The sequence below is a fragment of the Podarcis pityusensis genome, assembly GCF_964106645.2.
Source record: "Podarcis pityusensis genome assembly, chromosome: 16".
NCBI lineage: Eukaryota > Metazoa > Chordata > Lepidosauria > Squamata > Lacertidae > Podarcis > Podarcis pityusensis.
The window spans coordinates 10,054,522-10,195,120 of NC_138041.1; the positions used below are offsets into that span (position 1 = coordinate 10,054,522).

The 140,599-nt window shown below is 48.5% G+C and overlaps 5 protein-coding genes across 23 annotated transcripts; 1 reads left to right on the forward strand and 4 right to left on the reverse strand.

Moving 5' to 3' along the window:
• Nucleotides 1-1,781: 1,781 nt before the first annotated feature.
• ENTREP3 (endosomal transmembrane epsin interactor 3) lies at nucleotides 1,782-37,071 on the reverse strand. Of its 4 annotated transcripts, none has more exons than XM_080984616.1 (13): nucleotides 36,903-37,071; nucleotides 34,808-36,540; nucleotides 31,263-31,319; nucleotides 26,886-26,999; nucleotides 25,667-25,768; nucleotides 23,328-23,435; nucleotides 21,236-21,396; nucleotides 19,615-19,714; nucleotides 18,352-18,439; nucleotides 14,484-15,023; nucleotides 11,370-11,441; nucleotides 9,306-9,571; nucleotides 1,782-4,692 (listed from the first exon to the last, which is right to left on the reverse strand). In XM_080984616.1, the coding sequence occupies exons 2-13, from the start codon at nucleotides 35,030-35,032 to the stop codon at nucleotides 4,528-4,530; spliced, it is 1,998 nt and encodes a 665-aa protein (XP_080840742.1). In that variant the 5' UTR covers nucleotides 35,033-36,540; nucleotides 36,903-37,071; the 3' UTR covers nucleotides 1,782-4,527. The 4 variants fall into 4 exon arrangements, with proteins under 4 accessions (XP_080840742.1, XP_080840741.1, XP_080840740.1 ...); XM_080984615.1 differs by having other exon boundaries at nucleotides 25,667-25,771; XM_080984614.1 differs by having other exon boundaries at nucleotides 26,823-26,999.
• Nucleotides 37,072-42,266: 5,195 nt separating this feature from the next.
• On the reverse strand, nucleotides 42,267-64,655 carry SCAMP3 (secretory carrier membrane protein 3). Of its 4 annotated transcripts, none has more exons than XR_013980216.1 (10): nucleotides 64,506-64,655; nucleotides 58,116-58,193; nucleotides 57,372-57,506; nucleotides 54,068-54,188; nucleotides 52,035-52,163; nucleotides 50,467-50,626; nucleotides 49,335-49,436; nucleotides 45,856-45,973; nucleotides 44,024-44,631; nucleotides 42,267-42,576 (listed from the first exon to the last, which is right to left on the reverse strand). XR_013980216.1 is itself a non-coding variant. In XM_080984789.1 (10 exons), exons 1-9 carry the CDS (start codon nucleotides 64,560-64,562, stop codon nucleotides 44,485-44,487), a joined length of 1,047 nt encoding a protein of 348 aa, XP_080840915.1. In that variant the 5' UTR covers nucleotides 64,563-64,655; the 3' UTR covers nucleotides 42,267-42,576; nucleotides 44,481-44,484. The 4 variants fall into 4 exon arrangements, 3 of the variants coding, with proteins under 3 accessions (XP_080840915.1, XP_080840916.1, XP_080840914.1); XM_080984789.1 differs by having other exon boundaries at nucleotides 44,481-44,631; XM_080984790.1 differs by having other exon boundaries at nucleotides 42,267-44,631; nucleotides 57,372-57,503.
• A 1,541-nt stretch (nucleotides 64,656-66,196) lies between these two features.
• LOC308465080 (complexin-3-like) lies at nucleotides 66,197-75,923 on the reverse strand. Of its 9 annotated transcripts, XM_080984909.1 has the most exons (5): nucleotides 75,784-75,923; nucleotides 72,403-72,699; nucleotides 69,139-69,313; nucleotides 67,925-68,012; nucleotides 66,197-67,126 (listed from the first exon to the last, which is right to left on the reverse strand). In XM_080984909.1, the coding sequence occupies exons 3-5, from the start codon at nucleotides 69,300-69,302 to the stop codon at nucleotides 66,920-66,922; spliced, it is 459 nt and encodes a 152-aa protein (XP_080841035.1). In that variant the 5' UTR covers nucleotides 69,303-69,313; nucleotides 72,403-72,699; nucleotides 75,784-75,923; the 3' UTR covers nucleotides 66,197-66,919. The 9 variants fall into 9 exon arrangements, with proteins under 9 accessions (XP_080841035.1, XP_080841033.1, XP_080841036.1 ...); XM_080984907.1 differs by lacking the exons at nucleotides 72,403-72,699; nucleotides 75,784-75,923 and adding an exon at nucleotides 75,432-75,456; XM_080984910.1 differs by lacking the exon at nucleotides 75,784-75,923 and having other exon boundaries at nucleotides 69,139-69,310; nucleotides 72,403-72,719.
• A 1,862-nt stretch (nucleotides 75,924-77,785) lies between these two features.
• On the reverse strand, nucleotides 77,786-98,532 carry CLK2 (CDC like kinase 2). 5 transcript variants are annotated; one of them, XM_080984700.1, is made up of 13 exons: nucleotides 98,427-98,532; nucleotides 93,491-93,654; nucleotides 91,520-91,748; nucleotides 88,441-88,534; nucleotides 87,964-88,030; nucleotides 85,772-85,888; nucleotides 84,614-84,780; nucleotides 83,354-83,448; nucleotides 82,087-82,216; nucleotides 81,851-81,933; nucleotides 80,513-80,592; nucleotides 80,265-80,355; nucleotides 77,786-78,541 (listed from the first exon to the last, which is right to left on the reverse strand). In XM_080984700.1, exons 2-13 carry the CDS (start codon nucleotides 93,652-93,654, stop codon nucleotides 78,359-78,361), a joined length of 1,500 nt encoding a protein of 499 aa, XP_080840826.1. In that variant the 5' UTR covers nucleotides 98,427-98,532; the 3' UTR covers nucleotides 77,786-78,358. The 5 variants fall into 5 exon arrangements, with proteins under 5 accessions (XP_080840826.1, XP_080840828.1, XP_080840827.1 ...); XM_080984702.1 differs by lacking the exon at nucleotides 98,427-98,532 and adding an exon at nucleotides 98,089-98,244; XM_080984701.1 differs by lacking the exon at nucleotides 98,427-98,532 and adding an exon at nucleotides 98,089-98,219 and having other exon boundaries at nucleotides 82,087-82,213.
• Nucleotides 98,533-107,441: 8,909 nt separating this feature from the next.
• On the forward strand, nucleotides 107,442-139,410 carry HCN3 (hyperpolarization activated cyclic nucleotide gated potassium channel 3). The gene is made up of 8 exons (XM_080984559.1): nucleotides 107,442-108,025; nucleotides 120,391-120,820; nucleotides 122,747-122,908; nucleotides 124,883-125,101; nucleotides 127,279-127,425; nucleotides 128,694-128,934; nucleotides 129,757-129,921; nucleotides 131,277-139,410. Exons 1-8 carry the CDS (start codon nucleotides 107,562-107,564, stop codon nucleotides 132,368-132,370), a joined length of 2,922 nt encoding a protein of 973 aa, XP_080840685.1. The 5' UTR covers nucleotides 107,442-107,561; the 3' UTR covers nucleotides 132,371-139,410.
• Nucleotides 139,411-140,599: the final 1,189 nt, after the last annotated feature.

Sequence of the window (140,599 nt, forward strand, 5' to 3'; positions counted from 1 at the left end):
AGTTTCTGAGTTGATCCCTGAATGTCCTGTTTTTCCTTATTTTCATCTGAGAAAAATTGGAGGGTATAGAGTTATGCCACTCATGAGCGAAGGAGATAAGTAACGCTACAACCTTTAGAAGACATCTGAAGGCAGCCCTGTATTATTATTTTTTAATGTTTTGATATTATTTTTATATGTTGGAAGCCGTCCAGAGTGGCTGGGGCAACCCAGTCAGGTTGGCGTGGTATAAATAATAAAACTATTATGTATTATTATGGAACAGGACGTCCCTATTTTCATTGGAGAAATGTTGGAGGGAATGGAATGGCAAGCTCTCTCTCAGCTTCCGCTGAGTTGATAAATTAACTAATGGTTGTTTCCTGCCAGCAAACAGGTGAGTATTGTAACCTTAGATCAGGTGACGAAGGTGTGGGATTCCAAAACGGCCATCTTGAAAGGTTGGTTGGTGGCTTCAGTGTTTCTCTGAACCCGACAGAGAACAAAAGGATGCAAATGGATCTCCAAAAGCTGCATAGCCTTAGGCCGATGAGGGCTGGAATGCAGGCTTTGGGGGAAGAGACACAGTTTGGACTTTTTTTAAATTATCTTTTGTTTCTAAGAAGATGCTGAGCCTGTGCTGGACATTGCCCAAGATCTAATGGATATTTTGGGTGTATCATTTCCTGGGTTTTTTTTGTTCCATTTTTGATGAGTTCTGCAAGTAAACTCTGAATAATATTTTTATGGGTCTGGACAATGCTTTCTTTCCAAAACGAGCCAGTTCTTATGCATCCAAACACTTCATGCTGCACAATATTAATATCAGCAATAGCGAGTGTGTACAGAAACTAGCCTCCTATACTGAGGTAAAATTCACACTCCTTGTTCCCCTCCAGCCCCACCTACCCCTGGCAGGTGGCCCCTGAAAGGTAGCTCAGAAGAGAATGTGGCCCTCAGTCTGAAAACAGCTCCCCATCACTGCCAAATATTGACAGACCTGTATATTTCTAAATAATCACCATTTTTAAAAAAGAACCCCCCCCCCAATAATCGTCCGGTGACATTTTTTTCAAAGGAAAGCAACCCCAGCTAAGTAGGACACACCTAAAAATTCTAACTTCTTGGGGTGAACACAGCACCCAAGCCCACCGAAAGGTCGTCCTACAGTTAATGAGAGTTTGCACTGAAGAGCCCTCCATGGTTTTGAACAGCGTCTGCAAATAATTCACATTTTGCCAGATTCAAATGAGTAGAATCGGTTCCCTACCCCACCCCATCAGCCCTCCATCCCCTCCTGACTTCTTTATGCTTTCAGTTTCATCTCCAGTCTTCATTGGACATCCGACAATTTGATTTTCAGGACTCCGTGACAACCTGGGTAGCCACCGTTTTCCATCCGACTTGGCTCCTGCGCTTTTAAATTAGCAGACAGGCAAAAGGAGCTTTTCCCCCAATACAAGGCATGCAGCAACAGGAGAAAAGGCTTCACTTGGTGAATTGCAGGTGTCAAGCAATTGCTAATTACACCAGAGTCCAGTCTGGGAGGTGAGAAGTTATAAGACCTCATGCAGATTCAACCTAGAAAGTGATAAGGAACGGCTGTGAAATGTGTGGGTTCAATGTACTGTATAATGGGAAGACATGTCAACAACAATCGCATAATGTTCTACTAAAGACAAAGCATTGCCTAATTCCTACATCAGCGTAGCGCAACCAAATCAAATGTTGTCTGAGAGAGATCTTAGCTGTGTGTAGGTGTTTTTTAAGGAAGTCCTCTTACAAAAACCAGCAGCTACAGATTAGATAGATATGGCTTTATTTGGTTTATCTCAGATAAGTATTTGTGCAACTCAAACTGACAGTGGTGAGCGTCTCCCAGGGCGCTAGCTTTCCCAACTCCACTTGGCTCCTTTGCTTCTTAGCAGCCACGGTTGGAAATTTGGCAACACCTGCATCGCCACATTTCGCAGGCCAAATTCCGCCTGTTTGACACATGCGACTGCTAAAGGGAACATAGGCATCATTGCAAGGAGGGGAGAGTCAGCAGCACTCCTTGCCAACCGAGCTCTCCACCCCACCCTCGCCCCCTGCCATGTACTCCCCTCAGCTCTGCAAAAAGGAGAGAAAAGGGAGCCCTGTCATCTTACAGATGTGCGCACCTGTGTTGCAAAAGAGCGAGGTAAGAGTGGGAGGACACACGATAGAGGAAGGCGTGGAACCAAACCGGTTGGGGGCTGTGTGTGGCATTGGTGTACATGCAGACTTCCTCCTTCAACAGGAAATAGGGTTGCTGGGTCTTGCAGAGTTTGACCTGAGGTTGCCAGGGGCTAAAAAGCCTCCCTTCTCAGAGTCTTCAAGTGAAGAAGGCCAGAGCAGGTGCCAGGGGGGGGGCAGGACAATCTAAAGGTAAAGGGACCCCTGACCATTAGGTCCAGTCGTGGCCAACTCTGGGGTTGCGGCGCTCATCTCGCTTTATTGCCCGAGGGAGCCGGCGTACAGCTTCCGGGTCATGTGGCCAGCATGACTAAGCTGCTTCTGGCGAACCAGAGCAGCGCACGGAAACGCTGTTTACCTTCCCGCTGGAGAGGTACCTAGTTATCTACTTGCACTTTGATGTGTTTTCAAACTGCTAGGTCGGCAGGAGCAGGGACCGAGCAACGGGAGCTCACCCCGTGGCGGGGATTCGAACCGCCAACCTTCTGATCGGCAAGCCCTAGGCTCTGTGATTTAACCCACAGCGCCACCCGTGTCCCTTGTTAACAATGTAGATAGCATTTATTTGTCTGCTCAACTCTTCCTATTGATTGTGACAGTAGACGATTAATCCGAATTATTAACGGGAGGTGAGGAGTAAAATAGATCAGTATGAGAAGGGGTCAGGGTCAAGTGAGGGAAGTGGGGAAAGTTGCTGCTTGACTTGAGAACATTTTGTTCTTCGCTCTGACTCCTCTTGCGCAGAGGCAGCAGGTGTAACTTGACTCCCACACCTCTGCCGCCTGAGATGTGCCATTTTTTGCCCAGGGCTGGCGCCAGCACTCAGCACCTGAGGGCAGCCGCTGAGGCCCCCGCATGTCCACAGGGTTGACCGCAGTTGCCAGAAACCCTGTGGTGGTTTGATAGCTGCCTGCCGCCCGCTGAAACAAAATTCCCACAGTGCCCCACGACAGGGTCATTGGAGGGGCATTCTGGGAAAAATACACTCATGACACGAGACTGGGGTAGGCTGGGGCTCGCCTCAGATCTGGAGCCAGACCTGCTCTGCTCCACCCCACACTGTGCGGTGCTAAGCCCCATCTTGCCCCACCAGTGGCCAGGCCTCACCCTTTAAGCTCCTAGGCTCGGCACCTTCTGCCTCATTGGATGGCTTTAAAAGGTTAGGGAAGGAGGAGGTGGCTATCAACAGAACCTCCAGGCTTAGAGGCAGTCTATTTTTGCAGGGCAGAAGTGAGGCAGCAGAGGGACGGCTCTTGCCCTCATGCCCTGCTTTCTGGGAGTCCCAAAGGCATCTCTGTTTGGGGCCACTGTGAGAAAGAGGCAGCTTTGGGGCAGATGAGCCAGCTTTGGTCTTTACGAGTCTTGGGAGACCCGGCAACCCTAGTGGGAAGCTCTCTTTCTCTCCAAAGTGATTCCAGAGAATTCATCTGGCCCTGTCCCAGCACCTGGGTAGAGAGAGGAAGCAACCAACCAAACAGTCAATCAAAGGCACAGCTAAAAGTGAGGTATCAGTAGTAGGCAAAGGGTTTGATGTTACACATACGCTAGGGCAGCTGAGCTCCTGGGCATGGTGTGTGTGCACAGGGGGCTGTGGGAGGGGGAGCAGCAGCTGGAGGTGAGAAGTCCAGGTAGGGTACCTCTCAGGTGGCCATGCAGGGAAATCCCTGGTGATGTCAATTAAATGTGCATAGAAGAGCTGGGATCATTCCCACCCCACCCCTCTTCTCGTGCCAAGGAAACCTTTGCCAGGTCAAGCGGGATTCCTGGGCACGCATCTCTTCAGACAGGACAGTGGCTGCCCCGCACATCCCCCCGGCACACAACGCCGTGAAGCATCAGGATGTGGGGAAGCGAGCCATTGCCCTGTGCAAGGCATCCGCCTCTGCCGCTGCATGCCGCAGCTGGCTGGCAGGCAGTCAACATTTCCTTGGATACATACAAGCCAGTTTGCGGGAGCCAAGAGTGCTGCCGGCCGCAGCGTTTGCCAGCGTTCCCCATCGTACAAGCCCTCAGGAGTCACTGGAGAGTGAGTGCTCCTTCCCACGCCTCACAACCTGGAGGAGGTTGCAGAGCGAATGAGAACGAAGTTTCTCATGAGCCCATCAATCAACCCCCGGTCATTGCACCATCTCCGCAGGGCGGAACTCCTGCATTCCTTCCTTCTGTCTTCCTGACTGAGGTGGGAGGGTGGGTGGTTTTTTGCTTGTTTCTTGCTACAGGAGCCCCAATCCATTTCCTCCAGAAATCTAGCCCCGGGCTTCCTGATCTGAGGCCCGAGTCATGAAGCAGCCACAATCGTTGGCATCGGGAAGACGCACGTTGAACGCCCTCTTACAGGTTACTCTCTCGGACGAGTCCACTAAGGCTGTGGGGGCGCCTTCGCTCCAGCCGGCGGCCAGAGAGCAAGCGCCGCAATGACGAGGTAGAGCTCAGGTCCCCGCAGCTCTGAAGGTGAATCCCTTCCGGAGAGCTCCGCTCCAGCCTCTGCCTGGGCACCTGAGAGAAAAACAAAATGACAGCCTGTAAAGGAAGATGAAGCCAGAGCTGCAATTTTCTTCCCTGCCCTCGAACCCTGTTAGGTTTGGCCGTGCAGCTTGAGAAATCGTACTAAAAAAAAAAAAAAAAAAACTGTATAAAATGTATATTTGTATTTTTTCTAATTTGTACTCTATAACATTAATATATATATATTTTTTAAAGAGAAATCATACTAAAAGGAGAGCAGCTCTGAGCAGCAGAGAGATTGGCAAGCGGCGCTTTCAAAACAGGAATCATGGCTTCTAGCAGCTACATGTATTGCAATATTTTAATATTTTTTGGGAAGCCACCCAGAGTGGCTGGGGAAGCCCGGCCAGATGGGCGGGGTATAAATAATAAATTATTATTATTATTATTATTATTATTATTATTATTATTATTATTAAAGAGCCAGACTTGTTTCAGAGAGGTTCGCCACAGAAGTTCAGCTCTTTTTTTAGGCGGGCGAGGCAGAAAAGTAAAAAATTGTCTTAGGGGCCCATGGAGAGAGCTGCTCACATCCCCACAGGCTGTTTGACATATTTCTCCAGAGATGCTTCTTTTTTTCCATCCTCCTGCTCCAAAAATGCAGACCTAGCAGCTGTTGCACAAGAGGTTATACTGGTGTTTGCTCGCCTCCCCACCCTCCACAAGCCTGAAGCTAAGCCGGCTGCATTGCATTTTCAGATACTGCGTTGTTAACAGGAGGGAGGGATTCAGTTCAGTCTGCATTCAAAGGCGAACCTAGCAAATACCTTCTGAAGCAATACATGAAGCCGTCCCTCCAAATTCACAGTTCTCCGAATTTTGCAACGCAGTTCTCCAGCTAATTAATGGGTACAGAGATACCTACGTCACAGTCGTTTTCTTGTTCGTTGCTATGCTATGTGTCTTTGTACTGTAAACCACCCTTGGATGAAGGGCAGTATAGAAATTTAATAAAATAAATACAGATATTAGTGAAAATAACGTAGAAAATAGACACGCACACACCCACACACATATATAGCTTTTTTCTACATTTTCACTAATAATGCTTTTGCAAAGCAATTTTAATATATGTGTGTGTTGTTTGCTGTGCCCACCCCACTCTGCAAAATAATAATAATAATAATAATAATAATAATAATTAATAATAATAATAATAATAATAATAATAATTTATTATTTATTATTTATACCCTGTCCATCTGGCTTGGTTTCCCCAGCCACTCGGGGCGGCTCCCAACAGAATATTAAAACACGATAAAACATCAAACATTAAAAACTTCCCTAAACAGGGCTCCCTTCAGGCATCTTCTAAAAGTCTGGTAGTTGTTTATTTCCTTAACATCTGATGGGAGGGCGTTCCACGGGGCGGGTGCCACTACCGAGAAGGCCCTCTGCCTAGTTCCCTGTAACCTCACTTCTCGCAGTGAGGGAACCGCCAGAAGGCCCTCGGCGCTGGACCTCAGTGTCCAGGCTGGACGATGGGGGTGGAGACGCTCCTTCAGGTATACCTCACCAAGGTGCCACTTGCTGGCTCAACATCTCAGCTCACACTAAGCCATGAGTAGGCAAACTAAGGCCTGAGGGCTGGATCAGGCCCAATCGCCTTCTACGGTAAATCCGGCCCGCAGACGGTCCGGGAATCAGCATGTTTTTACATGAGTAGAATGTGCTTTTATTTAAAATGCATCTCTGGGTTATTTGTGGGACATAGGAATTCGTTCATTCCCCTCCAAAAAATATAGTCCAGCCCCCACAAGGTCTGAGGGTCAGTGGACCGGCCCCCTGCTGAAAAAGTTTGCTGACCCCTGGCTTAAACCATGCAATGCAATTGCTGTGCCTTTAACCCTTGCCTTGCCTATGTTTTGCTCAGGTCTATGAGTTGGGCCGAAACAACAAGTTCTTCATCTGGTAGCAAGGGTCAAGAAAGGAGCCATCTTAGCCAAGATGGCACGACTCTGGGAAGCCTGTTGCATCTGTGGCCAATGCTTTTTCAGCTTTGTCTATTCCTGCTTTGCTGTTGTTAAGGGATAAAAAGAGCAATGCGTGTTTTAGGCCACCTCCACAACATGGCTGTGCACACGTTATTTATTTCCCTCCAAAGAATCCTGGGAACTGTAGTTTGCTCAGGGTACTGGGCATTGCACGCCAGTGTGGAGCGAACTACGGTTCCCATGATGCTTTGTGGGTGGGGAAATGTGCTTTAAATGTACAGCATGTGGCCAGCCTCTCGGGATTTTGTGGAAGGGGTTAAAGCACTTACCAGATATTTAGGTTTGCGCAACTAAAGAGGATGGGCTTATTCTGTCACCGACCGCAAAAAATCCATTTGCAAAAACAACACCAGACATTTACGGCAACATTCCGATTAAGGATGGCGAAACGAGCTGAAGCGTGTTTAACAGGAAGACATGAAAGATTAACAAGGAGGCATGTGAACACGGTGCAATGTTTGTTCTTGTATAACTCCCCTGCAATCCAGTCTGAAGGAACGCTCAGCAAAGACAGGGCATTGTCTCCACAATTTGCGCCAAGAGATCAGGGAGTATTGATGAGGGTAGTATACTTGGGCTTACTCTCAGGGAAAAGTCAGAAGGGGTGTTCAGTTTCTGAAGCAGGCTCCCACATACCCGGGATTTAATCAAGGAAGAATTCATTGTGAAACCTAAACAGGAGCCGGTTCAGTTCCTTTGTCGCCTTCTTTCAAGAGCTATTCCCTAAGGCTCGGGCAATTAGGATGTTTAACCCTAATTAGTCAGCACCATTAATTTGCCTCCTTAAATACCTGAAATGGCCCACATCATATGGGGGTTTCCCAGCCTTTCAAAACTTGGGGGGGGGGGTTATATTTTTGCCTTTGACATCCTAATCATAGAGTCCTTCCTGCTGGGTTCTTTCCTGTTTCCATCCACTGTGGGTGGATTTTAATTTATTACATTTGTTATTTGAGGGGGGGAAGATTTTTTTTGGGGGGGGATAGCACACAGGCAGCTTACAAGTAGCTCCAGAGGCTAAGTTTGGTCAGAATCAAGTATACTTTTCCAGAGTTAATGCTAAATACATTACTTCTGGTAAATTAGCCGCTAGAGGGCCATGGCAATTTGTGCCCCGGGCTTATTTAGACTAGTCTACCAATGTAGTATCGGGACGCAGGTGGCGCTGTGGGTTAAACCACAGAGACTAGGACTTGCTGATTAGAAGGTCGGCGGTTTGAATCCCCGCGACGGGGTGAGCTCCCATTGCTCAGTCCCTGCTCCTGCCAACCTAGCAGTTCGAAAGCACATCAAAGTGCAAGTAGATAAATAGGTACCGCTCCGGCGGGAAGGTAAACGCTGTTTCCGTGCGCTGCTCTGGTTCGCCAGAAGCGGTTTAGTCATGCTGGTCACATGTCCCGGAAGCTGTACGCTGGCTCCCTCGGCCAATAAAGCGAGATGAGCCCCGCAACCCCAGAGTCGGCCATGACTGGACCTAATGGTCTGGGGTCCCTTTACCTTTTACCCATGTAGTATCTGAAACCAAAGCGGCACATGGGTTGCTAGATGTTAATTCCCCCCCCCCCCGCCCAGCTCTCCTACCCCACTATTAGAGGGAAAGGGCTTTCTTAAAACAAAACAAAAGAATTCTTGTTCAAATGAAGAGAATAAAAAGGAACAGAAAATTGTAGAACTGGGAGGGACCACAAGGGTCATCTAGTCCAACCCCTTGCAACACAGGAATCTTTTTGCCCAGCATGGGACTCAAACCCACAACCCTGAGATTAAAGTCTCGTGCTCTCCGAACTCGGGGAGTTTTTAATGTCTGATGTCTTGCTGTGTTTCTTATACACTGAGACACTGAGATCCAGCGCCGAGGGCCTTCTGGCGGTTCCCTCATTGCGACAAGTGAAGTTACAGGGAACCAGACAGAGGGCCTTCTCGGTAGTGGCACCCGCCCTGGGGAACACCTTACCTTCAGATGTGAAGGAAATAAGCAGCTATCCTATCTTTAAAAGACATCTGAAGGCAGTCCTGTTCAGGGAAGTTTTTAATATTTAACTCTGTACTGTTTTTAACACTTGATTGGGAGCTGCCCAGAGTGGCTGGGGAAACTCAGCCAGATGGGCGGGGTATAAATAATAAATTATTATTATTATTATACAGTGGTACCTTGGTTTAAGGACAGCTTAGTTTATGAACAACTTGGATTAAGAACGCTGCAAACCCGGAAGTCGGTGTTGTAGTTTGTGAACTTTGCCTTGGAAGCAGAACATGTTCTGCTTCCTGTTGAGTGTGTTCCATTTGTAAATTGAGTGCCCCGCTGCTATGGGAAAGCACACCTTGGTTTAAGAACACTTTGGTTTAAGAACGGACTTCCAGAACGGATTAAGTTCATAAACCAAGGTACCACTGTATTCTATTGGGAGCTGACCAGATTGGTTGGTGCAACTCAGTCAGAAGGGTGGGATATAAGTAATAAATTAATTATCATCATCTTCACTTACTTGCCTTCCGTCCCACCAGCCACCGTGACTGCTGAGCTGATAAGAACTCCATTTCAAGCGAAACAAAAAATAAACAGCATAGGAAATTCCACTACCTGGTGAAAACTTGTTTTGCCCTCCGTACCTGCTTGCGCCCCGGAGTGCTGCTTCGCCCTGCCATTTCTGCTCCCGCCAGAGCCAGGTTGCGCTTGGACCTGTGCAGGAAACGGGCCACGAGCCCACGCGTCCCACGACACACCTTCAGGTCCCCCAGGGAGCGCGTGCCAGTCTTGGACAGGTGCTGCAGCGGCGCTTTCCGTGGCACCTCCAGCTTGGCCTTCCCTGCCAAGCGAGCCCGCAGGGGCAGCTCGCAGAGTGACGGGTGTAAAAGGCAAGCTTCCGAGCAGGGCCCTGGGAAGGGAGGGAGGAAGGAGGGAGGCAAGGTATTAATGGCAGGTAATAAGAGCCTCCGGGACGCGGGTGGCGCTGTGGGTTAAACCACAGAGCCTAGGACTTGCCGATCAGAAGGTCGGCGGTTCGAATCCCCGCGACGGGGTGAGCTCTGTTGCTCGGTCCCTGCTCCTGCCAACCTCGCAGTTCAAAAGCACGTCAAAGTGCAAGTAGATAAATAGGTACCGCTCCGGCAGGAAGGTAAACGGAGTTTCCGTGCGCTGCTCTGGTTTGCCAGAAGCGGCTTAGTCCTGCTGGCCACATGACCTGGAAGCTGTATGCCGGCTCCCTCGGCCAATAAAGCGAGATGAGCGCCGCAACCCCAGAGTTGGTCACGACTGGACCTAATGGTCAGGGGTCCCTTTACCCTTTACCTTTAATAAGAGCCTCCATCTTCAGAGGCACTGTACCTCTGAACATCACAATTGATGGTGGGGTACAGGGCATAGGGGTATCAGAGGATGTGTGATTTCTGCAGGATGCTATGGGACACAGTGGCGGAGCTTTATGCTCCGGCACCGGGGGGGGCGGAGAGCAGGTGGGGGCAGGGCTGGCACATGTCCTGGGGGCGGGGTGTGCCGCCCATAGGGTCATGGCACGCATCCTGGTGGCGTGGCACCCAGCACGGGCAGGGGGGCAGCCACGATGGCACCCCACTGGGATTGTGCTGGCACCCCACTGGGATTGTAATGGGACACGAAACAACTGGAAAATAAGCAATACGTCCGCCCTGAAACTTCTTCATGCAAAAACAATATTGGAAGTGGGATTGTGTACAGGCACCTCCCCATTTACGAGGGGTTTATATTCAGGGTCCCTGCACGCATAAGTGGAACGCATGAAAGCGGGGAACACCGTGGCTCGTGAGAAGATCCTCCCCAGAGCCCGAGTCTTTGGGGAGGGTCTCCTTACGAGCCACAAGGGCCCTCCAGAGTGCTCCCCACTTCCGGGTTCCACTTCTAGGTTCCTGGCTCCGTTACACACAAGTAGATCACTCACACATGAGGAGTCGTCTGTATAACCTTCCTGACACCATAATGAGCACAAATAGCTATGGAGAGACAATAAGGAGGAGGTCTGGAAGGACCCTGAGTCACAGGAGCAGGAAATACTTCTTAAACGTACAGTGTTTATAATAGCCACCTCGATTTCAAGGCGCTAGATACCTGTCTCATTTCAGCTGTTAATTGATTACAGAGGGCTGAAGCTGCAACACTAAAAGTCCAGTTTCTAGTGCAGGCTAAAGACACTGCTGGGGCAGGTGGTTACTCTCAGCGGTGCCCCTTCTGAAGATCACAGTTGCCATGTAAGGATGAGCATGTTCACAATGTTTTAGGCTGCACTGTAGTAAGAATGAGTACAGCGTTCAGACTTACTACACTTTCGTAAGAAGAATGATGCCAAAAACTGTTAGTAATAATACTCAAGGCAATTTGTCATTAATCATCTGCTTTGTGTCTTAAAATAAAACGATGTAACTAGAGACAAGACATCCTGTGAGGGCAATTAACCTCTTGAACTCCTGACATGTTTTATCTGTGCGGAGGAACAGGTGGGTGGGAACTGTCTGGATTCCAAGGTGGCAGTCCTCATGATTCAAGCAGTCGCTGACCTCAACCTGTATCCGCTGGCTCATTATTTGCCAGGTTCAAAGATGGCAACCTCACTCAGCTTCAGCAGCCAGCACCTTCAGCTGGATCTGCCTGATCACAAACAGCCAGGTCCAAAGATGGCTACCAAAGCAAGCTACTTCCCTCACCTGTATCTGCTGAGGAGTTGGGCCCATCCTCCTCCGACGCCTTGGCGCAGAATACCTCCTGGAAGTCCGCTTCTGGTGGGGAGTGAGGAAATGAAAGGCGGGAAAGAAATGGTTTTAAATGGGGGCATTTCGGTAGCTCAGAAGCAGAGAACACCTTTTGCATTCAGGAGATCCCAGATGAAATCCCCAGCATCTTGAGGTACATACCATGCAAGTGTCCCGTGGGGGGGAAAACCGGGAAATCCCATTTTTCTGAGTGCGAACATGGTGGCCACTTTGACTGCTGTGATCTTGCGTGATTTCGCACTGAGATCTCACCCCCAAAATGCTGGGGGGGGGCGCAATAATACATAGCACATGTTCTTGTGAGAAAGCACGGCCTTGAAAACAGCACGTATGGGATATTTAAGATGCAGACAAACCAACAATTTGTGTTTTGCTAGATAGGTACATAAAGGGAGCTGAACTCACAGAGTTTTCCTGTAAGCCTGCTAGAGCGAATTTGGTGAGATACAATCCTACTGTGCCCTGACATTGGCGGGGGGGGGGGCATAGCTGTATATTCTCCTACCTGCCTGGGCACGTCCTCTCCCTCTTTACATCTCTTTCCGCTGTGCCAGCAACATGACGACATCTGCCATATTTGAGCTCCAAGCTCAGACTACGTTTTAAGCCAGACTTAAGTACAGTGGTACCTCGGGTTAAGTACTTAATTCGTTCTGGAGGTCCATTCTTAACCTGAAACTGTTCTTAACCTGAAGCACCACTTTAGCTAATGGGGCCTCCTGCTCCTGCCACACTGCTGGAGCACGATTTCTGTTCTCATCCTGAAGCAAAGTTCTTAACCTGAGGTAATATTTCTGGTTAGCGGAGTCTGTAACCTGAAGCGTAAGTAACCCAAGGTACCACTGTATGCCTTGGTAGCTGAATTACCAATTGAAGCCTGCCTGAGCAAAGCTGCTGTACCGGTTACTCTTCAACAAGTATTCCGAGAAAGTAAATGTTAATTTTACCTTTTACGAGACTGTGTGCTTGTCATTTTAAGGGGGGGAAATGCCAGGAAAATCCAGTCTGCCTTAAAGCATCCTGGATTACTCAAACCAAAAGGCTAAAACTAGGCCAAGTTTCCTTTGAAGCTGCAAAAGGATGGAATTCTGCTGAACTCAAACGTGAGGAAGGAAGGATAATATCCAGAGGTTGGTTTTTTTTCCCAGGTGGGCGCCGTTCAGCAGCATAGCTAGCTGCTGGGGTGCCCGGTGCGGCACGCTTGTCCTGCATGGGCGGGGAGAGCTGTGTGGAGACTCTCTGCCACCTCCCCCTCAGCTGTAGGGCGGCTGAGGGAGAGGTGGTGGGCAGACGCAAGCCCCATGCTGCCATTTCAGGCAGTGTGGAACCTGCAGGCGCCCAAGCCACCACGTCACTCCCAGGAGAGACATGTGGCTCGGGCATGCTGCAGGCCCTGCGGGAAGTGTTAGAATTCCTGCTCCGTGATTGCAGTCATGGGATTGTTGTCTTTCACATGACGGTGTGTGTTTTGACTCCACAGAGTGGGAAGTGACGGAGACAGGATGTTTGTGTTACTGTGTGCCGTGAAGTGGGACTATTGCCCTTTGTTCTTTTTCTCTTTGCTGTCTGATGCTAGAGAGAGAGGGGGAGCCATGTTGCAGTGCTCGGTGTGTGTTTATATGTAAATAAAGTAGATTAGCCAAAATGCTGAGTTGCTGAGGACTGTTACGCAAAGCTGCAAAGACTCTATGGATCCCTACATGTGCCTATGTCTGTTGGCATCGGTCACTGTGATGTTCGGGCAGAAGAAAGGTTCTGAAGCGAACGAACGAACGACCCCTTCTGAGGACTGAGGAGTCCTCAGAAGGGAGCTGTTCCTGGAGGAAGAACTGAGGGGAGAGACTCCATCAGGCAAGGCCTCCTTCCACTTGCCCCACTCTCCGCTTCTCAATATGTATTGTATTGTTTTATGTACTGTGGCTTGCCATTGTTTTATTGCTTATAGTTAGATATTATTGTAACTGTTGAGTGAATTTCTGTTTAACTTTTATATGTTGATATTATTATTTTATACTATTCTAATGATTGTTGAATGTTACTTTTTTGATGGAGGTTGCCTATTTTAAAGTTATGTTTTATTATCACATTTTTGTATTGCATTAGATTGTTATAAGATGTACATTTTTTGTTTCTTCAGCTTGTAAACTGCCTTGAGTATTGTAAGATAGAAATACGGTATACAAATTAAAAATGATGATGATGATGATGACCAGGAGGGAGAGAACATGCCAGTCGGCCAGTGACAACCGCATTTCATTACATTTGTTGACTGAACTAAAAAGTTTCATGAGCCCAATTTTTTAAAAACTCATATTTTTGTCATTTTGTCACCCCCCACATCAGTGATGACACCCAGAGTGGCCCGAACCCCCTTCCTCCGCCGCTGGCACCATTGCCATTATAAGAGAACAAGGGTGGCGCTCATGGTGAGTTCCAGCACCTCTTCTTCTACAAAAAACAGCACTGATAATATCTAATAAATACAGTGGTACCTCGGGTTACATACGCTTCAGACAGATTCCAGCAACAGACATTCTGCAGCAATTTGCGAATTTTATATTTTAGAAAATCCTCTTGGAAATCTACCAGCATTTCGGAGCTTGTTGGATTGTCCCTATGGCCCATCATGGTCCAACACGTATTTAGGCATTCTCAATGTTAAACCTTCATTCCACTACACAGACATTCCATTTCAGTGTCAATTAAACCAATTACAGTGGTACCTCGGGTTACATACGCTTCAGGTTACATACGCTTCAGGTTACAGACTCTGCTAACCCAGAAATAGTACCTTGGGTTAAGAACTTTGCTTCAGGATGAGAACAGAAATTGTGCTCCGGCGGCATGGCAGCAGCAGGAGGCCCCATTAGCTAAAGTGGGGCTTCAGGTTAAGAACAGTTTCAGGTTAAGAACGGACCTCTGGAACGAATTAAGTACTTAACCCGAGGTACCACTGTATATCCTTTCCCAGCATCTGTCCACATCGCAACAAAACACACCCACGCCACGTTCTCCACCATGCAGCTTCCTCCAGCTCGGTCTACTCACCATTCTCGCAGGCTGTGAGGATCCCAGGATCACTGTGAGACCTCAGCAGAGGACCCCGGACAGAAGGCAGTTGGTACGAGGCCTCGCTGCTCCGGCGCTGCCGCCCGGCGCCTTTGCGTCCCGGCAGCGAGGCCTTGGGCTTGACCCGCACCTCGGGGAAGCAAGGCCCGGCACTTTGGCCTAAGCTCTCCAGGCGCTGGCAGCTATGCGTATGGGCACTGCCCGCCTCCCGCAAGCCCTCGTAGCCCGTGGAGCCGGGCGTGGAGCAGGAGTACGAGCGCTCCCCGCGCAAGCGTGCCTGGGGTGTCTCCTCAAAAGGGCCCTGCAGGGTGGGGCTCTGAGGGTGAAGCCCGCATTGCCCGCAGTCCACGCTCAAGCAGTAGTCAGCCCGGCTGCGCTGGATGGAGCGGAACAAGACGTAATCCACCGAGCAGACAGAACCGCTGGCGTCCAGCAGGCAGGAGTCCTCGGATGGGCTGCTGTCACCAGGAATGTCCACGATCTCCGACATAATCAGGGAGCCGCTGTCCATGGAAACCGCTGCAGGGAAAAAGAAGAAGAGAAGAAGAGTTTGGATTTGATATCCCGCCTTTCACTCCCTTTAAGGAGTCTCAAAGCGGCTACCATTCTCCTTTCCCTTCCTCCTCCACAACAAACACTCTGTGAGGTGAGTGGGGCTGAGAGACTTCAAAGAAGTGTGACTGGCCCAAGGTCACCCAGCAGCTGCATGTGGAGGAGCGGAGACTCAAACCCGGTTCCCCAGATTACGAGACTACCGCTCTTAACCACTACACCACACTGGCTCTCAAGAGAGCGAGAGAGCGCCATTTTAGTAAAAATGGCACGCTTCCAGGGTCAGGGGAAACGGTTGGAGGCGGTTGGAGGATGGATGGCAGCTAACAGATTGAGGTTGAATCCTGACAAGACAGAAGTTCTGTTTTTGGGGGACAGGAGGCGGGCTGATGTGGAGGACTCCCTGGTCCTGAATGGGGTAACTGTGCCCCTGAAGGACCAGGTGTGCAGCCTGGGAGTCATTCTGGACTCACAGCTGCCCATGGAGGCACAGGTCAATTCTGTGTTCAGGGCAGCTGTCTACCAGCTCCATCTGGTACGCAGGCTGAGACCCTACCTGCCCGCAGACTGTCTCGCCAGAGTGGTGCATGCTCTGGTTATCTCTCGCTTGGACTACTGCAATGCGCTCTATGTGGGGCTACCTTTGAAGCTGACCCGGAAACTACAACTAATCCAGAATGTGGCAGCTAGACTGGTGACTGGGAGCAGCCGCCGAGACCATATAACACCGGTCTTGAAAGACCTACACTGACTCCCAGTATGTTTCCGAGCACAATTCAAAGTGTTGGTGCTGACCTTTAAAGCCGAAAACGGCCTCGGTCCAGTATACCTGAAGGAGCGTTTCCACCCTCATCGTCCAGCCCAGACGCTGAGGTCCATCGCCAAGGGCCTTCTGCCAGTTCCCTCACTGTGAGAAGTGAGGTTACAGGGAACCGGGCAGAGGGCCTTCTCGGTAGTGGCACCCGCCCTGTGGAATGCCCTCCCACCAGATGTCAATGAGAAAAATAACTACCAAACTTTTAGAAGACATCTAAAGGCAGCCCTGTTTAGGGAAGCTTTTAATGTTTAATAGGTTATTGTATTTTGGTGTTTTGTTGGAAGCCGCCCAGAGTGGCTGGGAGGACCAGCCAGATGGGCGGGGTATAAATAATAAATTATTTATAATATTAATATTAAATCTGTCCATTTGCAGCCCTCTCCGTTTTGCATATTCCCCATCTCAGGTCCCGTTCTTCCATGCTAGTTTGGGATTTTTATCGTTCCCGTCTTTGAAGTCCTCATGGAGGAAAATAAAGTTCTTTCCAGAGAAGAATGGCAAATGAAGCTGTTGGACTATGCCAAAATGCCAAAACTGACCGGAAAGCTCCGGAACCAGAAAGACCAAAAATTTAATAAGGAGTGGGGGAAATTTACAATTTACCTTAAAGGTCACTGTAAGCAGCTGAAAACTTTAGCAGGATTGCAATAACACTTGTAATGTAACAAGAACTATGGATATAATGGAGTTACTTAAAATAACCAACAACTTGGTTTGTTTTAAAAAGATGCAGTAGGAAAGGTTTAATAACAGAACCCATTGAGGGGAAGGTGGGAGGTCCAGAGATTTGGGAGAATCTTGTAACTTCGGATGTGTGGTGGTATGAAAATAAGCAAAACCAAATAAAAATTATTACCAAAAAGAAAAAGAAAGTGAAGTCCTCATTAAACTCATCCGCATTCTAGCACAAATTCCCTGTGTGCACATTTTTATATGCAATTCCCCCTATCATGTGCATTTTGGGAAAGCAATTTCCCCATATATAATGCATTTTTGGGTGTGTTCTTTTCACGAGTGTATGCCTTTTATGGACATTTTGCCTTAGTGCATGCGTGTTTTATTTTGTTTAAAATACTCTTTTCTCATTTTGCACATAGTTTAGAAAGCAACAAAACAAACGCAAAAGGGTGAATCACATTTCGATGGGCAGGAGATAGAAATATGAATCTACTGTCTATCAAAATAGTCATCTGGTGTTCCTATTCTTCCACACATTACTTCAGTGGAGAACTGCACTGCAAAACCTGGAAAAGTGTGGATTCTGAAGTGTGGATTCACGTATAGTTCCGCAAAGTACCAATTAGGCCTTTGAATGCGAAGTGAAATCAAATTTCTCCCCCGCCTAGAGTAGGGCAACCAGGTACAGGCGTCCGCAGGAATCTTTTGGGTGGGGGAGGGGGCAGCAAAGTAAATATTCCAGATCACTTCATCAAAATACATACTACAATCTTGTCCCTGACATCCTTGGACAGCTCTTTGGTCTTGGTCACGGTGGCTACTTTGGAATCTGCTGGATTGATGGCTTCTGTCGACAGGTGTCTTTTGTACAGGTACTGTAACGAGCTGGGATTACAGGTAAGACCTCTCCCTTACAGCAGGTGCTTCTAATCTTAGCTCGTTACATACAGTGAAGATACCAGGTAGCCTGACATCTGTCTGGTTGATAGGGGATCAAATACTTATTTCACTCATTGTTGTTGTTGTCGTTTAGTCATGTCCGACTCTTCGTGACCCCATGGACCAGAGCACGCCAGGCACTCCTGTCTTCCACCGCCTCCCGCAGTTTGGTCAAACTCATGTTTGTAGCTTCGAGAACACCGTCCAACCAATCTCGTCCTCTGTCGTCCCCTTCTCCTTCTGCCCTCCATCTTTCCCAACATCAGGGTCTTTTCCAGGGAGTCTTCTCTTCTCATGAGGTGGCCAAAGTATTGGAGCCTCAGCTTCACGATCTGTCCTTCCAGTGAGCACTCGGGGCTGATTTCCTGAAGAATGGACAGGCTTGATCTTCTTGCAGTCCATGGGACTCTCAAGAGTCTCCTCCAGCACCAGAATTCAAAAGCATCAATTCTTCGGCGATCAGCCTTCTTTATGGTCCAGCTCTCACTTCCATACATCACTACTGGGAAAACCATAGCTTGAACTATACGGACCTTTGTTGGCAAGGTGATGTCTCTGCTTTTTAAGATACTGTCTAAGTTTGCCATCGCCTTTCTCCCATCGCCCATCACTCATTATAATGCACATCAATCTCTGACTTTTGTCTTCTGGGTTTCTGGGGGTTTTCCTGTTGTTATTCTGTCTCTCACAGCTACAATAAACCTACCATTAAAATTATGGACTGGTCATTCCTTCGTCAGAGGTCAAACAGGCAAATTTAGCAGGGGATCAAATACTTTCCCCCCTCACTGTACCTGTCAGAGATCTGGTCCACCCAGGTCCATCGTTAGGGATGCAATGCATGCCTACAAAAGTCCTTACCTTCGCCACTGAGGACAACAGATGGGACCCGGTTGCAGGAACAAGGACCATGTGAGGTATCTGTAAACTGCGAGTCAAACAGAGTCACCTGCAGAGCAAAGGCAGAAAATGTTGGTGCGCAGCAAACTCGGGAACACCTCGCCCCTGGGGGCTGAATGCGGCCCCTCCAAGCCTCTCTTTCTGGCCCTCATGACTGTTCCCCAAGCCACACCCCCAACTGGGCCCTGCTTCAAGCCTTCCTCACGGGTTCTTGCCTGGCTGAAATGCGTCCCATCACATTGCAGCCATGTCTCTCACTTGCCTGGCTAGCTGATAGAAACTAGCTTACGACCGGTCCTAAGACCTGCATTGGCTCCCAGTACATTTCCGAGCACAGTTCAAAGTGTTGGTGCTGACCTTTAAAGCCCTAAATGGCCTCGGTCCAGTATACTTGAAGGAGTTTCTCCACTCCCATTGCTCAGCCTGGACACCGAGGTCCAGCGCCGGGGGCCTTCTGGCAGTTCCCTCCCTGCGAGAAGCGAAGTTACAGGGAACCAGGCAGAGGGCCTTCTCGGTAGTGGCACCCACCCTGTGGAACGCCCTCCCATCAGATGTCAAGGAGATAAACAACTGCAGTGGTACCTCAGTTTTCGAACGTATTCCGTTCTGGAAGACCGTTTGAGTTCCGAAACGTTTGAAAACCGAAAACTCAAAACGGAAGCCTCAAAATGGAAATCTCAATACGAAAAACTCAATACGGAAGCCGTGTTTACAGTTCGACTTCTGAAGCGCATTCGAAAACCGAAGCATTTACTTCCGGGTTTACGGTGTTCGAGTTTGAAAACCGAGGTAAAACGGTCTCTGACTTTTAGAAGACATCTAAAGGCAGCCCTGTATCGGGAAATTTTTAATGTTTGTTGTTGTGTTGTGCTTTTACTATTTTCTGTTGGGAGCTGCCTAGAGTGTCTGGAGCAAGCCAGTCAGATGGGTGGCATATATTATTATTATTATCTCAAGTCTCCTTCACTTCCCCTAGGAAGACATTGGTTTCCCTCCAGGGAAAGAACCTGGAATATATTGATATATATATAGCCCAGATATTGTAAAGGTGTGGTAATCTGTCATGGGACAACCCCCTTGTAACCAGGTAGCAGGGGCTACCCAGACCTCATTGCTGGTTGCAAAGGGGTCCCCATGACACTTCAAGCTTCAGGGCTACAAACACGTAAGTCCACCACTACCCAAAGGGAGACCTTCCTGCCTTGAATTGTACCAATGTAATACCTGGCTGTCTCCGTGGAGTCCCATGACGGCCTCGTAACTGGGAGGGAAGTCAGTGGGGTAGAGAGGAACGGGGCTGTCCATTGAGCCATTGTAGGTTATGCTGTCAGGAGGAGAAATAATAACCTCATTGTCCATGACACACTTTTCTTCTTGGTTATGCATTTATATCTCACTCTTTCCCTTAAGGAGGTCAGAATGGTATGCAGTGAAAACAGCGGGGTGGGGGGAAAGCATTAGTTTTTAAAAAGTAAGAGATTAGATGCTCTGAAGCCCATCTCCACCTGTGAGAGACACACAATCCGTACAGTTTCAAGCCTGCATTTTGCATCAATAAGGACTAGGAACCTGCATACAGTGGTACCTTGGTTCTCGAACCTAATCCATTCCGGGTGTCCATTCGACTCCCGAAACCATTCGAAAACCAAGGTGCGGCTTCTGATTGACGCGGAAGCAGCGTCGAATGTTTGGGTTCCGAAAAACATTCACAGACCGGATGTGACGGCCTGAGATTCGGACTCGGAGGCTGAACCTGAGGAATCCCAGCCTGCACAGGATTCCCCGGCTCCAGAACCAGCTGAGCCAGGGCTGGGGCTTGAGCCTGAAGGGTCCTCACCTGTGCTGGAGCCTCAGGTGCAGGCACCAGCTGAGTCCGCTCTGGCTCCTGAGGTGATGGAGGACCCATTGCCTGCAGGTGCTCCACTCTCAGCCCCGTCAGGGGAAGCTGAGGTTGCCTCTGGGTCCGGTAACCATCCAGCCTCTCCTGAGCTGCAGAGGCTCAGGGCAGAGAGGCGGAGGGAACTAAGTTCCCACAGGAGGAGTGCTTGCCTCCAGGCCAGGAGAGGCGAGTCACCTGTGGACCGGGGCCGCCCTATGCCTCGGGGCAGATAAAAGCCAGCCAGCCCCAGTCCCAAGTTGCGGGAGCAACGTTGTTGGTAGCTTGTTCCTGCCTGCACCCTGTCCTGCTCTTCTGCCAGAGTTCCTGACCTCACCCGACTCCCTGCCTTGGACCCTGCCTCGCCTTTGACGGACAGCCTCCATACCGCACCCTCGACCTCGGACTGGACTCGGACCTCGCCGCACGGTTAACCCTCGGGACCAGCACACCGGAACTCTTACTTCTGGGTTTGCGGCATTTGGGAGCCGATTTGTTCGACAACTACCGTATTTTCCGCTCTATAAGACGCACCTAGTTTTAGAGGAGAACAAGAAAAAAAATGTTCTCTCCCTCTCTGCTCAGCGCCTCTCCAGTAAAGCGGGAGGAGAAATGGAAGGGGCTCCTTCGCTAAAGGGGTGCTGCGCAGAGAGGGAAAGCTGCGCAGTGGCTCTCCAGTGAAGTGAAGCCAGGAGAGCAAGAGGGATCGATCCCTCTTGCTCTCCTGGCTTCAGCGAAAGCTGCGCAGCCTGCATTCGCTCCGTAAGACGCACACACATTTCCCCTTACTTTTTAGGAGGGGAAAAGTGCGTCTTATAGAGCGAAAAATGTGGTAAGCTGTTTGAGAACCTAGGTACCTCTGTATTTAAAAACAAGGAAGACTTCTTTCCATCCTCAGCCTCTTTGTCCCCCAAACTGCTCCCAGGCTCCCCCTCTTATCTCCCCCACCTCTCCAAACCCCCCCCCCACCTTTGGGCATCCGTCTCTGAACTGCAGGTGTACTCTGGAGGGTAATAGGGCGGAGGTGGCACTGGGGGAACAAACTCTTCCAGATCCAACATATGCTGCAAGAACGTGTCCGGGGGTGACGTGCAATCCAGTGTCACGGAGCTGGAACGTGGAGGGGACAGCTGTGGAAGGAGACAGAAAACAGGGTAAGTGAGGGGGCTGGGCAAGATCTGAAAGGCTCCTGATGTTCTGAGGAGTCCTTTCTCTTGTTGACAAAGGCTGGATACACACCATGTGTCTAAAGCACACGGTGTCCCTCAAAGGATCCTGGGAACTTTTAGTCTATCCCTCACCACACTACGGTTCCCAGCACCCTTAACAAACTACGGTTTCCAGGTTTTTTTAAGCAGGTGTGTGCTTTAAATGTATGGTGGGTATGCAGCCCTGGGGTTAAGTCTGTTTCCTGGGCATAATTTGCAACCCATCAGTCCCAAAGAAGCCCAGAAATTGGATTTATCAGAACCTGGGAAACATGTCTAAGAGTCACATCCAAATGAAGAATCCTGAAAACTGTAGTTTGCTGAGGGTGCTGGGAATTGTTGCTTCGCAAGGGGTCAACTACAGTTCCCAGGATTCTTTGGAAGAAGCCATGGGGCTTTCCATGTGACCAGAATCACGACACATCAACAAGGAATTGTGCCTCCAGTGTTGTGGGTGCAACTCTGTGGAACTCCCTCCCACAAGAAGTCACAGAAGCTGCTGTCCCTGATGAGTTTCAGGCACCTAATTAAAACCATTTTATTTCAGGAGAACCTTTGCACCACGAATGCTTCTCTGAGGCTTTACATTTTCTGGTGATGTTTGCTGAAATTGCTTTTCTGAGGTTTAAATTATGCTTCGATTTCTATTCTGATGAGACGCTTTGAGACCTAGATGGTAAAAAGCAGGATATGAACTTTTTAAAAAGAAAGAAAATGAAGAAATGTATAACGTAGATGCTCCCACTGAAGGAGGAGATCGAAGGGGAGGGCGAAACTTCAACACTCTCCTTGCAATCCCACTGCTCGAAAGGGAGGAGGTGAGTAAGGGGTGGGGGTTTTTTTAGGAGCGTGGGGGTTTAAAGATTGGCCGGGAGGGCTCTGTCTTACAAGAATGGCAGGGATAGCAAACATTCTGATCTGCCATCAGCTGTGAAGTTGTTTCTCTCCCTCCCAACACACATCTGGTACATTTTACAGGCCCACCTCCCTCCATTCCAGCTGTTCACAACTTCATTAGTGTCAGATTTGTTTCTATAATAAAAAAAATCCTTCCAGTAGCACCTTTAAGACCAACTAAGTTAGTTCTTGGTATGAGCTTTCGTGTGCAAGCACACTTCTTCGGATACACTGAAACAGAAGTTGCCAGATCCTTCTATATAGTGAGAAGGTGGGGAGGGGTATTACTCAGAAGGGTGGTGGGAATGGGAGATTGGCAGATAGCTGGGATGAGCCTGCTGACGACTCTTAACGATTGTAATGGGTCTTACAGGAAAAGGCAAGGGGTGAGAAGGTGAGAAATGGCTTAGTCATGTATGATGGGATAAGGTAAACAGATAATGTTTCTGTTTGGCTACACAGCAGAACCGGCATCATTACCCTACATAAAGGCATTCACACCTTGGCTAGAGATGACTTAGGAGAAACTTAAATACTCCTAATTTGAATGAAGCTGTTTTGTTATGAAATACTAATCCGATAACTTTTCTCAAAATACAGGATGCATGTGCGGTTTGCATGAAGATTTTACCTTGTAAGCTGCCTGGAGTCCCTGTCAGGGGAAAAGGTGGGGTAAATTGATAATTTTAATTTTTAATTTAAATTATTTTTTAAAATTTGAATTAAAAAAAAACAATTCAAATTTAATTTTTTTTAAATTTTAATTTAATTTTTTAAAAAGAAATTAAATTTAAATTATTATTTTTAAACTGGCAGTGAGTATGCAGTAAATGGGGGTGTGAAAGACAACCCTGAGGAGATTTTGAGAGGACAAGGAGAGGTTTCAAAAGCGCTCAGATCGTTCCCAAGTGAATCTGAGGCAAGCTGGGAGCAGGCCGCCCGTCTCTGGAACTCACCGCATAGAGGATGTCGAAAGAGAAGATTTGGATGCAACACATAATGGCAGAGAGGGTGCACACTACGATGGCGAAAACAGTCAGCCCACACACACTGAAGAGGAGGTCCTGAAGGGGCAGGGAAGGGGGGAGGTGGGGGGTGTCAAAACAGATCATTGTCACTGCGGTTGCAAAGGAACGCTTGATGATAAGTCTGGCTGCCTAGACACTAACCCATTTGCGGCACACAAAGGTAACTTTCCTCGACCCGGAAGAGCTCGTTGCGGACCCTAAACACACTGCTTTTCATCTAGATTTGATTCTAGGTCCTGGCATCAAGTTGATACACATTTGGAAAACCTTCCCTTGACCAGATTGGCTATCCATGCCTTTTTCTCCCTGCCCAGGCCCCAAGTGACTGAAAAATAAGGTTGCCAGACGTCCCCGTTTCCCGGGGACAGTACCCGGATTTACAAATCAGTCCCCATACAAAATCCATTGAAGCTGAAAAGTGTCCCTGGATTTGTTAAGTTGTGGGTGAACATATCAGACCACACAGCAATTCTTCAGACAGCTCTTGTTTATTCACAGGCCAGAACAGAACTGAACTGAAGGGTTCAGCCAACCTGCTTATATAGAGCTCAACTACAAAGCAACAGTAACAACTTTCTGTAACTATCCAATCACTGAACGTCACTTTCAATTCCTTATTTGCATATGCAGACCTGAGTGAAAACTATCTACAGTATCCCCCTGCTGGCCCAGGGTGAGAACTTCAGTACATAACAGGACTCATTGAAAAAAATCTGGTAACCTTAATGAAGAAGGAATTGGCGATTGCAAGCTTGATGTACTGCCCACCCACAACTGCACTGGGCTGGTGTGGGGCACACACACAAACACACACACACACACACACACACACACACCCCAAGTCTGGGCCGCTTTAAGCTAGATTGTGTGTGGACCATGCAGAATAAAGGACTGAGGCTATGTTCACGCTATGGATTTGAAGCATTATGTGACTGTAAGCCACTCTGGGAATTGTAGTTTTGTGAGGGGAATAGGGGCTGCCTAATAATAATAATAATAATAATAATTTATTTATACCTGCCCATCTGGCTGGGCTTCCCCAGCCACCCTGGCAGCTCCCAACAGAATATTAAAAATGCAATAAAACATCAAGAACTCTCGGTGCCCTAAACAAACTACAGGTCCCAGGATTCTGTTTAGAGTGGTGTTGTGGTACTTTAAATGCATGGTGTAAAAGCGGCCTCAGAAGAGGCAGATTTCGGGGAGTGTGGCTGGTTTGCCCACACTGAGTGCCAAGCCCAGAGGGTGCCACCACAATGATGTAATGCGGCAAGAGGCAGAGGGGCGCCGAATTTTGGCATCCAACAGGGCACGGCTGAAATTTGAAAGCCACTGGCCTCAGGCTCCATTTATTCTACAACACAACGTCGCGGGGGAAAGACCCACTTAAATCTCAGAAGCCTAATCTCCTTCTTTCTCTTGAAATAAAAAAATTAAGGTCTTATATATATATATATATATATAATAAATGTTCATAACTGCATATATAAACCACATGTCTGAAACCCCACAGAAAAATTCCTGAAACCATTTTGTCCCTCCCAAATTGACCTCAAATATTTCTCTGCTAGGTCGAAGGAAAATGGAAAAGCCTCCCCATTGTCCTTTTGTTCACAAATCCCATCTTAAGGGTATGTCTGTGTATGAATAGGGTGAGCTGTGACCTGGCTCAGGAAACTAAGTATTTATCATTACAAAAGACTGGCCAGGCTCCCCAGGTAATCCAATCAAGTGACCATTAACAGGTAACCTGCCAGACAGGAGATAAACAATGCACTCAGATTTCTGTTGTAGACCGCCCTTTTTGTGATGTAGGTATGATGTATCTGGGGGGTGGTCTTGAGCTACACCCCTTCTGTGATGTATGTATGAAGTTTCTGGGGGTGGTCTTGGACTCCAGGGTGGGCAATTTAAAATGTCTATATAAGGGCAGGCACACCTTTGTTCTGGGTCCTCCTCCTTTCCTGTATGTGAGGGGAGCACCCTGTTGCAACAGTCAATAAAGATCAGGCTTACTAGCTGCTTTGCTTCTCAATATTCTCTGGTTGGCCTCTGTTATTTTCTCCACCAATGGAGAACCTACAAAGGACTCTGTGAGGGCTCTTGTATACCCCATAAGGGAATAAGGGCAGATTTTTGTTTCTTACACTCTCATTCACACACACACACACACACACACACCTCCCATAAAACGTCGTATGCAGAATGTAACCATCAAAAACCGCCAATAGATCCGTCCGCAAACAGGAGCATCCTTGTTTACTCACCTTGAGGACCAGGCGGACCTTGGAGCAATTTGGATCCAGTTCTGCGTTACTTCCGCAGCTTCCGAGGTGGCAGCAAGGGCACAGCTGAGATGGAGAGGTGCCCTGCTGGGGAGGCAGGAAAACTTTGTCAGTGTGCTGCTGGCAAATGTTGTACTTTAACACGAGGCAAGGTTTCTGGGCCTGCCTGCCGTTGCACAGCACCATGGGCCTCGTAGTCTCCTCCCTTCCTCCCCTGTTGCTCCTTTATCCTTGGAATTGCCCCCACCCCAAAACAACTTTTGAAGCCTCCCCTCTTACTTCTTTCGACACCCACCTTTTCCACGAAGCGTTTGGCGCCCAACCATGCAAGTCCCCACAGCCCTGTCGCGACTAAACCGAACTATGCGGTAATTAAAACAATTCATATTCCCATTGCTATAAATACGCAAAGAAATACTCTAATGTAAAATGGTACATGCATGCTTGGAAGAGGGAAGAGGGATGCAGCGGGGCGTTTGGGGGGGGCGCAGCTGGCAGAGAAAGAGTTAAGTGGGCCCTCCTCCCCAGTCCCTCTGCTCCAAAGCACCCCCTTCGAAAGCTGCTTTTCCCCCTTTGAAGCCACCTTCCCCAACCAGGTGCCCTCCAGATGTCGCTGGAGTCATTCTCCCTGATCACTGGCCACACCACTTGAGAATGATGAGAACTGGAGCCCAAGAACATTGCTGAACTACAACTCCCATCATCGAAGACCGTCATTGAACTACAGCTCCCATCGTCCGTAACCATTGGCTGCGTTAGCTGAGGCTGACGGGAGCTGGAAACCCAATAACATTGTTGAACTACAACTCCCATCATCGAAGACCGTTGTTGAACTACAACTCCCATCGTCCATAACCATTGGCTGTGTTAGCTGAGGCTGACGGGAGCTGGAAACCCAATAACGTTGTTGAACCACAACCCCCATCATCCATGACCATTGGCCAGGCTGGCCGAGGTCGATGGGAGCGGGAGTCCAAGAACACAGCTGAACTACAACTCCCATCATCCCTCAGCATTAGCCGTGCCAGCTGCCAGGGGGCTGCCAGGAGCTTGGCGATGCCTGGAGAGCACTCGGTTGTGGAAGGCTGCGCTGGAGGAAGAACGTAACGTATTAGCTCTGCTCTACGTCAAACCCCACCTGGAAGTCCAGGCTCCGTATCCCCTGCTCCTTCCAGACCGCATAACGGTCCCGTTGTCTTACCGGCTCGCAAGCCTCCAGGGACTTCACCTGCTGCTGGGCATTTTGGCAGGAGAGGATGGAGCCAGCCAGGGTAAGCATGACTCCGAGGACTGAGAGGAGCGTGAAGAAGGTAATCTGGGGGGTGGCGGGGAGAAAGAAGGCCGTTAAATCCCTAAGGAAGACGAGGGGGGAAGAGACAAACACACAGGAAATGGAGGAAGAAGCTGCCTTGCACAGAGCCAGAACGCTGTCCCATCTAGCTCAGTAATAATAATAATAATAATAATAAATTTTACTTATACCCTGCCCTCCCCAGCCAGAGCCGGGCTCAGGGCAGCTAACACCAATAAAATCACAGTAAAAACATAATAGGGGGGAAAGGGGAGGGGGGAAGGAAAAGGGGGAAACAAACAATTTAAAATACAGGTTAAAATGCAATTTAAAATGCAGCCTCGTTTTAAAGTAGCTGATAAATCAAGACCATAAGGGGAGGGAAACATAAGGGTCAGACTGAGTCCAAACCAAAGGCCAGGCAGAACAGCTCTGTCTTGCAGGCCCTGCGGAAAGATGTCAAGTCCCGCAGGGCCCTAGTCTCTTGGGACAGAGTGTTCCACCATGTCGGGGCCAGTGCTGAAAAGGCCCTGGCCCTAGTTGAGACCAACCTAACCTCCTTGAGACCTGGGACCTCCAGAGTGTTGTTATTTGTGGACCTTAAGGTCCTCCGTGGGGCATACCAGGAGAGGCGGTCCCGTAGGTACGTGGGTCCTAGGCTGCACAGGTTGTAGTCCACACAGGTTGGCAGAAGCTCTACGGGGTTCCAGGCAGGGGTCTCTCTCCCTCCCAGCCCTACCTGGAGATGCTGAGGACCGAACCCAGGACCTTCTGCATGGAAAGCAGATACTGTGCCCCCTGAGCTACGGCCCATCCCAAAACAGTCACAGTGAGGAATATTTTCAGACGGCAGATTTCCTTCCACCCCAGGCTGATTAAATGTGCACAAAACCACTTCTGAACTTGAGAGGAGGTGGAGTTGCGGGCTTCACACCCTTTCCACGTGCGCGGGGACTGGCTCTCAGCCTCTGCGCGATTGAGGGGATCCCTGGCCGCGTCATCCCCTGGCCAGCCAATCAGCTGGCCGGGGGGGGCGTGGCTTGCGCGATATCACGCTGGCGCGGCCAGGGATCTTCCTCTTTTGCCACCTGGGGCCTGGTAGGAATTTTTTCCACTTGGCAAATTGGCAACAGCCACTTGGTTTTTCGCCTGTCTCGTAGCAAATCGTCACAACTTCCTCGGCATTGGCGGTTAGGCATTGGTAGGGGTATTGTCATGTAGATGAAGGGGGGAGGAAGCGCCGTCACCTCCCCTGAATATCGAAGGGTAGTCTGGTAAAGGATTCCGGGGGGCATGGGCCTGTCCGAAGCCTATGGAGGTGAGGACCTAAGGCAGGCCCCCTATCGGTGACCCCAGGAGAGTTCCTAGTTGATGTGCATCAGCAGGACTCCCCCTTGTTGTTGTTTAGTCGTGTCCGCCTCTTCGTGACCCCATGGACCAGAGCACACCAGGCACTTCTGTCTTCCCCTGCCTCCCGCAGTTTGGTCAAACTCATGCTGGTAGCTTCGAGAACACTGTCCAACCATCTCGTCCTCTGTCGTCCCCTTCTCCTTGTGCCCTCCATCTTTCCCAACATCAGGGTCTTTTCCAGGGAGTCTTCTCTTCTCATGAGGTGGCCAAAGTCTTGGAGCCTCAGCTTCAGGATCTGTCCTTCCAGTGAGCACTCAGGCCTGATTTCCTGAAGAATGGATACGTTTGATCTTCTTGTAGTCCATGGGACTCTCAAGAGTCTCCTCCAGCACCATAATTCAAAAGCATCAATTCTTCGGGGATCAGCCTTCTTTATGGTCCAGCCTTCACTTCCATACATCACTACTGGGACTCCCCCTACTGGTGGTTAACCCTTCCCGGTCTTCAAGCAATCGGGCTGAAGCCGGATAGTCGGTTAGGACCAATGCCTAAGCCAATACCACTCATTCCTGTAACCAATAAAGTTGTGGCCATTTTTTGCCCATTAACCTAAATATTTGCGTCATGTGTCTTTATTTCCACATGGGGGAGGTGGGAACTCGCCACGCAATGGAAGGTGCTACCAGTAGGGTTAGACCCTACAGAGTAGAGCTGGGAAAGGAGGACTTCCACAACAGCACAAAGCAGAGGGAGAACAAATTTCATCCTGGCTAGTAGCATTTTGACAACCTTATCCTCCACAAAATTCTCTTTTACAGCTGTCCAGGTTAGTGGCTGTCGCAAATTCTTGCAGGAGTGAGTTCCACAGTAGGTGCCATGCGGAAAAAACGACTCTTTTGTCTGACACCCGAATCTTCCCCTCAATTGACTTCATCCGATGTCCTCAAATTCCAGCGTTATAGGAAAGAGAGAGAGAAACTTTCCTCTTGTCCACTTGCAGCATTTTAAGCACATCTATCATGTCTAGACACGGGTGGCGCTGTGGGTTAAACCACAGAGCCTAGGACTTGCCGATCAGAAGGTCGGCGGTTTGAATCCCCGCGACGGGGTGAGCTTCCGTTGCTCGGTCCCTGCTCCTGCCAACCTAGCAGTCTGAAAGCACGTCAAAGTGCAAGTAGATAAATAGGTACTGCTCTGGCAGGAAGGTAAACGGTGTTTCTGTGCGCTGCTCTGGTTCGCCAGAAGCGGCTTAGTCATGCTGGCCACATGACCCAGAAGCTGTACGCCGGCTCCCTCGGCCAATAAAGCGAGATGAGCGCTGCAACCCCAGAGTCGGCCACGACTGGACCTAATGGTCAGGGGTCCCTTTGCCTTTATCATGTCTAGGGCTGGGTGATATCTGATTTTCAACATCGTGATATCTGGTTCACCAACATCGCGATATACTGATATATCACAATGTCTGAAATAAGTATGGAGCTAGGCTGGCTTCATGGTTTTTCACGCGTTGTGATTTTTGCATAGCACACAAACGCACACACGTATTATGGTTTGTGAGATATTGCTAGGTCAAAAATTATGAAACCGATATCATGATAGGGACTTCAAACCAGTTTTGGACAATATATGAATATATTGCCCAGCCCTAACCATGTCCCTCTCACCTGTCTGCTGGTTTCCTTCTAAGACAACTCCTCTCTCTCTCTCTTTTTCTCTCGATCTCATGATGCCCCACTTTTGGAACGATAATGCCTCTCTCCACCCGCCTTCCATTCAGAGGCCTCCTCAGAACCCACCTTTTCCATAAAGCCTTTGGCACAACCTCAGCTTGAAGGTATCCTAACTATAAATGCGTTTCTTGACAATTTGTTCCCATTTATGCCTGCTGAGCCTTCCTTCGGCACATCAACCCTTTCCCCCTTTGTGTTTCCTAAGAACATTTGCTTTTCAGAGCTTGGGAAGTTCGTTCTGAAACGGAACTCGTTTTGGTTCAAGTTCAAGACGTCCAAAGAGGAACAGATTCCGGCGAACGACCGTCCCTTTACAAAGCAAACTCGTTCAGTCCAGAGTTCGATTCAAGTTCGTCCGAATGATCCTCAACATTCAGACAGTTGCAGGCTGCTGAAGTATAGAATACAGTGGTACCTTGGGTTATAAACACTTCGGGTTACAAACTCCACTAACCTGGAAATAGTACCTCAGGTTGAGAACTTTGCCCCAAGATGAGAACAGAAATCGCGCGGCAGCGGCGAGGCGGCAGCAGGAGGCCCCATTAGCTAAAGCACGCCTCAGGTTAAGAATGGTTTCAGGTTAAAAACAGACCTTCCAAATGAATTAAGTTCATAACCTGAGGTACCACTATATACTGAAAGAAGATGAAGCAAACATCAAAACATACGGTGGTGTGTGAATGGTTTTTCCCCATGTATTTCCCCCATCAATTATGTACTTTAATGGCCCGAAAAGTCCAAAGCTTATTTTTTTTAAAAAAGCAAATGAAGAGAATGAACTTGAAAATGAACTAGAAACCTTCCAAAGTTCCACCGCCAAAAGAACTTTCTTTGTGTTCATTTAACTTGGCAGTTACTGGAACGACTTTCAGGCGCAGCCCAGAGATTTCTGAACTAATTCAGTTAACTGTGTTAAGAAGAAGAAGAAGAAGAGTTTGGATCTGATATCCCGCCTTTCACTCCCTTTTAAGGAGTCTCAAAGCGGCTAACATTCTCCTTTCCCTTCCTCCCCCACAACAAACACTCTGTGAGGTGAGTGGGGCTGAGAGACTTCAGAGAAGTGTGACTGGCCCAAGGTCACCCAGCAGCTGCATGTGGAGGAGCGGGAAATCGAACCCGGTTCCCCAGATTACGAGTCTACCGCGATTAACCACTACACCACGCTAGACTAGTTTATTCCAAACACGAATGAAGCGTCAGTACTTACCACCGGGGTGAATGGGCGCCTCCAGGAGACGATGCCAACCACTCCGGAGAATGCCAACTAGAGATCAAGACACACAGAGAAGAGAGGTTGCCTTGGTTGACAAAGATCTACCAGTGGCTTCGAGTGACCACTGCTGGTCTTCTCTAGGTGAGGAGGAAGCTGCTGAGAGCTTGGCCAGGGGTGGGATGGCCCATTTTGTTTTCAAAAGAAGAAACATGTCTCCTCAAACTGGAAGCTTTCGCTCCATTAATTGAAGCTTTTCTCATTTTTCCAAAGGGCTGCCTCTGAAGATGGTCTGGAAACTTCAGCTAGTACAGAATTCAGCGGACAGGTTGCTCACCAGGGCACGGCGATGTGAGCATCTTACACGGATCCTGGTCCGACTGCGCTGGCTGCCAATTAGTTTCCAGGCCCAATTCAAAGTGCTGTTTTTGATCTATAAAGCCTTAAACAGCTCAGGACCGCAATACCTCAAGCACCACCTCTTTCCATATGAACCTACCCAGACCCTGAGATCATCTTATGAGGCCCTTCACTGAGTGCCTCCTCCACGAAAGGTGTGGATGGCGACAACATGAGAACAGGCCTTTTCTGTGGTGGCTCCCAATTGTGGAATGCCCTCCCCAGGGAGGCTCGCCTGGTGCCCTCATTATAAACTTTTAGGCACCAGGATAAAGCGTTCCTATTTAACCAGGCCCTGAGCTGACATCCGATGCCCTTTTAAATATATGGTAGGGGGGGCATTATTGGTTTGTTGTTGTTCTTTATATTGTATTTGGTGCTTTTTATATTGCAGTTTTATGTTGTCAACGGCTCTGAGATCGATAGCTAAAAGTTGGCATACAAATTTAATAAATAATAATAATAATTTTAAAATCTTAAGCTCAGTTCTCCCCTATTTTCACATTACTGTATGGTTTGTTTTAAAAAACAACCATTTCTTCACAATAAATTGCCAGCATTTTAGTGCGAACCTAACGGGCATGCTTTTCTATGCAGCATTGCCTAAAATACACATTTTTGCAAAGTGTATTCCCCTCACATTTACATTTCCCCACATGCAATACATTTTGGCCTGCTCTTTTCTTTAGCATACACATTTTTAGGCACGCTTTACCTCAGCGCATGCATTTTCATGCACGTTGCTCAGCTGCAGAACTGCGCTACAAACAAAAAAACTGGAGAAGTGCCGGTTTCGAAGCTGTTTCAGCTCAAATACAGTCGCAGAAAGCGTGACCGAATCACAGAGATTTTTTTTTTAGCAGTTGCTAGGAAGGACCTCCTGGACTAAGTTGGCACATCTCTGTCCCGGATTAAACAGGGGAGAGAGGCTGCAAAGCTCAGCGTTCTTTCCCATGGCTGCTGGCAGCCGAGTTGACTCTGATAGCAGAGGAGGGACGCAACATTTCTCAGTAGGCTGTGGATTTTATTATTATTATTTTATAATGGAGTTCATTCGCTCTAAATTATTCATGATTACATTTTTTTTTTATAAGCGATGTGATTGAAAACAGAGCCGGCAGAAACTGCCTCGAGCTGAGGAAACGGAGGATTGGTGCCTAAAGCTAAGTCCTGCTCCGAGGAGACCCACTGATATTAATGCTCAAGGGTTAACTGAGGCCAACTGGCTGCAATGGGTCTATTCTGAGCAGGATTTTGTTAGATCTCAGTGTAAACAATGCTCAGAAGGGGGCGGGGGCCAAGTATCTTTGTGTCGTTTGAGGTTCCAGGCCCTCCTCTCAGAGATATTTAGAGATTGGGTGCTAGAGGACTGCCGTGCGCTGTACGTGGGGCTGCCCTAGAAGACGACTCAGTTTGGTGCAAAATGGCAGCAGCCAGATTACTGGTTGGGGTTGCCTTTATAATAATAATAATAATAATTTTTTATTTATACCCCACCCTCCCTGGCCAAGACTGGGCTCAGGGCGGCTAACACTGAATATAAATACAGTAAAAACATTAAAACAAAAAACAGTTGATTAAAATATAAGTTTAGAATCATAGCTGTCAACTTTTCCCTTTTTTAAAGGGAAATTCCCTTATTCCGAATAGGATTCCTTGCAAGAAAAGGGGAAAGTTGACGGCTATGGTTAGAATACATTTTAAAATACAGCTTAAAATGCAGCCTCGTTTTAGTGGTAGCCCATAGATCAAAGCCATAAGGGGAGAAAACGTCAAATATTCACCAGGGCCAACTATCCATGCTGGTCCTACATGGGCCAGCAAAAAGAGCCAAGGGAAAATTCATATACAAATCCCATATAAGGGGTTTCATCTAATAATAATAATAATAATAATAATAAATAATTAAAAAATGAGAAGGGGGATAGACTGAGTCCATCTGAAAGGCCAGGCGGAACTCATAAAACCGTGTTCTAAAGCAGATGAATTGCCGGTTGCTTTTTGGGCATAATTTAAAGTGTTCACACTAGTTTGAAGCTCTAAAGGACTGGAAGGCTGGCTCCTTCCCTTGAGACGCCCTTGGGTGCTGAGATCAGCAGAGGAGGCCCTCTGCCACCCTCAGAGGTCCAACACAGTCTTTTGGCTGTGGGTCCACCCCACCACTGCCTGTGGCCCCCAATTGACTTCCCATTCATGGGGGAGTGAATATTCCAGTTCACCAGTTTGTCACACAACATCGCCTTGATATTTTACAATATGGCAGTATTTAGAAATGTATCTGTAAATAATTACGTTGTTGTTGTTGTTTGAATTTATATACCACCCTATACCCACAAGTTTAACCCTATAAAAGTAAAAACCAACGCTAACCAACGTTAAAATGCCTAAATCAAATAGACATGATGAGAGACCAAATAAAAGTTTGCCAAACCAGGGAGAACTTGAAATTCAGAACCCCCCTGGTGAAACACCCACTGTGTCTGCAGAGTAGTTTATTCTCTTTTATTGAGTAATTAATGAGTAATTAATGAACTGGAATGACTACTTGCTCTCAGTGCTGTCATGTGAACCTATTGCCTATTAATGGCAATCTGCATCAGAGGCCCAACTTCCAGGCGCCTCTGCCAGAGGTGAGGTGGGTGGTGAAATCAGACAGGCCCTTTATAGTGGTGGCTCCCTAACTGTATAATTCTTAACCTTGGGACAGTTAGCTGGTATCTATTTTGTTTGTCTCTCCAGATCCAGCTTATATGTTTTTGATTTCCCTGGGCTTTCAGTGGATTTTCTGCTGTATATTTTAATTATGATTGCTACTTATCAACTTGCTTTCAGTTTTGCTGCTGATTTCAGTGTTAATTAGTGGGTAGTTTGTTTGTTTTTTAAAAAGATCTTTCTTGGAAGTGTTGGCTGATGGATGGCATCCCAGAAATCTGTTAAATAAGTAAATAACATCAGGCTTTTTTTTGCCTTTCCCCCTTCTTCTTCTTTTAAAACATCATCTGCAAATGGCTAGAAACATTTAAATCAATGTGTGCTGGATGGGGAAGGTGGGGGAAGCCCAATATCTATCAATAATGGATCCAAAAATGGATCTGGGGAAAGCCTGAGGTTTCACCCAGCTGTGCTATGCAAGATGCACTCACCGGAAAACCAGCCCAGATAGGACATGCGTTCCGGATGTGGCTCTGCGAGGGCATGTTGGTGGTTACCAGCAGGCTCAACGTCACGATCAGGACGCCCAGGATCATCTGAACGAAGCCGAGGAGGAGGATGATCTGGAGCCAGGCCCGCCGGACGCGGAGGTGCGTGAAGCTGCGGGACGTTGTGCGGGCCGTCAGCGAGTAGCTGGAATCGCTCCTGGAGGGCATGACTCTGGCCCAAAGGAGGGCGGCTTCCGGAGGGACCCCAGAAGCAGCCGTAAACAGAAGCGACCCTGGTCCTCAAAGGCTAGGCCTTGAACCCGCCTGCGTAACGCATAGGACCTGCTTTTCAAAAGAGGCAAGTTTTTTTATGGCTTTACAAAAAGCAGCTTCTCGTTGGCTAACCCCAAATCCACTTGACTCTCTAGGCTCTGTATATTTGAGAAGAAACCGACGAAAAGGAGGGCGGATGTTGGTGTATAATTCCAAGGCAGCAACACGGCTTCACCAGGGCACCGCCCTAGAAGATATCTCAACGGTGAAAGGGTGCCTCTGAACATGCATGGAGGGCCCCTGCCCTGAGCAAACACACACATAAATGCATCCGACGGGAGAGGGATTCCAGGACAGAAGATGAGGGGTGTTGAGGAGGGTTTGGCCCTGGCACACTTTCGCTTTTAGCTGTACGCCGCCTCCGGGAAGAAGGAGATGCCAACTTCCAGATCGCCCCCCACCCAAGAAAGCCACTGCCCAGGAGAAGGAACATCAGAGCTTGGCTTCAGGATAGGGATCATCCCAACCTCAAAAGCCCAGAGGTTGGAGAGACAGAGCCACCAACCCAACCCTCCTGTCCTCCACGTGAATCGGTCCAGCAGAATGTGAATCCTCCAGGTCCCACGTGAACAGCATCTAACCACATCACTTGGGAGTCGAATGGGGAAAGTTAGCCCTTTTTCTCAGCCTGGCTGTGGTTAAAACGCACCGTGCGGTTTTGAATCTGCAGGCCTTTGCGCTCTCCCTTTGGAAGAAGGCCTCCAGGCCGCCAGGAGATGAAGGACTGGATGCAGAGAGATTGTTACGCAAAGAAGGGGCTTTCTGACTTTTTCCACAGCCGGGGTCCTCAAGAGAGCCATCTTTCCCGAATCAGGGATCATCATGGCCCAAAGGGGACCCTTGCCTGGCAGCCATGGAGTGGTTGTTTATCCGGACAGGAGTTTGCTCCCAAGGAGGAGAGAGAATCGTAACAGCAGCAGCAAGCGATTGATGCTGTTTCCGACGGATGAGAAACACCAAGCGGTTCCCGGACGAGCGATGGATTCTCAGCCGACCGCTGCTCCTCTGACGGGCGGCCTGGCACCACCGCTGCCATCCACGCGGCTTGCCTCCTCCCTCCTCCCCTCAACCCAGTGTTGGCAGATGGATCAGGAAAAGATGTCCGGAGTCAGCTCCAAAACCCCAGAGGATTCTCACTGAACCGCTGGCAAACCGACCTGACGCTGCGGTAACCACCCCGAGCAGGAGATGGTGGCAGCTCGGCTTGGTACGGCAGAAGGCACCAGTCTCATCCGGCACAGAGGTTGGCAATTGCCAGAGTTCAAGCATTACCCAGGAAAAGTTTTTTTGGGGGTGGGGGTGGGTGGGGAGAGGGTCCCAGCCGTGGGTGGAGAGGCTTGTTCTTCTGCACCGTGCAGACAGAAGGCGTCAGCTCTTAAAGAGGCCACAAAACTCCGAGCCGTCTGAAAAACAGAATTGCCACAGGATAAAATAAACCGTCTTGGTTAAAAGCTGGGCACCTCAGCTTCCCTATCACTGTGTGGGCAGGAGGCTCACCTCCCTCAGCTTCTCTCTATAAACTTTGGTCTGCCCCACCCCACCCCAGAGGTCTACTGGGAAGCCCCCAACTTTGCAAAACACCCAAATCCCTCCATCTAAACTGCTTCTAAAAGGAAGAGACCAGCCATCAGCCTGGCTGGCTTGCTACAGATTCTTCTACACCCTCCACCTCACCCCACCCAGCTCCCCTCTGCTCCCCATCTCATCTTTCTTCCTCACCCCCCCCCCAAAAAAAAACAGGAGCTAAACACAGCTGCAGACTTACCAGGCATGGGAGGAGTCTGCCTGCCCAGCTGCAGGGCAGCTCTTGGCCAGGGATGTTCCAGGAGCCACCTCCCCCTGCCAGGCGCCTGCATCCCTCTCTCTGGAGGATGCTCGGCTGGTCCTGATGCTGCAAGGAGGAAGGGCACGCCCTGCCGTGATGCATCTTGGGAGCTGTAGTTAATCAGCCAAGGACTGGTATTCCATGCTTTTGCCCTGCCAGGGGAAGGGTACAGGGAGCCCAGCCTGGGCAGGGTGGGTGTGGAGAATTGTGTTCCAGAGTTTCCCTGTTTGGATGGCAAGGGGCATGGGGACATAAGAAGAACAGGGAAATCTCAGATCTTTCAGGAATGAGCTAGGTATTGCTGGTAGTAGCCTGCTCACTTTAACAGGACCAGTGCTGGTTTTTTTTAGTTTTGTATTGTTTTGATTGAGAACTCGACTCATGTGCTAATCCTGGCATAACTGCATACACATTTTTAATAATAATAATAATAATAATAATGCGTAGCTCGTGTATTTAAGGAGAAATCTGTTCAGTCATCCTCTGCTTCCAAAACAGGGTAATAAACTCAAGGTCTGCATTAGGCTTCAGCTGTCCCATAAAATTGTATCATCTGGCCTGTCCAAATTTACAAGCAGTAATTTGGGCTTTCAGATTTCAGCAGCACCCTGCGCAACACCAAAATTCACTCCCCTTCCTCCGTCATTCAGCTTCCGTTCTAAGTCATTGTGGTAGCACCCCCAGCAGCGCCCTCTCAGCTCAGTGGGAGTGAACTGGTTGCGCTCCCTTAAATCTGCCTCTGTTCAGAACCCTTATGCTGAGAAAGAGGAGCTGGAATTTTAACCTGACACCAAAGGTGCTTCGTCATTGGTGCGGGTGTGTCTGCATCTGAGCATGCGCAGAGTGCCTCTTCTTTTGAATAAATACAGCCAGTCACCTCACTTCAGAGAATGGGGGAAATCAATGTTGTTCCAATGACCATTTGGAAAGGGTCTTGATCAGGGGTCAGCAAACTTTTCCAGTCCACTATCCCTCAGACCTTGTGGGGGGCCGGACTATATTTTTTTTGGGGGGGGGATATGAATTCCTATGCCCCACAAATAACCCAGAGATGCATTTTAAATAAAAGGACACATTCATAAAAACACGCTGATTCGCGGACCATCGACGGGCCGGATTTAGAAGGTGATTGGGCCGGATCCGGCCCCCGGGCCTTAGGTTGCCTACCCATGGTCTTGATGATATGTTTTTATTTGAGGATTATTCAAGGTGCAGGTTCCAACCCACACGAATGGCCATCCCTATCTGCAGTAGGTTTTGGGGGGTTTTCTTGCCATCACATAAGCAACTAATCACTCTTGGTTTAATGCATTTACACTTCCATACATGCACAGAAATACAAATTTGTTCACTTTTAAGGTGTCGCAAAGTTGGATTTTTTCTGTTTTTGTTTTTGCTGCAGCAGACTCAAGTGACTATCCCTCTGAAAGAGGATTGGACAAATAACGCCAAGGCTGCAGGTTTGATCCCCGTATGGGACAGCTGCTTATACCTGCATTGCAGGGGGGTTGGACTAGATGATCCCTCAGGGTCCCTTTCAACTCTACACTTCTATGAAATTCATGGATAAGGCTGTCGGTGCATTTTAACCTGTATTTTAATTTGTTTTTGTTTTTGTTTTTTTCTTACTATGTTTTTACTGAAATTTTATTGGTGTTAGCTGCCCTGAGCCCAGCTCTGGCCGGGGAGGGCAGGGTATAAATAAAAATTATTATTATTATTATTAGCAGCAGCAGCCACGTGCTGCTTCCACTGTCATAGGCAGAATGTCTTTGAAAGCCAATTGCTGGGAATCACAGCTGGGGAGAATTGCTGTTGCAATCAGTTACTGCTTGCGAGTTTCCCAAGAGGCACTGAGTTGGCTTACACGAGAACAGGATGCTGGGGCTAAATGGGGCATTTGGCCTGATCCGCCAGGGCCCCTTTTATGCTCTGGAAATGGCCGTTCGGCATCCATTTGTCCATTTCACAGATTATTTTTTTTCTTTGAGAGAGGACCTCTTTGTAAAATGCTTGTTCTCATACGAGCATCTTACAGTTCAACTCCCTCCCTCTTCTCATCAGGGCCTGAAATTGCACATTGCTGAGTCTCCCTTTATTTGTTTACTCTCTCTGCGCTAGCTTCTCCGCCAATTTAAAAGCCATGTAGGTGTTTGTTCTTCCAGCTGAAGGGAGCATTTGCAAAGTGCTTGGTGCCGTGTTATGTACGGTCCAAAGATATCACATCCTCCAATATTTCTCCGATGAAAATAAGGGTGTCCTATTTAATAATAATAATATTTTTGTTTTTTTAATACCCTGCCCATCTGACTGGGTTGTTGTTGTTCATTAAATTTGTATATTGCCGTATACCTGTAAAGATCTCAAGGCGGTTCACAACAGAAAATTACAATTTAAAAAACACAAAACACATAACTAAAATAAGAACAAAGAGAACCCAGTAACTCCCCCCACTTCCACAACGTATTTAAAACCAGGCAGAGGGCCTTATCGGTAGTTGTGCCTGTCTTGCGGAATGCCCTCCCATCAGATGTGAAGGAAATAAACAGCTATCTGACTTTTAGAAGACATCTGAAGGCAGACCTGTTTAGGGAAGTTCTTAATGTTTGATGTTTTATCGTGTTTTTAATATTTTGTTGCGAGGCGCCCAGAGTAGCTGGGGAAACCCAGCCAGATGGGAGGGGTATAAATAATAAATTATTATTATTATTATTATTATTATTATTATTATTATGGCCTGGTTGAAGGGGAACATCTTTTCCTGGCACCTAAAGGTACAATGAAGATGCCAGGCCAGCCTCCCTGGGGAGAGGATCCCACAAACTGGGAGCAACTTGCGTAAGGCTTGTGTAAGCAAAAATGTTTTCAGCAGGCATTGCAAAGAGCAGAGAGAAGGCACCCGCCTGATGTCAATAGGCAGGGAGTTCGGAAGGTTGGGTGCTGCCACACTAGAGGATAAATTTCTTACAAATGCAGGATAAGCTGCGGCTGTCACAATACCAGTTCCCACCACCTGACTCAGTATTGCTGGCTCAGACTGGCAGCAACACCCCGAAGTCTCAAGCATGGAAGCCTCTCTTTCCCATCACTAGGTATCTGCCCCCATTTAACTAGAGACTAAAACTTCTGTTGGCAAACATGCCGAGTTACTTGCGCTGTGCACACTACGCAAAAAATACACATTTAAAGCATATTATTTCCAATTCTGTTGCAGCATTCGAGGAACTTCAGTAATAGTTGCAAGGTAGATATAAGAAATTAGGTTTATTAAGAATAAGTTCAATTATGATAAAAGTGTGTATTGGCAATAAGTAATATGAAATTGAAATATGGAATAGATGGGAGGTTGGGTCTTTAGTGTTAAGACCAATATATGTTTTATTGTTTGCTAAGAAAATTATGTGTCTATCGTTATTCCTGTGTGTAATTTGGTATTTGTTTTTTTTCTTTTTTCTTGCCGTATCAATAAAAACTAAGAAATAAATAATTTTTAAAAAGCATATTATTTCCCCCAAAGAATCCTGGGAGTTTTCCCCACACAGAACTGCAATTCTCAGCACCCTTACCAAGCTAAAGTTCCCGTGATTCTTTGTGGGGGGGAGGAAGGAATAACATGATTATTTAAATTTATGGGGTGCCCAGGTCAGAACCAACTCCAGCTACCTTGGGCAAACAAGGGGGGCTATTGGCTTCGGTAGCCAAGGAGAACCTCCAGCTCCAGAACAAGTATACCCCCAAATTCTGGAGAGGCAACCAAACAGAGGAATGGCCGCCGTCTACACATGCCCTGCTTGCGAGGTTCCAGAGGATGCTACTTGGGGAAATATAATATGCGACGTGGCCTGGTCCACAAATGCTGCAGCCGTTCTGAGAGGTTTGTTCTGCGGGAAGGAAGAGGCAGCGAAAGCCCAGCAGCTCCAGCTTTTAGCTCTCCTCTCCTGCCATCAAGACAGCTCCCCAGAGGCCCTCTGTTGCTGCTTAATGGATGCTCCTCCACCACCAGCCGCAGCCCAGCTCCTTCCCCGCCCGACGCTAAGTGCAGCTCACTGGAGCTGGCGGAAACCCTAAATGGGCCAGGCCCGGTGGCTCCCTGCTCATCCGCCACCCCCCAACTGCCTCCCCCATTCCCTGGCACCAGTGGGAAACGGCCAGGCAGGTGGTGGCAATAGGTGCCAAGAAGTCTTTTCATGAAACACCGGCCGGGGCTCCCAGGCTTACAAGCAAAGCGAGAGTCATTAGCCTCTCCCCCGCCCCCAAAGTGTCTTATATATTGAAATTGATGCCAGCAGGGCTCAGATCCGCCTGACAACAACAACAACAACACCCTGTGTGACCAGGAAGGTCTTCTCTGGGGTTTTCGGATGTGTGGGGATTCTCTGAAGCAGCCGTGGGCTAGCTAGCAAAGGCAGAAGGGCAGGGCCCCTCCTTCGTGGTTAAGTCACAGCCTCTTCTTAATATTCTGCAACCTTCCAAGATTACACATTAAATCTTAGAATTATGCAATAATACTCGCCAGGGATGTACGGGTTACAGATGCTTCAGGTTACAGACTCCACCATCCCAGAAATAGTACCTCGGGTTAAGAATTTTGCTTCAGGATGAGAACAGAACATAGCTGTCAACTTTCAGATTTGAAAATAAGGGATCAGCAGCCTAAAAAATAAGGGATCAGCAGCCTCACCTGTCCCGGGGACCGTCTACGGGATATCTAACAATCCAGGATAGCAGCAGGAAGCAGCGGGAAACAGCACTGGAATAAGGGAGTTTCCCGCAAAAAAAGGGAAGGGTGACAGCTATGGAATAGAAATCTTGCAGCCGCAGCGCAGCAGTAGTGGGAGGCCCCCATTAGCTAAAGTGGTGCTTCAGGTTAAGAACAGTTTCAGGTTAAGAACGGACCTCCAGAACGAATTAAGTTCTTAACCTGAGGTACCACTGTACTGCAACGATCAATGCAGATCTCTAGGTGGGCTCGCATACTCAGAAGATTGTTCGTCAGATGAACTGAAGTTGTTGAAACTGAAAACTTGCTGAACGTGCATTTGGCGACTTAGCAAACAAGCAAAGGATGCTTAAGAGAACAGATAAAAATGGCTTCTTGAGTTTCTGCAGAGAAACAACTTGCTGTACGGTAAGCCACCCAGCTGGGAAAACCCAGGCAGATGGGTCGGGTATAAATAATAAAATTGTTGTTGTTGCTGTTGTTAGGGTCGCGGGACAGAAGCGCTGGCGTTACAATCAGGAAAGCTAACGCAATATGGTCCCCCGCCCCCTGAAGCCCCTTATAAATCAGTCCAGGAGGCCAGCGAGTTAAAATGTAGTTTATTCCTTAAATAAAGTTCCGTTAAGTCATCTTGCATTTGGCACAGCAAAATAAATAATAAAAAAAGTCAGGGTGGAGGAAGAACCACGCACGCACGGACAAGAAAGTCCAACATGGGGGGAGAGGAAGGGCATCGAGTGAGTCAGGGAAAGATTGGCTACGCGGCACAGACCCGGTAATTTCGGACGCAGGGAAAAGGAGAAGGGCGGTCTGCCTTCAGGGGTCAAACAAACGGAATGAGCCACAGAAGAGAGAATCTAAAGCCTCTGGGCTGAAACCTGGAACTGGCAGGAGCTGAGAGAAAGAGAGACAGAAAGAAAGAGCACAGGTGTGAAACGGAGACCAGGGGGAGAAGAATCGGCAGGTGCCCCTTGCTATTCAGAGCATCCCAGGCCAGAAAAGCAGGCCTTCGAGGCAGAGGGAGAGGAAGGGGACCTGGCTGGGCCTCAGACCCCCAACCCTCACCTGTTTCCTTTCCTTAAGCCATGCTTCAGGAGAATAAGGCGAGCGCAGATGGGGACAAAAAGAAGGAATAGACCATTTTAAGCGGATTTCAGATAGTGGGGTGCAGGCTCCCCTCAGATCTGGAGGCAGAGAAGGAACGGGGAGTGCTGGGGAACCTCTAAAAGGGTGCCTAACCCAAAACAGATACCTATTTATATCAGCCCCCCACACCCACTTTAAAAAATGAAGACACACAACATGAAAGATAAGGCAGGGCTGTAATGGATGAAAAGGGAGAGTTGGGGTACAAAGATTTGGGGCACAGAGCTCCCCACCTACAGGCCATGTGGGGAAAACAGAAGTCATGGAGATGAAATTATGTGGCATCACCCGCAAGAGTTCAGCTCAACAACGACAAGGGTGGGGGGGAAATAACCCAGTACTGTTCTATTTGCTAAAATAAAACAGATGACTGCGTAGGCCAACACCACCCTCCAGTGGCCAGCACCGGCAAGAAAAAGCCTTATAAACTTGGTGGAGGAGAGAGCCTAGAAAGGGAGCGCAGCAGCAGCAGCAATGGCCGCTCGGAGCGCAGCAGTTAGCTAATAAAGAGGGCACCGCAGAAAGAGCCAAGCGCCTCTTCTCCCACAGACGGACCCACACTCACAGGCCCCCAATCTGCACTATATACATTTTACATTTGTGCCATACCGCTTTAAGCAGCTAGTTTGGCTTCCCCCAAGGAATCCTGGGAGCCGTAGTTTGTTAAGCGTACCAGGAGCTGCTATGACACATGAGAGGACTACAATTCCCAGAGTTCCCTGGGAAGAGGGACCGATCGCTAAACCCCTCTAATAACTGTGTGAGGGGAAAGAAGGCCTGCTAACAGGGCTTGGTGCCGTTGACAGACTAGTTTCCCAGGATCCTTTGGGAGGGAAGCCATGACTGTTTATAAAGCGGTGTGATCCTGCTTTAAATGCATAGTGTAGAGGGGGCCACACACACACACACACACACACACACACACAAACAAGCAAGGGTTCAGGAAACACCCCTCTGCACCAAACAGGAGGAGGAGGACACCTTATACTGCCAGTGTAGTTCTCCCTGCTCTGTTTTCCACCAGCAGGGAAGACATTCGAGGCATCAGAGCCCTTTGCCATTTAAGGGGGGCAACCAATCAGGAAGCAAGGGAGGCAGAGAGAATTGTGGGAGATGCGAGAATCCGGCAGCCCATGGTTGCAGCTCAAAGGAAGCAATTTGGGGAACTTGGGGAAGTGCCCTCGCCTCACCCCACCTGGGCTAAGCTGAAGGAGGGGTGGGGGCACGTGAAGAGGCTTCAGCAGTTGAAGAGTCGCTCCTAGCAAGGCCTTCATCCTCCACGCGGCCTTGGGAGAAAAGGCAGAGAGGTCCCCTGCTGCAATCTCCGGCGCCGAGGCGAAGAGGTTCAAAACTTCTCGCAGAACGGTTGCGGTTGCAGGAGATGAGGCGCAGTTGCCGATTCCATGCTGGGTGGTGGTGGTGGTGCGACGGGGGGGGGGGGAGGAGTGAAAGGACGGGGGCGGGCGGGCAGGGAGAGCACAGCCTTCTAAAATCAGCACACACAGGAAGGACTTCCGACGAGGGAGAGAAGGAGAGAGAAAGTGCAACTCGGCTTGTCGGTCGAAGCTGCCCCCACCCCGGTTGGGAAGGGGGCCGGAAGAGGAAGAGCAGCGGCAGATTTCTAACACATGCGCGCGCACACACACACGCACGCCTTTACGAAGGCCGGAAAGCGTTGCTCGCCGCCCCGGTCGCTGCGTTGGCGGCCGCCGTGCGCACTGCTTGGTTGGAGAAGACGCCGGCGGCAAACTCCTCCTGGGCTTTCTGGAAGCTGGCGCCCGTGCGGCGGTAGAGAGAGTGGATCTGTGGGGAGAGATAGACCAGAGATCGTGCTGCTTGTTCAAAGTGCTGGCTGTGCCCTATAAAAGCCCTAGGTCAGGCATAGGCAAAACTCTGGCCCTCCAGATGTTTGGGACTACAATTCCCATCATCTCTACCAGTGGTCAGGGATGATGGGAATTGTAGTCCCAAACATCTGGAGGGCTGGAGTTTGCCTGTGCCTGCCCTAGATGGTGTCGGCCAGGTGATGGACATTAACTCCCTCCACGCAACAAGAAAGTTGGTGGTTCGAGCCCACCCACAGATGGCTGCGGACAGGATTCCCACATTGCAGGGGGTTGGACTAGATGTCCCTCAGGGTCCCTTTCCAACTCTACCATTCTACCTGCACAGGTGCTAAGATCCTCAGGTGTGCACTATTTATTGAATTTATATACAGCCCTATACCCGGGGGTCTCAGGGCGGTTCACAGAAAAAATCAACATATAAAACCACAAAATACATAATAAAAAAACAACAACCCAATAGGCCCCTCCCCACAAAGAAACCCATTTTAAAAGGGCATAGGATGTAAATCAGATCAACCAAAGGCCTGGTTAAAAAGGAACGTTTTTGCCTGGTGCCTAAAAAGTGTGTAATGAAGGCGAACTTCTCTGGGGAGAGCATTCCACAGGCGGGGAGCCACTGCAGAGAAGGCCCCGTTCTTGTGTTGCCACCCTCAGAACATCTCATAGAGGAGGCACACAAAGAAGGGACTCAGAAGATAATCTCAGGGTCCAGGTAGGTTCATAGGGAAAGAAGCGGTCCTTGAGGTATTGGTGTCCTGTAATGTGGTGCAAATGTGGCCACAAAACCACAAGAAATCTATGGCCAGTTGCCACGGAAGGAAGGAAGGAAGGAAGGAAGGAAGGAAGGAAGGAAGGAAGGAAGGGAACAAGCTGTGCTACCATAATGATTAAGGTTTTAAATGATAATTTTAGGTTATATGTTAATGATTAAGTTTTAATTTATATATTTTTTAACTGTTGCTATGTCTGTATTGTCCGTGTTATACCTAATTGCGAATTCAAATGTACCCCATCATGTTTTATGACTTCCTTGATATTGTATGTGGGCTGGAACTGGTCTGTGACTGAAATAATAAATTCATTCAAGGAAGGAAGGAAGGAAGGAAGGAAGGAAGGAAGGAAGGAAGGAAGGAAGGAGAAACAGACTGGGAGCTCAGCACCCTGAAGCTGCCATACTCACCCGCTTCAGCATGATGATGCCGAGTCCGGCGACGACCGTGAAGAGCGTGGCCACCAGCATCATAAGAACGGCCACCCCAGTGTTCAGCTTCAGCGCTGTGAGGCTGACGATCCAACCACTGCAGTTGAGAGGGGGGAAAGAAGGATCAGTGCCCATGAGCAAGGGGGCGGCAATTGATAACTGTGTGCAACCCGGCAATTTTAGGCATAAAGAAAATCTCCCCTAAAAACAGCCACAAAACGTAATTATTATTTATATTCCATCCCCCACCCCCCGGACAAAGCAACTTGCAAACCATTTTAAAAACAAAGAATAAGAGTTTAAAGAAGGGGGCCAGTCACCATCTCTTAGCCTAACCTTACCTCACAGGGTCATTGTAAGGATGAAACAGGGAAGAGGAGGAGGACCACATATACTACATTGAGATCCTTGGAAGATAGAGGTGGTTTAAAAATGCAATCAATCAATCTTTTTTTGCTTTTTTTAAAAAAATAATCCAGCAGGCATTTTAATGGAATTCCAGTTTTACAGTTTGGACCAATTTTTGCTTTTGTTGTATTGCGTTCCTTGTACATTGATTAAGAGAACTCTGCAATTAAGCAGTACAGTGGTACCTCGGGTTAGAGACGCTCCAGGTTACAGACACTTCCGCTAACCCAGAAATATTACCTCGGGTTAAGAACTTGGCTTAAGGATGAGAACAGAAATCGTGCTCTGGCGGCACGGCAGCAGCAGGAGGCCCCATTAGCTAAAGTGGTGCTTCAGGTTAAGAACAGTTTCAGGTTAAGAATGGACCTCCAGAACGAATTAAGTTCTTAACCCGAGGTACCACTGTATATGAAATGTCCAAATAAATAAAAACCGCCCCAGGAAAGCATGGACTGCTTCCGTTCCACGAATTCTGCTTGCTCGGCACATTTTTAACACTTTCTCCTCAAAGCCCCGGACGGCAGATTTGCTAAACTTCCCTTCAAAGATCAGTGCTGCCTTTGCATATACTTAAGAGCTTGAAACAGTCCCTCACGTGTTTTCCCTATTGTACACATTATGAAAGGGTTAGAGAACGCTAAATTTATTCCCTTAGGAGCCAGTTTCCTGGTCCATCCCTAAAGACACTATTGAACTCCTTCCTTGTGAGGCTCTAATCTATTATCTATTATGAAACAAGCGGCAATAGATCAGAGGGGTGTAACTTATTTTACACCCACTGAGACAGTTAGCTCCTAATTTGTCACCTTCGCTCTTTGAAGGCTGTGGTATATTTTTTCCTCCGTTTTTTAAACGTCTGCAAATCTTCCATGGTCAGTTGACTGTAATTATACATTTGATTGATTGAGCAACCCCATTTCCTGCCTCACCCAATTTTGTGTTCGCTCCCCAGTCAGAATTGTGGTGCCTAGAGTTTCCTCAGCCCTTGCTGCTGGGCTGTTGTCCCCCAAATTCATTAGCCCCCCCCCAACCCACATTTCATTCTGATGCAAAGCTTGGGCTTCCCAAATACCCGAAAGCAGTGCTATTTTTCTAGAAAAAGAGGTGCCGGAACTGACCGTGAACACCTTCCCTCGTCCCCTTAGAATGGCAATGGAGCCCAATGGCTGGAACAGAGTTCCGGCAAGTTCCGGCTTAAAAAAACCGCCCTGCCTGAAAAGCCGCCTCCTTCCCTACAGACCCCCTTGGGTGTTAAGATCAGCAAAAGGGATCCTCTTGGTTCTTCCGCTGCCCTCAGAAGCTTGGGTGGTGGAGGCGGCTCAGAAGAGGGCCTTTTCTGTGGTGGAAGGGACGAACCATGGTAATATGGCCGCCCTGCGTGAGGCCAACATATGACGCCCTCCCCACAGCCCTCGTGGCACCGGCTTAAAGCGGGGCTTTGGGAAGGAGTCGCGCAGCTCTAGCAGAGTCCTAGAGCCCCTGTAATTCAGGGGTCAGCCAACTTTTTCAGCAGGGGGCCGGTCCACTGTCCCTCAGACCTTGTGGGGGGCCGGACTATATTTTGGAAAGGGGAAAAAATGAACAAATTCCTATGCCCCACAAATATCCCAGAGATGCATTTTAAATAGAAGCACACATTCTACCCATGTAAAAACACGCTGATTCCCGGACCGTCCACGGGCTGGATTTAGAAGGCGATTGGGCCGGATCCCGCCCCCGGGGCCTTAGTTTGCCTACCCATGCTTTAGATCAGGGGTCAGCAAACTTTTTCAGCAGGGAGCCGGTCCACTGTCCTTCAGACCTTGTGGGGGGCCGGACTATATTTTTTGGGGGAAATGTACGAATTCCTGTGCCCCACAAATAACCCAGAGATACATTTTAAATAGAAGCACACATTCTACCCATGTAAAAATACGCTGATTCCTGGACCGTCCGCGGGCCAGACTGAGAAGGCGACTGGGCAGGATCCGGCCCCCGGAACTTAGTTTGCCTACCCATGCCATAACTCCTTCCCAAAGCCTGGAAAATGTTTGTCCGGTTTTGGGAAGGAGACAGGACCCTGTCAGGGCCCTCGTGCCTCCTTCCCAAAGCCGGCTCAACCAGGCTTTGAGAAGGCGCCCTTCTGAGCTGACAGAAAGACAGGGAAGGGGCCTGTATGAAAGGCTGGTCAGAGAGGGTTTTCTCAGGGTGGGAGGCTGAGGAAAGGGAAGCTCTCCCAGATGGGAGAATTCAGCTCTCTGTATGTGTGAAGATTAAGATAAAATGGTAACTGAGGGCCACACAGATATATTTATAATTTTGTGTTATACAGCTGTACTTTGGTTGTCAAACGCCTTGGTACTGGGACGTTTTGGCTCCCAAATGCCGCAAACCCGCCCAGAAGCGAGCGTTCCAGTTTGCGAATGTTTTTCGGAAGCTGAATGTCCGGCGCGGCTTCCGACTGAGTGCAGCAAGCTCCTGTAGCCACTTGGAAGCCGCGCCTTGGTTTTTGAAACATTTCAGGAGTCAAACGGACTGCTGGAACGGATTAAGTTCGACAACCAAGTTACGACTGCCTGAGGATCATATGAGGATTATCATTAATGTACATTTCTTTTCCTCTTTGGTGTTTTTTTTCCTGTTTGATATATTGTTTTCTCTTATTCTTTTTCGCTTAGTTTGGATTTCATGGTATATTCAGTTGAAAACCTTTAATAAAATAGATTTTTTTTAAAAGAGAAGGCACCCTCCTCGGCTGTGGGGGAACCTGTGGCCCTGCCCTTAAGCTGTGAAATTCCTTCCCCACAGAGACGCAACCCAGTACCTTCATTATACAGCTTTCCATGAGTGCTGAAGGTGTGCCTCCTTTATATCCCTGGACTTTTGAAACCAGAGACATATATTTCCAGGACCCGCCTTATTTCTGTGATCGCCAGTTGATTTAAACTGTTTTCAACATAAGTGTTTAATTTGTTTATAGCTTGCCCTGGGACCTTATGGCGATGTGCAGGTAATAAATTAAAGTCACAAGACTGCAGGCCACTGAGACAGCAAGAACAGGGCACCCTTACCTGAACCCCCAGCCTGGGATGCCAATGGCCTGGAGAACGTACACCACATCTTGTGCGAAGAAAATGAAGAAGAAGACAAAGAAGTTGAAAGAGCTGTCACTCCTGAAAGAGGAGAGAAAGGAAGAGTTAGGACCCTATTGCTGTAACAGGGTTATGTCTGTTTATAAGAATATTTAGATACTGCTGTTCCATTTAAATAGATAAATGTCAGAGTGGTTCACAATAGTCATACATAAAACCAGACAGTAAAAAATATCCATATAAAACTCTGTCCACAAGAATGGAAAATCAGTGACCCTTCAAATGTTGCTGATCAGGGTTACCACGTGTCCCCTTTTTCCAGGACACATCCTCTTTTACAGGGGTAAAACTTCTGTCTGGGCGGATTTTTTTAATATTTGCCAAATTGTCTCTGGCTATGACTTCTGGATGAGACATAGACATAACTGGTGGTTGAAGACTTGCTTTCTTCTTTTCTCCTGCCTCCCCTCAGCAACAGATCACAGCTTCTATAGCCTACATATAGTAAAGGTAAAGGGACCCCTGACTATTAGGTCCAGTCGTGGCTGACTCTGGGGTTCCGGCGCTCATCTCGCTCTATAGGCCGAGGGAGCCGGAGTACAGCTTCCGGGTCATGCGGCCAGAATGACTAAGCCGCTTCTGGCGAACCAGAGCAGCGCACGGAAACGCCATTTACCTTCCCGCCGGAGCGGTACCTATTTATCTACTTGCACTTCGTGCTTTTGAACTGCTAGGTTGGCAGGAGCAGGAACCGAGCAACAGGAGCTCACCCCGTTGTGGGGATTCGAACCACCGACCGTCTGATCAGCAAGCCCTAGGCTCTGTGGTTTAACCCACAGCGCCACCCACATCCCTTCTACATATAGTATTTAAAAATGAGAGTCGTTGTAGCATCCTCGTTTTTGCTCTTCAAAATGTGGCGTTCCCCTGACTAGGCTGCATGGAACTGAAGGGAGTTGTGAGCCCAGTTAACATTCGGGTGGAGCCAAAGGTTCCCTCATTCCTTAGGCGGCAGAAACAAACTCCCAAAATATCCCTGCCCAATTTGCCTGGCGTCAAGTTACCCCGCTCCATGGCAGCATCGGGCCTCGCAGCCGCACGCCCACCGTACCTGAAAGCCTTGTACATGGGCCGATACCAGCAGAGGAAGGAGCAGGGCGTGAAAATCAAGGCCCAGAGGATTGAGAGGCCAAACCCTGAGCCGCCCCCAGAATCCACGCAGAAAAAGGCCAGGGAAGCCAGGAAGTTGAAGAAGAGGGTCACAATGCCGGCTGTGGGGACGAGAAAGGCGACATGGGTTAGCTGATCTCAAGGAAGCAGAGAGAGAGGGGCAAAGGCGGCCCCCACAAACTGCAGTCACAGGGTGGGGGGCGAAAGCTAAAGCCCTCCGTCGGGATGCAGCTGTGACCCCTCTCTCTGCCCTGTACAGAGTTAAGACTAACCATTCTTTTTAATTCAGCTGTGCAATCAAAGGCTGATCGTTTATTTATTTGTGGCTTGGGTTCGTTTACTACCCTGCCTTTCTCCCACAGTGCAGAACCCAAGGCAGCACAGAGGAGAAATTTGAAAAGATACAACTAAAAAAACCAAAACACCCCACAATCAATATAAATATTTTAAAAAACAAATCAGTACCCCCTATTCAGTGAAAACACCAAAAAGCGTTTAAAAGCACACACACACAAAATGATATGGCTTGTGTTTCCTAGTTAATTTGTACTTATGCTGTGAGTGTAAGCTTGCAGGGCACACAGAACGCTTCTTCAGGTGGCTGTTTGTTTCCTGTTTTGAACCTGCAAATTAACTAAAGCATGTGAGGAGGATCCCCATCGACACAGTGGCCTTAGGCTAGTTTATCTACGTTCTCCCTGCGCTGTGAGAGGCAGCATGCCTCTGAATGACCAGTTGCCGTGAACCTCAAGTGGGGAGAGTTGTTTGTTTGTTTTTAATATTATTTTTATTAACTTCTTTTTTAACACAATATTTCAGCATACCAATAACAAAACAAATAAATTCTTTGCTCTACTGAGCTCGTGACTTCCCTCCATCCCTTCAACCGGTTTTTAATTTTCAAATTTTTGTGTTGCACTTTATATCCTCTATTTCAGACCTTTATCCTGCCCGGGCGCTGAGGTCCAGCGCCGAGGGCCTTTTGGCTGTTCCCTCGCTGCGAGAAGCGAAGTTACAGGGAACCAGGTGGAGGGCCTTCTCGGTAGTGGCGCCCACCCTGTGGAACACCCTCCCACCAGATGTCAAAGAGATAAACAACTACCTGACATTTAGAAGAAGTTTCAGGGAAGTTTTTAATGTGTGACATTTTGATGTATTCTTGATCTTTGTTGGAAGCCGCCCAGAGTGGCTGGGGAAGCCCAGCCAGATGAGCGGGGTACAAATAATAAATTATTTTTTATTATTATTATTATTATTATTATTATTATTATTATTATTTCCTTATGATCAACTCTGTCTCAGTGGTATATAAAGTTTTGAGATTTACAGTTGTTGTTGCCCTCAAGTCCCCTTGTGAGAAAGAAGACGCTGAACAATGATGGGCCTTTGACTTGATTCAGCAGGATAAAGACCGTCTGCTCTAAATTCCCCCTGTGGCTGCTGGGGACTCAACCTTCTGCCTGCAAGACATGCACTCCTCTGCCACTGTGCTGTGCTTCAAGGACTTACCCATCCAGAGGTAGTACATGGTCGTGACCGTTTTCTGTGATTCCACGGGAATCTCCACAGGGATATCCTGATAGAAACACGGCTTCACCGGACAGAAGGAAGGCAACGGAGGCCAGTTGTTCTGATGGGCTGCGAGTCCAAAAGCAGAAAAACAAGAGTGAGGCAAGTGGCAAATTCAGGGTCCTTTCACGATACTCACAGCCAAGCCCCCTCTAAGATCATGGAATAATACTCTAATAATACATCACAACAATCCATGCAGATCTCCACCATGCAGATCAACTAGATCTACTATTTTCTGTGCACCTACATGGGGGCAAATGATTTGGAGTGCTCCAATATATTTTTTTCAGAGCAACATACCATATTTTCCATTTATAAGACATGGGGTTTTTTCTTCAAAAACTAAGCTTAAAAATTGGGGCCGTCTTAAACATGGATAGTGATGTGGTTGGAGAGGCGATTGGTGGCTGCCGCGAGCCGGAGATTGTCAGTGATGTTTTGGCGGGTGATTTGTTGTTGCGGCAAGTTCCACAGGTTATTGGCTGCTGTGGCAATTGGGCGGGCAATTGCCATTTGTTGTTGGCGAGCGTTCAGACGATTGGTCGCTCCGTCAATGTGCGCGCGATCGGCTGTCTTGGTCCCACGAAAAAGTACGACTTTTCCATCATACAGTCATTCCTCATGTTACGTCCGCTTCATGTTACGTTCTTTCAGGTTACGTCCCGCGGCAACCCGGAAGTACCGGAGAGGGTTACTTCCGGGTTTCGTCGCTTGCGGATGCAAGCAAAATGATGTCACGCACATGCGCAGAAGCGGCGAATCGCAACCTGTGCATGCGCAGACGCGCCGCTGCAGGTTGCGTTCTTTTCATGTTGCGAACGGGCCTCCGGAATGGATCCCGTTCGCAACCAGAGGTACCACTGTACGTAACAGAACTCACATGTCATTCTCTTGAAACTGAAGCACCTTATATAATAATAATAATAATTTATTATTTATACCCCGCCCATCTGGCTGAGTTTCCCCAGCCACTCTGGGCGGCTCCCAATCAAGTGTTAAAAACAGTACAGCGTTAAATATTAAAAACTTCCCTGAACAGGGCTGCCTTCAGATGTCTTTTAAAGATAGGATAGCTGCTTATTTCCTTCACATCTGAAGGGAGGGTGTTCCATAGGGTGGGCGCCACTACCGAGAAGGCCCTCTGTCTGGTTCCCTGTAACCTCACTTCTCGCAATGAGGGAACCGCCAGAAGGCCCTCGGCACTGGATCTCAGTGTCCGGGTAGAACGATGGGGGTGGAGACGCTCCTTCGGGTATACAGGACCGAAGCCGTTTAGGGCTTTAAAGGTCAGCGCCAACACTTTGAATTGTGCTCGGAAACGTACTGGGAGCCAATGCAGATCTCTCAGAATCGGTGTTATGTGGTGCCGGCAGCCACTCCCAGGCACCAGTCTAGCTGCTGCATTCTGGATTAAGTGCAGTTTCTGGGTCACCTTCAAAGGTAGCCCCACATAGAGCGCGTTGCAGTAGTCCAAGCGGGAGATAACTAGAGCATGCACCACTCTGGCGAGACAGTCCGCGGGCAGGGAGGGTCTCAGCCTGCGTACCAGGTGGAGCTGGTGGACAGCTGCCCTGGACACAGAATTAACCTGTGCCTCCATGGACAGCTGTGAGTCCAAAATGACTCCCAGGCTGCGCACCTGGTCCTTCAGGGGCCTTGTGGTTTCGGTGTTCCTAAACACTTCGCTTTGCAGCCTACAAAACAACCTCCTCTTTTTTCTCCAGACTGACCCCTGGAGCCCATCCTCAGAGGCTGACTCCCCTTCTTTCATTCTGACTGGCTCTAACCGGCACGTGAAGACTTCCTTCGCAGTGGATAAAAGGCTCCCCTTTCTTGCTGATTGGGCAACTCTGCGACAGACCCTGCTGCAGGAAACAGTCGTGGTCTTTGGCACCGCCTCTCCGCGGCCCCAGATCACTACACCCCCAGAGTGAGGTCAGGGTTTTTATTGCTGCCAGGGTGGGCTATACCTGCTCCGCCACTCAGAGCAGCGTTCTGCAGTTCTCGCTCCCGGCGGTCCAGCTCCTCAGCTTTGCGGTTCAGCTCCTCTTGCCGTTTCAACAGCTCCGCCGTGGCTGCCGCAGTCGACTCCTAGGGGGAAAGCAAGAGAAAAATCAGCAGGAGAGAAAGAGGAGGAACAGTCCTTCCCCATGCATATTTTTCATCCAATTGATTTTTTCATTATTATTTAAATTTCTATGCCACTTTTCCATATGAATATGCTCAAAGCAGCTCACAAGGGAACCGTAAAATGCGTATCAATACAGTGGTGCCTTGGTTCTCAAACGCCTTGGTACTCAAACAACTTGGAACCCAAACACTGCAAAACTGGAAGTAGGTGTTCCGGTTTGCAAACTGTTTTTCGGAAGCCGAACATGCTCCGTTTTGAGTTCCCCTGTGTTTCCTGTTGCACTGCTAATTTGAGTCCCCCCATTGTAATTCAAGTCTTCCATTTCAGATTGCAGTGTTTTAAGGTGAGATTTGGAGCTTATATTTGGTGCTTTTGTTTTTGCTATTTGTTTTGCTTTTTTTGTTTTGAGGCTTTTTCAGTTAATTTGTTTTTGTGACTGTGTGGATCCCAGTTCAGCTACTGATTGATTGATTGATTGATTGACTGACTGCGGAAATGGATAAAAGTCCCCCGTCCAAACAATGACTAACATCAGTGCATGTAAGGGAAAAAAATTAATTTTAATTTTTATCATCTACAATACTGTTTTATTTATTTTATAGTACAGTACATTGATTATTGCTTTCATTTTGTGGATCAGTTGGTCTTGTTAGGTAGTAAAATTCATGTTAAATTGCTGTTTTAGGAGTTGTTTTTAAAAGTCTGGAACGGACTAATCCGTTTTGCATTACTTTCTATGGGAAAGCGTGCCTTGGTTTTGGAACGGACTTCCGGAACGGATTAAGTTTGAGAACCAAGGTCCCCCTCTAACTGCAGAGCATCCACACACAGAAAGGCAGTCTTATTTAACAGCGCTGGAAAAAGAGCCTTAAAACTATTGCTCCAAAGGGAAAATGAGAAAATTATTCCTGCCTACATACGTGAAGATTATTATGATGGCATAGTTTTCTTTGTAGGTGTGGTTTTTTCATTTTTGGTTTCTGTTTGTTTTGCTTTGTTTTTGTTTGTTTTTGGATTTTATGTTTGTAATTTTTGTTGTGATTTTGCATTGAAAACAAACAAACAAATAAATAAACAAACAAATGATTTCTGCCTGTGGTACATCAGAAGGTCTCTAATCGGCCGAAGCAGGTGCACTGTGACCCATCTATGGAAACGGTGTGCTGTTTCTTTAAGGGAAGTGGTTTGGGAGTGTTACAGGGAGAGAGGTCTGATATCTCTCAGAGGTTAACTCCCATTCGATGAGTCTTCTGAGAAGTGAAAGCAACTGGGTTTCTTTTTCTCCGCTCGTTCATTTCCTTTTTTCTTTAAAGAAAAAAGCAGCCTTCTGTTTGATGTAAATGAAGTTTGCCAGTGAATCAAAATAGATCTTTGTTAAAAAAAAAAGAAGCCAAGCTTCAGAGAACCATCATTCCGGTTAAGAAAGCCTTGTCCGGCGCAACAACAGAAAGTGGCAATGGCCTCAGAAAGGAGCATTATAAGAATACCAGTTGTTGTTTTTTTTAAAAAAAAAAACCCCACACAATGACAAGTTGCTAGTCCTGAAGACTGGCTTGAAGGAAGACAAGCAAAAAAACCCAAAGAAACTCAGAAGCTGAAAAGAGCAGATGAGTAGCATTCTTGGGGAATCGAAGAGTGCAGGTTTCACCACCGTTTCTTCATTTATTTTTATTATTATTATTATTATTATTATTATTATTATTATTATTTTCTATACCACCCTTCGTCCAAAGATCACAGGGCAATTTCCCCCCTTTTCGGATTTCGGAAAATCCGAAACCAGCGTGACGAACTGTTTGAAAAGGACAGGAGTAAATTTATACAATATATGAAAGAACACTGTAAACATTTGAGAACGTTTGCAGGTTTGATTTTAAATATTTTATAATGATAATTTTTGAAACTGATTTACAAATACTAAAGTAAATTTTTTTTAAGTATAGTAAGAAGGTAAATAAGGTGATATAGAAATGCTAAGGTGATTGTGATTGCTTAAGAAAGCCAGGGAGTGGGGGAAGTCGATGATCAGTATGAGCAAAGCTGTATTTGATGATATGATTTGATATGAATGCGACGATGGAAAAATATGAAAATTTAATTATATATATATATATATATACACACACACACATATAAACAAAGATCACAGGGCAGTTTACTATATAAAAACGCAAAAATACATAACATAGTAACAAAACAAAACAAAAATACCCCCCCCCCCCGTTTAAAAGGCCATAGATTGTTTAAAGGCCTGAGAGAAGAGGAATGCTTTTGCCTGACACTTAAAAATATATAATGAAGGCACCAGGCAAACCTCCCTGGGGAGAGCATTCCACAAACATGGAGCCACCACCGAAAAGGCCCTTTTGTGTGTCCCCCCCCCTCCAGACCTCTTATGGAGGAAGAACACAAATAAGGGCCTCAGATGACTAATGCAGACTCCATGTCGGTTCATATGGGGAGAGGGGGTCCTTAATATCCATTCCTACCAACTTTAGAATCAATTCTAACATAATATTTAACTCTGGGGCTGTGTACATACATTTAAAGCTCATTCCTCACCCGCCAAAGGATCCTGGGAACTGTAGTCTCCCCCTCGTGGAGTGACAATCCTTGACACCCTTAAAAAACTACATTTCCCAGCATTCTTTGGGAGCAGTGCTTTAACTATATAGTGCACACACAGCTTCTGATTCCCTTTTGGCGCAGAATCTAGATTACCTTGCAGAACAGCGATTTTTCTCCTTTTCAAAAGTAGAAATTGTAGATGTTAGAAGCACAGAACTCCAAGCGATAACAGGTTCTGACTGGTGCTGAAATTTGCACTGCCCAGGAATGCAACAGCAACTATGTCCTGTTTCTGTTCTCATCCTAAAGCAAAGTTCTTAACCTGAAGCACTATTTCTGGGTTAGCGGAGTCTGTAACCTGAAGCGTACGTAACCCAAGGTGCCACTGTATTTAAATTCCTCTTTTGTTACTTCTGTCACAAAAGCCATGCAGCGAGGAAACAAACTCGTGCAGAAAACAGAAGCCATTTTGGAGGATTTAAGAAACGTAAATAAGAACGTACAATAAAAAGCGACCACCCTGGATTTATAGTCTCGAACCCAGGAGCGCTTAAACGCAGGCGCTTCCCCCTTACCTGAGTGCCGTAGGAGCCATAATTCTTGGGCTCGGTGGGGCTTGGCTTCTTGGCGGGCTGCGAGGCAGGAGCTGGCGGTGCTGCAAGGGGGGCCGGTGAAACCGAGGGAGGGGCAGCGTACGGAGGGGGCAGCTGCTGCGGAGGGGAGAACGTAAGAACATAAGATGCGCCTGATTGCTGGATCAGGCCAATGACCCACTTAGTCCAGCATCCTGTTCTTCCCGCGGCCAACCAGATGCCCCAATGGAAAACTCTCCTGCGGACATTAATCGAAACAAGTCCAGGTATGTATTTTAGGGCACTGTTTTGTGAAGGATTCTCTGCATTTCCCCCATGCTTTTTGAAACTCTTGTCTAGTGTGATCTCTAATTGCCTCTAATAGCCAGTTCAATATACTCTAACTGTTTGTCTTGCCGTTCCATGGCCCAGTTTCTTTTTTCCAGTTTTTAGCAATTAGCTAAAAACTGCCTCATCCTCTTTCAAAGCCATCCGAGACGGCAGCCATCACAGTTTCCTGTGGCGGGGAGTTCCTTTTGGGCTCCCTACATGCTGTCCTGCTGGCCTGCGCCCGAGAGACACCGCAATTTCTCTCACAGGCACACCAGTTCTGGAGAGCTTCCCCTCAGCACCCCATACGCCGAGTGCAATCTCAGCCCAGCTGCAAACTGGGCCTCGGAGACCTTCCCTCACCCTGTAAAAAGAAGCAACAGCGAAACTGGTGTAATAAAAGAATAGCCCTCCTACCGCTGTGTTGTCAAAAGGGTTGTAGACATCCAAGGTGGCGTAATCCGACGTCGGCCTGTGCTGTACGATGGCGGGGTCCTGAGAAGACAAAAGAAGTTGCGTTTAGATTTGAGAACTGGTGTAGGTGTTGCGATGGCTGCCACCTCTGGAGGCAGTTCTGATGTGGCAGGCTAGCCTTCCCTGACTTTGGATCCCCAGATATAGGTGGACTACAATTCCCATAATCCCTGGTCACTGTGCCACGATGGGAATTGTAGTCCAACAACACCCGAAGACCCAAAGTTGGGAAATGGCTCTCAGTAGCTCATAGTATTATTATTAATAATAATAATACAGTGGTACCTTGGGTTACGGTACCTTCGGGTAACGTAATTTCGAGTTACGAACGCGGAAAATACTTCCGGGTTTCGCCGCGCACACACATGCACAGAAACACTCTATTGCGCCACGAGCATGCGCAGAAGCAGCACCTCCAGATACAGACTTTTCAGGATAAGTACGGCCCCCCGGGATGAATTAAGTTTGTATCCAGAGGGTCCACTGTAATAACTTATTTATATCCCGCCCATCTGGCTGGGTTTCCCCAGGCAATCTGGGCGGCTTCCAGCAAAATATTAAAATACAATAATTCATCAAATATTAAAAGCTTCCCTAAACAGGGCTGCCTTCAGATGTTGCCTTGACATCTGATGGGAGGGCGTTCCACATGGCGGGTGCCACTACCGAGAAGGCCCTCTGCCTGGTTCCCTGTAACTTCGCTTCTCGCAGGAAGGGAACCGCCAGAAGGCCCTTGGCGCTGGACCTCAGTGTCCAGGCTGGACGATGCGGGTGGAGACGCTCCTTCAGGTATACTGGGCCGAGGCCGTTTAGGGCTTTAAAAGTCAGCACCAACACTCTGAATTGTGCTCCGAAACGTACTGGGATCCAATGTAGGTCTTTAAGGACCAATGTAATATGGTCTCGGCGGCCACTCCCAGTCACCAGTCTGGCTGCTGCATCTGAGACAACAGGCCTCTGAACGGCAGTTACTGGGGAACCCAAACTGGGAATGTTATGCACCTCCAGATGGTGGGGATGTCAGGCGTCATCCTGGCACCCAGGCCTCCTCACTCGGTTGCAGGTGGCCAATAGCCAGGTGCAAAATGCAGGGCTCGCAGTTTAGTGTTCCCCTCCCAGCTGAGCAGCGCAAACAAGCTGTGTTGTCCCTGCTCGCGAGGCAGTGGGGTGAAAGTGTCTCAGCTCCCACGGGGCCAATGCAGCTTCTTGTTTCAACATCATGGTGTATCCCCAAATAGCAATGTTTGGTTGGTGATACATCGTGATGTTTACAGTGGTACCTTGGGTTAAGTGCCGTATTTTTCGCTCTATAAGACGCACCAGACCACAAGACGCACCTAGTTTTTGGAGGAGGAAAACAAGAAAAAAAAATTCTGAATCTCAGAAGCCAGAACAGCAAGAGGGATCGCTGCGCAGTGAAAGCAGCAATCCCTCTTGCTCTTCTGGCTTCCGGGATAGCTGCGCAGCCTGCATTCGCTCCATAAGACGCACACACATTTCCCCTTACTTTTTAGGAGGGAAAAAGTGAGTCTTATAGAGCAAAAAATACGGTACTTAATTCGTTCCGGAGGTCCGTTCTTAACCTGAAACGGTTCTTAACCTGAAGCACCACTTTAGCTAATGGGGCCTCCTGCTGCCGCCGTGCCGCCGGAGCCTGATTTCTGTTCTTATCCTGAAGCAAAGTTCTTAACCCGAGGTACTATTTCTAGGTTAGCGGAGTCTGTAACCTAAAGCATCTGTAACCTGAAGCATCTGTAACCCGAGGTACCACTGTATTATTATTATTATTATGCCGCCGGATTGCTAGTTAGCACTGCTTATGGTTAGAACTACGACGGTATCTGACATCGCCCAACCCTAGGGACCAGTAGCCACTGGAAAAGTTATCCTCTGCAAATTTGTCTAATCGTCTCATGCTTTGTGACACAACTCCGCTGGATGCAAAGGTGGTCAAAGGGAGGCATATTGTGCCCTGCCAATTCCACATAAAGGAAGGGGGTGGGGAATGCTTTGAATGTGTGGCATGGCTATCACCCCCTGATCGCCCGAGATCATCCCAAGAAACCACCTGACCTCTGCACAGTTAAGTCATATTCATCTAGTAGTGCCTACATGAATCAAAGCTTTTCTTGCCAGTTCTCTGGAAGGCTTTTTCCTGTTGAAAGCAGAGAGGCACCTGCAATTCTGCAGAAAACATTTCGGCTTCACCCAGCAAGAATTAATATGATTCATTCATTCTGAATTTCATAATCTTAAATGTTTGTGATGCTTTAAGGATTCCCTTGTACGCTGCCTTCGTATGTTTCTTTTGTGGTTTGCAAAAACTTTTAGGAACAAAATACGCCAGCACTTTCAGTCCGAATATCTTTTTGCTGTTCGCTGTGATAGCAGCTGAATGGAGCCCGCATCTGCTGGGGAAGTCTACCTCCGAATACTCTGTGTGCTGGGAGGGCAGGGAAGGGAGGGTGTGCTCTCCCCCCCCCCCACCCACTCTGCTTGTCGGCTTTCTGGAAGCTTCCGGCCAGCTGTTGTTGGAAACAGGATGTTGAAGCAGATGGGCTTTGGGGTCTGATTTCGCAAAGCAGGCCCTGTGTTTTAATCGCTTATATGCTGGCCAGTCGCTGTTATTGTAACTCTGCACACAAAAAAACCTTGTGGGAAAGGAGTGTTGAAATGGAGAGCTCTAAAGCTACATGTTTTGATTTGAAGCTTGCCTTCGGAGCCTGTCTGAAGCGGGTGGCTCAGCTCTCGCATGGCTTCCTGAGATGGGCAGGATGTGGAGGAGAATGCTTGAACTCTCTGCCTCTGTCAACAGCGTCGCCAGATTGAGCCTAATGGTTCGTCTAAGTCCAACATCCTATTCTCACAGAGGCCAACCAGTGGAACACACACCCCTTCATTGGAGGTTTGTAAACAGAGCTCGGCTGGCCATCTTGCAGCGATCCTTTAGCTGTGATTCCTTGCATTGCAGGACTAGAGTGTGATGGCCTGGGACTTGGGCTCGGACTCAGAACCAGAGGAGACTCAAGTCTGCACCAGATCCTTTGCCTCAGGCATCATCTGAACCAAGTCTGGGGCCTGATCCTGAAGAGTTTCAGTCTGGACTGGTTCTCTTGCAACAAACACCAGCTGGGCCGAGTCAGGGGCCTGCAGGGATTACCGTACCTCACTGCCTTCAGCTGGGCCATCATTTACAGCTGCTCCACTACCAGTTGGGTCAGGGGAGGCTGAGGCAGCCCCTGGGTCTAGTAACCCACTGACGTCTCCTGAGCTGCAGAAACTGAGGTCTGAGAGAAGGAGAGACCTGAGTACTTGCAGGAGGAGTGCTCGCCTTCGGGCGAGACAGGGCGGTGAGTCGCTGGGGGATCAGGACCAGCCAATACCCCGACAAAGATAAAAGGCTATCGGACCCCGCCCCAAGTTGCAGGAGCAACATTGCTGTGTGCTAGATCCTGCCTGAGATCCTGTACCTATCCTTGCCTGGTTTCCTGCCTCATGTCCCACCTTGGCCCTATTGGACTGACTCCCAGCGGAACCTTCGGATTCTGGACTGGTCCTGGACCGCGTTTCACGGGTTACCCTCAGGCCCAGCATACAGAGGTCCCTTGAGGCCTCTTCCCAATTCTATGATTCTACAACCAGTTGCCTTCTGGGACATATACTAGCAGGCCCTTAGTGCGGTAGACCTCTGCTAGTGCACAGTGTTCAAAATGAGCTAGGCGCATTTTGCACCAAGCTATTGGCCACTTGCGACCAAGTGAGGCTGTCTGGGGGCCAGGAGGGGGCCAGACATCTCTACCATCTGGGAATCATTGGACCTGCACTGTTTCCACACACTAATAACCCATCCTGTAAAATTCTGTCAGTTATATTTTTTCCTGCACAACCAGAAAGCATTTATGGAACCACAATGCCTTTTCTCTGTGCCAGCCTGGGCAGGAACAGCAAATGACGTTCTAGTGAATTGTTGTCGCTTGTCTTCACTTAGCCCACCCGGCTGCCCTGATCATGGTTGTGAAGAATATCCCAGCGTTATGAGTGGCCTGTGTCACCATTAAGAAAAAGAGGTCGAAATAAGCCAATATACATGTGGACTGTCCCTGGGCCAAGTGACTTTTCTTCTTTCAGTTCTCTAAGCTCTTAACCGATCTCAAGGTTGCCATCTGAACTAGCCAGATATTTAACTGAGAATCAATCACAGTCAGTCCATTATTTGAAAAATAAGGCTTGAGAGCAGTCTTGCCCCAAATTGGCAACTAGACCTTCTGTTTTGCTGACTGTACCTGTGGTTTAAGGAGTTATTTGGCGCTTAGCTTACAGTGGTACCTAGGGTTAAGTACTTAATTCGTTCCGGAGGTCCGTTCTTAACCTGAAACTGTTCATAACCTGAGGTACCACTTTAGCTAATGGGGCCTCCTGCTGCCGCCAGAGCACGATTTCTGTTCTCATCCTGAAGCAAAGTACTTAACCCGAGGTACTATCTCTGGGTTATTGGAGTCTGTAACCTGAAGCGTATGTAACCTGAAGCATATGTAACCCAAGGTACCACTGTATATATCTGAATTTCTAACACTGGACAAGAGTACCTCTGAGCACCCATAGATAGCACCCACACAGAGGCTTAATGATGATGATGATGATTAATAATAATAATAATAATAACTGATACCCCGCCCATCTGGCTGGGTTTCCCCAGCCACTTTGGGCAGCTTCCAACAAAATAAAAAAAATACAATAAAACTTCAGACATTAAAAACTTCCCTAAAGAAAAAGGCTTGTGGAAAGCAAGACCTCCAAGCACTGTTCACACCTCTCTCTTTTGACCAAAGGATAAATATTGACCCAGGCAGTTACTCATTGCCTATGGAGGTTAGGCAACCCATTTTGCTTAGAAAAGTTGGGTTGGGCCCAAAGAACAGTAGAAGGGACAGGAAGACAACGTGCAAGATGACCAACGTAACAAAAATATTTCTCAGTCTGGAGAAGACACTATTTGACAATAAAACACGACCACACTTGAAAAGATAGTCAACAACAGGCCTACAACTTTGAAGGAACCACGTGCTTGGGGTCTCATACGATAAAACCCCAAGGTTAATAAGCTTATCGAGTTGACAATAGTTTACCCCACCTCAGATCCTAGTTATCTCTAGCAGATATAAGTGACGCAGTGGACCAGGCCAAACCTTAAGAGTTTCACAGCCTTGGAGTTGAAAGGCGGAAGAGGCAATTAGAATGAAGCCAAGCGGCCAATTATCCAAAGAGATCTGGGCTGGGCGAGCAACTAGGTTTATTTAATCCAGAGATAGGACAGAATGCAGCAATTCTCAGGAGGTGGAGATAAACGAAGGCACCATGGGAAATGCCATTTGAAGAGGTAACTGTATGTGTAAAGACCCTCAGTTATTCTGGGGCTCGGTTAGCTCCGTAACAGGCAGCCTCCAGTTATTCCTGAGGATTTTAAATTTATTTTTAAGGCAGGGCAGACACAAACACTGCAGCGTTCTAGAATAGTATGGTTGACTAAACAGAGATGGGGACAGCAAATCCAGCCAGATGAAGTCTTTCTTACCCCAACTGATGAGACGGGAGAGGAGAGAGAGGCCTTCATTCCACCAATAAAGGGTAATTTAAAAAAATTAAGCCTGCCCTACGGGCTCGGCTACAAAGGATCCATTGACCACCAGATTCAAAGCAGCAGCAAACGACAACAACAATTGACTGACATCTGCCAACAGTCGCCAGAAGGAAGAGTGGTTTGGGATGGGAGACAGACCAGCACCCCGCAATCGCAGTACAGTGGTACCTCTGTTTACGTACTTAATTCGTTCTGGTGGTCCGTTCTTAAGCTGAAACTGTTCTTAACCTGAAGCACCACTTTAGCTAATGGGGCCTCCTGCTGCCACAGCGCAATTTCTGTTCTCATCCTGAGGCAAAGTTCTTAACCCGAGGTACTATTTCTGTGTTAGCAGAGTCTGTAACCTGAAGCGTCTGTAACCCGAGGTACCACTGTACCAGGGGCAAAAGCAAACCCCAAACGGAAAGCCAAGAAGGCGCCGACTTACTGCCAACTTCGGACTTACCACGGGAGGGGAGTGGGAGGTTAAAACCCCTCTGCTCACCCCCCAGAGGGACTGGGGGCAGGTAAGCTACGAGGACCCCCCCCCACCTCAAGACAACGGGCAGGGGGTCAACGAGTTCAACGCCCCAGGGGAAATCCTGCTCCCCGAGTCCCCGGTCCGTATTCGGGTAAAGAGCCCCTTTTACCCCGGAATGGGCATCACCACCCCGGGGGAGGGGAGGAGAAGCCGCGCCCCCCCCCGCCAGACGCACCTGGAAGGGATTCCCCGTCTCCCCCTCGAAGGGGTTTCCCCCGCCGTTCAGGGCCATGCCTGCCCGTCCTGCCCTCCCTCCGCCGAGCGTTCGACTGCGTCGCCTCGCCTGCGATGCTCAACGCCCATTGGCTGCCGAGGTTCTGCGCGTCACCCGCAGAGAGGGAGGGGATTCCTACGCACGTGACTGAGAGGAAACGGGGGAAGTGGAGCCGTGACGCCCAAAGGGAGATGCCCCGCGCGGGGGATGATGGGAGATGTAGTTCTCTACAGAGCTTTAGTTTAGAGCGACTGGGCGCAAGGCATGCTGGGGGCTGTAGTCCCATATATGCTAAAGTGCAAAGAGAAGGGTATCAGCCATGCTCCGCACCAGGGGTTATGCAACATGGAGCTGATGGACTCCAACTCCCATCAGAACCCAGCCAGAATGGCCGGCGGCTAGGCTTGATGGGAGTTGTAGTTGCTGGATTACAACTCCCATCGTCCGTAGCCATTGGCCGTGCTGGTTGGGGCTGGTGGGAGTTGGAGTCCAGCAACAGATTCCGTGCCCTACACACGTTGCTAAGCACATGGCACCTCCACAACATCCTGGGAATTGTAATTTGTTAAGGATGCTGGCAATTGCAGCTCTGGGAACTACAGTTCCCAGGTTTTTCCAGGAGAAGCTGTGTGCTTTAAATGTATGACATAGGCGCAGCCTAAGTTTCCAGAAATGGCTACTTAGATCAGTGATGGCCTCCAGGTGACCAATTTGTTGAGCGTTCGTTCTGTTTTCTTGCACAATTTTTTGTAGGGCAACCGTACAATGCCAGCTGCTTAAAAGGTAAAGGGACCCCTGACCATTAGCCCAAAGGGCCCTTTAGCCTCCTTAAAGTAAAGGTAAAGGACCCCTGAAAGTTAGGTCCAGTCGTGACCGACTGGGGTTGCGGCGCTCATCTCACTTTACTGCCGAGGGAGCCGGCGTACAGCTTCCGGGTCATGTGGCAAGCATGACTAAGCCGCTGCTGGCGAACCAGAGCAGCGCACGGAAATGCCGTTTACCTTCCCGCCGGAGTGGTACCTATTTATCTACTTGCACTGGCGTGCTTTCAAACTGCTAGGTTGGCAGGAGCAGGGACCAAACAATGGGAGCTCACACGTCGCGGGGATTCAAACCGCCAACCTTCTGATCAGCAAGCCCTAGGCTCTGTGGTTTAACCCACAGCGCCACCCGTGTCCAGATGCTTATTAAGTATTAATTTTATTGCACAAAGTCTGGTGCACGTATATATGTGTGTGTTGTCCTGTAAGAGCACCAGATCTACTTTAAGTGAGCAACCTGAATTTGCAGGCATTCAACGGAATCAATCCCTACCCCAGCAAAATAGCAGGAGTTTGGAAGCATTCCTGGTCTTGCTTTTGAGCTGCAAGCTGGTGCTGTCAGATTACTGGGTAGGGCTCTGGGACTGTGCTGCCTTTTCAAACAATTCACCTCTGACTCTCTCTTTCTCTCTCCTTCCTGCCCTGTTTCCTCCCAGCTGCCTCTCTCCTACAGTTCCACCCTCCACGTTTCTGATTATCCCCACAAGCTTTATGAAGCTCCAAGAATGAACAACAGCCTGGGTCAAATCTCCTTGTAATGGAGAATTAGCAAGAGCCCCTCTTCAGATCATAATTCTTATTGTTACCAATAGCAAGAATGACGACAAGAGCAAAAGATCAACTGTTTTATTGAGACAAGGGACTCTGAACCCACAACATCACCCCAAAGACAGCAGGAACGTGGACTGTCAGGAGATGGACCATCTTGCCCAGGATACCCAACCTGGCTGGCGGCCCCTCCCCAAAGCCCCAAGCACAGATCCTTCTCCTCCCACACTGCCCAAAATCCCAGCACCCAAAGACACGGGGACTGAACCATGGGCCTTGGGCACAGCGTTGATATCCTCTGTCACTGGCCAGCTGAGTTCTACTTGTGGCCGCTTTAGAGCAGCCGCGTTCATGGTGGTACCATGGATTTTCTTCTTCAACAGACTTTTGATGCAAAGATCTTGAAGGACCTAACACTGGCAAGGGCAACCAGGCTGTGTGGAAGGAGCCATCTCATGGAACCTCCTAGAAAAACGTAAACAGTGGCCATGCAGCCGGTTCCAGGTGGCATCATCCTTGATGGCGCCCAACCACTTGTCCCATCAGAAAGCCAGAAATTCTCCTACAGCAGCGGCAGGAAAGCTCTGTCTTAAGGACTTCACGAGACCCACCAGGACACCCCTATCCAACCCACAAGTCCTGGGCTACAGCCTTAAGTTTGGTGGACGCTGGGCCCACGTCAAGACCATGGAGGGGCTTTGAGGTCCAGCGATCCGCAGTCGCGCATCCCGGTGAATAACAACTCCTGTGTCCGCTGGAGTGAGGGTCCTTGGAAGGGGGGCTCACTCACATGACGGGGCACTGCACCGGGCGCTGCAGCGATTGCACGGCGCTCGCTGCCGTCACCCGCAAGGCGCTGAAATCCAGACCACCGAAGCTGGAGAAGATGGAGCTGGGATCTGTGGTAGCTTTGGGCTTCACAATAGCCAGGAGGTCCTGGGGGAGTTTCGTCTTGTTCCCAACCGCTTCCAGCTGCTTCTTATCTGTCCGGTTCTGGGAGAGGAAGAAAGGGATGCAGGGTGAAATTAATGCTGGACTATGGCTGTCACCCTTTGGGACTGGTAGGACGGAAGGCAAGGAGCCCAACAGCAGATGGCGCCAGTGGCAGGCAGAGCTGGCTAATGATGGCTTTCTCGCCACCCTCCTCTCTCTGTTGACTTCTACAAGGGCAACGCTGACTAAGGAGGAGGGAGCCTTTCCACTTAAGATGCTTTGTGTAACGCGTGTAACGCTAAACCATAACTAATGCTAACCACAGTTAAAGCAGAAGCATCTGACAGACAATCGCTTAAACCTTGGTTTCTTGTGTCACAGGCTAGTTAAATGCACCAGCGGGAGCAGCTGAGCCTTCAGAGTGGTTCTGATATTTTTGCAGATCTGTAGCTTCTGGGCAGCGGTGACTCCTTAACGGTTGTTAATGAGGGCATCCAGGTTTGTGCATAATACTATGGTTAACATTAACTGAGGTGTAGGAAGGAACCAACTGCAAACCTTGGTCTACAAGAGACTGTTAGCCATAGTCAGTAAACAGTAGTTAGCTGGGGAGCTGGGCTCATATATAACACTAAACTGTGGTTTAGCAAACCATGGTTCAGCAAACTGTGGTTTAGCAAGCCATGGTTTAGGTCACTAACTATGGGGAAATGGAGTTTGGAATGCCACAGTTGGGACACCACCACCAAGAAGCCCCTTCCCCTGCAGTCAGTTGTTTAATCTCCGGATATGGGGACAAAGGAAGGCCCCGTTGGAGACAGACAGGGCAAGATGTGTCAGGGAGAAGGCAAGCCTTACCTTGGGCAGCTGGTATTTCTGCCGGAGGTGGGCCCTCATGGTGGCTCGCTCAGCCTTCTGTTGAGCAAAGGCTGCGTCCCGTTTGCTCCTGGAGGAAAAAGAGAATCAAGATGAGCCACTCAAGCACGGGAATGAGATGCTTCTGGAAGAGGTGGGCTCACCTCCTTTGTGGAATTTGTTAAAAGTTTGGACGAGCAACTGCAGGTGCTTTTGTGTGGGTGCTAGACTTCAGCCGTGTGTTTTCCACCATTGCGGTCAAGCGCAGAATTAGCACACGCAGAATTGGGTAGCTGGGAAACCTTGAGAATTCCGGAGAAATCTTAGCATCATCTTCATTTTTAAAAACGGGTTACTAGCCCTTATGGACGAAAGGGTAGGCAAACTCCTAGGGGCTGAGGTCCCTTGCCCCCCCCAATAAAATATTTGAGGGGGCCAGCCCCCCCGCCCAAGTTGATGGGCATTGCCATTCCAATGGTGGGTGAGTACCAGGGCGGGGCTTACCTGCCCCCAAATATTTTATTCAGCAAAGATTTAAGAAAAATAGACTGTTAATTGGTGAAAAGAGGGAAATTAAACTTATATTAAGATCAAGATAAATTTTCAGGATAAAAATTTTGAAGAGAGGGAAAGGATTTGCTGAAATGGATAATTGACTTAGAATACAAAAAAGGGAGGTGTGAGGAGGTCAGGGAAACAAGCAAATGAAAGATAAGTTATGGGAAGGTTTGATTTGTTTTTTTCCTTTTTTCTTTTTTCTTCTGTTTTTAATTGTTATTATCTTTCTGTTTTTTATCGTGATGTGTTGGTTTTGTTATTGTTTAATTTGGTGTTTTTTCTTTTGCCTTTTTGTAAACTTAAAACTTTAATAAATACTATTTAAAAAAAACCAACAACAAATATTTTATTCAGATTAGCACCTCTGGGCCATGCCCATCAGCAGTCTTACTTTTCACCCTCCTAGGGTGCTGGAATATGTCCCTGACCTCTGACCATGTCTGGTTGGAGGACAGAGAGGGCCATTTCTGAGCATGTGTGGAAACTAGCAAAAAGTGAAATTTACATCTGTTGCCCCGCCTACTTTGGCCTCTGGCCCCGCCCACCACCTGCATGCGGCCCCCGAGAGGTTGCCCAGAAGGGAATGTGGCCCTCGAGTTGAACCTCCTGGCTTAGGGTTTTGAGATCCTCGGTCAGGAAAGGAGTAGAGGGACTCTTACTTGTGCTTTTCGTTGATTGGCGTCTTCCGAGCCGGAGGCTGCGCTCGATTCTTGCTGTGGCACCTTTGGGTGCTGATGCCCTTCTCCCTGGGGAAGTCGGCCGAGACACAACACAGCAGCTGTCTGGCCGGCACTCCAAACGCCGATTTCACTGCGGACTCCATAGGGAGGACTGCTGGAATGCAGGGCAGAGAAAAGGGAGGGAGCAAGGATGAACATGGCGGCTCACAATGCGAAATCCACAATCTTTTTTTTTTAAAATGAGCATTTTGTGGGGAACCTGTCAGAATTCCTTTGCCAGATGACTAAAACAATACAGTGGTACCTCGGGTTACAGACGCTTCAGGTTACAGATGCTTCAGGTTACAGACTCCGCTAACCCAGAAATAGTACCTCGGGTTAAGAACTTTGCTTCAGGATGAGAACAGAAATCGTGCCGCCGCGGCGGGAGGCCCCATTAGCTAAAGTGGTACCTCAGGTTAAGAACAGTTTCAGGTTAAGATTGGACCTCCAGAACGAATTAAGTTCTTAACCTGAGTACCACTGTCTTTAAAAGGATTAAATGTGTTTTAATGACGATTCGAGTTTATTTCAGATTAAGCACCCTGGATAAAGGGCCATTCAGTCCTTGATTCCATTCCGCTCTCTGTCACGAATGCAGATTAGGATCAAGGTTTCCTGGGTGCTAAGGCTGGGCGATCTATCATCCAAAACTGGTTTGAAGTCCATATCGTGATAACGGTTTCATAATTTCTGACATGGCAATATATTGTGAATCGTGGGGTCAGTGTGTGTGTGTAGTTGTGTGCTATGCAAAAATTATGATGCAGGAAAACCCATGAAGTCGGCCAATGCCTCTACTTACACGTAACTCCATCCTTATTTCAGACATCATGATATATCGGTATATGGCAATGTTTAGCTGGTCATATATCACGATGTTGAAAACCAGATATCGCCCAGTCCTAGGGGGCGCAATTTGTTGTCTGCAGGACAAGAGCAGCTATTTTATCTGTATAAGCTTTCCATCGTAGTACAAGGAGAGAGAACCAGTGCCCCACTCACACAGAGTTTCAGAAATATTATTTGAAGCTATATAAGGAGGATAAGGGGGGGACGCGGGTGGCGCTATGGTCTAAACCCCTGAGCCTAGGACTTGCCGATCAGAAGGTCAGTGGTTCAAATCCCCAAGATGGGGTGAGCTCCGGTTGCTCGGTCCCTGCTCCTGCCAACCTAGCAGTTCGAAAACACATCAAAGTTCAAGTAGATAAATAGGTACCGCTGCAGCGGGAAGGTAAATGATGTTTCCATGCGCTGCTCTGGTTTCGCCAGAAGCGGCTTAGTCCTGCTGGCCACATGACCCAGAAAAACTGTCTGCGGACAAACGTCGGCTCCCTCAGCCAGTAAAGCGAGATGAGCGCCGCAACCCCAGAGTCGTTCGCGACTGGACCTAACGGTCAGGGGTCCTTTACCTTAAGGAGGATAAAGGGCCCTTTGGGCTGAGAATCTGCGGGGTGGGTGGGTGAGAATCTATCCCAGTTAGTTTCCTCTCAACGATATTTGCAGCAAAAAGGGAACTCTTGCAAAACCGTTACAGGTGGAAGAAATTAAGAATGTTATTTGTAATACGAAATGTGGGGGCCAGGCAGTTTCCCCATGGAATAGTCTCTGACATATTCCGTAGCCCAAATCATATGACTCAGCAAAGACTGCTCTGTTTGAAGAACTGTCTGATCCAAATCTTGTTTGAAGATCAAGACCCCCCCCTCACAGAAGGCAGAGCAGGAGGAACCATGAAGCTGCCAGTTCTCTACAGGGAGCAGGCATTTGCAGGTCCCTATAAGAACATAAGAAGCGCCTGGTTGCTGGATCAGGCCAGTTGCCCATCAAGCCCAGAATCCTGTTCTCACAGTGGCCAACCAGATGCCTGAGGTAAACCCTCAATCAGGATTCGAACACAGGAACAACTCTCCTCACCTTACTGTATCCAGCTGTGAGATCCATACTTAGAGGAGACCCATTGAAATCAGTTGAAATCCACTGATTTCTAGGAGCCTGCTTGGCGTATGACTTCGCCAGATCTCACCCAGTAGACACTGGGCTTCGCAATCCACCAAGGATCTTCTGACATGCTCTCACCCAAGCCCTAGGTGGGCTACTTTTTCCCCATCGAGGGCCGCGTTCCCTCAGGAATAATCTTTTAAGGGCCTCATGCTGGGAGCGAGTCAGACCCAATGATGGTTGGAGCCAGAGATGCAAAAATATTCCAGGACAACTAATCTGGGATAAAGATCACCCTGCTTCAAATTTCACCACATATTAAGAATTCTCAGTCTTTCATATCCTCCAACATTTCTCCGATGAAAATAGGGACGTCCTATTCCCTAATAATAATTTTATTATTTATACCTGACTGAGTTGTTCCAGCTACTCTGAGTGGCTCCCAATGTATATAACAACATAATAAAACATGAAACATTTAAAACAGGGGTCAGCAAACTTTTTCAGCAGGGGGCCGGTCCACTGTCCCTCAGATCTTGTAGGGGGGCTGGACTATATTTTGAAAAATAATAATGAGTGAATTCCTATGCCCCACAAATAACCCAGAGGTGCATTTTAAATAAAAGCACACATTCTACTCATGTATAAACACGCTGATTCCCAGTCCGCCTGCGGGCTGGATTTAGAAGGTGATGGGGCTGGATCCGGCCCCCGGGCCTTAGTTTGCCTACCCATGAATTTAAAAATACAGGGCTACCTTCAGCTGTCTTGTAAATGTTGTATAGTTACTTACAGTGCTTTTTTCTGGGGGTACGCATACCCCTAAACATTTTTTGAATCTGTGTACTTTTGTCCATTTACTGTATTTATTTCCCCTGATTTGAACTATAAAATGTTTATTTCCCTAGGTCAAAATGACTCAAGAACATAAAAAAAAAAAAGCACTGATTACTTATCTCCTTAGCACATTATTCCAGACCCTCCAACATTTCTCCAATGAAAACAGGGGTGTCCTGACCTAAGGTAAAGCGGGACATTACGGGATCAAATCAGAAACCGGGACGGCTTCTGTAAATTAGCGACCGTCGCTGGAAAATAGGGCCACTTGGAGGGTCTGGTTTTTATGCAGGCTTGACTCTCAGAAAAGTACGGACAAAACCCAAGGAATCAGCCTCCTGCCTCTGGAAGCCAGAAATGTACAGGCACACCCCAGCTCCTGCTGGCATCTTCTCACCTGAATATTGCCCTGTTCCGTAAACTCACCTGGGAACCTGGGAGTCTTTTGTGCTTCTGTCAGGCATAGGTAGCTTGCTGGTCTTCTCTCTCCAAGTGCCCCAGAAAGAAGATTAGAACTCTTGAGCAGCTCAAGCTATTTAAACAGGGATCAGAAGCGACGCAAAGACTCCGGCTGACGCCAAGCTGTCTCTGATCCACCTGGGTGACAGTCAGGCCATCCAGATGGCACCTTGAGCAAAACATCCGCTGGCTTGCCGTGTGGGACACCCGGCACGTGCTGGCAGCCTGTGACACACTGCTCCATTTCCAAGGTATCTCAAACAGCTTGCTGGGGGATAGCGGAATTAGCTTCATTTTTGTTTTGTTTTTCCAAATTGCAAGTTCCTAGTTCTCATGCCTTGCTCCAAAATAGGAAAACAAAGCAATTGCCAAGAACTGCTATCAGTACAAACCCGGCACATTTGTATTTCTAGTTCAGCGTTTCCCAAACTTGGGTCTCCAGCTGTTTTTGGACTATAACTCCCATCATCCATAGCTAGCAAGGTCAGGGATGATGGGAATTGTAATCCGAAAACAGCTGGAGACCCAAGTTTGGGAGAAACTGTTCTAGTTTATATATGATCAAAACACCTCTGGCCACATCACTCTTCCGAATTTTAACTTACCTTTTTAAAATTCGTTTGCTTGAATGTCACTTCAGTAATTGAATTGTATTATTCAAGAATTCACAGAATCACAGACTTGTAGATTTGGGAGAGACCACGAAGGTAATCTATTCCAACCCCCTGCAATGCAGGGGTCTTTTGCCCAATGTGGGGCTGAAACCCACGACCCTCAGTTTGTCTCATGCTCTACCAAATGAGCTATCCCTCAACTCCCATATTAAGAAGACATCTTACTGTCTTTCACCTGTTGAGGACTGGTGGGTCGAGGAATACCTGCAGGAAGTATCTTCGCCTGATTAAAAAAGTACCACCTTTTTATACCTTTTTTAATATAAAAAATGTATATTTCAAAGTGTTAAATGAAGAAATAGTGCTAGTATTAAGACTTTATTGGGTGAAATGTATTTTTAAAAGCAGGGCTTTTAGAAACACAACTTTTAACTGGCTTTCAAGGTGCTCCCTGGTTCATAAAGTACCAGGTTTTTAAATTTCACCCACAAAAATTCTAAGATCGAGGATTGTGGACTGAAAACTTGTCTTGTACAATGTCACAAAACGAATTATCTATGGCTTTTAAACTATCCCGTTTAAACTGGAGAATATCAGTTATTGGGCAATATACAAAAATTGTCAACAAGCCAAGAATAAAATCAGTTTCCAAGGAAAAAATTCTTCTATCCATGATCAAACCTATCCATGCGGATTGCATTATTCATTCCTAATATATTAGCCTCGAATGTCTCATGGACAAAAAACAAGGGACACGGCTTGCAAATGCCTTGACGCCAATGCGCAGGATCATTGCCTCTGAGTCGCATCTCAACCTTACGCTCTTTGCCAACCCGGTGCCCTCCAGAGACTTGGGACTGCAAATCCCATGCGACCACAAGAAGACATCACAAGCTTTTCTTTTGCAAGAGACCAAGGAACTTTTTAATTTTAAGAGAGCTGCAATTTGTAGAGCTCTCAATTCTGCACCAATGGACAGTTTGGGCTCCCATCACCCACTTCCAGGCAGAAATACCTCCGTGTTTCTGGATTAGGCCAAGTGAATCGCATGACACCCCCCTCCCGCCCAGGTTACTCAGACATCTCCCCTTCCCTCCTTTTGCTCTAAGCTGCTTAAGTATAACCCAGGTCTGGGTCCTACCACCTGCCACGGCTTGTCCTTGGCCGGAGAGTCCCCCAGCTCATTGTGCTGCAATCTGTTTAGCGCGGCCTAAAACCCAACTGGTGCGTCAATCTGCTCTGAAGCTCCGCTCTTGATGGATTGCTTTAGACAGGAAAGCCTACAGCAAATGCGCCAACTTGGGAGCCAGGCTGCGCCAGGCTGCGGGCAGAGAATACATGGGGCACACGACCCACATCAGCAGAAGGAGGCCATTTTCTATGTCCCGGAGATGTACCCTCCAACTTTTCAACTTCCTTTTCCAGTGCATCAGTTCTGCTAAAGATTCCCTCTGCTGTTCGTTTAGAGGGGAGACATTGATCACGCAAAATTTCCCACGCCAAGGGAGCTGCAGTCTCTTGTTGTGGCAGAGTCTATTATGCCAAGACTCTCATGCCTAGTCGAGGTTTCGTTATATGGAGGAAGATAAGGGAGCCTGGGAGCCTATGTACAGTATATGCCGGCTTCTAACAAGCCCGGATCAATAGACCTATACTTCCATCAGAGGAATACGTGGCAATACCTATTACTTGGAATAAAGTATCTCCGGCCGCAGTACTTGAACACTCGACTTGTAAAGGGCAAAGGCTGCAAGACATATTAATTACATACTGCTTTGCAGTTAGCTTTCCCTTGGCTGAGTCACAATAGTCCAGTATAGATTTCTGGGCTAAATTTAGCAATGGAGTTCTGGGCGCTTTAACTGAAGCCACGTTAAAACGGCAGAGAATCCATCGGTCAAGATGGTCTTCTAAGCCTTTCGTATCAGTTAAGAATGCCAAGCCAAAACAGGTGCTCTCCCAGCTCCTGTCCTCCAATTAAAATACATGGCTTTTGAGCCAACACAGAAGTAAAACGGGTATGTCCCTTGCCTGTATGTAGCAGTTAGCATGAATGGCTGAACCAACTGACTGTAAAACTATTCAGGATAAAAGCTAATCCCACTAAACCCCGTTCTATAGATAAACATGTGAAGAGGCTTTGTCAAGAACTGAATTGACTCACCCCATCCATATAAATATAGATAAAAATATAAATATAAATTAAAAAAAGAGATCCTCAGTTGCTTTCAGGCTTTCATTGTATTTTCATTTCATCTTTGTATGCATTTGATCAGTCACACTTACTGCTTTTACCGTATTTTTTGTATGTGTTTATATCAATAAATACCTATAAATACAAGACTAGAACAGACCACAGAGCTCAAGGGCAAGCAGCCTGACTCGTCGCCATCTTCACCTGGAAGTCCTATTTATAAATATATATAACCCAAGCATGGATTGAAGAGGCTCAACAGCCATGAGGAAAGGCCTATCCATTTGTTTCTACGGCAACCACTTTGGACTAGCTCAGGGGTCAGCAACCTTTTTCAGCCCTGGGCCGGTCCACCGTCCCTCAGACCATGTGGGGGGGCGGACTACATTTTGGGGGGGGGTGTGTGAACGAATTCCTATGCCCCACAAATAATCCAGAGATGCATTTTAAATAAAAGCACACCTTCTACACATGTGAAAACACCAGGCAGGCCCCACAAATAACCCAGAGATGCATTTTAAATAAAAGGACAAATTCTACTCATGTAAAAACACGCTGATTCCCAGACTGTCTGCAGGCTGGATTGAGAAGGTCATTGGGCCGCATCCGGACCCCGGGCCTTAGGCTGCCTACCCCTGGACTAGGCAAACAAAGGCATTATGGGTAACATAGAAACTGGTTTGGCAAGATTCCCCTTATACATTCTAACCTCACAGATGCAAGATGACAGGTTCTGGAAGGGGACCTAGGCTGACCCCGCAAACTCATCTGGACCTCCATCCAGCCTGAACTCCTCTCAAAAAAACTCGTAACTACACACGCATTTTACACAAGTCAATGAGAAGTACTGGGACCCCATCCCATGAAAACCCTGATTCAGGGAAGCAGAACTAAACCACCATCTTCCAACACACACATGGCTTGCTGTGGGGCATTTTAATACCCACCCCCAGAAAGTCATATGTCTATTTTTGCAGTTTACATCAAAGGAGGTTTAAGGGTTGTTTGTACTTTGATTAAGACTTTGCACTTGTTTTAACAGATTAACACACTAGCCCTCTAGAACAGATCCGCGAGAGGGATCAAGAGCAAGAACAGCCAATGGGGATCTGCCATGGGTCAGCCCTCGTGACTTGGTCATTTAAGCCTGCAGGGATGGCCCAGCCCAGCTGACTTGCAAAGCTGGAAGGATTCCAGCTCTCTGGACACATGCTTTTAAAAAAAGAACTCAAAACACACCGTGACGCCAACACCACGATCCGCCTCTGACCTAATTCGTGTCACCTGATAATCGTGCACAGATCAGAAGATTGGGGTTTTTTTCCAGCATTAGTAGACCCACTGAAAGTAATAAACAAAACCATTTCAACGAGTCTACTTTGAGTAGGACTAACACTGGATAAACCCCGTAATTACCCATCGGTGCTTGCTTGTCTCCAGATTACACAATGTATTTCTCAGCACAACATACCCAGGTGAGTAAAAAGACGCCCATTTTAGGGTAAAAAGTGCTGCTTTTGTTTCTCCGCAGCAGCCCCCAAACTGCGACACTCGCTTCCGTATAATGAAGATGCGACACTTCAGCCTGGCATTTGACAACTAAAGGCATTTTGTTTTAATGAATTTATACTGCTCTGTTCCACTTCAACTGGGTTTACTCATTTTATAGTTGCTAAAACATTTTCCTCGCCATTTTCTGTAACGGTATATTATTGTAATTTTGAGGACCTTATAGGAAAAGTTGATGGTGGTAGGAAATCTTACGGGAACCTATTTAAATACAAATCTCTGTATCATCATTAAATTTATTGCCCAATCCGCAGGTCCCAAGGCAGGGTCCAACAACTATTTAAAATTTTAAAAAGTTAAAACAGATTAGTCACAGGAACAAGGGTGCGAGCCCTGAAAACAGACATCTCAGGTGTCAAAGCCCAGGGCAAAGAGGTGCATCTTCAGTTGTCTACTGAAGGTATTAGGTGGGCCTCTGTGGGAGGGAAGTCCACAACTGAGGGGCTGCCACCGAGAAGGCCCTGTCCTGGGCTGCCACCACCCAAGCTTGAGGGGTAGTGGAACTACTCAAATTAGACCCAGTGACCTGAATGGACCATGCCTAGTGCTGGCCGGTTAATTTCCAATGGGTCTACTATATGACTGACTTGGACACAACCCTGCCCTCCACAAATTGGTGGTGTTGTGTGTCTTTTGAAGCAGTGCCTGGCCCGAGGCTACGCAGCGAGAGCTTCACAGAATTGTAGAGTTGGAAGGGACCTCGAGAGTCATCTAGTCCAACCCCCTGGAATGCAGGAATCTCAACACGGATGAGTGAGGATTTGAAACCTGGTCTCCCAGGTGCTAGCCCACTGTTCCAACCACTATACCACCCATTTTAACTTCACCAAACTTTAAATGATAGTTGGGGCAGAGGACCATTAAGACATTCCACTTCCCATTGGAATCCTATTAACCATTGTCAGGATTGAGGTGGGCAAAAGAAATAGAGAAGGAAGGAGACAGGTACAGCCAGCATTGCAAACAGCAGCCCTTATAGCATTAATTCATGTCATATTTTATTTCATTTTCCCACAAAGACTGTACAAAATCCATATAAAATCCTGGCATTGGAATGGGCTATGGTTTAGTATCCAAAAATAATTCCCCAAAGGGGATCCCACCAGCCTTATAACTTACATGGGGACGCCGAGAACACGCTGTGGAAGGGAGAGAGGGGGCTGGAATTATGTACAGCAGGAGCAGGAAAGGAGAAGAGGGCACCGATTCAGAGGGAGGGTCACATTATTTACAGGAATGGGGGCAGGTGGGAAATGCCACAAGATTTCCTGCATGTTTATATATATATATATATATTTATAGATATTTATATTTATATATATATACACACACTATCTCACATATTAACAAGCTTTACATGATAACAAAAAAGGGAGCCTGTGGTGAATCAGGACGCAGTCTGTATTATCGTCGTCCCTGTTATTATTATTTTTAAAGCACCAAAATGCATGAGCGTAACCTGCACGAGCCTCCACAGGGGCCGAATGTGCGGGAAGGTATCGGGGGGGCGGGGGGGGGATGAGTCAGGGAGGAGGAGCTACGCTGGTCACCGGCTGATGTCACGGCTGGAGTCCCAGGCTTTGGGGCCAGGCTGCAGCTTCAGGGAGTCGAAGAAGGGATGCTTCAGGGCCTCGGCCAGCGTCAGCCGCTTGGCTGGCTCGTATTCCAGCATGCCCTCGATGAGGTCGAAGAGCTGGTGGTGTTCTTCGGCCTCGGAGGCCAGGTACCTCTGTGGGGAGAAGGCGGCTGTCAGAACGCAAGGAAAGACCGGCTGCTGGAGGCAAACCTAGGGGGATGCTGTGTGCCGTTCTGGTAACCTCACCACAAAAGGGATACAGTGGTACCTCGGGTTACATATGCTTCAGGTTACATACGCTTCAGGTTACAGACTCCACTAACCCAGAAATAGTGCTTCAGGTTAAGAACTTTGCTTCAGGATGAGAACAGAAATCGTGCTCCGGCGGCGCGGCAACAGCAGGAGGCCCCATTAGCTAAAGTGGTGCTTCAGGTTAAGAACAGTTTCAGGTTAAGTACGGACCTCCGGAATGTATTAAGTACTTAACCCGAGGTACCACTGTATTGTTGAGCTGGGACGCAGGTGGCGCTGCGGGTTAAACCACAGAGCTTAGGGCTTGCCGATCAGAAGGTTGGTGGTTCGAATCCCCGCGACGGGGTGAGCTCCCGTTGTTCGGTCCCTGCTCCTGTCAACCTAGCAGTTCAAAAGCACGTCAAAGTGCAAGTAGATAAATAGGTACCACTCCAGCGGGAAGGTAAACGGCGTTTCCATGTGCTGCTCTGGTTCGCCAGAAGCGGCTTAGCCATGCTGGCCACATGACCTGGAAACTGTACGCCAGCTCCCTAGGCCAATAAAGTGAGATGAGCGCCGCAACCCCAGAGTCGGTCACGACTGGACCTAATGGTCAGGGATCCCTTTACCTTTACGTAGAGCTGGGAAACGTTCCCCAAAGGGCAAGCGAAATGATCAAGGGGATGCAGCAACCCCCTCATGAGGAAAGGTGATTCTTAGGTTTAGAGCAGCGTTCGAAATTTGCCATGAGTATTTTGCACCTGGCTGTCGACCACATGCGACCAAGTGAAGATGCCTGGGCACATGGATGGCGCCTGACGTCTCCACCATCTGGAGATGAATGCCGGGAGATCCTTGGATCGTTTTCACACACTAATACCCCACCCTGTAGAATTCTATTCATTATATTTTATCTGCACAATCAGAACAAATTTCAGGAACCAAGAAGTTGTACTGAAAAACGTGACCTTTGAGCCGCCTGGCCCCCAAATGGCAACTGAGGCATTCCGTTTTGGAGACTTGTAACCCTGGGTTTAAGAAGCCATTTGGCACCTAGCTTATGTATCTTTTAACACTGGTTTATAGAGAAAAAGTGAGTAACAGGTGGCATGAGAGAGATGTATGGCCTGGAGAAAGTGGAGAGGGAAAAGAATCCCCCCGTCACTCAGAAACACTATAACTTGGGGGCATCTAAGGAATACGAACTTGGAAGATTCAGGACAGATAAAACACGGGACTTCTTCACGCAGCGCACAGCTGAACTATGCAACTTGCTCCTGCAGGGGGCAGTGACGGCCAACAGCTTGGATGGCTTTAAGAGAGTTGGGAAAATTTGGGGAGGGTGAGGCTACCAATTGGCTATTCCATGGCTAGAGGGGAGTTGCTCTTGTGTTCAGGACCTGCTTGAGGGTTCCGCATTGGGGCACCCGTCCAGCCACTGTGAGGACAGGAAGCTGGACTAGATGGGCCATTGGCCTACTACAGCAGGCTCTCCCTTATGACTCGGTATATGACCACTTCGTAGGTGAAAGCTGCTCTTTGCTCCTACCCAGAGTTTCCACTGGTGCCAGCCAACCCGCCTTGCCCAACCCTTCTCCCAGACCTGTGACATCCCTCCAGATCTCCCATCACAAAGCAGCCTTACTCTCAGCGGCTTGCAGTTCTCTCGAACATAGCGCCCAGCAGAGGTGTTCTCGTCCCAGTCCAGGCGGCCGTGGTAGAAGTATTTCTGCTTCCTGCAGTGAACGAGGAATGGCCAGGTGAGGTCCAGAGTACAAAAAGCCAGGTGAGTGGAGGGGTTAGGGAGCAGCCACCCACCCAACAACCCCAAAGGAAGGAAGCGTTTCAGATTTTCCCATCCCATCTCACACATGAGCACCAAAAAGGCCCCACCTGGTCTTCCTGGTCATCCTCGATGGAAGGGGACCCAGGATTCGCTCCATCATTGCCAGATGCTCTCTGTTATCATGGGTCTGAAAGAAAAACATCTTGGGACTGAAAATGGTTGGGGGGGGGGCAATATGCCAAAATAACATTTCGTTTCGAAGTTGGTGTCAAAGCTCTATCAAGGCTTCAGGGAATTACAATCCCTCCTCCGGTGGCAGTCAAAAGGCAGATACAGTGGTACCTCTGGTTGCGAACAGGATCTGTTCTGGATCCCCGTTCGCAACCTGAAAGGAACGCAACCCGCGTCTGCGCACGCACGGGGTGCGATTCGCTGCTTCTGTGCATGACATCATTTTGCGCGCATGTGCTAGCGGCGAAACCCGGAAGTAACCCTTTCCGGTATTTTCGGGTCACCACGGGACGCAACCTGAAAAGACATAACCTGAACTGAACATAACAAGAGTTATGACTATAACCGAAATACTTCTTACCACATAATTTATTCAGTATTCACAGAGAGAGACAAAGGAATGCTGTCTTTACAATAATGGCGTTGCTCCAAGTGAAGTCCCACCCCTTCAGTCCCTCCTAATATATATCACCCCTACACCGGCTGGTCAGTGCTTTCTGCCTCTGAGATTTCTGCTCTGCTACTCACATAGCCCGTCTGGTTTTGGGAAATTGAGGATCAGGAATGCTTTCAAGAGACATTCAAATATATAAAAGGATGTCACATAGAGGAGGGAGAAAGGTTGTTTTCTGCTGCTCCAGAGAAGCGGACACGGAGCAATGGATCCAAGCTACAAGAAAGAAGATTCCACCTAAACATTAGGAAGAACTTCCTGACAGTAAGAGCTGTTCGGCAGTGGAATTTGCTGCCAAGGAGTGTGGTGGAGTCTCCTTCTTTGGAGGTCTTTAAGCAGAGGCTTGACAACCATATGTCAGGAGTGCTCTGATGGTGTTTCCTGCTGGGCAGGGGGTTGGACTCGATGGCCCTTGTGGTCTCTTCCAACTCTATGATTCTATGAACACTGAGTCTGTTAAATGTCTCTCCCCCGATGCTTCTCCTTCCTGCTGCTCCCCCAATATATCCCAGCTTTCCCCCTCGTCAGCCTCTGAACTATGCCTTTCGGCAAACCACTGTTCTAAATCTACACTGTCCTCCTCTTCCCAGGAAGCTGCAGAGAGAGGTGAGCGGTGGCAACAGCGGCTCCCACCATTCCTCCTCAGTCCAGCCCCTGACAGTTGGTTGCCAGTGTGGTAGTGAGGTCTTTGTGCTGGGGACGAAGTTTTGAGAACCGACGCTACAGGCAATTTGTGCTACAGACCTTGTGGGATGCTCACCTGGAACAAAGTGAAGCCCATGTAGTACTCGAAGATGATGCAGCCGATGCTCCAGACGTCACAGGGCTGGGTCCAACCGAGCTCTGTCATACCGAGAAAGAATTTCAGCAGGTTGCCAAGCCCCACCGCTGCCCCACCTCTCCTCACCAGCCCAGTCTTGTGCAGATCTTCCTGCCCTGCCCACCTGCCCAAACTCACTAGCAACCCCCAAATCAAGTGAGCGCCAAGACACTGACCCAGGATGACTTCCGGGGCCCGGTAGTGCCGCGTGGAAACGATGGTGCTGTGGTGCTCGTGGTCAAAGGTGGCGCTGCCGAAATCGACCACCCGGACAGCCGTGTTCTTGACACTCCGCTCGTCTCGCTTCTTGTGGGGAGGGGGAGACAGGGGAAGAAAGGAAGGGGAAGGGACAGTTAATGCAGGGTGGAGGGGGGCTTCAGGCTCAGGGGCCATGTGCAGCCCCCCCAAGGCCTCTATATCTGGCCACACCCCACTTCCCCAGGTCACATCCCTCAGCAGCTCTGCTTCACTTCCCACCCTAGCTTCTGAGCATTTTTTGCTTGGCTGGAATATGCCCTGGGACTCCCATAATGCCTCTTGCTTGGAAGATCAAGAAGGGGGGGGGGAGTTTGAATGTGGGTAGCAGTGTTTCCCAAACTGGAGTCTCCAGCTGTTTTTGGACTACAACTCCCATCATCCCCAGCTAGCAGGACCAATGGTCAGGGATGATGGGAATTATAGTCCAGAAACAGTTGGAGACTCAAGTTTGGGAAACACTGAAACTAGCCTACTGTACATTGGGGAAACTTGGCGTTTGTTGCTCTGCACACTTTTGCCTCTGGCCCCTGGAAGACTGCCCAAGAGGGGATGTGGCCCTCAGGCTGAAAAAGGTTCACCACGCCTTGATTGATGTCCCAGGCAAGGATGGGGAAAGGACGCAGCTTTACACACAGATGATTCCTGGTTCATTCTCCGGCACCTCCAGGTAGGGTGGGTAGAGACTCCCTGCCTGAAACCCCGAAGAGGCGCTGCCAGTCAGTGTAGACAGTACTGAGACAGATGGCCCAATGGTCTTGATTTGGTGCCTAGCAGCTTCCTATATCCTGCCAATCAGCCCTGCTCATCACTCTTTGAGAGCCAGTGTGGTGTAGTGGTTAAGAGCGGTAGTCTCGTAATCTGGGGAACCGGGTTCGATTCCCCGCTCCTCCACATGCAGCTGCTGGGTGACCTTGGGCCAGTCACACTTCTTTGAAGTCTCTCAGCCCCACTCACCTCACAGAGTGTTTGTTGTGGGGGAGGAAGGGAAAGGAGAATGTTAGTCGCTTTGAGACTCCTTAAAGGGAGTGAAAGGCGGGATATCAAATCCAAACTCTTCTCTTCTTCTTCTTTCCTCCCTGGAGCCAATGCTGCAGAGATTGCAAAGTGCAAAGGGGGTTTTGGCCACCCCCGCTGCTGGCCTGTTTGTTGCAGTATGATAGGGATTTATCCAACGCACAGACTCACCTTTTCCAGGTTGTAGGTCATCTCATAATCAGAGTTGACAAAGAGGATGTTTTCGGGCTTGAGGTCCGTATGCGTGAGCTTGTTTTCATGCAAAACTGGAGGGGGAGGGAGGAAATGAAACCAGCTCAGATTTTGACACGAGAGGTGGGTACAAGGCAGGATGTTAAAACTTGCAAAGCTGTACTTGTTCATCTTGCACAGCTCTAAAAGTTCTCCACGTGAACCAGGCCACAGGTCAGCACCCCTCCCATCCAAGCCCTCTCCTCGGAAACCTTTTAAAGACAACATTTTCATCTTTCCAGGTTTAACGCATCCACTTTTAGGGGACACTTCCCTCCTGGCTGCAGCTGAACATAACCAAGCTGCTTTCTACAGAGACTCCTGGAGAGTAATGTCTCATCGAAGGGCACACAGAGGTGTTGTCTGGCTTTTCTGCCTGGGATTATTTTAACTGGAGATTTCGAAGTTTGAGCGTGGGCATTTTTCGTGCAAAGCAAGCCCAGCCTTCCAGGGATCTATGGCAGAGGTGAGTGAGGAACTGAAGACCAAATGTGGCCTCTGGTACCTCTCCACCGAGTCTCTGCGAGGCTCCTCAGACAACACCTCTCAGCAGCCCTGCTCTGTCTCCTCCTGAAGTGGATTTGTGTGGCTGGAACGTGTCCTTGAACTGCAACCATCCCTCTGGCCTGCCAGGAAAGAGGACAGAGTGGGGCAGGGGTGTCTGCAAAGACGCAAAAACCTCTCGACTTTGTACAGGTGGCTACCTTCTGGGTACGCAAAATGTAAGAACCTGTTTCAGGTTCTAGAGTCCAGGAAGGGGGAAGACGCCATGTTCCGGGTCTGTCCCTGTAACTCCCTTGTGAGGCAAGTTTGTAGTAATACTGCTGAATACCAGCTGCTGAAAAGCGCAAGAGGGAACTGCATTTTTCTGCTTGGATCCTGCTTTCCAGGCATCTGGTGGCCACTGTGATAATAGGATGCCGAACTAGACGGGCCGTTGGCCTGATCCTGCTGGGCTCTTGTGTACTTTTCTCCAGGCCATGCATTGTTTTACAAACTTCATGTCACCTCTTGTTCAGCTTTTCTCTAAACTACAAGAAGCTGCAACTCGAGAGCTGCAGCCTTTTTTTTTTTTTTACGGAAATGGTCTAAATAAACAAATGCATTAAACCGTCCAGATCCAGCAGGCCTGCGTCTTCCTGCAGCCTCTTGTCCCCACTTGCCCTCCCACCCCAGCCCCTTTCTCCTCTTGGCACTCACATTTGACAGCCAGGCACACTTGATAGGCCATGTGCCTTATCTGGTGGAGGGGGTAAGGCAGGTAATTGTTGTCCTTCAGGAAGTCAAAGGTGCTGAGTCCCAGCAGCTCGAAGGAAATGCACATGTGACCGTGATAGTCGAACCAATCGTACATCTGCACACACAGGCTGGAGGGCAGAGAAAGGCACAGGCAGTTGAAGACTCCTCCCTGCAGTTGTTTTATCAGGCTACAGGAGGAGGAGAGGGATGGGACTCGCAAATATTTATTGCTTATTCTTTTACTGGCCACTCGGCTAGCTATGGCTGAAACCCTGAGGGCCTCACACAAGGACTATCCCACGACTCGGGGTACAGAAATGTCTGGTAATTGGCCACTACTGAGAAAATAACTCAGAAGTTATAAAACGCGGGGGGGGGGGGGATTTGCAATATGGTGGCCATTTACTCCATATATGAATGAAACTGGTCTTGGAGATAAAACTCTCTACAAGGCATCTTTGCATGCATTGCTATCCTGAAGAGGACAGCTTGAACTATATTTCTTCCTTGGGAATGACAGAGACAGATAGCACAATTTTTGTGCTGTCTCCAGAACGTTACATGCCGGACATTTAGATAACTTGTACATATTTATAAGAATCGTTCGTGTTAATGTGCAACCTGATACCTGTTATGGGGGTGGGGGGGGATGTCATGCTATATAATTGCTATTATATATAACAATCCAACAAAGATTATTCTTTTCAAAAATCCTCCCCCCTCAACTAGCTGCAGCCGTTTTATCAGGTTAAAGCAGGAGAGAGAAGGTACAGCAAGGCCTCTCCACTGCCTCCGCTGAGAACAGCGATGCTCAGCTCCCCACCCCACATGGCTGTTGCAACAACTCTGCTTACTAGGTGGGCCATAGGCTGGCTGCTACTTCTCGCAGTCTAACCTGCCTAACCGCTGGTTAAAGACATTTCTACACTGCCCTTGAGTTATTTTACAGATATGTAAGTAATCTCCACTAGGTGGCACTGTAGGAGAAAGCCAGGAGTTCCTGCACCTGGTCTAAGAAGGCAAACCAGGAAAAAAAGGCTGGGCCAGAGTTTTTCTCCTTGAGAAGAGATTTTGCCGAGGGTGCACACACCTATTTCAAGATGTGTTAGAGCTACTCACTTCTTGTTCTCCGGATCCTTCTCGTTAATTTTCTCCAGCACGTTGATCTCCAGCCGAGCTGCCTCTTTGTACTTTTCCACATTCTTGATTATTTTTAGAGCCACCCGTGTATTGCCCCTTGGGAGGAATGCAAGAGAGGTATCTCAGAATCAAGGTATTTGGGTGGAAGAAGGCAGGGAGAGATGCTGGAAATGCTATTCATCATCTCAACTTCTGACTACAGAGAACCTGTGGAGCTCTCCAGAAGTGGTTAAGACTCCAGTTCCCATAATGAGTGACAATGGTCATGGATGCTGGCTGCTGGTGATGATGATGGGAGTTGGAGTCCAACAACACCAGGAGGGCTCCACAAATTCCCCCATCCCAGCTTTACACTTCTGTAAGTTCGCTTAAAATATGATTCCTGACTGGTTGGGACACAATTGGTCTAAGACAGGGGTCGGCAAGGTTTACCTTGCTTGGGCCAGATCAGTCCGCAGAGCCCCCTCCGTGGGTGGATAGCGAGTGCGCGTGAGCATGTGCGCCCACAATTTCCGGCGCCTGCGCGAGTCTGCACATGCACAGACGCGATTTTCTACGTCTGCGAGTATGCAGGCGCAATTTCGGACGCCACAGAAGCGAGTCCCCGCGGCTCGGTTCTGGGGTGGCTCATGGGCCGGTTAAATGGCCTCCGCGGGCTGCTTCCGGCCCATGGGCCACAGGTTGTCAACGCCTGGTCTAAGACAGAGATGGGAACCTGTGATCCTCTAGAGCAGCAGTTCTCAACCTGTGGGTCCCCAGATGTTGTTGGACTACAACTCCCATCATCCCTTAGCTCTGGCCTTGCTAGCTAGGGGTGATGTAGTTCAACAACATCTGAGGACCCACAGGTTGAGAAAGGCTGCTCTAGAGGTTGCTGGACTACAACTCCCATCATCCCTGATTGGCTATGCCAGCTGAGTTGGAGTCCAACAACATCTGGAGGGCTCCTCAGATTCTTGTCTACTCCCTTACCCCCTCCTCTGCTGCATTTCTTGTACACATTTGGACTTTACTTAGATACACATGCATATCCTGGCAGAAATACTTTTTACCAATATGGGGAGAAGTGTGTCTGCGCACTATGTGGTTATATATAAAAATCTAGGCACCAGCTAAGGTTAGCAGTCCACGCCATCTGATGAAGTGGGCTCTAGTCCACAAATAAGAGCAGCCCTGCTGAATCACAGCAAGGTCTATGTAGTCTCCAGCACCTGGCTTCACAAAAAAGCCAGGTCTGAGTTAGGACCATAGGAAGCTGTCTTTTACTAGTCCAGGGGTCAGCAACCTAAGGCCCATGGGCTGGAAGCGGCCCGCAGAGGTTGTTTGACTGGCCCCCAAGCAGCCCCTGAACTGAGATGCCCACTCGCGTGCTGTGCTAAACCAGCGCAGCACAGCGCAGCGCAGCGCAGCGCGGGGGCTCACTTCCGCGGCGCCAAAAATTGCGTCTGTGCATGCACAGACTCAGAAAAAGACAGGCACATGCACCCACGCACAATCCGGCCCACGGAGTGATCTCCGCGGGACCAATCTGACCCAGGCAAGATAAACCTTGCTGACCCCTGTACTAGTCAGACTATTGGAACATCTAGCTCAGTACTATCTTCACTGACCGGCACAGGCTCTCTGGGGTTTCACGGAGGGGACATTTCCAGCCCTACCTGGAGATGCTTCAGATTGAACCTGGGACTTCCTGTACGCAAATCAGATGCTCTACAACTGACCTATGGCCAACTGAGCTATCGCTGTATCAAGCAAATATTACAGAGACTCTCTCTAGGAATCTGCCTTCTGCTGAGTCAGACCATTGGGTCCCTCTAGTTCAGTACAGGCTATGCTGACTTTCCTGGATTTCAGACAGGAGTCTTTTCCCCAGCCCTACCTGGAGATGCTGGGGACTGAGGCTGGGACCTCCAGCATGTAAAGCAGCTACTCTAGCAGTGAGCTAGGGCCCTTCCCCACAACTTCTGAGTCACTCCTTTTTTCTAAGCTGGAGGATGCCCAGGTGCTTTTGCTGTTCCTCACAGAAAAGCAGTTCCAACACACAATGCAAGATTCAACCCCATAAGCCTTTAAGCAGAACACATTTGCTATGTTTGCTGCAAGTGGCCAGCACAGCTGCCGCTCAGACAAGAATCCCAAATGCTACTTCCTTCTGCCACTGGCTCACTCACCTGCGGTGATCCACACACTGTACCACCCGGCCAAAAGTGCCCTCTCCGAGGGTGCTAATAATCTCGTCTGAGAAAGGAGAGAGAGACAGAGACAGAGAAAGAGAGAAAGAGAATGTAAGAGAACAAGCAGTGTCTGGTCACAGCGCATAACACACCATCACAAAGGCTGCCTTTGCCAGCTCAAAGAGCCAAGACAGGGAGGCCCCTGCAAACTAATTCATCCCTGACACTTTGGGTAACAATATGAAAAGATAACAGAGAAAGGAGTTGGGAAGGGAGACTCTTTAAAGAAAAGGAAACAGAAGAAGGGCTGGGCTTTTTTTTTTTTTTTCCTTAAAAAAAATAACAACAACAACAATTAATACTGTGAAGAAAAATAAAAAAGGAACAGGGCGGGAAGGGGAAGCTAAGAGAGCAACTGCGTGACTGCAACGGGAGCTTAACTAGAGACTAGATTATGTTACGATTTGGCTGTACATCTTTCTTGAAGCCAGTCGCCGATGCGATAGACGAGGTGGCCTTCGTCGTCGTCTTCCACGCTCTTGGCTCTCCGGCCGCTTTGCTGACTCCGCTGCGGGGGGGTCCCCAAAAACGCAGGCACAGGCAGAGGAGGGGAGGGTTTTCGTGTTTTCATTCATTCATTCACCCGGCCAATTCGGGGCGTTTTCAAACCAGCGCAGGGGCAAGCCAGCCAGCCAAGCGTCACCCATGGAAATGGTAGGTAGGCCCGTTGGCAGATTTGAGGAAGGAAGGAGGGACGATTCCCAGGCCAATTCATACGGCGCAGAGGCGCATATATATATAAACGATAAGGGATATTGCAAGGGAAAAAAAAGTCAAGATAACACACACACTAGCTTAGGAAATCTCTCTTTTAAAAAAATAAAAATAAAATGTATAATCAAAGAAGTAGTAGTAAAATATATAAATATATATATATGAAGAAAGTCTTCCACAAAACAGACCCACCCAAGGCAGTACAAAAGGACAGGGCAGAGAGAAAAGTCGGGTCCTCGCATGATAGGGTCTACATGCTGGAAGAGCACACAGACAGTGGCTCACCAGCCAGAAGCTCAGCAACCACAGGAAAGGGCTAGGGCTTGCTTGAAGCAGACCCCACCAGACGATCAGTGGCAAGGGGTGGGAATCCTCCATGGTCAACTTCATCCTTTCCAGCCTCCTAGACTTGCTTACCCCCAACATGCAGAGAAGGGAAGGAACTGGACTTTGATGGCTGAGCACATGCTCTGTAGACTGAAGGCCCAGGGTTAAGTCCCTGGCAACTCCAGGCAGCTGGTGGTGGGCAAGACCTTTCTCTGCCCGAGATCAAGGAGAAGCATTGACAGTCAGAATCTACTGGGCTAGATGGGCAAAAGGCCTGAACTGGTCTAAGGAAGATCCCCCATGTTCCCAGAAGCTATAACTTCAGGGTGCATTTTCCCCAGTTACCAAGAAGAGAGAAATTAGGTTGAAGCACACAGCTCCCCGTAAGGTGGAACTTTGGCTGAGCTCTATCCACTAACCAAAAAAGCCGGGTCAGTTATGTACCTACGCCATGTACCAGAACATTTCCTAGTTCAAGGCTCCCAAAAGTCCAAAGGACTCATGAGTGGAAGAGCCTGACTTTTGTTTCTCTGCACCATTTGGCACTCTGGCCATGCCTCCTTCTGAACAGCCTCTGCTTGGGGGGGAGCAGATAATTTTGCAGCATGCTTGCACAGTGTGTGATGGGGTGATTTCAATTCCTTATGATACAGAGAGGCAAGAGCTCTTGTACGAGGCTGTCTGCTGCATCTCTGGACTAAGTCATTGCTCTGGCCTTCCAATCAAGAGGTATGACCAGGACAAGCAGACACACGACAGAAAACAAAGGAGTTGTTGGTTCATACTCTTACAGAACCTCAAAGTCAACCTTTTTTTAGGTGCAAGAAGGAATTGTGTCCTCAGTTGGTGACATCCTCATTTGTTACTTCGGGGAAAGGTATGTGTGTCAGCTATCAGACGTTGGGGACACACCAATTCTACAATAAAGCCCATGCCTGTCCTGGGAAGCGACAGAGAACCTATCAACCTCCAGAAGTTGCTGGGCAACAGCTCCCATAATCACTGGTCGTGCTGTAGTCCAGCAGTATCAGGAAAGCCACAGATTCCCCATGAGAACTGTTAAAAAGCTAGCAGGCACCCACTGTTCTGTGAGTATCCAAAAGGTCTATTTTCTTCCTATAACACAGAGCTTGCTCACTTAAAAAACCTCTTCAAACTCTGTCAAGCGAGCTGGTCTTGGGCAAAATGAACCAGCTGTTTCACTCAGTAGTCTGTAGCTTCATATGCAGAGAATTCAAAGAACTACATCCTTTGCAAGTGAAAAAGGTCCCCTGCTCAGTTGCTGGCATCTCCTTGTAGGGCTGGGAAAGGTCCTCTGCCCCAAAGAAACTTTAGAGAGATACTGCCGGTCAGGCTATGTAAAGACTGGGCTAGATAGATGGAAGTTGGTTTTCTATTTCATACTCTCACAGGTTGCCAGTCTGGCATCCCTGTTGGGCTTTGCTGATGCTGCATCTTCAGGGAGGACAGGAAGAGACCCCCTGTATGAAATCCAGGAGAGCCACTGCCAGTCAGTGTAGGGAATACTGAGCTAGATGGACCATGGTCCTGAAATTTAGACTATGGAGCCAGCAGGGTTCCAGAGGCCTCTACTCCCTACTTGCCTGAAGAGGTGAAGACAGCCACCTGGGAGCAAACAAGCCGAGGAGGCCCACCGCAAGGGATAGGCTGAAATCATTCACACACACCCGTGGCGAGGCTGTCGTCACAAGAAGTCAAACTGTGAATCTTCTTTTTAGCACAAAATCACAGGCCTTGCCTGTGTGTCTAGAGAAGTCTGAAAACTCTCAGATCGGACGCATTAGTCCACCCTCGACACTGGCTGGCCTGACCCTCTGAGAGCACCTCAGGTGACCTTAAAAGGGGATGCAGGCAAATTCATGAGGTAGGGAAGGACATCAGTGGCTGGTTGTCATCATGGCTATGAGCTAACTCTGAGATCGGGGCAGCCTGCCCCCTAGAAAACAGTAGCCAGGGAGAGGACTATTACCATCACGCTCCAATTGATGGCATCACAGGAGGACCAGCTTGGCCACTGGGGGGACGGGACTCTTCTTACGTCCCTAATGCAGCAGCATTTGCAGTCCATCATAAGAGCACAAGCAGAACCCTGCCAGATCAGAATAATGGTCCATCCAGTCCAGCACCCTGAGCCTGAGCAAAACAGCGCTCTCCCTCTTGTGAATGGTATTCGGAAGCATTACTGCCTCCAACTGTGGAGGCAGAGCATAGCCATTATAGCTAGTAACCATCCTTACCAAAAGACAAGAGCGGGAGCAATCTAGGACTCTCAACAGAGCAGGACAGGCCTCCAAGCAGCGTGGACGTTTCTGGAAGGGAAGGGGGCTCGGGACTAACACCAGGGCCTCGAAAGCATCCACTGCGCAGTTGTGTTTCTCACAGAAGAACTCTGGCTGCCTTTGGAGGCTCGGAGGCCGCAACAACTACTCACCGATGAGGAGCGGCTGAAGGAGCGGCTGCGGCGGCGTCTCCGCCGTCGCTTCCGGCGGCTGCTTTTGCAACTGCGGTAGCTGCCGTCCCGGGAACGCTGATACTCGTAGGAGTGGTGGTAGTCAGGCTCGTAGTAGGCGTCGCCCCGCTCACGGCTGTACCCGTCTCGCCGATAGCCATCGCAGTAGCGCCGGTCGTAGGCGCGCCGATCGGAGGAGTGGTCATCGTAGCTGGGAGAAGGGCAGAGGGGGAGAAACATGGCAAAGTTCAGCCAGCGTCCAGGAGCAGAGGCAAAGGGCATTGGGCAAGGCTGGTTCACAGTGCCGCCTGGGCCAGGCTTGCCCACCCCACCTTCTGCCTGTTGCCTGCCCAGCCCCCCGGACCCAAGCGCTGTGACATGTAAGAGCTGCGGCATGCAAAGTTGTTGCGTCTCAGTGACAAGCGACACCCCTCACATTTAATCAACAGTTGTCCCCAGCCCGTTTGCAACCGTCCTTTGTGCTGTGCACGTATCTGTTCTCAGCCACTGTTCTCACTCTTCTCAGCCACTCATTGTGCACCAAACAGTTTTTATGAAAGTGTCAGAGGAAGCAAGAACACAAGAAGAGCCCTGCTGGATCAGGCCAATGGCCTCTCTAGTCCAGCATCCTGTTCTCACTGGGGTCAATTAGATGCCCCATTGAGAAGCCTGCTAGCAGGACCTCAGGGCAGCAGCAACTCAATCCATGTGTGGTTCCCAGTTCCTGGTATCAAGGGGCCTGCTGCCTCTGACAGTAGAGGTAGAGCATAGCCATTGTGCCATTAGCCATTGATAGCCTCATCGTCTAGGAATTGTTCTAATCCTCTTTTAAAACCATCCAAGCTGGTGGCCAGCCCGGCCCTTGTGGAAGCGAGTTACATAGTTTAACAGTGCACTGTGTGAAGAAGTACTCTCCTTTATGTACGCTGCATCATACACAACTACCCCTCTGGAATTCCCCATATATATATATATATACACACACACACACACACACACACACACACACACACAAAAAAAAACGCACACACCATAGCTGTCAACGTTTCCCTTTTTTAAAGGGAATTTCCTTATTCCGAATAGGATTCCTCGCAAGAAAAGGGAAAAGTTGACAGCTGTGCATATACACAAACAAACAAAAAAAGGCCTCATCAGGGAGCTTACCATGTTTCTTTCCCCCCAGGTGTACATCTCAAAAACGTGGAAGAATGGGCATTGCGAACACACACACGCACCATACAGACTGAAGCTTCAGGGACCTTCAGCCTTCCCTGAACTGATGCCTTCCAGACTCCAACTCCCTTCAGCCCCAACAGGCACAGCCAATGGTCAGGGATGATGGGAGCTGGAGTCTAACATCATCTAGAACAGCGGATCCCAATCTTTTTGGCATGGTGACCTGCAAGTCCAAAGCATCTTGGAATAGTGACCAACCAATTTATTGCCACAATTGACAACACAGCATCGTAAGTTGCCAACAAAATAAAAAAGGCCACTTAAAGGATTACAAGCAATAAAGATTTGGGATTTGCTTATAAAACTTGCAACAACATAATGGGAGGCTTGTTTCTAGGACCAAGGTGAAACTTTCAAGCTCCCTTGCTATTTTTACTATAGGATGCTATAGTTAAAATTACAGTAATGAAATGTTGCTTTTTGTACGTTGTTATAGTTGCTATTGTTTTGATTTTGAAATGCGTATGTTCCTGTTTTCTTTGTTTTAAGCCACTTGGAGCATGATTATTTTGGTGCATAAAAGCAGCATATAAATACAATTACGAATGACTTTGCATAGGCTTCGCAACCCACTTCGTTTGAATCTAGAGGGCTGATCTAGAGGGCACCAGGCTGGGGAAGGTTAGGCCATTCAACCTACAGCCACTCTTTTCTAGGGTCCTGTTTCAGGTGCCACAGCCAGCACTGGCTCTTGGTACCTTCTGCTCACGTGCTCACCTGCGGGAACGGACATGATAGCTGTCTTCCCTGCGGTGGCGCCGCTCGCTGCTGCTCGACCGCGAGCGACTCCGCCTCCTCTTGTGCTTGCGGCTTCTGTAACGCTCGTGGAAGCTGCCCCGGCTGCTGCGTTCTGAAGAGCGGAACCTTCTGGAATGAGGCATCTGCAAGGAAAAGAGGGAAGGGTTAAATGGGGCTACCTAAACTGGCCACCCAGGTGAGCAGCAATTAAAACGTTAATGGGGGGGGAAGGAGCCTGTTTTGAATTGCAAAAAAATGAAACAAAGGGTTTTCCCCAGCAGTCAACAGAATAGTGTTTTGACACAAACTAATCTATACAAAGTTTTCATTAATTAAAAAAGCCCTGCCATTATGCCGTTACATCCAATCAAGAGCCATTTACAAGAGCTATTTAAAAGACCATACAGAGTTTCCAAATTGCTCTTAAAATAGCTCTTCCTATCCCCCAGGGATGGAGGAGCCTGTATCTTTCCAGATCTTGCAGGGCTGCAGTTCCCTCCATTCCTGACCTCAGAGCATGCACTTGCCCACGCCTTAGCTTTGAATTCACAGCAATTATAATCTGGGGAGGAAATTCCAACTGCCACACTGGGACTTACACCTAAATAAAAGATGTCATGGAATGCACCATTGTGGGAGAGGAGCTTTCGTTACTGCTCTTGTTAAAACAGCTGAGAATCACAAATCCTTGCCAATCTATCACAAATTACACCCCACGCCCCAGTCTTTCTGCCCACCTCTACGCCATGAGATCCTTGTGTTCATTGATACACAGGAAGCTGTGCAAGTTTCTCTTCTATGACCTTGCCTAATTCTCTTTTAAACTTGAAGCCATGCAAGTAGGCCGCCCTCAGTACCTGCTCAGGTGGGAGCACATTCCAGAGTTTAAGCATGCCAAGAAGAGCTTGAGATTCATAAATCTATGCAACCCACCACCTTTCCACACACTCAAAGCAGCATGTGAAAGAGATAAAAACTACAAAGAAAACCATTTTAGGAACCCTGCAGGAAAAGAAAAGAAAAATGGCGCCAACAACAAACAAACTCAAAGCTGAGCTGGAGACAAAGAACAAGGACACACACAAAAATGCAGCTCCATTTTCAGTTCAGACTAATAATTTACAAAGCAAACTTTAAAAAAACAAGGAACTGTAAAAGGAGCAGAATAAGACAGCTAGGACACACATAGGCAGCAGGATTCATTACAGACTTAAAAAACAACAACCCAGTAGGATAAAAATAATTCAATATACAAATAGTCCAGAATTATTTATCTACATCCATTTCTTAGTCTGTATCTAAATCAGTTTCTTAGGTCACATCCACACCACACCTTTTTTTACAGCACCTAGAACACATTTATTAGGCGCCTTGCCAACAAATGATGACATATAAGAATATTATTTATATTCGTTAGTCACTTTCCTCACAAAAGTGATCTAAAGCGACCTTCATTAAAACAAATTGGGTAAAAGCCTTAAAACCACATCTTGAAAAGATGGGTCTCACAGACAGTGGCGGAGCTTCATGGTCCTCTTCCCCCCCATGCTCCTCTTCCTCCGCCAGTGTTCACAGATCCTGCCCCACTCAAAGAGGCCAAAAATGCCTGAAACCTTTCAAGTTAAGGGCCAAAAGTGCAGGTGAAGAGGAGAGTCTTTGCCTAGCAACTAGAAATAAAGATGGTGCCAGGTGAGCCTTCCCGGGAAGAGCATTCCACTAGCAGGGGCCACCTCTGAAAAGGCAATGCTCTCTTGTCAGCCTCCGGACCACCCATGGGGGACGACGACACACTGTTAACAAACCTGCTGTTAATTTATCATTAATATTAATGAAACTAATTTTAAAAACAGAACCTGTCCCTTGAAAATCTGTCCTTCCTATCCACCATCAGTGACGCTGCTACATATATTATGAATTACAGGATTGAATAATATCAGCATCATTATTAAACAACAACACTTGCACTGAAAAACTACTCTCGTCACCCACCTCAGATACAATTATGGTGTTGAAAATACTGCAAATACACTATTAACAATGCTACTGTTGTTAAGTCATTACTACTATTACTACTACTGATATACTACTAATAAATAATGCTAGCAGGAGCCAGCCTCTTACCCTGCTGTCACTGTAACACATTTCACACACAATTGTGCTGCATCTATTACAGACACATTACTCAACAATGTCATTACTCTTCATACTCAATGACAAAATCATGCTAATGAAAAGAAAGTCAGCCTCCTCCCCTGAAAAGCTACAGTAGTCACCCTACAATGCTGGTGTTGGGTATATAAAGGGCATGATTTTAATAATTACTTTAATAATTTTATTATTTATACCCCCCCCCCCGAATCTGGCCGGGTTTCCCCAGCCACTCTGGGCAGCTTCCAGCAAAATATAAAAATATAATACAACATCAAGCATTGAAGACTTCCTGATACAGGGCTGCTTTCAAATGCCTTTATCTCACGGTGAGTACCAGAACCTTTTCCCCCTAAAAAATAAAAGCACTGCTGTTAACCATGTTAGTGTGCCAGTGTGGCACATAAAAGTTCAAGTGGCGAGCTAGAACTCTGGGAGACCTGGGTCCAATTCCCGCTCAGCTGTGAGTGATCCTGGGCTAGCTGCTGTCTCTTAGCCTAACCTACCTAACAGGGTTCTTGTGAAGATAAAAATGGGGAGGGGGAGACCCATGTATGCCACCTTGAGCTCCTTGGAGGTATGGTGGGATATACATGTAATAAAGAAATAACAGTGGCATTGCCATTATTATTGCAATGAAAAGCCACCCCAAAGGAGATGCTCTTGTCACCCATCTCCCCTGGAGTGATGGAATTTTATCAAACCAAGTCCTACTCAGAGTAAACCCACAGAAGTCAACAGATTTTAAGTTGGCCTCTCTCTCTCTCTCTCTCTCTCTCTCTGAATGTATATGAAAACCACCCTCGGTAACAAGCAACTAATAAATAAAACGTTTGATTTTATGATAAATTTGCTTGTTGTCCTGTTTTCGGTGGATTGTCATTTATAGGCACCACATAGAAATGCAAGTAATTAAGTGGTATACAAATGTTTCGAATATTATTTTTATTATTGGTATTGCCTGTCTTTCACCTGCAGGTCCCAGGACAGGGTTACAACAATTTAAAATAATTTGCAGGTTTCTCACAGGAACGTGAAAATCTGATTGCTCACTGTTAAGAACAGGATGCTGGATTGGAGAGGCCCTTTCTTAGGCTCTTCTGTTTAAAATTCAGTATTTAAAATAGTCAAGAGGGTGAGTCCTAACAGATACAGCTCCCGATTCCAGCAGGTCTACACAACTTCGCTGTACTTTTTTAAGCACCTGCTAAAAACATTTTCTTGCTTAGACAAGCATATCCAGATACGCAGAATGCTGACATGCATTTTACTCTGGTTCTGGTTTTTTGTTTTAAATAGCTGAGGTTTTTTTACTGATAATTTCACCGCTTTACTCTTTTTGTAAACCCTTTTGAGGTTTATTTGGTTTTTACAATCAAGCTGCAGATAATAAATTATATGAAACAAATAACACCCCGGATGGGCTCTTAGCCCAACACAATCCACACATCCTGGTGTTGCCTGCATTAGGACTGCGCTGTAAACAATGCCTAAGTGTGGTTGTGGTTGCTGTTAATCACCACCCCTACAACAACAACGGGTGATGATGTAGTGCTAGGGAAGGTGATTAATGGTGGGAGAGAGAGAGAGAGAGAGAGAGAGCGCACAAGCCAGCAATAACACCTTCAGCTCCTCAAAGAAAAGCTGGAATACAAAGGTGATAAACGACAAGAGCAAAGAAAGAGAGAGCCAAGTGAAGAGCTGCCCCTCCTCACCCACTACAACTACAACAGCAGGACAATTTCACGGAATAACAGACTTGCAGAGTTGGAAGGGACCACAAGGGTCATCCAGACCCCCCCCAACCTTCTGCCCATCCGACCCTGGCATTAAGAGCCTAATGCTCTACCAACTGAGCTATTCGCTGCTTTCCAGTCTTTTCCCCCAGCCACTCCGAGGGGTGCCTGTGTTTACAATCGAGCGGCCTACACAGGAAAATAAAAAAAGGCTGCCAGTAGGGCTCTCTCAAGAGACCCACCCTGCTGGGGTCGCCTAGTTGTTCCCAAGGCCTAATTGTGGTTGTGGGGGCGACTGTTCACGACCCCCATTACTGTGATGTAATTAACTTAAAGGTAATTAATGAGAAGTGATTAATAAGAATAGTAATAGTAATAATAATGCAATAACTGTTCAGGAAATAACTGTGCATAATAATGTAATAACTGTTCACGACCCCCATTATTGTGACGTAATTAACTGAGAGGTAATTAATGAGAGGTGATTAATAAGAATAAGAATGAAAGGCAACCGAGGGAAGAGCTGCCCCAGGTCACCCCCCTCCCACAGCACCCCCTGGGCCTGGTCTGCCCCTCATGAGCCCCCCCCCGTCCTGCCCCATAGATGCCCCCCACAGCGGGGGGAGGGGCGGAGGGCGAGCTCCCCTCGCCCCACCCCGTCCTTAACAGCCCTCCCCCCGCACTTTCCCGCACCCTCTTGGCCGCCAGCCCGGTGCGCTTGTCCCACAAGAAGTCCGTCTTGGCGGCGGCGGCTCCTCGTCTCCCCACTTCCCCGAACTGAGGGACGAAGCCAGCTGCTCCGAGCGAACGGGCGAGTGGCGGCGCGCATGCGTCGCCGTCGCCGTTGCGCTCGCGATCGACGCGCGCCCAGCATACGCACATACGCACGCCACGTACGGCACGTATGGGGGAGGGAGGGAGGGAAGGCGGCGTAAGAACGCGCCGCGTGCTGGCGTCCCCGGACGTGCGGTGGGTTGGGCGAGGCGTAATGGAGCCGCAGAGATAGGAATGAGGAAGAGGCGCGCGCCCACCTGGAAAGAAGGGTAATGTTGTTTGCCTTGCGAGTTGCGGGACTACAACTCCCGTCATGCCCTCCTCGACCTTTTGGGCGTTGCTGGCTGCTGGGGTTGCTGGGAGTTGCAGTTCAGCAACGGCTGGAAGGCCCGGCAGGTTCCTCCAGCCCTGCTTTTTTTAAAAAAATAATTATTGGTTTTCACATTATAAACAAACAAACACACATAACAAACATAAATCATAGCCTTATTGAAAACAAACATAAATCATAGCCTTATTGAAAATTACACTTATTAACATTGTTACGTGACTTCCTCGCTTCCCCTTGGTTGGATTTCATTGCATATCCTTTTAACGGTTTTCCAAATCACAGTTCTTATAAAATTTAACTTAAACATTAACATCCTTAGATCTTCACATTATGAAATTAAACATATTAATTCGACACTTAACATAGATAATAATGTTAGAATGTCGAGGTTTTGAGAAAGAAAGGGTTACAGCGATATAAGATTAGACTGAAGGAAAGATTAAGAAGACATATGTTTGACAGAACTATTTAGAAGTTGCTGGAAAATTTTGGACATTGGGATGCAGAAAGGGGAGGTATGGGGGAGTCCGAGAAAGAAGGTTTATGAAAAGAAAGGTCATGAAACTATATGTGTTTGTATGTCTTTTTATATGTTTGTATTGTTTTAAAAATTTTGTAAAACCAATAAAAATTTATATATAAAAAAAAAATAACATAGATAATATCCTAAGCCAATTAAGTGTCTGCAAGCTGTTTTCAGTTAATTTAACTTAACATATTTAACTAAGTAATCATTAAATTTAATCTACTCTTCCTGATACTCCTCCTCCTTCTGGTCGCGGACTCTTCCGGTTAGGTCGGCTAGCTCCGAAAAATCCATCATCTTCATCTGCCATTCTTCCAGCCCTGCTTTGGAGGCTTGTCTATCCCCAGCAAAGTGTATTGCAAGTAAGCGTAGTGCCTTGTATGCATGCGGGAGCGAGCCTTTGTTTGAGCTGTGTTCGAGCACAACCTCTGTTTTTATTACTTCTGTACTGTTTTTACATCTTTCAGTTTTTTAACAAATATTGTTTCAATTCTGTTACAATGCAATTACTTTTTGACTATTCTCTTTTGTATGTTTTCAGCTTTTTGTGGTTTTTGGCATGCGTGTTGTAAGTTTTGTAAGCTGCCTCGAGTCCTGGATATAAATGAGGATGATGATGCTCGGATCTCCATCAGCCCCAAGTGACATGGCTGGTGGTTACTGATGGTGGGAACTGGAGCCTTGCAGTGCGGGTTCCTCCCATCCCCTGCCTTAAAGACTAGTAAACGTGTGTAACAGAATTACAATTTCCAGCAACTCTTAATACACTTCAGTCCCCAGAATTCTTTAAAGGATGGAACATGTGCTTCAGGTGTGCTCTTTTTAACTCAAGCTTTGTTCGGGGAGGAGAGAAGGAGAGCCATTGACACCTATAGAAAATTATGCACTTCGTAATTCAGAAGTCGGCGGTGTGTATCACCTCTACATTTTTCCTAATTCTAGAAATACACGAGAGACGCATGCGTAGTGAGAAAGAGAAGCGGGGAGAAAAGGGGAGCGGCAGCACGTGACCCCTCCTCCTCTCACTCGCCTGCCAAGCGAAGGAAGTGAGCGAAAGGGCGGGGGTTAGGAGGGGCGGGGCAAGCATATGTCACGCCCATAGCCACGCCCCTCCACAGAAACCCAAACTGGGTGCATGAAAGCGCTTGCAAGAAAATTAGGAACTAACACGAAATTTAATAGCTGCTGTTTTTTTTTATTACCATTGCTGTTTGCATTAATGCAAAGCAGTATTAATTGTTAATCATTATCCAATGTCAATAGAAAGCAACAATGTTAATTATTAATCACAACTAAGATTAATTCATAAGTAATACTATTAATACAAAGACATCATCACCATTGTTTTTATTATATAATCCATGCACGTGGAGCCTTACAAACAATGAGACGACAGGGCACCGCATCAAGGGAGCGATTGGGGTGTACTGGTTAAGAGTGTCAGACTAGGATTTGTCTGATCAGGGTTCAAATCCCTTCTCTACCATGAAACTCAGTGGGTGACCTTGAGACAGTCATTCAGCCTATCCTGCTCAACTAGGTTGTTGGGAGGATGAAATGAGAACCATGTACAGTACCTTAAACTCTTTAAAGGAAAAGTGAGATGTAAATGTGATAAATAAATCATGCAATAAATCGGGTAGGCAACCTAAGACCCGTGGGCCGGATGTGGCCCGATCACCTTCTCAATCCGGCCCACAGACAGTCTGGGAATCAGCCTGTTTTTACATGAGTAGAATGTGTGCTTTTATTTAAAATGCATCTCTGGGTTATTTGTGGGGCATAGGAATTCGTTCATTTCCATCCCAAAAATATAGTCCGGCCCACCACATGGTCTGAGGGACAGTGGACTGGCCCACAGCTGAAAAAGGTTGCTGACCCCTGCAATAAATAAATGGGGCTTTCAATCTGGAAAGAGAGGAAGCAAGGGAAAGGCAATAAAATGCAGATGGAGGTAAAGGGAGAAGTATTTACTTACCGCATTTAAGTAATTATTTCACTTCCGTTTAGTTAAAACCTGTCATGAATCAGACTGTGTAAGATCATAATCCTAAATACACCTGCTAGGGAGTAATTAAAGCCCCTCTGGACTCCACAGCTTTTGACGCTGAATAAATCTTCATTGGATGTGTGCCCTTTAATCCTATGTCTACATTTATTATTATTATTATTATTACAGTATTATTATTATTATTATTATTACAGTGGTACCTCAGGTTACATACGCTTCAGGTTACAGACTCCGCTAACCCAGAAATAGTGCTTCAGGTTAAGAACTTTGCTTCAGGATGAGAACAGAAATCGTGCAGCGGCGGCGCAGCGGCAGCAGGAGGCCCCATTAGCCAAAGTGGTGCTTCAGGTTAAGAACAGTTTCAGGTTAAGAACAGACCTCCGGAACGAATTAAGTACTTAACCCGAGGTACCACTGTATTATTAAATTCATAGCTGGCCCTTCAGCAGGTTCCCTTTACCAAAAAAAATGCAATAAAATAAATTGTTGAAATACTACAGTAGAAAAGAGCAGCAAAGAAATTGTCAGACTCAACAAGATTGAAAACAAACACCAAGCACCATAATAGTGACATGTAGTGGATTAAAGTGGAAAGGTCTTTACTAAAAATGACATCAAGGTAGGGATCAGGAGGGCTTCTTCAGGGAGAGTATTCCATAGTCAAGGGGTCATCACCAAGAAGGCCCTTTCATGTAGAGCTCTTTACCGCACTTGAGATGGGGACACCAGAAGGAGGGCCTTTGCTGAAGATCTCAGCATGCAGGTGGGCAATTGTGGGGGCAACCAGCCCCTTCGGTCTCCCTCCCTCAAGCCTCGCATGAAAACCAACATCTTGAACCTGAAAATTAATCGGCAGCTGGTGCAATAGGCGAAGCAAAAGCATAATATGATCATAGCACCCAGTTGGGGTTAACAGCTCCGCAGCTATATTTTGGACTATGGTCACACCCACACACACATTTAAAGCAGCTGGCTTACACCACACAAAATCCTAGGAACCGGAGTTTGTTAAAGGTGCTGGGAATTGTAGCATTGCGAGGGGAAAATAAAAGTTCCCGGGATTCTTTGTGGTCAGGGGTGGGGTGAGGGAGGGAAGCATGTACTTTAAGTGTGCAGTGTGGATGTGACCTAAATTCAGTTTCCATACGGTCTTTAAAGGCAGCCCCACATATAAACAAATTATAGTACAGTGGTACCTTGGTTCTTGAACAGCTTGGTTGTTGAACAAATCGGAACCCGAATGCCGCAAACCCAGAAGTAAGTGTTCCGGTTTGCGAATGTTTTTCAGAAGCCAAACATCCAACATTTCTACCACTTGAGCACAGGAAGCTCCTGCAGCCAATTGGAAGCTGCGCCTTGGTTTTCGAACGGTTTCGAGAATCAAACGGACTCTTGGAATGGATTAAGTTCTAGAACTAAGGTACCACTGTAGTCTAACCTGGAGGTTCATCAGCAGGCAGGGCAGCAACGCTGCCCAGCCCCAAGCCAGTTCTACTAGTAGGAATAGGGACGCGGGTGGCGCTGTGGTCGCCAGTTCAAATCCCTGCGATGGAGTGAGCTCCTGTTGCTCTGTCCCAGCTCCTGCCTACCTAGCAGTTCGAAAGCACGCCACTGCAACTAGATAAATAGGTACTGCTGCGGCGGGAAGGCAAACGGTGTTTCTGTGCGCTCTGGCTTCTGTCACGGTGTCCAGTTGCACCAGAAGTGGTTAAGTCATGCTGGCCACATGACCCGGAAAGCTGTCTGTGGACAAACAGTGGCTCCCTCAGCCTCAAAGTGAGATGAGCGACGCAACCCCATAGTCACCTTTGACGACTGGACTTAACTGTCCAGGGGTCCTTTACCTTCTAGTAGGATTACTGAGGTCACACCAGTCTAAGGTAGTAACAGAGGCTCCATGCCAAGGAGAGGCAGTGGGGTGTAGTGGTTAGTGTGTCAGACTAAGACCTGGGAGATCAGGGTTCAAATTTCCTCTCAGGCACGACCTTGGGCTAGTCACTGTCTTGCAGCCTTAACCTACCTCACAGGGTTGTCGTAAGGATAAACAGGGAGAGGGAGAAAAATGTACGGCACCATGAGTTCCCTGGATAAAATGTGAGATGCAAATGCAGTAATAAATAAGTGGAGGCAACCATTTGTGCCTCACATGATAACGATGGTTCGGTGAGTGCTGCCAGACAGCTCAGGGATGGAATGCCACTAAACCATGCAGGCATATATGATGTCAGCCAGCTAAGGATAATTGGTTTCTGAAAGTCACATTGATTATGCTACTTCATGCATTTGATTGTGGCACCAGTCCACAAAACCTATAGCTGAAAGACCACCTCTTGGGCAAGAGATGTGGACCACAACATAATGTTTGAAGATTGGGAAAGACTGTGGAAGAAAGGGGTCACGTTCACTGCATGTACAGTGTTAAAGGAAAATATGATGAAAACGATGTATAGATGGTATTTGACTCCTGTAAAACCAGCAAAAATTTACCATAACAGTGATAATCTATGTTGGAAATGTAAAGAAAAAGAGGGTACTTTCTATCGTATGTGGTGGACTTGCCCCAGGGTGAAAGACTTCTGGGAGAAGATTTATAATTAATTGAAAAAAAATGTTGAAATATACATTTATTAAGAAACCAGAGGCCTTTCTTCTTGGAATAATAGGTTTGGAATCGCCCAAGAAAGATGTTAAATTATTTTTGTATGCCACAACTGCTGCTCGAATTTTATTAGCTAAGAACTGAAAAACACAAGAAATACCAACGGTGGAAGACTGGAGGATGAAGATGATGGATTTTTTGGAGCTAGCCAAACTGACTGGAAGAGTCCGCGATCAGAAGGAGTACCAGGAAGAATGGATGAAATTTAAAGACTCTTTAGTTAAATATGTTAAGTTAAATTAAGTGGAAAAGCTTGCAAATACCAGATAGGCTTAGGATTTAAATTTGTAACGTGATGAATTAATATGTTTAATGTCGAACTGGAAAGAAAGAAAGATGTTAAGTGATTAAGTTAATTTTTTAAAAGAATTTAGGATTGGGAAAACCGTTAAAATGATATACATTGAAATTCAACCAGGGGGACACGAGGAAGTCACTTAACAATGTAATTAAGTTTGAATTAATACGGTGAAGATTTATGTTTGTTTGTTTAAAAAACTTTTTGGAAAATTAATTTTTAAGATTGGGAAAAAAGAAAGACCGCCTCTTTCCCTACAGAGCTGGCTGGGTGTTGAGAACGGCAGAGGGGGAGAGGTCCTCTTGTTAGGTTTGCTACTCTCTGAGGTTTGCTGGAAGGGCTCAGGAGTGGACTTACCTGTGGCAGCCCCTAAGTTGGGAACTCCTTCCCCAAAGAGGTGCGTCTGGCCCCTTCACTGTGCAGCTTCCCCTAGTACTGAAGACAAAGCTGGCCTTTGACACCTGAGATGTGTGTTTTCAGGGCCCGCCCTATTCCTGTGGCTGCAGTCCGTTTAATCTGGTTTTAATACTGGATTTTAGATCCCCTTTAATTAGCCCCACAAATGAACTGGCAGCCGATGCAACTATTTGAGACTAGGGCTATGTGACTTACAAAGCCAGCCCCGGTCCGGCCACTGCATTTTGGACCAGTTGATGGTTCCCAGTCGTCTTTGAGGGCACTAAAACAATCCAATATGAACTTTATACAAAAGTATGGAGGATGGGGGCCAAGTCCTTTCTGTCCCAAAGGAGGCTGAAGCTGCCAAACCAGGATGAGATGGAAATCATCTCTCCTACCCACAACGTCCACCTGGGCCTCAAGTGATAATGATGGACCCAGGAGCCAAGTGTGCTTTCTCCATGTAAAGGTAAAGGTAAAGGTAAAGGGACCCCTGACCATTAGGTCCAGTCGTGACCGACTCTGGAGTTGCAGCACTCATCTCGCTTTATTGGCCAAGGGAGCCGGCGTACAGCTTCCAGGTCATGTGGCCAGCATGACTAAGCCGCTTCTGGCAAACCAGAGCAGCACACGGAAACGCCGTTTACCTTTCTGCTGCAGCGGTACCTATTTATCTACTTGCACTTTGACGTGCTTTTGAACTGCTAGGTCGGCAGGAGCAGGGACTGAGCAACAGGAGTTCACCCCGTTGTGGGGATTCGAACCGCCAACCTTTTGATCAGCAAATTCTAGGCTCTGTGGTTTAACCCACAGCGCCACCCGTGTCCCTCCATGTATCCAATGCTAATTATTGGATTCTTTTGCCCCATCTTTTTGTGCCTGCCAAACAGCCGTGTCATGCTTAAAATATTTTATTTTCTTGTTAATTATGCTGTTTTAAATGTGCATGTTATATTTGACTTCACTTAGCAATGCTTTCTTTTGAAATGTTTAAGATTTTGTTTTTGTTTGTGTTAAATATGTTTCCATTATTTGACCTCCTTTGTAATGAGAAATCTTTGAGATGGTATTTTGGTTTCCTGTTAATTGTGTTGCTTTGACTGTGCACTTTATATTCGACTTTCTTCAGAAATGTTTGATTCTGCATTGTTTTGTTGATGTTTAATATGCCGTAAACTGCTTTGAGATTTTTCTTTAAAATATAAAGGGGTATAGAAATGAAATCATCATCATCAGAGCAGATCCATCCAAGTGACTGGGACCTGGGTTCAAATCCTTACCTGGCAGTGAAGCTCAGTGGGTGACATTCAGCCAGCCACTGCCTAACCTACCTCCTAGGGTGGTTGTTGTGGAGATTAATTGGGGAGGGGTAGAAACATGTTGGACACCTTGTGCGCCTTTGAAAGAAAAAGTTGGGCTACAAATATGATTAATTAATTGACTGATTAATCAATAAAAATGGGTGAATTAATTTATATTCTCCCATTGATGTGAATAGCCAAAACTAACTTAGGGCGATTCGTTCCAGCGGGTTTACTCTGAGCAGAATTCCATTACTATTGCTATTCATTTTAATATTTTTATTAAATGTGTACAGTGGTACCTCGGGTTAAGTACTTAATTCGTTCCGGAGGTCCAAACTTAACCTGAAACTGTTCTTAACCTGAAGCACCACTTTAGCTAATGGGGCCTCCTGCTGCTGCCATGCCGCCGGAGCATGATTTCTGTTCTCATCCTGAAGCAAACTTCTTAACCTGAAGCAATATTTCTGGGTTAGCAGAGTCTGTAACCTGAAACGTATGTAACCTGAAGTGTATGTAACCCGAGGTACCACTGTATATGGCCCTATACTCGTAGATCTCAGGGCAGTTCACAACATAAGATTACAATATGAAATTTATTTGCAGTATTAAATGTATCAGTCGCTTTCTTGGGGGCCACAGGAATCCAATGCAACTTACATTATTTAAGCAAGCAAGCAAACACAGGGTGCCAACTTCAATAAAATATTTGGGGGGGGCAGGTAAGCGCTGCCCCACGAAATCAATCACAACACACACACCATTTTGAATGCCAGTGGTCATCAACTTGGGGGATGGGTGTCTCGGCCCTCTCAAATATTTTATTAAGGGGCTGAAAAGACCTCGGACCCTAGGACTTGGCTCCTATGAAATGCATACATTAAAACCAGCATTTAAAAAAGCAAGTCTCTTTAAAAAAAACACAAACTAGATTTCTTCCTCTTTTGCGTCTCATCTTACTCGGCGCACTTGCCATTTTTATTTTTTAATTTTTCAATGAAGAGGAAAAAGAAGAAAAACTAGATTAAGACAACCCGCCCACGCAAAAAAAAAAAAAAAAAAAAAAAAAAAAGAGGTCGTAGATAATCAAGAGTCCAAGCCCCGGAAAGAATGACAGCGGTCGCCACCACCATCACCATCGCCATGGCAGCAATGCAATTTACCTCCCCAGGTAAACAGGCGTCATTAACCCACAGAGGAGATTCCCTTCCCCCGCCCATCTCTAAGGGGTGGGCACCTCCGAGGCTCGTGCCTTTCCGCCCCCCACCCTCGGCACCGCCCCAAGCCGGTGGCGATCTGTCGGCCGACGCTAGATGGCACCTTTCCCTCGCCGAGTTAGCACCCCTCCGGCTGCCCGTTCCTTAGAGCCGCCCCTGCGCGCGGCGGCGCCCACTGGGTTTGTTGCGCGCCCTGGTGCCACCGCCGCGGCCACTTCCCTGCCCGCTCCTACGAGGATGACTCCTCCGGCTCGCCCTCTCCGACAGCCCGGCTGACGACCCTCCACCTTCTCCTCCTTCTCCTCCGCTGACGCTCCCTTGGGCGCGCGCGCGCACAACAGGCTTTCCGGCACCGGCGACCCCCTCGCCCGTCCGGGGGAGGCCATGCGAGGCACCCCCTCGGTCCCTGGACCCAGCTGAGGCTGCTCGACGCCAGCCTCGCCCTTGATGCGCGCCCCGGGCCCCCCGGGCCTGCCTGCCGCCTCTCCGCGCGCCCCACCCAGCCGCCCGTCCGTCCAGGCTGTGCGCGCCCTCCTCCCCGCTGGAGCCGGGCCCGAGCGGGGCGGGCGAGGGGATGCGCCCTCGGAGAGAGGGCAGCGGGGCCGCCCGGGCAAGGGCATCTGAAGGAAAGGCGCCCGCCTAAAGGGACGATGACGACGACGAGCGCCATGGACGCCGCGGAGACCCAGGAGGGGGCGCGCCGGCCGCTCCAGGGGCCCCCCGACCCTCGCCATAAGGCGCCGCCGCCGCCCGTGATGGACGGCGAGGCCGCGGGGAGGCCCCCGGGCGGATCCCGGGCGGGCTGCCAGCCCCCCGACGGCAGATCGGAGCCCCCCACCCGCAAAGGCTCGGCGGCCCCCAGCAAAGCGGAGATGGCGCCGGCCACCGTGGCCGAGCAGATCGTGGCCGCCGACATCGCGTCCGCGGCTGCCGCCACCGCCAGCCCCGACGGCCCCGAGGGCACCTTCGTGCAGCGGCAGCTGGGCGCCATGCTCCAACCGGCCGTCAACAAGTTCTCGCTCCGCATGTTCGGCAGCCACAAGGCGGTGGAGATCGAGCAGCAGAGGGTCAAGTCCGTCGGGTACTGGATCATCCATCCCTACAGCGATTTCAGGTAAGCGCGCCGGAGGGGGTGGGCTTCGGGCACCCCCACCCCAGGGACCCACTTCTCAGCGGGGGTGGAGGTGGGTGCGCCCTGGAAGAAGGACCCACCAACCGGGTCGTGGGAAATCAGAGCGCGGGGCGCGCGGCGCTCTCCGAGGTGCTGAATCTCTCTCGCTTGCAAGCTGCACTCGCCCAGGCCGTCTGAAGGGCCAGACGGTGGTGGTTTGCTTTGGGCTGTCCTCGGGGCGGGGGCTTTTTGCGAGCTGCTCTTAAAATAAAGCGCTGGGCGCATTCATGGCGTCATCGGCCTCTTCCACAACATTACCTTCACCAACTTCTCTTTAGCACCCCCCCCCCCTCTCCTTGCAAGGCGAAAAGGGGGCGGAGGAAGGAGAGAGAGACATATATTCTTGAAGCAACAGGGCCAGCCACCCTTCTCAGGGCTATTTGGGCCACGTCTCCCCGTTGTTTACTTATTCATTTATTCGTTCTATTTATATCTCCTGCCATTCAGTTTACAGTAAAACTCCCAGGACAGATTCCGAATTATCCCCACTATTAAAAAGGCGGGAGGAGCGAGGGGGGGACGGGGGGGGGGAGTGAGTCATCCCTGATCCACCAGACCAGGTGCTCTCATTTCACATCCTGCCTGCGGGAAAGCAAAGGTCTTAAATTCCTCCTTGACCGGTCTGTGTGTGCCACCTGGGCCTTGCCCATGCCATGCCTTCCGATTAACCAATCTGTGTTGGCCCTTGGTAACGCAAATAAGGACCCCAGCTCTTGCTGTGGATGTAAATTGAAAGTTAAGGTAAGGTTACTAGAAGTCCCCATTTCCCTGGGATAGTCCCTGGATTTACAAATCAATCCCCATTCAAAATCCATTGAATTTGAAAAGTGTCCCCAGATTCATTGAAAAAAATCTGGTAACCTTAGGTTAAGGGGGCGGTGAGGGGAGCCTGCAAACAGAGACTGTAGTTCTGTGGTCAGAGCATCTGCCTTGCCTGCAAAAGGTCTCTGGCAGCCTCTCCAGGTAGTCCTATCTGAAATATTGGAGAGGCACTGCCAGTCAGTGTACACAGCACTGAGGTATATGGACCAATGGTCTGACTCAGTCTAAGGCACATTCCTATGTCCTCCTGCCTGTCTGTCATGGGTCCCTAGGCAGAGGAATCCTTCAGGGGGGAGGATCATAGCTCAGTGGTAAAACACATCCTTTAAGGATAATAATTTCATTATCTGTACCCTGCCCATCTGACTGGGTCACCCCAGCCACTCTGGGCATATACAAAAACATAATAAAGCATTTCACATTGAAAACCTCCCTATACAGGGCTGCCTATAGATGTCTTCTAAAGGTTGAATACTTACTTATCTCCTTGACATCTGACAGGAGGGCATTCCACAGGGTGGGTGCCACTACGGAGAAGGCCCTCTGCCAGGTTACCTGTAACTTTACTTCTCGCAGTGCGGAAACTGTCAGAAGATGCTCAGAGCTAGATCTCAGTGTTCAAGGTGAACAATGCAGGTGAAGACCCTCCTTCAGGTATACAGGGCCGAGGCTGTTTGGCATCCTTTGCATGTCAAAGGTCCCAAGTTAAGACAACAACAACAACAACAACAACAACAACAACAACAACAACAACAACTTGTACCCCGCCCATTGGACTTGGTTTCCCCAGCCACTCTGGGCGGCTTCCAACAGATTATAAAAGAACACATAATACACCAGACATTGAAAGTTTCCCAATACAGGGCTATCTTCCGATGTCTGTAGAAGGTCATATACCGTATTGGCCCAAATATAAGCTGCACCTGCAAATAAGCCACACCTTTAAAATTCAGGGGGAAAATTTTTTAAAAAGACAACACCCGGATATAAGCCACTCTCTTAAAATTCTGCAGGCACTCACACCTGTTCCATTTTACCGTATGTCTGTTTCAGCAGTGGTATCGTAGAAGGCAGTTTTTGTAAGGTTGTGAATTGAAGCTGCACTTTAACATTTCATGGTCGGATTTTTGGGGGGAAAGTGAGGCTTATATTCAGCCAATATGGTAGTTGTTTATCTCCTTGACACCTGCTGGGAAGCTGCTCCACAGAAGGCCCTCTCCCTGCTTCCCTGCAACTTCACTTCCCACAGTTGAGGGAATCTCCAGAAGGCCCTGGGAGCAGGACTTCAGTGTCCAGGCTGGACAATGGGGGTGGAGATGATCCTTCAGGTATCTTAGAGAATGCCTACTAGTTAGTACTGATAGCACTGAGATCAACAATCTGACTTGTTATAAGGCATCTTCCTCTTTTTAAAGGGTTGCAGGACTGTCCTTGAAGAGACTAGGCCAGGTGTGGAAAGCCTCAGGCTCAGGAGCCAAATGCAGCCCTCCAGGCCTCTCTATGCGGCCCCCGGACCCTCTCCCTAAGCCATGCATCTCAGCTATCCTGTCAAACACTCTCCTCAAACAGTTTGGCCTGGCTGGATGGAACCTAGAAGTAGGCCAGTGCTTCTTGCTTGCATGGGTGGATGTTGGAGGAGAGAAAGAAAACTGTGTGTGTGTGTAGAAGCTTCTGACCTCTGAGTGGCTAAACTTGTGGACTGCATGGAGCGAGAACATGTGCTTACAGAAGCACAAGCTGGATTCAGGGCATATTGGTCAACCATAGATCAAGGCCTAGTACTCCCACACCTTGTGGAAAAATATACCTCAAAAAAAGGAGGATCCCTTTATGCAGGCTTTACAGATTTTAAATCTGCTTTTGATTTGATATCACGAGACAGATTTTGGGAAAAACTAAGTTCCTCGAACATAGATAGACGATTACTGCTTCTCATCCGCAGTTTATACGAAAACACCTGTGTCCGGGTTAGGTGTGATCAACAGGACCATTTATCTAAGGAAATTCAAACCATATTGTACAAAAGCCAACTGTTGCCTCCATTGCCCCGCCCACGTTTGTCCCAGGCCACGCCCACCTCCAGCCCCAATGCAACCTCTCTGTCTGGCCCCTTGGGCTCTCTCTGCATCCCCAAGCCACACCCTTCTTCCTAGGCCACGCCTCTCAGCAGCCCTGCTTCATATTCCCCTTGAGTGCTTTTGTCTGGCATGCAGTCCCACCGGAAGCTTTACTGTGAGCCAATACGGACCTTGCCAAGGAAAATGTTCCCCCATCCCAGGCTTAAAGGTAAAGGTAAAGGGACCCCTGACCATTAGGTCCAGTCGTGGCCGACTCTGGGGTTGCGGCGCTCATCTCGCTTTACTGGCCGAGGGAGCCGGCGTACAGCTTCCGGGCCATGTGGCCAGCATGACTAAGCTGCTTCTGGCGAACCAGAGCAGCGCACGCAAACGCCGTTTACCATCCCGCTGGAGTGGTACCTATTTATCTACTTGCACTTTGATGTGCTTTCAAACTGCTAGGTTGGCAGGAGCAGGGACCGAGCAACGGGAGCTCACCCCGTCATGGGGATTCGAACCGCCGACCACCTGATCGGCAAGTCCTAGGCTCTGTGATTTAACCCACAGCGCCACCCGCGTCCCTTATCCCAGGCTTAGGCTGATGACAAAAACGAGCCGATAGCTAGGAGCACAGTGTTTATGTGGGGATGGAGAGGTGACTATTGTGAAGTGACTAACATCTTTGTAATTCACTTACATTTTGTGGCTGAGTGCCAGGCTCTTTCCTACTTGCCAGAACATGCAATCTCCTTTTAACCTCCCAGAAGGTTAGAGCCAGTGGTGGCTGAGGCCCCTTTCAGCTGGTGGAGTGGAAGGCAGGGAGCTGAACAGTAGGTGGCGCCAGAGCAGGTGGCAGGCAGAGGAGCCAGCTAATTATACATTCTAGTTTTGTCCCACCCTCCTCCTCTTCCCGACCTACAAGGTGCAAAACTGAGACTAAGAAGGTGGAGGAAGCTGACAGGCAGAACCACCCCCATGGACCTAGGACTAGGACCACGGGCCTAGGACCCTCGTACCTACGGGACCGCCTCTCCCGGTATGCCCCACGGAGGACCTTAAGGTCCATAAATAGCAACACCCTAGAGGTCCCGGACCCTAAGGAAGTCAGATTAGCCTCAACCAGAGCCAGGGCCTTTTCAACACTGGCTCCGGCCTGGTGGAACGCTCTGCCTCATGAGACCAGGGCCCTGCAGGATCTGATTTCTTTCCGCAGGGCCTGTAAGACAGAGTTGTTCCGCCTGGCCTTTGGCTTGGAGTCAGTTTGATTCCCTCCCCCTCTTTCTTTTTTCTTTTCTCCTTCTGTGTTGGAACTCCTATTTGGGGACTTCCCTGGCTTTTTTCTGGCCCACGTAGGACCAGTCTGGCTAAGTTAGCCTTGGTGAAGATTTGACGTTTTCATCCCCAAAAAGTTTTTGATTTGAGTTTCTGCTGAAATGAGGCTGCATTTTAATGTTGTATTTTAATTTTGTTTTTAATTTGTATTTTAATCAGTTGTTTTTATACCTGGTGTTAGCCGCCCTGAGCCCGGTCTTGGCTGGGGAGGGCGGGGTATAAATAAAATTATTTATTATTATTATTATTATTATTATTATTATTATTGACTGGATGTAGGTAAGGAGGCCACAGGTGGGGCACTGGCTGAGGGCAAACTGAGCTTGGTGGGGCACTGCCCCATTTGCCCTCATGGACCAGCCTCCCTTTTCTGGACAGGGACCGGGTTCAAATGCCTGCTTAACTTGTGAAGTCCATTGGGTGGCCTCAGGCCAATCACAATCTCTCAATTTGGCCTACTTCACAGGGTTACTGTGAAGGTGAAACAGGGTGTGTGTGTGTCCTGCTGGCTACCATGAACTCATAGAGCAGAGTTTCCCAAACTTGGGTCTCCAGCTGTTTTTTGGACTACAGTTCCCATCATCCCTGATGACTGGTCTTGCTAGCCAGGGCTGATGGGAGTTGTAGTCCAAAATCAGCTGGAGACCCAAGTTTGGGAAACCCTGTCTTAGAGGAAGGTTGTAAAGTGCGTTTTTAAAAAATCAAACTTTACATGTAGTTAGGGGAGCCTGTTGCATTCAAGACATTGCTGGACTTCAACTCCCATCTCCCCCAGCCAACATGTCCAATGGTCATGGGTGTTAGGAGTTGTAAGTAATGGGCCCCGCCTGCTAGCCTGCTCCCTAAAATATCACTGGTTTGCTCATTTCTATATACAGTGGTACCTTGGTTCTCAAACTTAATCTATTCTGGATTTCAGTTCAACAATTACTCTGAAAAAATACATATTTTGTTACGTGCAGATGGCTTTAGATACCTCTTAGGTCCATAAATTACCATGTAGCATATATTCAACACAAAAAAACAGCAACAATTTGTTGTTGAGAAAGGACAGCTGGACATATAAAGGGCCCCATTACCTTCAGTAGCACAGGGCCTCCTCAAACCTAAATCCGGCCCTGCCAGCAACATATGGATGGCCACAAGTTCTGCACCTTGGAGGTACGGGGTAGCATGGAGAGTGCCCAGCAAACGGACAATCAAGGATGATGCTGTGGAGGAATAGCTCTATAGCAGAGCTCTCTCTCTGCGTGTAGATAGCCTCAGATTCAGTCCCTAGCATCTCCTGTAGGGCTGGGGGTGTTCTCGGTCTAAAACCCCGGAGAACTGCTGCCAGTCAGTTCTGGGAGACTGGGGAGGGAGGGGAGCTGCCCTTTGCAGAAAGAGGAGACTCCCTGGCTTCTTCAGCAGACTATCTGATCTCTGCTTCTTGGCCTCCCTCCTCTCCAGCCTCCACTTCTGCCTCTGGTTCTGAACTGCTCTCTGACACAGCCTCTTCCTGCTCACTAAACCCTGTTGCCTCTTCAGCTTCCCACACCTCCTGCTCCCAGTTCTCTCCTTCTGACTACTCATCACCATCCTGCCACCAACCCCCTGGCTCTGAGTCTTCTTCCCTTGGGGGCTCCCCAGCTGGTGCCTCCAGCCAGTCCATGACACCCAGAAGGGAATATGACCCTCCCCCTTTAAAAGCCCCCCCCCCCGCTAAAGGCACAGGAATGATTCTCCAATGCTGCAAGCGTACCGCTAGCTCACCAGCCGTCTTTGGACTACAGCTTCCATTATCCCTGATCCTAGGCTTCACTGGCTGGGGCTGATGGGAACTGGAGTCCAACCATTTCTGGAGGGCCACAGGCTACAACAGAAAAGAGGCTTGGTCAGCAGTGGAGGAGAAGGTGAAATCTCTTTCAAAGTTTGACTCCAAAAGCCTGAGGGCTAGAATGTTGGTGGTTTAAAAACAGGAAGGCGATGCAATTGTCGGGCTGCCAGGTTTCACACCAGAATGATTGCCCATCTTGTGTTTGCATAACAAATTTGTGGCCATGTGGAAATACATGCGGCCTGCTTCCCTTGGTCTCGTCGCTGCTCTCTGTATTTAACAGCTTGAAGATTTCCGTATTTGGCACACCCTGAGCAACAGATGTGTTCACATGTCAATAGAGATCAGGAACCAATTCACACACACACAGCAATATCTCGCAAACCAGAGTCAATGTGAGTTGCCTTTGGGGGCAAAATAGTTGGGGATGAAAAAGAAGAAACAAGCAAGTTTTTTATATATAATAGCAAGTAGGTAAAGGTAAATGGACCCCTGACCATTAGGTCCAGTTGTGACTGGACTCTGGGAGGTTACGGTGCTCTTTGGAATTTGCACCAAAGAGTCATTCTCCTATCTGAGCAACGGACGCCCAGGGTACCAGTAAGAGACACTTGCCTCCCTGGCATCTGGCACAGCAGGAACCTGGGAATTGCCAAAAGGGAACTGGGGATTTAGTTGGCACAGAGAAGGGAATCCCACAGCAGCAGTCTCAGTCTGGCGGCTCAAGGCAACCCTGTAAAAGGGAACCTGCGAAAAAGTTCTACGGCCTGCGAAAATGAGCTCATCCTTCACCACGGGATGGGGATGGCTTCCAATCTGCAAGGACTATTCCCAGCATTTTACTAGCTCTGTTCCTTGGTTCACTCACCTCAGCTCAACTGCAGACTGCTCAAGGTGACCTTCGGGTCACCTTGGAACTTTTGGGTGGATGTTTTAAGTGCTGAGTGCAGTTCCTTGTATTTGCCAGAAGGTTGCGGCAGAAAGCTGGTGGGAGAGAACGGAACGGGGTGACTGGGGCCTTGAAGAGCTTCGCTCTAGACAGCACCATTTTGTTGCAGTGTGTAATATTTAAAAGGAAATCTAAATTACTTTCCCCATTAATAACCAAACCATTTCCATTGTGACCAGGGCGCTTTTATTTATTTATTTCAGCCAGAGCTCACTGGAGCTCAGCTCTGGCAGCTCTCAAGTGGGCGCTATTGCCATTATAAGAAAACAAGGGAAAAGTTCATGGTGAACTCCAGCACCTCTTTTTCTAGAAAAATAGCACTGATTATGACCAAAAAAATAACTTTCTCAGTCGTTCGGGAGCTTCAAAAGCTTTCTCCAACCCGAACATCACAGCAACTGATACCAAAAGGCATTAGCACGCTTTAGGATCCTGCAGAGTGTATAGCAGTTTGCGTAACAGACTCAGTAGCACAGCATTTTGGCTAAACCACGTTTATTTATATATAATACACTTGGAGCATTCCGACTTAGCTCCTTCCTCTTTCTCATCAGACAGCAAAGAGAAAGAATAAAGGACAATAGTCCCACATCACGGAACACAGTAATACCAAAACATCCTGTCTCCGTCACTTCCTACACGGTGGAATGAAAACATACACCGTCGTGTGATAGACAACAATCTCATGACTGCAATCACGGAGCAAGAATCCTAACAACACACGCACACAAACACTTCTGCTCATTATTTTTATAAGGCAACTTTCTGGCTGCACAATCTTGGGGTTGTTTTTCAGTGTGGATTTCTCAGAATAAGTCTGGGGTGTCCTGAGATGGTGAAAAAGGCTCTCTGCTTTTAACAGGAGATATTCAACGGGATAAACTTCTTCCAACAGTGCACCCTCCTTGCTGGGAAACGCTTCCCCTGAGGGTTTCTGGGAATCGAACAATATTAAGGGGAAATTCCTCTTTTATCAGTTTCTAAGTTAGATCAGGTCTTGTCACCCACTAGGAGAGGTAAAGGTAAAGGGACCCCTGACCATTAGGTCCAGTTGTGACCGACTCTGGGGTTGCGGCGCTCATCTTGCTTTATTGGCTGAGGGAGCCGGCGTACAGCTTCCGGGTCATGTGGCCAGCATGACTAAGCCGCTTCTGGCGAACCAGAGCAGCGCACGGAAATGCCATTTACCTTCCCGCTGGAGTGGTACCTATTTATCTACTTGCACTTTGACGTGCTTTCGAACTGCTAGGTTGGCAGGAGCAGGGACCAAGCAACGGGAGCTCACCCCGTCGCGGGATTTGAACCGCCGACCTTCTGATCAGCAAGCCCTAGGTTCAGTGGTTTAACCCACAGCGCCACGGAAAATTCCTCTTTTATCAGTTTCTAAGTTAGATCAGGTCTTATCACCCACTAGGAGAACCTTGACGTTATAAGAGCAATGGACAGAAAGGCTTGGCTTGACTCCCATAATCCTTTGCTCACTCCGCTCAGCGTAGAGGAATTCTCATTGTCTCCAGGCCTTGTTCATCGATCTTCGACAGATGGTATGTTACAGGGCAAAGGCTTTTGACCTTCTCCTTAGGATGAGACATGAAATAGGATTAAGCGTTGTTGATCGCGTAATGATCTTTGGTCAATAAACACATGGCTTCTCTATGTATTAATTCTTTGAGCCCTTAACAAAAAACGAAAAGCCAACTGGCAGATGGAGATTGTAATTCACAAAGAAAGCTCCCCTGGATAAATGGCTGTGAATGACAAGCCTGCCTTTCTTTTCATTTCTGTGATCTATGGGCTGACTGATTGATTTATGCCATGGGTAGGCAAACTAAGGCCCAGGGGCCGGATCTGGCCCAATCACCTTCTCAATCTGGACCGCGGACGGTCTGGGAATCAGCGTGTTTTTATATGAGTAGAATGTGTGTTTTTATTTAAAATGCATCTCTGGGTTATTTGTGGGGCATAGGAATTCGTTCATTCCCCCCCCCAAAAATATAGTCCACCCCCCCCCAAGGTCTGAGGGACAGTGGACCGGCCCCCCGCTGAAAAAGTTTGCTGACCCCTGGTTTACGCTTTTGATGAAGAGCAGTGAAGGTCCAGGGAAATGCTATTCCTTTGATTCCCCTCTGCGTACCCATCCCATCCAATCCTTGTGACTCAGAAGAGTTAAGAAAGAAGAGGATAAGACTGGAGAAAAATCTCACGAGAGCAGGAACGCCAGAGCCCTGCAAATGCAGCTTCAGGGCTTGGGCAGAGCATCAGAAACCTATGAAACAACTATAAGGTTAGGTAGGGTGCCTCTGAGCATGTCCAGAGTGCATTTGCCACTCCACTGCATAATCAATCAATCAAAACCTTTATTGCATTAGCATACAGCCATAGCAAAATAAGACAAAAATACTAGAGACAAGCAACCAAACAAAATTCAAAGCGATATTACTGGCGTAATGACATTTAAATTACCCTAAGACAATAATGTAAAGATTTAGTTGCCAGCGCCAAGAATCCAAAATGCGGATGTATATAAAACATAAAATGGCCCCAAAATAGGCTCGGCACATTGGGTTGAAAAAGTAATAAAAAGAATTAAAACAGGTCCAGGTCTAGGACACACTACCCAGTCAGAGTAGCCCTGAGTTTCAGAGCCTGCACTATAAAGATTGCCACCCCACGTGAAATTTGGGGATTTGCGTCCACAAGAAGCGATTTCAAACAGTCTTCCTTAGATGTAATGGTGGACGGGATCAAGAGGAGGAGCTTAGGTCTTATTGGCTCATAAATAGGGCAGTAGAAAAAGAAATGTATGAAGTCCTCTACTTCATTCATTGTGCATGGACATAAACGCTGAGTAATAGGGGTCTTAGAGTAAATCCCCTGCAGGAAGGCCGTGGGTATAGAATGGAAACGGGCCATAGTAAACGCTCTTCTCAAATTGGGCTCCGTCAGGTCTATCAAGTAGTTGGCAAGTGATCTTACCACTTTCACTTTAGGGAGCCACATGGAGAGGCGAGCTGTAATGGACTGTGCCCGGTCCATGGCCTCGTCTCTTGTAAGAATCCAGGCCCGGATTTTATGTTGGTCCCAAGATGACAGCGTGTCGAGATCTGGGAGGGAGTAGCGTGCAGTAATAGTCTCCATGGCCTTGGACCATTTGTTGGTATGAGAACAAGTTAAAAAGGCTTGCCTAGCTAGTAGGGAACCTGGGGCATTGATTAATTTACAGTAAAAACTAATGATTCTAATGTGGGCTCTCGCAACAATGGAGGGGAGGCCCAGTTCTGTTCTTAACTGTGCAGCAACTGAGCCCTTGGGGAGGCCCAGTATCTTTCGTGCAAAAGAGTTTTGCAGAATCTCCAGCCATTGTAGTGTTTTTAAATTCCACCCCCAGATTTCAACCCCATACAGTAACATCGGGAGGACTTTGCTGATAAATGCTTTTCTGATTGGTGGAACCAACTGGCCGCCTTTTGCATAGAAGAATTTCTCCAAGGCATTGATGGTTCTACGGGCAGCCAGGATGGTCATATTTAGGTGAGCTGACCAGCTAAGCCCATGCTGAAAAGTGATACCCAAATACTTGAATGCTGAACAATATTCAATAGAGTGGCCCTCAAAATTCCAGAAAGGCTTCCAAGTTTTCGTGCCAAAAGTAAGAATTTTGGTTTTGGCGAAATTGATTTTGAGGGAGTTGGTATCACAATATGTCATGAGCCCTCTGAGCATGTTGTTTAAGCCCTGCTTGGTTAAAGACAGTATCACCATGTCGTCCGCATAGAGTAATATGGGGATCTTGAGCTGTTGTAAAGAGGGGGCAGATTGATTTAGGGCCTTCATGGTTGTAACGATGTCATTGATGTAGAAATTGAATAGAAAAGGGGCCAAGAGGCAGCCCTGTTTGACCCCTTTATTCAGAGGGAAAGGATCAGATAGAGCTCCCAGAGGGCCGAATTTTACTCTGGCCGATATGTCATTATGAATTTCCATAAGAAGGTGGAGGAGTCTCTTATCTATGTTAGTGTAACTAAGCTTCTGCCATAGCCTATCTCTGGGGATGGAGTCAAAAGCGGAGGTCAGGTCCACAAAAGCCGTGTGTAGTTTGCACTGCATAATCACTACCTCCTAGCATCCCAATCTGGGGAGAGGGAGCACGCTCTCTCACAGAAAAGGAATCAGGAGCTTAGAAACGACCCACAACAAAAGGGATGGAGTGCTTCTGTTCAGGGTTTTAGCCAGCCATAGCCTTTCCCACATACTCCGTTCCTTTCTCCCTCCTGCTTTCCACTCCACCTGTGGTAGAGTCCACAATTTGTGACCACTGAGCATGCTCAGTCCACATTTGGGCAGATTTGAGTCCCCGCCTCTTTTAGGCTCCCCCCCCCTTTAATGGAGGGTCCTTCTGTAAACCTTGGGGTTCCCCCAGACCTGTTGATACCCCTCCCTTGTGCCTGGAGGGTGGCTTTTCGGAACTACATAGAAATAAAGCAAATTTGAACCTGCTGCTGCTATTGTTGTTATTACTACTGCTAATACCAGTGGGTTTTTTGGGGGGAAATAAAATAGGTGCCAGTACACACCAATCGTAAATAGGCCGTGCCAGAGCAGAGGCAGTATAGAAATGAAATTAATAACATCAATAAATTGCAGTGTAAAAAAAAAAAAGGTCACTGAGATATTCCATTGTGGTGACTGTAAACTAGGTTTTAAGGTGCTATTTGTCAACCAGCTTATGTATCTGAGTTTCTGACACTGCCATGTACACATACCCTCCAACATCTATCCGATGAAAATAGGGACGTCCAATGCTATTTTTCTAGAAAAAGAAACTCACCACGAACACCTCCCTCATTCTCTTAGAATGGCAATAGTACCATGGGTGTAGTAAAGAGGGGACAGCTGCCCCCCAAGCAATAAAAATTGATAAAAATTCAAAGCTAACTGAGGTTCTGCCCCCCCACAAAAGCCTGCCCCCCCCAACAAAAATCCTGGCTACGCCCATGAATAGCACCCCCCTGAGAGGCGCCGGAACTGAGTTCTGGCTGAAAAAAGTCCTATTCCATACCCTCCGCCATTTCTCCGATGAAAATAGGGACATCCTACCGTCCTCTCCAACATTCCTCCAATGAAAATAGGGACGTCCAAAGGAAAAGCGGGGCATTCCCGGATTAAATCATAAACCAGAACAGCTTCAGTAAATCTGGGACTGTCCCTGGAAAATATGGACACTTGGAGTGTCTGTGTATGTAATTTACCCCAAACCCTCCAAGAAATTTCTGGCAGACCTTCTTTCCTTTCTTGCTGTGACGAAGGGCGTTTGTTTCTACTCCCTTTGCAGGTTCTACTGGGACTTGATCATGTTGCTCCTCATGGTTGGCAACCTCATCATCTTGCCCGTGGGCATCACGTTTTTCAAGGACGAGAACACCCCTCCGTGGATTGTCTTCAACGTCCTCTCAGACACCTTCTTCCTGGCCGACCTGGTCCTGAACTTCCGCACGGGCATCGTGGTGGAAGACAACACTGAGATCATCCTGGACCCTCACACCATCAAGATGAAGTACCTTAAGACCTGGTTCCTGGTGGACTTTGTCTCCTCCATCCCCGTCGACTACATCTTCCTCATCGTGGACCTGGAGACCCAGGTGGACTCCGACGTCTACAAGACGGCGAGGGCGCTGCGCATCGTCCGCTTCACCAAGATCCTCAGCCTCCTGCGCCTCCTGCGCCTCTCCCGCCTCATCCGTTACATCCACCAGTGGGAGGAGGTGAGTCAGCATCAGGACCACTGCACCATGTGACTCCGGCCAAGGTAGATGCAAAAGTACGGTGGCCCACCAGGTTGGGCTTGATAGGCCTCCCACTTTACCAGCAACCCATGGCCTTGTGTATGTAGCCTGATCGGGCTGCCTTCGGTTTCATGTACAGTGGTGCCTCGCAAGACGAAATTAATTCGTTCCGCGAGTTTTGTCGTCTTGCGATTTTTTTCGTCTTGCGAAGCACGGTGTCGGAAAAGTTTTGGAAAAGCTTCAAAAACCACCAAAGTCTTCAAAAACCTCAAAAAAGGCTACCACACCGCGTGCTATGAGTTGCTCCTCGAAGTCAAGTCGCAACTGTATTAACGGTGTTAAGAAAAAGGAAACAAACTTGCAAGACGTTTCCGTCTTGCGAAGCAAGCCCATAGGGAAAATCGTCTTGCGAAGCAGCTCAAAAAACCCTTTCGTTTTGCGAGTTTTCCGTCTTGGGAGGCATTCGTCTTGCGAGGTACCACTGTACTGGCTACCAATTAGTTTCCGGGCCCAATTCAAAGTGCTGGTTTTGACCTATAAAGCCTTAAACGGCGCAATACCTCAAGGACCACCTCTTTCTGTATGAACCTACCCGGGCCCTGAGATCATCTTCTGAGGCCCTCCTTTGTGTGAGAGGTCTGGAGGGTGGCAACACGAGAACGGGGCCTTCTCTGCAGTGGCCCCCCGCCTGTGGAATGCTCTCCCCAGGGAAGTTCACCTGGCGCCTTCATTACACACCTTTAGGCACCAGGCAAAAATGTTCCTTTTTAACCAGGTTTTTGGTTGATCTGTTTGACATCTTATACCGTTTTAAAATGTGGTTCTTCTCGGGGGGGGGGGGCTGTTATTGAGTTGTTTTTATTCTGATTACATATGTTGTGATCTTTTCTGTGAACTGCCCTGAGACCTCCAGGTATAAACTCAATCAATAATAATAATAATAATAATAATAAAAGTTCACTCCGTTTGTTGCTGGACTATGATTCGCACAATCCTCTGGCATCCTGAATTAATTAAATAATCAAGATTCCCCTACCACCCATCACAAGATTTACATACCACTTGATTGTAATAAAAGCTCAGAACAGTTTGCAAAAGGAATAAGGCGATTAAATAGTCATTAATAAAAACAAACAGCTAGAAACAACTAAACTTTTCAAAAAAGAAAATAAAATAAAAAATCCAGATTAGACCTGGCATGAAGCATCTTTCTCATTTCCTAAGGGAAATATTGCAGTTTTATGAGCTCACCCAAGCCCAAACTCCCCTAGAGGTGTCTGCTCCATGAACCTCCACGGATGTGTATTATTATTGCTGTGGTGGTTACAATTAATTTGTTAATTGCCTTCTAAACCGCCGTCTCAAGGTTATTCACACATAAGATAATTAAAAACAACGAGCGTATTTGAAGTGAGACCAAAACCCGAACAAGTGGTCCACTCGTGGTCATAATAATAATAATAATAATAATAATAATAATAATTTATTATTTGTACCCTGCCAATCTGGCTGGGTTTCCCCAGCCACTCTGGGCAGCTTCCAACAAAGATTAAAAATACATCAAAATGTCACACATTCAAAACTTCCCTGAACAAGGCTGCCTTCAGATGTTTTCTAAATGTCAGGTACTTGTTTATCTCTTTGACATCTGGTGGGAGGGTGTTCCCCAGGGCGGTGCCACTACCGAGAAGGCCCTCTGCCTGGTTCTCTGTAGCTTTGCTTCTCGCAGTGAGGGAACTGCCAGAAGGCCCTCAGCGCTGGACCTCAGCGTCTGGGCAGAATGAAGGGGGTGGAGACGCTCCTTCAGGTATACTGGGCCAAGGCCGTTTAGGGTCATGCAGCCGAAAGACACCCCAGGCAGCCTCTGTCTCACGGTCTGTCCCGGCTTTCTCTCCTCTTGTCCAGATCTTCCACATGACCTATGACCTGGCGAGCGCGGTCGTGCGGATCTTCAACCTCATTGGGATGATGCTCCTCCTCTGCCATTGGGACGGCTGTCTCCAGTTCCTGGTCCCCATGCTTCAGGACTTCCCTGAGGACTGCTGGGTCTCCATCAACCACATGATGGTAAGGGCCCCTCCACATCATTCCTATAAACAGGCAGAGCCAGCTTATGACAGGTAGAGGCCCTACCTTGCTTCCAGGTGCCATAAGAAAGCTGCAGAGATAGTGCAGGATAGTGCATACATCAGAAATGATCTGCTTCTGCCTTCTGGAAGAAGGTACAGGGTTATAAAGACTAGGACTAGCTGCCTGAGAAACAGTTTCTATTCAAATGCCATTTTGGTTTTAAACGCAGTGTAAGGTAGTGTCAGCGCTGCCTCAGGTCCTAGCTCACAGAGGACCAATGCCAGTTGCTCTTTATAAACAAAAGTCTTTATTGTGGTTCATTGTTGGTTTGACATCCGTGGCGCGCAGCGCTACGTCTGAGTCCTTAGACCGGCGAAGCTCCGTCTGACTCCTCCCCTCCCCTACACCAGTTCAAGACCCGAGCTTTGCTCCACCTCTTCCTCTCCTCCTTCTGCTCCTTTCTCCTCCGGGTCCTCCTGTCCTCTGGGGTTACCTCCTTCCTACTTTCTTCGGAGGTGGATTCTTCTGACTCCTCCCCACCCTTCCGGCGGGCTTTAGGACCTGGCTCCCAATCCGGGTTTTCTGCTGGCCCGCGCACCTCCACATTTGAACTTGGCGCGCGCGCCCAGCCGCCTACTTTCCTCCTAACGGCTACACTGCTCCCCTCACTGCTTTCTCCTTCAGGGAGGCTGGCCGGACCTGCTCTTCCCTCCGCCCCCCCACTCTCTGACGGAGGCGTGGTCAGTCCAGCCTCACTCTCTCCTCCTGCAGGAGGCTCTTGTTTTAATCCTTGGGATTCTTCCCCCCCGCTACGCTCTGGTGGGGAAGCTACCCCTGATTTCCAGCTGCCGCTTGGAGACTCCCCACTGGCCCCCCTTGCCCTGCCTCTGGGGGCCCCCTTCTGGGAATCCTCTGATTCGCTGGAGAGACTCATGGAATCTCTCTGATCACTGGCATACCCTCCTGAGCTCCCCTCAGATTGTTCCCCTTCGCTCTCCATCTCCTCCTTCCCCTGTGGCTCAGCCCCTGAGCCCATGACAGGTAGTCTCTCTATAGGGACGCGGGTGGCGCTGTAGGTTAAACCACAGAGCCTAGGACTTGCCGATCAGAAGGTCGGCGGTTCGAATCCCCGCGATGGGGTGAGCTCCTGTTACTCGGTCCCTGCTCCTGCCAACCTAGCAGTTCGAAAGCACGTCAAAAGTGCAAGTAGATAAATAGGTACCGCTCCGGCGGGAAGGTAAACGGCGTTTCCGTGCGCTGCTCTGGTTCGCCAGAAGCGGCTTAGTCATGCTGGCCACATGACCCGGAAGCTGTACGCCGGCTCCCTCGGCCAGTAAAGCGAGATGAGCACCGCAACCCCAGAGTCGGTCACAACTGGACCTAATGGTCAGGGGTCCCTTTACCTTTAAGGTAGTCTCTATGGGAGTATATTGTATTTAATTATAGGGTATTTAGGGGGCTAACCAGGCTGGGATAGCTGGGATGACAGGCTTGTTGGTTTATGAAAGTCTGATGTAGATTTTCAATTTTGTTGTTCTGTATGGGACAATGACAATAAAGATTATCATATCAGTGTAAGGTTGCTTCCTATTTAAACCAGCCCTTAAACCAGCCCATAACTCTAGAACAGGGTTTCCCAGACTTGGGCTTCCAGCTGACTACAATTCCCATCATCCTTAGCTAGCAAGGCTAGTGATCAGGGATGATGGGAATTGCAGTCCCAGAACAGCTGGGGACTCAAGTTTGGGAGACACTGTTCTAGAACGGTGAAAAGAAATGGGTTTAAAAAATAAAATAAAAATCAAAGTGTGTGGTCACTTGGAGGTGATCTCTGTGGTCACCCTAGGTAACCATACTGACCAGAAACGGCTGCTTCAATGGACCTGTGCAGGTAAGACTGCTCCCACCTCCACAAATGTGCACACCAACGACTGGCCTGCGCTGAAGCCCGCTTCTTTCTCTGCCCCACAGAATGACTCGTGGGGCAAGCAGTACTCTCACGCCCTCTTCAAGGCCATGAGCCACATGTTGTGCATCGGGTACGGGCAGCAGGCTCCTGAGGGCATGACGGACGTTTGGCTCACGATGCTGAGCATGATCGTGGGAGCCACCTGCTACGCCATGTTCATCGGCCATGCCACTGCCCTCATCCAGTCGCTGGACTCCTCTCGCCGCCAGTACCAGGAGAAGGTGAGCTGCAGGGTCGCCCGGTTTTGCTTGTGGAGGAGCTGATGTCTTGCAAAGTGCCTTGTGGGCAAGCTGAGCTCTTGCAAGGCTCACCTCGCCGGTCAGTTTCAAAGCAGGCCGGAAGCTGCGAGTTGCCATGCAATGCAGGAATAGTCAGCGTAGACCGGTCTGAGCTAGCTGGAGCAAGGGGCCTGACTCAGTCCATGCTCCTATTTAATCAGGTCTTTTATTCAGAACAATGAAGACTAGAACCTTAGAATCTTTAAGGGAAAGGGGTGTAGCTCAGCGGTGGAGTGCAAGGTTCGGTCCCCAGCATCTCCAGGTAGGAATGGCAGAGAGAACGCTCCCCCAAACCCTGGAGAGCCTCTGCCAGTCAGTGCAGACAGTACTAAGCTAGATGGATCCAAGAGTCAGTTGAGGGCAACTTCCCATGAATGGTGGAAGATTCAGGACTGACTAAAGGAAGTAGGTATTCATGCAAGGCGTAGTTCACCTGTGGAACTCTTTGCCACAAGGTGTAGCGGTGGCCAGCAGCTTGTTGCAAGAGGATTAGACACATTCAGCTATCAATGGCTGCCAGCCACAATGACTATTTTCTGTCTCCTCTGTCGGAGGCAGTATGCCTCTGAAGTTGCCGGGAATCCCAAGCGGGAAGAGTTGCTGTGGCTTGTGGGCTTCTCCTTCTCCAGCAGGATCCTGGAACAGATCACCTGGCTATTAGCCACACGGGCCACAATTTGCCTCCCCTGTTGGAGGCAGGATGCCTCCGAACACCAGCTTCAGTTCCCCAGAAGTGGGGAGAGTTGCTGTTGCACTTGGGTCCTGCTTGAGGGCTGTACCAATGAGGCATCTTGTTGGCCACCACGAGAGCTGTGGGATGTGATACATAAGGAGCAGTCAAGTACAACATTCCTTGTTTTCCTAGAGTGGACATGCAAGGGGATGTTTGGTTCAGCCAGTCGGAACTTCCTGTTTCCTCCTGGAGTGGGACATACTTTCTTTGCATGTGACTAGAGGTGGGCATGACCTTACCTGTGTTGGCTGTTTGCAGTTTTGTAGCGCTGCAGAGACCATGCATAACAAGGAACTCAAAAATAACTTAAACAAGGTTTTAATAACAAAAACAAAAAACTCCTTATACACTAAATACATCAACAAACATGACCCAACCAACAACCCATCCCCCAGGGTAATGGGAGAGCTAGGTGCTGCTCCTTATATACTATACCCAATTGCTGACAAAGCTTGATTAACACAACTCAGCAGCACCTGCTACGTTTCACAGCTGTAAGACTGGGTCTCGTTATTTGCCCTGGCCCTTAAAGACATACACAACTTGTGAAACAATAATGAACCTTCACATTTTAAAGTGACCATTCAACAACCTGTTCAGGTAACAAAAGGACAAGGCACGCTGCCACACTCTCTCTCTTTGACTTCCTCCATCATTGGAGCAGCTTTTTAGCTAGAGATGCTCTGCGGGCTTCCAGCCAACAGAGGACACTGGGATTATCCCCATATGGGATAGATCGACATGTATATACTTTGTAACTAAGTCTGCCTTCAGGGATCCAACTGTGAACTGAATGTGAGTAAACTACTTTTTATATATTTTAAACAAGATTGTGGCGTGTTTATTCTTTTAAGAGGGATAAAAAGGAATTTACCAGGAATATACAATTCAATACAGTCATACCTCTGGTTACAGATGCTTCAGGTTGCGTTTTTTTGGGTTACGGATGCGCTGAAACCTGGAAGTACTGGAACAGGTTACTTCCAGGTTTCGGCGGTCGCACATTCGCAGAAGCGCTAAATTGGGCTTTGCGCATGCGCAGAAGTGCCGAATCACAACCAGCGCATGCACAGATGCGGCGCTGCAGGTTGTGAACGTGCCTCCCACACAGATCACATTCGCAACCTGAGCGTCCACTGTACTGAATTTTATAATAGTGAAAGGCTTACACAAGCCTCCAACCTGCTTTGGATTTAAAAGGGGAATGTAAAACTCTGCTAAGTAAAGGAACTTGCTAGCATAAGTTAGGAAGGATGTTAATAAACAATATATCATCTCCTGCCTCCCTGAACATTCCCACAAGAGCAGAACATTGGACTAAGTTGGGCCTCTGGCCTGATCCATCTGCGCTCTTCTGATTTTCTTCTCCCCTCGTCTCTCCTCCTAGTACAAGCAAGTGGAGCAATACATGTCCTTCCACAAGCTGCCGGCAGACACACGGCAACGGATCCACGAGTACTACGAACACCGTTACCAAGGCAAGATGTTTGATGAGGAGAACATCCTGGGGGAGCTGAGCGAGCCTCTCAAAGAGGTACGTACCTGGGCTGCACCCATCTTTGGAGAGGGAGAGGGAGGGGTAGTCAAGGTTGGGGAACAGGGATCTGGAAAAGGGGATCCACACATCTTCACTGGAAAACAGCACCCATATAAGCTAAGGGGGGGAAGTCTTAATTGAACAAACTCATGTTGTTGTATGTGCCTCAGTCTCTGACAGTGGGACGCAGGTCTAAACCACTGAGCCTCTTGGGCTTGCCGATCAGAAGGTCAGCGGTTCGAATCCCTGTGACAAGGTGAGCTCCCGTTGCTCTGTCCCAGCTCTTGCCAACCTAGCAGTTCGAATGCACACCAGTGCAAGTAGATAAATAGGTACCGCTCCGGCGGGAAGGTAAGCTGTGTTTCTGTGCGTTCTGGTTTCCATCACGGTGTCCTGTTGCGCCAGAAGTGGTTTAGTCAGGCTGGCTATATGACCCGGAAAGCTGTCTGTGGACAAACGCCAGCTCCCTTGGCCTGAAAGTGAGATGAGTGCCGCAACCCTGTAGTCACCTTTGACGGGACTTAACCGATCCAGGGGTCTTTTACCTTTAGGTAAAGGTAAAGGGACCCCTGACCGTTAGGTCCAGTTGCAGACGACTCTGGGGTTGCGGCGCTCATCTCGCTTTACTGGCCGAGGGAGCTGGCATACAGCTTCCGGGTCATGTGGCCAGCATGACTAAGCCGCTTCTGGTGAACCAGAGCAGCGCACGGAAACGCCGTTTACCTTCCCACCGGAGCGGTACCTATTTATCTACTTGCACTTTGACGGGCTTTCGAACTGCTAGGTTGGCAGGAGCAGGGACCGAGCTACAGGAGCTCACCCCATCATGGGGATTTGAATCGCCGACCTTCTGATCTGCAAGCCCTAGGCTCAGTGGTTTAGACCACAGCGCCACCCGCGTCCATTTACCTTTACCTTTTACCTAATCTTTGACAAGTGAGATACACAACACTTGCCTAGGGTTCTGTTTCTTTGGAATAAAGTCAACAGAGACTGTGGGGTCTTTAGGATATTCCTTTTTTTTTACACATATATATAACCTGAGCATAAGTTAGATTGTGTGAGTGGGTTTTTGGAGCGCTGCTGGAAGTGGAAGGCATAGAGACATGTCTTGCTCTGTGCTGGGCTTTGGGGGCACCCTGCCCCCCTGGAAACCCAGCGTGGAAGCAAGCTCTATGAGAGCGTCAGTGCTGTGAGCCCCTCTTCTCACATGCGCAGGTTTTCTTCCTCCCTGATTTACGACCTGCCCTGCCGCCCCCTTTTAGGAAATAATCAACTTCAACTGCCGCAACCTGGTGGCCAACATGCCACTGTTTGCCAATGCTGACCCCAACTTCGTGACGGCCATGTTGACCAAGCTGCGCTTCGAGGTCTTCCAGCCGGGGGACTTCATCATCCGGGAAGGCACCGTGGGCAAAAAGATGTTCTTCATCCAACACGGCGTGGTCAGCATCCTGACTCGAGGCTCCAAAGAGATGAAGCTCTCAGATGGTTCCTACTTTGGGGGTATGTTTTAGAGAGGAGGGGTGTTTTTTTTGGGGGGGGGGAGGAATCAGCAAGCTCCAAAACATGGCTTTGTGTTTTTCAAATATATGTACACTTTCAAAATTCAAGCTTAAAGATGGCTGGCAAACTGGGGTTGCTGAATTGTGAAGGCAATAACCAGCATTCCCGCAATATATGATGTGCAAGGTGCGAGCGCCAATAATTTTGCAGCCCAACCAAGAACACCCACACCGTTTTAATCCAATTTGCTCCTATTTCCGTCCATTCTTGGCAGCTGCTGTGTGGCAAATTTGATGTTCTTGCTGTTGATAGGTTCTACGTGCTCTATCATCCAGCTAATCAGGGATCACGTAGCCAGCATAATGACATCACGGCACCAAATAACCAATCAGGTTTGGCTAGGTGAGAACATCACAAAACCAAATCAGAGAGAGGTAAATGCTTTCTGACCTTGCTCTGAATGGTTAGGACTCTTTTTTTTTGGTCCCGTTTTGCAACCTACCTGAATTAGTGCCGAAAGGGAAATAGGGAAAAAGTTTGGGTGAGCAGGTTGGCTTGAAAGGGGTCAGGTCCCCCCCCCCAAAAAAAAACCCCACACACATGCTATTTATGTCAGCTCCAGTAACTTCTTTTTGTAGAGGAGTATGAAACAGTTCGGGCCTAAGATAGATGCACAAGGTCTCCACCCCAAACTGCCTCTCCCAGAGTTATCCTGGAGGAAACCCTTGCTCACTGTAGGTGATCAAGCGACAGGGTGCAAACCGCTCCTAGCAAACACCTGAAACTGTTCCTGATCCCCATCCCCTCGATTGGTCCCTGCAGAGATCTGCCTCCTGACCCGCGGCCGGCGTACGGCCAGCGTGCGTGCCGACACCTACTGCCGCCTCTACTCGCTCTCGGTGGACAACTTCAATGAAGTCTTGGAGGAATATCCCATGATGCGCCGGGCCTTTGAAACCGTCGCCATGGACCGACTGGACCGCATAGGTGAGACGTGTGGCTGGAGGCTATTGGTCACTTGGACCAATGCACTGGCTAGGACAGGGGTGCGGCCTCAATCCCTTCTGGGCAGCCTTCTGGAGGACACATGCCGGTGGAGGCTGGGACCAGGGGGCAGAAGCAGGCAGAGTGATGGAAGTAAATTCTGCCGTTTGTACAGTAGGTTGGTTTCTACAGACACTCACAAAATGCCTCCAGACCAGCAAGAGACATGACTAGAGCTCACAGGCACATCCCAATCAGGGAAAAACACTCACAGAGGGTGTGGAGCTGGGCTGGTGCTGGGGGGTGGCCTGGGAAGAATCTCTAGGGAGCCCTAGAGACCAGCATTCAGCCTGAGGTTCTCCACTTCTGGCCTGGGGGTCGGAGGACTCTGAGGGGAAGTCAGAGGCACTGATTCTGAAGCAAAAAACAAGCCCCCTGCTTATCTCTCCCTTTTTCTGCCCCCCCTCTTACACACACACACACACACACACACACACACACACACAAATACACATTCCCTCTTCATACCCTCCAACACCTCAAAGGAAAAAAATGGGATGGCACCTTCCCATTTTTATTCATGAAAGCACGAAAGCCATTTGGGGCACTGTGATTTTGAACGATTTTGTGCCACAATTTCGCCCCCTGATAAAAGCACTTTTTTCAGGCACAGTGCAAGATCGCAGCCCCCCCCAAGTTTTCGGGGGGGGGGAATCACAGCCTGAAATCGTACAAGAGATCACAGTGTCCCAAAAGGGTGCCATGCTCTCGCAAGAAAAAAACAGATGTCCCAGTTTTTTCCCGGGAGAGTTGAAGGATATGCCTCTTTCTGCCACACCTCTCAATTCCTCTCTTTTTGCCATCTCCTTCTCTCTCTCTGCTGCTCGCTTCGCTCTCACTCTCTTTTCACCCCTTCTCTCTTACTCTCTGGGTTGCAGTTACAGGTAGGTAGCCGTGTTGCCCTGCCGTAGTTGAGACAAAATAAAAAATTCCTTCCAGTAGCACCTTAGAGACCAACTAAGTTTGTTATACCCTCTCTGGGTTGCTATCCAGCTGAGCCCAACTCTGAGCAGACCCATCAAAACTAATGAACCTAACTTTGGTCCACTAATGGGCCTACTGTAAACAAGAGGCAGCCTTCGGTTTCTGCCATCCTCTCCTCTCCTCATCCCTCTGCCCTTTGCCCACCAGCACGGAGTTCACCCCAAGGTAGCTTGACCAAGCCTCTGGCACTGTGGAAAGCGGCTATGTTTGCTTAAGGCCCAGCGTGGAAGCTCTTCCACTGCTGTGCGTGGACATGATGATGATGATGATGATGATAAATAATGCCCTTTGCTCATCCTCCGGTGTCTCTCCAGGTAAGAAGAACTCCATCCTGTTGCGCAAGCGTGCCGAGCACAGCTCCAGTTCCGTCAACCAAGAGATCATCCAGCAGATCGTCAAGCACGACCAGGACATGGCGCACAACATCCAAGAGCTGCAGCCGGTGGTGGCCGGGCGCGAGCTGAGCGGCAAAGCTGTGATCTGGGAGCCCCTGGTGCACGCTCCGCTGCAGACCGCCGCTGCCACCACGAACGTCGCTATTGCCTTGACGCACCAGCAGAGCCTCGCGGCTCACATCTTCCTGCCCCCTTCTTCCGTCACCAGCCCTCTGTCCCCCGACGCCACCCTATACCCTCGCCAGCCCCGGCGCTCCCAGCCCAGCTTGGGCAGCTCGCGCCCTTCCTCGGTCAGCTCTCCCGCTTCGGGGGCGCAGTCCCACTTACAGACGCCGGCGGTCGGGTCCCCGTCCTCCCCTATGGTCCAGTGCCCGTCACCCTTGGAAAGCACCGGCCCCCGTGGCGTTCCTCTCGGACCCTCCATCCCGCAGCCCATACAGAAAGCGGAAACTGCCCCAAGCCAGCCTCAGCTCTCCAAGTCCCGCGGCACCTCTGTCTCCACCTCGCTCCTGCAGCAGCCGGCGAGCATCGCGGCCATCCCGCCCGGACGGACTCTCCACTACAGCCTCTCGCGGGCCACCGGCTCCCACATCTCCTTGTTTCTGCAGCCACAGCAGCTGGTCAAACACCGCAGCACACAGGGCCTCTCGGCGGGCCGCCTCACCCAGGATGTTAGGCCGCTTTCGGCCTCCCAGCCTTCCTTGCCGAACCGGCTCACCCAGCCGGCGGACATGGGCCCCCCTCAGCAAGCCCGGAAGTCGGCCGGGAACCTGACGTACCGGTCGTCTCCTTCGGTCCCCGGGCTTCTGGCCAAGCCGGCCCCCAGCGCTGCCAGGCGTCCTGTTTCGCCCCAGCAGGCCGCTTCGGAGTCCAGTCGGTCCGTGAGTGGGCCCAGCACCCCGCAGTCACCTGCCACCACGCCCCGCCACACGGCCGCCCCATCCCGCAAAGGTTCTGTGGCGTTCAGCCCCGACGTGGACACTGGGAAAGCGAAGCTCACGTCCAATATGTGAGGCCGCAAGAGTCCAGGGCTGCACTTTCTGGTGTCGGAAGGTCAGCTTGTAGGAAAGGCAGGCCTGGGCGGGTGCGGGGGCCAGGAGGCCCGTCCAGAGATAAGGAAACGGGTACTTGGGCAATTCGCCACTATCTCGGGGCAGGCTGTCCGCCTCGAAAGTCGGCCTGAGGGGTCTCTGAGCCATGACTGACTGGAGAGGGAGGGAGCTGTTCCCTCAAGGAAAGGCCAACCTCCCCACTGCCGCCATCTTAGCTCCTTGCCAAAAGGCACCCGCCGAGCCCCGTGCCGCACCCGCAGGGGGCAGGAAGCCAGGCCGCAAACCCCCTCAGCCACCCTTTGGTTGGGGACACGTCCCTGGGCCTCATTTCTGCCCTGCCCACTTTGGACCTATTAGTGCCTCCACACACGCCATTTCCAGGCCTGCCCTTGACGGTGGGTTGTGTGGGCTTTGCCCCATATTGAAACCCCCACAGGGCCAGTGGGGCGAGGAGAGGCAGCAGAAGGGGTTCGCTTTCAATAAAGTCTGGGCACCCCGTTCCCTCAGCACAGCCTGTCTTTTTGAATGTGAAGGAAGAGATGCGGAGGAGGCCGAACGACAGTCCCGGAAGTCTCCGGCCACACAAAATCTGCCTCTGACGTCCAGCGCTGGGCGGTGTCAACGTTGTGGACACTCCTGGATGAGTGCCGTGCCCCCTTGTACCCTGTCTCTCCCCCTCCCTTGAGGGATATTTTTAACAAGGAGATATTTTATCTGGTCTTCTTCTCTTCCCCAACCCCGTTCTCAATTTGTGCAATATGAGATCTCAAGGTGTCTTGTGAGAGTGTGTGTAGCTGTAGAAACCCCGGTTACATGGGAGAGGGAAGGAAGGACACCTGTCCAAGTCCTTTGCCCCCCACATCTGTCCGTCTCTTCTGTCCCGGAGACAATGGGTTGGAAATCCGATTCTGATCTTGCTACTACTGCCATAAACTTAGCAGCTGGGCCAGGCGATAGGGAGCAGCCCCTTATATACACCTATAAACCCCCTGTGTCTACTTCCCAACCAAACTGGTTCAGGGACCACTCCACTCACTTGAAGGTGCATTGAGGCCTACCTGGCTACAGACTTCCTCAGAGGAGTCTGCTTGGCATTGCGATCCCAGTTCCATCTGGGGAGGGTGGCCTTAGAAAGCACGTGCCCCCTCTGCTTCTGGTTAACTACAAGTTCATCCATACTAATGTTAGAATCGTAGAAATGTAGAATTGGAAGGGACCCCATGTTTCATCTAGTCCAACCCCCTGCAATGCAGGAATCTCAGCTAAAGCATCCATGACAGACGGCCATGTTGTAAAGTATATAGGCAGTTTTTTGTGCCTCCGTTCATTCTCTGTCGTCTGTATGATGCTCTCCTTCAAGTCACACTTTCCCTTCCTTCAAAATCCCGATTCAGGAAGGGGGAAGTGTGATTTGGAGGAGAACCGACGACGGACCATGAATGGAGGTCCAGGAAGCTGATGAGCCACATTCAACGGCTGTATGGAGGGCTCCAGAAACTTATTTACTTCTCCCTGGTTGCCTTTACTGTAGCTCTGTCACTTGATTGAAGGCACTTTTGCCTATCTGATTTAGATGATTCACCGTTAAATTAATCAACAAAATCTGCACACACTGCCTGCATATCAACAAGGAAAAAATCATTCATATATACATACATATACATATGCGCACAGTATACAGTTGTATCCAACGTTCTGTCAGCACAATGATTTATTTTTCTGCAAAGGAACATTCTCTCCCATGCCTCCCACCAAAAATCTGTTCTATGGGGTTAACGTTAACCCAGCCCTCTGGAGTAGATGTGGGGATAGCATGGGTCACACACAGTGGGGAAGAACCATGGGGAGTTCTGTGCTAATAGAATGAGCATGAATTAGAATTTGTCTCAAACTCCAATCTGTTAATCCGGGGCTGGAGAACCTGCCCTGCCCTCCTGGTGTTGCCGGACTCCAACTCCCACAATCCCTGAGCGTTGGCCATGCTGTCTGGAACTGATGGGAGCTGGAGTCCTAGAATATCTGGAGGACCAGTGGCGGAGGAAGGGGGTGCGGGGGTGCGGTCCGCCCCGGGTGTCATCACTGGGGTGTGTGTGTGACAAAACGAGTTTAAAAAATAATAATAAATTGAGCTCATGGAATTTTTTAGGAGTGACGTGGTGGCTTAGGTGCCTGCAGGTTCCATGCTGCCTGAAACGGCAGCATGGGACTTGAGTCTGCCTATCGCCTCTGTCTCAGCCACCCTACAACTGAAGGGGAGGCGGTGGAGAGGCGCCAAGTGTTAGAGAGGCTCACCCCACCCCCTGGGTGGATTGCCCCGCCCTCATGGGCAGATCGCCCCGCCCCCGATGGCAGGACACGCCCCCGCACCAGGCACCCGAGTGACTAGCTATGCTGCTGTGGAGGACCACATACATTCCTGATCCCTGGATTAATCAGATGCAATGATTTAAACGTTTCGGACTGAGTCAAAATTCTAATTCCATTTCAATACAGGCATTCCCGTTCTACACTCATGCTCAAGAGGTGGGATGCTCCCACTAATATTATCTTAAAAGAGGCACTCCCCTTTTACTCTTTATGTCAGGAGGGAATTCCTCTTCTAAAACGCCAACTTCTGTGACCAGTACAGGCACTGTAGCCAACTTTACACCTACTCACAGTAGACCCATAAAGTGCGACTCACTGGTCCATCGATTTTCAGTTGGGTCTTTTCTAAGAAAAACCCACCCTCTAGCAAACAAAGTAAGCTTTTACTATTCAAAATAATTGTGTTAAGAGGCAGATTTGTGCAGATTTAATTGATTTGTGCAGATTTGATGGATTTGTGCTGATATTTCTTTAATCAAGTGACAGCCCTGCTTTGTTTTCCTTTTGGTTCTTTTTAAAAGTATTTTTTTAATTGAGTTTTACTCATATAACCCAAATAACAAAATAGAATTTCATGAAACACACAACCCTGCTTTGTTTTTTTTGATGACACATGCATTTGTTGCAGTCGCTTTCCTAGAAGAAGATTGTGCTTTCCAGCTGCAAAATTTGCATCGAAATATCATTCTACTCTAGGTCCACTCAGAAGCAAGCTTTATTGAGCTCATTGGGACTTACTCCCAGGTATGCGTGTATAGGATTGCAGCATATTTTTTTAAATGCAGCTGATCAATTAATTCAGTTGATCGAAATATTTTAATTGATTAATACCATGTGTGTGAGTGTGTTTTCAAATGGATGTATACCGATAATGAATTGTGAGTAGAGAGGTGCAACTGAAGTGTGTTAAGGGGCATTTTATCTTCAGTTAGGGATCTCGTGCCTGCATCCTTAGGGGGCACGTAATCAAGACTGGCCTCTTAACACACTTGAATCCTTGTTTTGTACACCTTGTCAGGAAGAGCAGCTATGGAGGCAGGATATGCTCCCCCTTAATGCATGTTTACGGGCATTGTGCAATTATCGAAAAGCAACTAACAATTGAGGATACAGAGGGAAGGAGTTAGTCCTGGATTAACTGAGCAAAAGACTAAGGCGGTATTGTCCTCCTGGTTTCTTTTGTATGCGATAACAGTCCCCACTTTGGACTCTTGCAGGAAGTGATGATTACAGCTCTCCTTCAAGTCACATAGCCAGAGTCACAAGAAAATGTTTGATTTGGGGTTTTTAAAAAATACAGATTAACCAACGGGGCATTGACTAGGATTATTTTTAAGGGGGGGGGAGGAATTACCTTCTTCCACTACTGACTGCCATCCCCCTGCTATTTTCTTGGGAGCAGTTTGTAGTGGGAATGTCTATCAGGAGTTGGGAATGTCTATCAGAGTGGATTTGGTGCTGACCTTTAAAGCCCTAAACGGCCTCGGTCCAGTATACCTGAAGGAGCGTCTCCACTCCCATCGTCCAGCCTGGACACTGAGGTCCAGCACTGAGGGCCTTCTGGTGGTTCCTTCACTGCGAGAAGTGAGGTTGCAGGGAACCAGGCAGAGGGCCTTCTCGGTAGTGGCGCCCGCCCTGTGGAATGCCCTCCCGTCAGATGTCAAGGAAATAAACAACCACCTGACTTTTAGGAGACATCTGAAGGCAGCCCTGTTTAGGGAAGTTTTTAATGTTTGGTTCTATTTTTAATATTCTGTTGGGAGCTGCCCAGAGTGGCTGGGGAGACCCAGCCAGATGGGAGGGGTATAAATAATAGATGATGATGATGATGATGATGATGATGATGATGATGGTGATGGTGATGATGATGATTCCTCCTTCCCCTGCCTTTGTGCATGGCAGGCCATTGGAGGACGAGGGATAAATATTTACACCTCTGTGCCCTAACCCACACCCCGCAGGTTCCCTATTTGAAATGCCCATCACCAGCGATGAAGGGTCATAACAGGGTAGCAGAGTGCCCTTTCTTTGTCTCACCCCCTCCTTGTGCCTAAACACTGCCAGGGGTGGAAAGGAGCTCTGCTTGGGTCCAGGGCAGCCTTCCATCCTTCTAGAACAGCCCGGGTGCCACCCACATTTATTCCTTCTTATGTGAGGGCCAGTGAGCCCATAGTGTCTCTCCAGGAACCAGTAATCTGTGACGTGCAATCAGTGCATGAAAAGGTGTTGCTTTCAGATCCAGCCATGTTATCAATTCAGGGTAGAGTAGACCCTCAGGAGCCTTGTAGATTTCTCCCTCCTGACCCCCCCCATCCTCAACCAGTTCTGCTGCTGTGCTGTCAAAAGCTTTTCTAGAGTGGGAATAGGGTAGGGGATCAGTGCCGCTCAATTATCTTTCCCAGGAGGGGAAAATTAGAGGGAGGGGGATCTCTGATGCAATCTTCAACAGGACCAAACCCCTCGCCGCCCGCTTGCTGCTAGACTAGAAGCTCACACCATAAAGGTACTAGGCCCAGGGCAAGAAACCCTTGGTTGTTCCACTGAATTGTGGAGGGGGCCCTACCATCGGGCAACGTGAGATGGCAGCCTCAGGCGGCAGGTACTAGGGAGCAGCAGCAAAGCATCGGACAAAATTGTGTGCACTGCACACGGCTTGATCTGTGCCCTCTCAGCTACTCTGATGCCTGCAGATTGCTGGTTCTCGATTCAGGATTCTACATGTGGAATTCACTGTGGGAGGGGCCGCCATGTCCTTTGCTACATGCATCAGAACGTATTGGGCAGACCACACTGGGTTTAGACGTTGGGGGAGTAGGTAGGCTATCTTAAAGGATGGCAGATGGTTCCAATGGAAATTGGAACGGAAAGTGCCAGTTATCGCTTTATTCATCCTATGCCCGGAACAGAAATCAAACCAGCGCATAGGATTCACATTTGCTGATGTTACTTTCCGTCCACAAAAAGACGCAGGGTTGATTACATCCCCCCCCCCCGTTGTGTTTCCTTTGCATTACAATGAGTAGGGTAGAATAATGTAATGACAACATAATTTACATAGCAAATTACGTAAGTTACATAACTTCACCATAGCAAGGCAGAGAATATTGTTTTGGAGGAAGGCATAGCTGTCAACCGTCCCTTATTCGGCGGGAAAATCCCTTATCCCAGCGCCGTGTCCCGCTGCTGTCCCTTATTGATGATGTCCCTTAAATTTCCCGGGTTTCAAAGGAAGCAGCTCCTCTCCCTCCCTCCCTGCCGGCCAGGGAGGAGGGAGGCTCCAACTGTGTTGCTTGGCTGCGTTGCTCACCCAATAAGGAGTCTAAGAACGACTGGGGGGTGGAGCTTGCATGCCTTGTCCCGATCAAAGGGGACTGGCCTTTGCTCAGCGCTTCCCAGCGGAGAGGTGACGGTGGTTTTCCTTACTGCATCCCCTTTGCCGGGTTGCTGCGCTGTGGGAACCACCGGTTGAGGCTTCGTTTGGCTGCTGGCTGGGCTTTCTGCCTTTGGCTCGGAGGGGCTCAGAAGTCGAACATACCCGTGCTCTGAAAATCCCTTATTTTGGCTGCTGATCCCTTATTTCCGAGGTTGCTGGTCCCTTATTTTCAAATCTGTAAATTGACAGCTATGGAGGAAGGTGAACTGCAGTGGAATGGAAAGAGTGCTGCCTGCAGCAAATACAGGGCAGCGCAGGCAATGATGCCTCCTTACACCCCTGACCAACTTAGCCCCTTACAGGGCATCCCCACAAGAAGCTTGTCAGACAGAACAACCAGTACTGCCTTCTTGATCCTGCTCTCCTTTCCTGCCTCCCATCCCACAACGGCCCCCTCCGGCAGGAGCCACCCAGTCTGATCACGTAGGTTCAAAAACATTCCAGAATTTCTTCTTGTTTACACTCAAATTGGGTTAGAGCCATCCGTAGAGCTGCTGTTCCCATAGCCATGAAGCTGGGGGGGGGGGGGAGAGAAAGAGAGGGAGGTATTCTCCACCCCCCTTTCCTCCCAGTGGCCCCTGTGTGGCCGAGCCATGGCTGTGTCCTCACTGGTGCCTGTTTCTCCTATTGTTTCTAGCCCCACTGCCCAGCGCAATGACTGTCTTTGGGGGCAGGAGGTTTTAGGCAGTGTTATGAATGGTGGAGAAGGCAGGCATGCTAACTGAAGCTGCAGCTTTGTTGCATCGAAAGATCCATGGGAGGTCACGCATACACACATGCACAGATTCTTCTCAGCAGGGTCTCTATACTCCCTCTGTGCTGGTGTGTGTGTGTGTACACGCAAACACATATCAAAAGGAGATCTTCCTACCCTAGGAACATGCTAGCGTCTCTGGAGAGATCCAGAATATAGGGATCCCAATGTCAAGACACAGCCAGTAGGACACCCCTACAAGCGTGGTTGTGTGTGCGCATGTGTGAAAGAGTCTCTGTAGTGTGTGTGTGTGTGTGTGTGTGTGTGTGTGCATACAAGCAGGTGTGAACATGTGTGCAATCTAGTCACCAAAGACCATGAACCATCACCTTTGCACTTGGCGTTGCTCAGTGTACGGCGCTTGTAGATTTCATATCACGGGGGGCGATTTTAAAAAGCTGTGCTCTCTTCTTCTTTTTGTAAAATAAAAATAAAAAATTAATTTTTGTTTCGTTTCGGACGTTGTACCTAACGGATTTCGGTAATAAAGAGAGACTTGGAGCTAGTTTTGTCATTTGGTAATAGCAACGGCTGGGGCCAATTGCCCAGCCATATGGACCTAGTGGAACGGTGGGCTGCATGGTGGATTTGTTGCGAACTTGGAGGGTTATTCACATATTAATTTTATTTATTTGTTAATTGTTCCCATGAAAATATCCCAAAGCAAACAGTTTTGTTTTTTTTAAAGTCAGCCATTTAAGTGATCTCAGATCCAGTACAGATACAGCTAGGGATAAAAGGCATGTCGAAAGAGGAAGCTGTTTAACAGGCAACAAAAAGACAATCGTTGGTGCCCATCCGACAAGAGGGTGTTCCAAAAGGAAGAGGCCACCACATTAAAGGCGCAATTCCTACATGATAGGGAATGGGTCTTTGGAGGAGGAGGAGGAGTAATTAAATTCAGTTGCATAACAGCATAGGAAGTTGTCTTATACGGAATCTGACAATTCACCTGTATAATCTACTGTACACCAATAGTCTTGAACCTTTTCAGACCCAGGACCCACTTGTAATCCAAGTGTGATTTGGCGACCTATTTCTTAATCTTTTATCACATATTTGCTGGGTGCTGGTGCTCCTGTTACGACCCACCTCGGACCGGGCCGTGACCCACTAGTGGGCCCATCCCGCCAGCTGAAGATCAGTGGCAGCAGCTCTCCAGGAGTTTCTCAAGGCTATCAATCATTGCTGGCCTCAATGGTTCTGCTCTGCCTCCATGCCCAGAGGTGGGAATGCTTCTAAATACAAGTTTCTGGGGACCACAGGAAGGGAGAGGGCTCCTTGTGCTCAGGTCCTGCTGGCCCGTTTCTCACAGTGTGGAGCCAGTGAGAGCCAGTGTGGTGTAGTGGTTAAGAGCGGTAGGCTCGTAATCTGGTGAACCGGGTTCGCTTCCCCGCTCCTCCACATGCAGCTGCTGGGTGACCTTGGGCCAGTCACACTTCTCTGAAGTCTCTCAGCCCCACTCACCTCACAGAGTGTTTGTTGTGGGGGAGGAAGGGAAAGGAGATTGTTAGCCGCTTTGAGACTCCTTAGGGTAGTGATAAAGTGGGATATCAAATCCAAACTCCTCCTTCTTCTTTTTCTTCACAGGCATCTGGTTAGCCCCCGTGAGAGCAGGATCCTGCATCAGGCGGGC

Bases quoted from the DNA above. Each gene is read 5' to 3' on its own strand.
- HCN3 (XM_080984559.1), top strand. From the start codon at position 107,562: ATGACGACGACGAGCGCCATGGACGCCGCGGAGACCCAGGAGGGGGCG. The intron at 127,426-128,693 runs GTACGTACCTGG...GCCCCCTTTTAG, and splicing joins TGAGCGAGCCTCTCAAAGAG to GAAATAATCAACTTCAACTG. The intron at 129,922-131,276 runs GTGAGACGTGTG...GTGTCTCTCCAG, and splicing joins GGACCGACTGGACCGCATAG to GTAAGAAGAACTCCATCCTG.
- ENTREP3 (XM_080984613.1), bottom strand. From the start codon at position 35,032: ATGCCCTCCAGGAGCGATTCCAGCTACTCGCTGACGGCCCGCACAACG. The intron at 19,715-21,235 runs GTGGGGGGGGGG...TCCTCCTGACAG, and splicing joins TCAGAGACGGATGCCCAAAG to CATAACCTACAATGGCTCAA. The intron at 15,024-18,351 runs GTAAGGACTTTT...TTTTCCCTGCAG, and splicing joins TGTTGTCCTCAGTGGCGAAG to CGGTTTCCATGGACAGCGGC.
- LOC308465080 (XM_080984907.1), bottom strand. The intron at 68,013-69,138 runs GTAAGAGTCCCT...TTTTTCCTCCAG, and splicing joins CCAATCAACGAAAAGCACAA to GAGCAAACGGGACGCAGCCT. The intron at 67,127-67,924 runs GTAAGGCTTGCC...TTCCTCTCCCAG, and splicing joins AGAAATACCAGCTGCCCAAG to AACCGGACAGATAAGAAGCA.
- CLK2 (XM_080984700.1), bottom strand. From the start codon at position 93,654: ATGCCTCATTCCAGAAGGTTCCGCTCTTCAGAACGCAGCAGCCGGGGC. The intron at 84,781-85,771 runs GTGAGTAGCTCT...TCTGCCCTCCAG, and splicing joins AAGGATCCGGAGAACAAGAA to CCTGTGTGTGCAGATGTACG. The intron at 78,542-80,264 runs GTAAGGCTGCTT...TTCTCCCCACAG, and splicing joins AGAACTGCAAGCCGCTGAGA to AGGTACCTGGCCTCCGAGGC.
- SCAMP3 (XM_080984789.1), bottom strand. From the start codon at position 64,562: ATGGCCCTGAACGGCGGGGGAAACCCCTTCGAGGGGGAGACGGGGAAT. The intron at 58,194-64,505 runs GTGCGTCTGGCG...TTGTCTTCTCAG, and splicing joins AGACGGGGAATCCCTTCCAG to GACCCCGCCATCGTACAGCA. The intron at 57,507-58,115 runs GTAGGAGGGCTA...TCCCCTCCGCAG, and splicing joins ACCCTTTTGACAACACAGCG to CAGCTGCCCCCTCCGTACGC.